Source organism: Eucyclogobius newberryi, unplaced genomic scaffold, assembly GCF_026437365.1.
Source record: "Eucyclogobius newberryi isolate DKJ021-1_F unplaced genomic scaffold, fEucNew1.0.hap1 SCAF_9, whole genome shotgun sequence".
NCBI classification, from domain to species: domain Eukaryota; kingdom Metazoa; phylum Chordata; class Actinopteri; order Gobiiformes; family Gobiidae; genus Eucyclogobius; species Eucyclogobius newberryi.
In genome coordinates this window covers 29,132,573-29,276,751 of record NW_027316532.1, presented here as the reverse complement: position 1 = coordinate 29,276,751, position 144,179 = coordinate 29,132,573, and the positions used below count along the sequence as shown (strand labels likewise).

At 39.6% G+C, this 144,179-nt stretch overlaps 4 protein-coding genes across 6 annotated transcripts; 2 read left to right on the top strand and 2 right to left on the bottom strand.

Annotated features, from left to right (window-relative positions):
- Positions 1-58,547: 58,547 nt before the first annotated feature.
- LOC140353928 (cystathionine gamma-lyase-like) lies at positions 58,548-63,972 on the bottom strand. The gene is made up of 12 exons (XM_072438726.1): positions 63,706-63,972; positions 63,098-63,179; positions 62,734-62,829; positions 62,546-62,655; positions 61,938-62,072; positions 61,780-61,837; positions 61,619-61,696; positions 61,317-61,469; positions 60,797-60,918; positions 60,665-60,717; positions 60,427-60,565; positions 58,548-58,848 (listed from the first exon to the last, which is right to left on the bottom strand). The coding sequence occupies exons 1-12, from the start codon at positions 63,964-63,966 to the stop codon at positions 58,831-58,833; spliced, it is 1,305 nt and encodes a 434-aa protein (XP_072294827.1). The 5' UTR covers positions 63,967-63,972; the 3' UTR covers positions 58,548-58,830.
- Positions 63,973-68,449: 4,477 nt separating this feature from the next.
- On the top strand, positions 68,450-91,161 carry ankrd13c (ankyrin repeat domain 13C). The gene is made up of 13 exons (XM_072439296.1): positions 68,450-68,973; positions 69,922-69,963; positions 76,078-76,182; positions 79,936-80,021; positions 82,087-82,132; positions 83,199-83,265; positions 84,535-84,679; positions 85,757-85,888; positions 86,798-86,959; positions 89,050-89,129; positions 89,210-89,308; positions 89,463-89,563; positions 89,637-91,161. Exons 1-13 carry the CDS (start codon positions 68,592-68,594, stop codon positions 89,765-89,767), a joined length of 1,578 nt encoding a protein of 525 aa, XP_072295397.1. The 5' UTR covers positions 68,450-68,591; the 3' UTR covers positions 89,768-91,161.
- Positions 91,162-91,297: 136 nt separating this feature from the next.
- On the bottom strand, positions 91,298-96,347 carry srsf11 (serine and arginine rich splicing factor 11). 2 transcript variants are annotated; one of them, XM_072439294.1, is made up of 12 exons: positions 96,065-96,344; positions 95,329-95,462; positions 93,413-93,522; positions 93,253-93,339; positions 93,136-93,182; positions 92,824-92,957; positions 92,675-92,750; positions 92,496-92,609; positions 92,301-92,390; positions 92,149-92,220; positions 91,845-92,028; positions 91,298-91,738 (listed from the first exon to the last, which is right to left on the bottom strand). In XM_072439294.1, the coding sequence occupies exons 1-12, from the start codon at positions 96,178-96,180 to the stop codon at positions 91,541-91,543; spliced, it is 1,362 nt and encodes a 453-aa protein (XP_072295395.1). In that variant the 5' UTR covers positions 96,181-96,344; the 3' UTR covers positions 91,298-91,540. The 2 variants fall into 2 exon arrangements, with proteins under 2 accessions (XP_072295395.1, XP_072295396.1); XM_072439295.1 differs by having other exon boundaries at positions 91,562-91,751; positions 96,065-96,347.
- A 227-nt stretch (positions 96,348-96,574) lies between these two features.
- Positions 96,575-119,957, top strand: xxylt1 (xyloside xylosyltransferase 1). Of its 2 annotated transcripts, XM_072439032.1 has the most exons (6): positions 96,575-96,697; positions 96,771-96,922; positions 97,665-98,272; positions 102,883-103,030; positions 110,184-110,316; positions 119,508-119,957. In XM_072439032.1, exons 3-6 carry the CDS (start codon positions 97,760-97,762, stop codon positions 119,902-119,904), a joined length of 1,191 nt encoding a protein of 396 aa, XP_072295133.1. In that variant the 5' UTR covers positions 96,575-96,697; positions 96,771-96,922; positions 97,665-97,759; the 3' UTR covers positions 119,905-119,957. The 2 variants fall into 2 exon arrangements, with proteins under 2 accessions (XP_072295133.1, XP_072295134.1); XM_072439033.1 differs by lacking the exon at positions 96,771-96,922.
- Positions 119,958-144,179: the final 24,222 nt, after the last annotated feature.

Sequence of the window (144,179 nt, the reverse complement as noted above, 5' to 3'; positions counted from 1 at the left end):
GCTAAAAAAAAATGTAATTGATTGAGGAGAACCATGCCAAGAAGGGATGTCCTAAAATGCAGAAATTGAAAAGATGGAGAAATGAATGACCTGACTTCACATGAAATAGTTAAGAAAATACTCTATACCAAACAAAGATATACTGAGAGTGGATCAACATTTTCTAAATGACTATCTTGGAAACTTAGTAAACAACAAGCTGAAAGAACATTCTTTTTAAATACAGGACAGGCAATGTGATGTAATCTTAACTAAACAAGACCAAATTCAATCTGCGTTTGAATCCTTTTATAAAAAACTTTTTTCAAACATTCCAGATGATAAAGAAGACTATATAAATATTAAAATATTATAAATTCCTGGACACCCTCAATCTGACAGTTATGTCAGAAGAACAAAATAAAATATTAGGAGCTGCAATAACAGTTTAAGAAATACAGGGCGTAACTAAAAGATTAAAGAACAATAAGAACCTCAGAGAGGTATAAAGCTTTAAAGACACACTTACTCCTTTCCTATTGTCAACTTTTAACTGGGCACTTAAGAAAACTCAGACCCCTTCTAGTTGGAAAGAGGCCATCATATCCCTTATACCCAAAGAAGGGAAAGACCAATTTCTATTCTGAATATGGACTTGTATATACACCTCAGTCATGTCCAAAAGAATGGAACAGATACTCCCAGTCTTGATCCACAATGATCAGACAGGATTTATTACCAAGACAATCAAAAACAATTCACGGTGTGGAAATTGATGGGATGGAACATAAAGTTGCCTGCTATGCAGATGATGTTCTATTGCATTTGACCAAATTACAAATTAAATGTACAAAAAACTGAAATCCTCTCTTAGTGGCAACCCCCTCTGACCTTTAAAAAGATTTACCCATTAAAATGACTAACGGAATCTGTTAGATATTTAGGTGTGGTAGTTCACAGAGACCTATCGACAATTCTGGAGAAAATTATACCCCTCTTTTTAAGACTATAAAAAAGATCTTGAAAAACGGAACCTTATCCCCTACTTAAGGAATAATAGAGGATTTGTCATTGATTTGAGAACTCAAGCGACTGTTCCCACACTGCACCCCACGCAACAGCCCCGCTGCTACATGTGTGTTTGTTTATTAGCGCCACGGATCGCGTCACATCTCTCGTCTCTGCAGATTTCTGTCTCTTCTGAGCTCGAACACAGTCTTTCTCTGTCGTCATTTTTGTACTGTACACTGAAGGAATTTGCTTAACACACACCGGCATATCAACCACGCATGCACAGCCAGAGAAACGTGCTGCTATCCTGGGAACGAGTCAGAACAAGGCTGCAGGTGTGCAGTAGCACGCACGGAATGGTTGACATGTGGGTGGGAGAACTCCTCGGCTGTCCACGCCACGAGGAAATGAGACTCAGATTGCTCGCCAAAAATCCTCTATTATTCCTTTAGGTCAAAAGATTGAAACTGAAACTATAAAAATGAATGTTTTGCCCAGATTTCTCTATCTTTTCCAGACTCTTCCGATTTCCATCTCTGACTGGCTATTTGACCAGTGGAATAAAACAAGATCAAGTTTTGTGTGGCAAGGAAAGAAACTGATTCAAAACTTTACAATTATCAAAGGAAAATACGAGGCTGGGGTTCGTCCTGTCTGAAAAAATACTCTATTTCAGCTCAAATCAGAACGTTGCTGTACTGGTGTGACCCAGAATATGCAGCTCAATGGAAAAATATTGAAATTAATGTTGTGCCTGAGGATCCTGTACAGGCCTTACGGTCAGAATACAGACGGTTAATTCATTTGGAGAAATGTGCTTACAACATGGAAGAAGCTAATTAAAACATAGAAACAAAAACAAAGATATTAAAATCTTAAACTGGTTGGTTTATGGCCAAGGTTTTGGACCAAATAGAACTAAAATGAGATTCAAGATCTGGATTATAAAAGGTATTATGAAAGATAATAAAATGAAAAGCTTTGATATATTGTAAGAATCCTTTGGCTTGGAGAATCAGGACTTTTATAGTTTTTTTCACAAATAAGGACTTAAACCAAGAAATTAAACAAGGTAATGACGATTATAACTCTCAGACTGAGATGCTTATAAAATCGGAAATTTCAAGGGGAATTATATCTAAATTATATCAATGCATTTCTAATCTGGGCAGCTACTCTACTAAATATATTAAGAATAAATGCGATAGTGGTCTTGTTTCACAGACAAAGAGTGGGAAGATGTTTGTACATCCCTGTGGAGGACCACAAAATCACATGTTTTGGGACTGTCCTGTTGTTCAAACGTTTTGGACTGAAATTAAGGATGCACTCCAGACAGTTCTAGACAGTGCCATTCCACTCGATTTTGGAACTATCCACTTGGGCCTAAGGACTCCTGCCATGGACACAGTTACCTCTGGAACATACTCTTGGCAGAAGCAAAAAAGGCGATCACAAAAAAATGGAAGACACTAATTACACTGACTATCAGGGACTGGACAGACATTACTTTGGACATTCGTAAAATGGAAAGGATTACTTTCAGACTTGATTTGAAAATAGACAAATTCAACAGAATATGGACTTTTTTTTTGGGTTCCATTTTTCATGATTTATCTTTTTTTGCTGTTTTTGGTGGGTCTCAGCTTGTTTTGGTTTGTCTAAGTTATTTTGAAGTGTGTGGTTACTTTTATGTTTCATATTGCCTTGATTTTTATTGTGAAGCACTTTGGTCATTTTCAGTGATGATTGATTGTTTGATGTGATAAAATGTAACTATATGAGTATATTTCTGTGATGTATTTTATCTGCATAATAGTGATATTTTATCTGCATCATTAGTCTAAGAGAAGAACGGGTGTGTGACAAACTGCATTTGTGAAGGGGTCGTAAAGATGGGCTAAAGGATGTTTGCCCTAGGGGGGGTGACAGCCCAGAGGAGTTTGGGTAATGTTTACCCAAGGCTTTATCTCTACGGAAAAATACCAAGTGCCTTGATGTGAGGCTGACCAATGAGAAATGTGACCCGCCTATTCCAGAATATCTAATAAAACCAACCAGCATGGGAAAAAACGGGGTGAGACGCAGGAGGGTCAGCCAGGCTCCTTACAACGGCCTAGCTGACACAGCCTGGCGTTTTCTCCCAAGCTTGCCATACAAATGTCTGATATTTCTGTGTCGTTTCATATTCTAAGTTGAATTGTGTTCTCAATGTGTTACGGAATAGCATCGGTGTTTGTCTAATTCCATGACATTTTCTGGTCCTATCGAGCCGGACGACAACCAGCCCCTTCGCGGAGATTGACGGGTGAATCGGTGAAGTCTGTGCACAGCTAAAAGAAGTCCACTTTTCCCCATCGCACCTCATTCTCCGCGAGGAGAGCGCGTCGTTTCGAAGCAGCAGGAGAACACAGGCGACGAAGAAGGTCAGACAAAAACATTGTGTGTGAAAAAGAGTTAGCCATGAAACGTTTTATGCATTAGTTTGATATTTACTGGAAAAATATTATAGGCTTTTATGCCCAGTTAGGTGTTACTGAGGAAATGCCCAGTTAGGTATTACTGAGGAAATGCCCAGTTAGGTATTACTGAGGAAATGCCCAGTTTGATGTTACTGAGGAAATATTTTGGGGGTTGGCTTTGTGTAGATAATTTCTCACATAAAGGAGTTAAATTGCTCACCACGAGTTAAGTTTCTCACCGAAAGAAAGTCATGAAGCCTTATGCCGAGTTGTTACTGACATAAAGATGAGTGAATGTAAGCGCTGTGCACGAGCGAAGTAAGTAAAAGAGAAGTGTGGATGTGTGAATGAGGATTAATAAGTGATTAACTAACAAGTGTGAATCACAATTAATCATACAAGGGTCACAAGGCGTTATTCTGAGAGATCTAAAATTTGCAGTCACGGGTGAATCTTTAAACACCTAGCATTATCTCCGGTGGAAAATCAATAAGAAATTCTACTAGAAGCTTGAGATATGACGTGTCTGTAAAGCAAGTAGCATTTCTCTCAGACGACCGAGACCACATAATGCCAAAATTATCACCTCAAACTGTAAAAAGACAAAGGAAAAAGTCATAAGAGGATTTTGGAGGGAGACTTCCAATATGCTCAGATGACGTGGCAGAGAGGGGGAGATAAGGGGGGTCAACAAGACAGGAGAAGAGAAAGCAGCTCAGAGGACGCTCTGAACTGATGAAGTAAGCAAAACTAAACCCAGCTGGTTTTAAATTTTAGTATTTGAGAGCTCTGTAGAACAAATTTAGGGTTTTTGTTTGATTGACAACAATCAATTATAAAGATTTTATTAAACTTGATAAGAGATGAAGATGAATTCAGATTTTTATAGATGGACAATTTTTTGGGGGAATGTGATCACAGACAAGATAGGACACTTCCTGTCCCCGACATAGAAGACAAAAGTTGTGTTTTTACGGTATCGTGTTTTTTGAGTGCACAGGACAAACCTACGTTTTGTTTTGTTTTATTTTTGGACTTGACAAAATTATCTTTTTGGACTTAATGCATGACTAGATGAAAGTACAGGACGAAAAGACAGAAGTGTTTTTAAATTTAGGATCAAATACAGGCACAGGCCTGGAAGTGATAATATGGGTAAATTAGTGACTACTGATGTTTTTGGACATAGGAGTAGAATGGGTAGTAAGTAAAGTGATAGTAAAAGTTATATCAGTAACTTATTTATTTGTATTATCATGAGGAAACCTCGTATTGCGATGTAGACGTAAGTGAGGGAATAAGTTAAATAGTGACGTCCAATGCCCTCCCAGGAAAGACATGAATGTGTCATTAACTAGGGCAATTGACGCAGAAGTGGGGGAACATGGGACATACATGTGTTTATTAACTAACAGGGTGACAACAGGACACCAAGTCATAAAAGATAGTCAGAGATAAGGGGCTATTGGCTGGCAAAGAATCTGGAGGACTCAGGATGGAGCAGATGTTGTTATCTTTACGGATCACAGGGACACCAAGAGGTTACACCTCGGGGGGGGTTGACTGATGAGTAATAGGAAAAGTTAACATTAACAGGGAAATAATTTGACATTCTAAAGTAAATACCTGAAGGATTGTTGAGATTCAATCAAGAATTGAATAGATTTAAATAAGACAATATCACCTAAATTTAGACGTTATAGAAGTTATGAAAACCAGTGATAACAGGACTTAAACATTATAGGACTCAGGACGGAGGCAAGAGATGGTTAGACTACAAAAAGAGAGAAAGAAAAAGCAGGTTACAAGTGAAGGGTAAAGAGTAAGTGGAAAGAGAGAAAGAAAAAGCAGGTTTAGAAATTTGGAAATGGGTGTTTCCTCCGTTACAAGAGGAAGGCAGAGAGAGACAGAGGGGAAGACAGAGAGGAAGATGTGATGAGAGACAAAGGAAAGACAAAGAAAGTAGGCAACCAGGGGAAAACAGGTTGATACAAGAGATGTGCCTTATAACCAAGGGGAAGGTTTAGAATCATTTTGATTTGTAATACACATATAGACTCGTTAGAACAAACTAATACACAATGTTGTAAAGCACCACATGAGCAGGTGTGAGAGATTGAGTTTGGAACTCACCTGAAGCACATATAGAAGATTAGAACATAATTACATTAGATGGGCGACTTTATTCAGGCCACACCACAGAGGAGATGTGAAATTGTTAATAATGTGAAGAATTCTAAGTTGTGAACTGACCCTTATGGCCAGCTCAATGGGGAATTATTGAGATAATTATTATAGTTTGATGTATTTGTATTGCACATACATACATACATACATACATACATACATACGCACGCACACGTGGACACCAGACTTTTAGAGTTTGAGACTTTTAGAGTTTGAAACTTTTAGAGTTTGAAACATTTAGAGTTTGAAACATTTATAGTTTGAAACTTTTAGAGTTTGAGACTTTTAAAGTTTGAAACATTTGGAGTTTGAAACAAATGGTGGTAAAACAGATAGGTTTGGGAAGTGTAAGATTACAGACACAGACTGATTGACCCACACAGGGGGGGGCCCAGCGCCGTGTAAGGGGGGGCTCAGCCAGGGATGTGACCACTGAACTGTTAAAGGTCAAGAGGTGACATTGCGGAGTTGGAGTGACAGACGCAATTCCATCTCTTCCTTGATTACATCCTGGATAAGTGAATGTTGTAAACTAAAAAGGAGGGATATGTATGTGTAAACAAATATTCCGAATCAATAATTACTAAAAAAAAAAAAAAAATTGTAAACAAGAAAACTGTTTGAAATACATTGAATTGTCGAAAAGACTTTGTTTATCACCGCAGCAGAGAACGTGTTGGAGATATGGTGTTTACAGAGACGAGCCAAGTGGACGAGCCAAGTGGACGGAGCCACACCGTGTCGTCCTCACACCGACCATTGGAGGGACGAGAACATGGGTGCTCTCATGGGAAAGTGAGAGAAATGTCTGGACAACACAGCGGCAGATCCATAACATCGCAGACGCAGGACTTCGTTTGTATGAGTTTTGTCCAGGGTCTACGGTAGAGTACGATACTCTGCTACAATGGACGGGAGACAGATTCTACAGTTCGCAAAGTGCTATACTCTGCTACGATGAACGAGAGCCAGAGGCTACGGTGCGCAGAGTACCATACTCTGTGAAAAAGAATCAACGAGTTATCATCATCACAGCGATGACGGTAATATGGGTGCTGAACACCTGTATTATGCACGGGACAATCCGGACAATCGGGACAATCCGGACAATCGATCAACATACACAACTGTGTATACCGGGAAATGAAACATACACAGACCTAAAATAAAGGGAAGAAAATAAGTGATCATCATGGAAGGTTATGAAATGTATAATGTATAATGTACAATTGACATGACAGTAGCTGAAGAAACACAATGGCATATTATACAGCCACTGTTGTTTACACTAAGAGAGTTTTTTATCTGCTACAACATAACTACATGTAATGTTAATGAGATTATGAATTGAGATGGGAAATGTATCAGTTCATATGTGTCATAGGTGTGACCGAAGCGAACAGCGGAATAAGGTCTCTTAAGAAACCAAGCAAGGACGTATGGTGGTGTGGGGACACTTGTGGGATGTTGTGCTTATGTATCCCTTTTGTGGCCAGCCATGGTCAGAACAAAGATCAGCATCACCCAGAACCATACCGCAGGGTCAAGGTCGAGAGGTTAGTGGGAAATCTGGTCCCAGTAGCACCTCATACTACGTATTTGATTCTATTGGGGTGTCCAGAGAGGTCCCTGACGAGTCAAAGTGACTGACCAGAGAGCAGCGGGTTTAAGGGCTTTCCGCTTGTACGTCTATATTTCCCATCACATCGCACAAAATTATAGACAAGATAAATTGTCTGTTTGTCAAATTACAGAGATTGACCAATCTGACTCAAAATTTAGGATGCTGTAGACATGTTGTGGGCCGAGAGAAAAGAAGTGTTTTCAATGTTGAGAACTGTGCATAAACTTTTTGTGTGTCATTTTAACACCAATATGAAAGACATGTTGAAAACTGAAAAGAGTAATGTGTTTGGCATGTGAGACAGTAGACTAATGCTTTGATAAACAGGAGGGAAATGTGATAAAATGTGAATATATGAGTATATTTCTGTGATGTATTTTATCTGCATAATAGTGATATTTTATCTGCATCATTAGTCTAAGAGAAGAACGGGTGTGTGACAAACTGCATTTGTGAAGGGGTCGTAAAGATGGGCCAAAGGATGTTTGCCCTAGGGGGGTGACAGCCCAGAGGAGTTTGGGTAATGTTTACCCAAGGCTTTATCTCTACGGAAAAATACCAAGTGCCTTGATGTGAGGCTGACCAATGAGAAATGTGACCCGCCTATTCCAGAATATCTAATAAAACCAACCAGCATGGGAAAAAACGGGGTGAGACGCAGGAGGGTCAGCCAGGCTCCTTACAACGGCCTGGCTGACACAGCCTGGCGTTTTCTCCCAAGCTTGCCATACAAATGTCTGATATTTCTGTGTCGTTTCATATTTTAAGTTGAATTGTGTTCTCAATGTGTTACGGAATAGCATCGGTGTTTGTCTAATTCCATGACATTTGATTACATTATTCAACTTGCAACAATGTTTTATTTCCTTAATTCTCCTGATTCTCCTCATAACACCATATCCCTTTTCCCATGTGTCACAGATTGTAAAAAATATTTAATATTAACATTGCCTAACTGTATTCATTAAAAGACTATAAAACTATTCATTTTCTATTTTACAAAATGTATGGGTCGGTCAGATTATATTAATAATTTTTCAATAAACCTCTGTGACTTTGTTGTCAAGCCCAGATTTTTGCCTGAACAGTATTTGAAAGGAAAAATAAATGTTTTGTTTTTTTAAAGGGTTTCTATGATTAGAATGTCCCAACCATTTCATGAGGCAGACTGTATGTAAATGTGTTTTGACCTCGCAACTTCCCGTTGCAGCCAAGGCGTTCACATACACATCAAGCTTTTAACAGTGACTCCAGTACCAACCAAGTATTCACAGTCTTATATTAAGAAGAGTTGCAGTAATAATATTTTAAAAACACACACAATAGAGAAACATGCTGAAAACATTTATTTTTGCATTGATGGAATTGTAAAAGCCAGACTGCTTTCAGAGGGTCGAGTGACAGTGACTAACCCTAACCCTCATAAGTGAGAGTGAAAACTAAGTCCAGGTGTAATGTGATGTACACCAGGACTTAGTTTTCACTCTCATTTATGAGATTCAAGTAGAAAATTCTTGAAATCTAATAACAAAAATGCATCGCATGAGCTTACTTAGAAGTTTGGCAATGGTAAGGGGGAGCGAGATAGAGAGGACAGACCGAGGTTTGGTGGGCACACACCTTCACCTCGGCCAATGTCCGTCACCTGCTCCAGTAATCCTCCTGGAGGAGGGGCCATAGGGGCCAGCTCATCCCTCTTCCTCACTTCCTCCAGGTACATATCAAAGGCATTCTCAAGCTGATCAATGTAGTAGCACTCAATCTCTATCACACTCGCTTCTGAGGCCTGTTTTTCTTGTTGTAACTGTTGTATGAGATTGTTTCTGAGGCTGGCCTTCTGTTCAATTGTTGAGATCATACCTTCTAACCAAGCAGCATAGTGTTCATGTTCCTCCACAATATCCTTCAGCATACACTGTGCCTCTTTTTCTAGATTTAACTGCTTTACAAGATTGTCTCTGGCACTGAGCTCCTCTTGAAGTTCTTGTTTTTTCTTTTGAGATAGAACAGCGTAGGCGTCATGTGTGTCCTTCATAAACATAATCTCATCCTGATATTGAGCCATATGCACAGTTATCTCTTCTATTTCTTTGAGAAGACGATGTTCGAGGTTCTCATTTGTGATTTGAGCCTCTGCCATCTTCTCTTCTGACTGGGCAAGAGAAGCCTCTTGTTCCTCTACCTTCAGATTTTCATCACTTTCGACCAAAGCCAGCTTTTCCAGCTGTTCTTGTGGGGCCAGAACATTCTGGTGCTGTTCTGTCAAATTTTTCTCAAGGTTTTCCACCTTTTGCTCCAGATAGTTGTTCCTATGGAGCTGTTCCTGAAGTTCAGCTTTAGTTCTCATAAGCTCTTGTATGAGTTCGAGGACTATCTGGCTCTCGGCTGTGGCTGGATCCTGGGTGTCTCCTGCAGGCTCATCCCAGAGGATCCTCCTTCTCTTCCTACAGATGTATTCTATAGGTGTTCCTGTGCCTCTTGTACTCTGGGCACTCAGGGCAGCTTCTGAGGTGTCTGAGACGTCCTCCTCCTCTCTCCGTGTGTGTCCGTGCTTCATGTTGAGTTGAGTCTTGAACTGGTCTGAAACAAATTGAAATGTTACTGTTACACCTGTTACACTCTCTGTCAAAAACGCACCAAAATTGGTCTAACAAGGAAGTTTGATTTGTGTGTGATTGAAAGGATGAACTAAAAAACAGTAGTTAAAATGACTACTCACCAGTTATGCTCAGTGAGAATGGATTTTTTAAAGCTTTGGGGGGCTTTATATTGAGTTTATGTGAAAACTTTGAGGAGAGGTTGTGAAATGTGATTCTGGTTTATTTTTTATTTTTTTTTTGCTTTTAATGGGGGTTAGCAGCCAAGTTGTTGTTGTTGTTGGTGGTGGTGGTGGTGTTGGTGGTGGTGGTGTTGGTGTTTTATGGCGGTTGGTATCCAAGTATTACATTACCGCCAGACTTTATTCCTTAGACTTTATTCCAGCTGGCCTTCTTAGCAGCCAAGTGAAAATGTGTATACACTGCAACCGACTGTAGTTGTTGTTGTTGTTGTTGTTGTTGTTGTTTTATGGCGGTTTGCATCCGAGTGTTGCATTACCGCCAGACTTTATTCCTCAGACGTTTCGTAGTCCTCAGACTCTGTCGTAGTCCGTAAAAGTACTCCTCCCGTTGAACATCTTCTGTAGGACTTCAAAGTATGTGTTTTACGCTACACCATAAAGAAAAGTCTATATATCTATAAATCACATTCTAGAATCTTGGCCTTTATGGTATCACGGTAACGGTTGTCATGCAAGAATACATGAGATTTGAAAATAAAGGGTAAAGTCTAAAGAATAAAGTCTGGAGGTAACGTAACTCTTGGATACCAGCCGCCATAAAACAGCATAGAAGAAGTTGATTCAGTCCACCTGGACAGCCACCATTGGGATACCAACTGATGGCAAAGGCGAAGAAGAAGAATTATATAAATGCAGGTCCATTAACGCCCGTTGGGATGTTTGGGGCATACACTCCAGGGTCCCTGGCCAGCCTGGCAAAGACGAAGAAAAAGAAGAGTTGGGTCTGCGCTGTGGGCGGTCTGGAGAGACAGGAGATGGCGGAGGAGAGTGGATCGATGGTTGGTGGTGTTCTGGATGGCGAGGAGGAGCAGCCTTTTCTGGCTGCTGGTGGCCGGAAACGTTTTAAGTGCCAGCGCTTTGGGCATATTGCAGCGGTCTGCAGAGGGAAGCAAAGATGTAGTAAATGTGCAGGAGATCACGAGTATGGGAGGTGTGATGAAGGAGCAAAACTGAAGTGCTGTAACTGTGGGGAAGAACATAGATCTGCCTACAGGGGATGCAAGTTTAACAAAGAGCTGCTGAGATGCAGAAAATTAAGGTCTCTCAAGGTATATCCTCTGCGGATGCAGTCAAGACAGTTTCAAGTGACAAGGTTAAAATGAGAATACGTTGGTTGTGGATAGAGAGGATTTTGTACTCTTAATGGTGGATGTTATAACCTGTGCTGCTCAAACTCAAAAGAGAACTGAAAGGATCAGGATCATTGCTAAAGCTGCAGGAAGATTCATTGGAACAAAAGAGCTTGATTGGGCAGAAATAGAGAACGGGCTAAAGTGAGTGAATGGAGGTCTACTTTTGGGGAATCAGAGTGACCAGAGTGAAGAACTAGAGGTGGGGGCGGTCTCCTGTCCTCACCCAGTTGTTGTTGTTGTTTTATGGCGGTTGGCATCCAATTGTTGCATTACCGCCAGACTTTATTCCTCAGACTTTTCGTAGTCCTCAGACTGTCGTAGTCCGTAAAAGTACTCCTTCCATTGCTTTGGTGTTACAAAGCCCATGAGGTCATGATATGTCTTTGTGACTAGAATAGTTGTTGTTGTTTCAGAGAACGTCTGAGGAATAAAGTCTGGCGGTAATGCAACACTCGGATGCCAACCGCCATAAAACAACAACAACAACAACAACAACCGGCTTTATTCCAGGGAGACTCTTCTTCATCTTCCTCTCCTTCTTTGACGTTCGGTGCTTCCACCGTACAGCTTTATTCTTTAGGCTTCATTCTATAGGCTTTAATATTTCCACTGATGTCGCTGCTTGGTAGCCGTGCGTCTACGAGACTGGACGAGGACAGGAGACCACCCCCACCCCCATCTCGTCACTCTGATCACCCTGACTCCCCAAAAGCAGACCCCCATCACTCCGACTCCCATTTAGCGCCTTTAGCCTGTTTTCTATATCTGCCCAATCAAGCTCCTTTGTTCCAAGGAATCTCCCTGCAGCTTTAGCAATGATCCTGATCCTTTCAGTTCTGCTTTGAGCCTGAGCAGCACAGTTTACAACATCCACCATAAAGAGTACAAAATCCTCTCTATCGACAACCAGGGTATTCTCATTAATTCTGGAACCTGCACACTTGGGACCTCCACTCTTGAAACCTTCACACTTCTTGGGAGCCACGCTGGCCTTTCTCATTTCGCCCTGGCTGGGAGCAGCGCTGGCTCCTCTCTCTGTATTTACTCTAAACTCGTTACTTGAAACTTTCTTGACTGCATCTGCATAGGATATACCTTGAGAGACCTTTATTTTATGCACCTCAGCAGCTCTTTTGCTAAACCTGCATCCCCCGTAGGCAGAGCTATGTTCTTCCCCACAGTTACAGCACTTCAGTTTTGCTCCCACGTCACACTTCCCATACTCATGATCTCCTGCACATTTACCACATCTTTGCCTCCCTCTACAGACCGCTGCAATATGCCCAAAGCGCTGGCACTTAAAGCAACGCAGGGGCGGTGGAACATATGGCCTAACGTCATGGCACATGAACCCAATGAACACCTTACTAGGCAGGCACCTCCCTTCAAGTGTTACCATTACCGACAAGCTGTCACATCTTACCCCAGACCGGGTCACCTTCAACCGCCTAGCGTCCACCACCGTAGCTCCAGTCAAATTCTCCTTAACTTCATCCACAGACGTCGCCGTAGGGACACCTACGATAACTCCTCTGACCGTGTTTCTTTCAGCATCAGACACAAGAATGTCCTTTCCACCCAGACGTTTAGTTCCAATCGCCTTCCGTAGCTGAGCCGCGTCCTTGCACATGACCAGCAGCGAGCCATCTCTAAGGACACTCGCACTCTTGATCACTCCCACAGCTACAGTTAGGCTCTTTGACAATGCCACTGAATTCCACTCCTTAAAGGATGCACTATCCTGTGCAAGCTTTATGACCACCTTACAGTCTCTGCTCTCACCCCGGATATCAATAGCTTCAGCCTCATCCTGCTGCTCATTCCCAGAACCCTCGGACGAGCTAAGGGACTTTTTACGTTTCCGGGCACGTGCAGCCAGAAAAGGCTGCTCCTCCACGCCGTCCAGAACGTCTTCGACCACCGATCCACTCTCCTCCGCCATCTCCCGTCTCTCCAGACCGGAGACTAGCTCTTCTTCTTCTTCTTCTTCTTCTTTGGTGTTTTATCGTAGTCCTGTCGCATTACCGCCAGACTAGATGCGCGGCTACCAAGCAACGACATCAGTGGAAGTATCAAAGCTTAAAGAATGAAGCCTAAAGAATAAAGCTGTACGGCGGAAGCGCCGAACATCAAAGAAGGAGAGGAAGATGAAGAAGAGTCAGCCCTGGAATAAAGACGGTCGGACTCTGGATGAAGTCTGGCGGTAATGCAGCACTTGCATGTCAACCGCCATAAAAATAACAACAACAACCATAGAAGAAGAAGTACTGTTATTATTGAATTCATATTAAATCAATATTAGACAAAATGTCTCAGTCCCAATAAAGCAAAGGATTGCTATGGCAACGGCTCTTAATTTTTCAAAATTTCGAAGTTCATAAGCAATAAGCTAGTTGATTCAATTAAAAAAAATACAACATCTTTAGGTGCAGATTGGACAATGCTGTTTCCAGCAGAAAATTAAAAGATTGAAGTGCCGTGTAAAAGCGTCAAGCACCATGGTCCAGAGAAGTGGATTTTTCTATGTCGAGACAAAGGGGGACTGGCATACAGGGATACGAGGGATTTGTTATTAGGCCCGAGCGCCACAAGCTGGTGAGAGGCTTATTTACTCTGGAAGGCCGTACAAGCGGTAGAAAATGGATGTATGGATGGCCGTGAGCACACACTTTTACAAACCCATTTTTTGGGAATAAGCATTACAGTCTCAGTGCAGCGGAGCCACACATTTTACTGTGTTGTGTTACTTTGCCATGCTGATGCACAGAAGCATGTTTTTCAAATGAGACTGAGGGTGCTTCAGCACCATACCTACATTGTCGCGAGAGCGGAGAACGAAACAAGACCAACTTTAAGGGTGCGTTAACGCCATTCTCAGGGCCTTGCTCTGCAGGGATAGCACAAAGACTGGCCGTTCGATGCCGCTTGCGGCTTTAATTCTTCTTTTTTCTTCTTGGTACCTACACTCTATTTTTTATCCAGTGAACATTGACAAAAAGTCAAGAAGATTTTCACACCTCTAAAACTTGCTTTTCTACATTCTGACTATCTCATTTTTCTAAAATTCTAAAATTCGCCCCATTAGCGCTCCCCAATGTACAAAAAATGCATTACGATACAGGAAATTACACACACCCAAAAAAAATGATAACAGAAACGTTCCATGTTTTTTCAATGGGAAAAATTGCCAAATCTCTGAAATTTTAACATGTTTACACTTTATACTTTTACAAGTTTATACAGATGATATAAGAATGTTGTCGTGTAATGGAAATCTTAATGTACATGTTTCTTGTACATACAACATTTTTACACATTAAAATGTTTGAGGACTTTTTATTTATATGACATTAGTTTGCTTTAAAGTGCACTGTGTAACCTTTCTGCTGCTTCATCTGCTTCAAACTACATGTCAGATCTGTGGAGAGGCGAGCCTGCTGTCTTTGAAGGCATTTTTGTTTACATACTCATTACATTCTCATTCTCATTTACATACTCATTACATTCTCATTCTCATTTACATACTCATTACATTCTCATTCTCATTTACATACTCAGTACGTTCCAGACAGAGCAAATACATCTCCATGGAGGTGGCGGACCCCACCTAAAAGGTTACATAGTGCACGTAGACAAGACGGTATGTTATGGTATTTGTGTTTTTTGTCATATTTTCTGTTGGTATTTCATGTTTTCAAATGCCTAACAAAGCCATTATTCTCACTGTTTGTGTCCACGGCCGGTTGAAGTAAATATAATTGACTTGTACCATTGAACAGTAAAAGCTGTGGTTTTCTCACTGGCTCTGCTTGTTGCTAGGAGCAGGTTGTAGTAAAAGGCCGTGGCTGCAGAGCCGCGGCGCGGCCAAATAACCCAGCAGTTTCAGGAGCCGCGGCACGGCCATATAGCCTCATGGCTAACCCTAACCTTAACCTTAACCCTGACCCTAACCCTAACCCTGACCCTAACCTTAACCTTAACCCTAACCCGGCGCGGTTAGATAGCCCAGCAGTTTCAGGAGCCGCTGCACAAAAAACCCATGCAGTTTCGGCCGTGCGCCGCGGCTCTGTAGACACTCCCGTAGTAAAAATGGTCCGTCTCTTGATTGACAGGAGACTGTGGGTAATATAAAGCAGGTGCTGCAAGCTGAATCACTGGCAGTGGCATTATTTATGAAACAATATGGACTGCACATGGACTCAAACGGAAAGCAAGAATTAAAAAATAATATTTTGAGTCAATAATGATATCTGATATATGTCTTATAGTTGTGGTCAGTAACAGATATTTGTTAACAGCATCAGAATCAGAAAGGGCTTATCGCCATTGTCAATGAACAGAATTCACAAACATAGGAACTTGTCTTGGTGATTCGGTGATTCACCAAGACAAGACAATAATAAGTTCACAAATTAACTTTTCACTTTAGTGAAAGCAAGAGCTTTCAGTGCCCTGAAGGTGGAAAAGTGCAATATATATACACTGTAATAATGATAATTAGTAAAAATAATACACATGTATTTGTCAGCTATATAAAACTATTTCTAGCATGACTGTAAACATACGTAGTCTTATTGCTCTTTTTTTCCATTTTTACTCATTAGTTTTGTTCAAAAATCCATTCTTCCCATTTTGCTTTGCAGAACCTCTCAAACTCCATCAGGTTGGATAGTGTGTGTCAGTTCACAGCCATTTTCAGATCTCTCCAGAGATGTTCAATTGGGTTCAACAGAGTTGTGTGCTTAGGGTTATTGTCTTGTTGGAAGATGAACCTTCACCCCAGTCCACAGAACAAGCCAGCCAAATGAACCGTGATTCATTAGATAAAAGAACTTTGAACCTCATGGTCTGAGAGTCCTTCAGGTGCCTTTGCAAACTCCAGGCAGGCGCTTCTGGAAGTTTCTCCTCTCTCCACAGAGACATGCTGGAGATCTGTCAGAGTGATCATCGGGTTCTTGGTCCTTCTCCCCTGATTGCTCCGTTTGACCGGGCCCAACTCTAGAAAGAGTCTTGGTGGTTCACTTGGAGGGCACTGTGCTCATAAGAACCTTCAATGCTGTAGAAATGTTTACGTACCCCAGATCTGTGCCTTGATACAAGTCTATTCCAGAGGTCTTCATGGCTTGGTTTGTGCTATGGACAGGTGTGTTATGAGTGCCATGGTGAATTCTTGTCTACATGTGTTTTTTTGTTTGTAAAGATGGGGCATTGTTTGTAGAATATTGAGGCAAATAATGAATGTAATAGATTTTGGAATAAGGCTGTAACCCAATTTTTTTTTGAAAAAGTTCATACTTTCTGGATGCATTGTAACTAGTAAGAACTGTGAAAACTCGTACTTCTTTTCATTAAATTGCAAGACCTATTAATTCCTTCTTTTCTTCATAGTTGTAGGACTATTGGTTCTCCAACGCTTTGAAAAAACATCAATCATTTCCAATTATACTCAACAATAGCACTTTTGCAAGCTATCAAGTGCTCTGTGGTGCAAAATTAATAGATGAGTTTTTAATGTAAAATACAGTCAAGTTATAATGGAGCCATTATTTGCAATATGATTATGACAAATTAGGTCTAATCATGTGTCCCATAAAACTAAGAGCTACCGGCTCACAGACTGTATTGTGCTGTAATACTGTATTACATCCATCTGTGTTAGATATTATAGTTGAGAACCATGTTGCATGTTTGAATGGTAAATACAAAACATGGAACGCAGCAATAAAGTTGAAATGTATCAATGGGTGTCTTATGAAAATGTCATTAAGGTGCCGCTACCAAAAAGATCATTTTGTGGGTTGCTGCTGAAAGGGTTTGAGAACCTCCATGAAATCCTTTTGCGATCACCCATTGGCGAACACATTTATTGTGTTAAATGTGTAAAATTAGCCATTTCAATGTATTCAAATGTGTACGTATATATATATATATATATATATATATATATATATATACACACACACACACACAAGGCAATTCAAAGTGCTTCACACAAAAGTGAAACATTTGAAGACATGACAGGAATCACAAAACATGACAGGAATCACAAAACAGTTTAAGTCATAAAAGAGAAGAGTGCAAAGAAAATCTTTTCAGTCACATGCACAGCTAAACAAAACAGTTTTATCTTAGATTTGAACATTGTCAGAGTAGAAGCCTGCCTCACATCTTCAAGAAGAGAGTTCCATATTTTAGCTGCATAAAACTGAAAGGCAGATTATATAACTGATTCTTCTTTATTATATATAACTGAACAAGTTATTTTTTGTAGAAGCTGTCCCTATTTTTACAGTGATAATGACCAGTCAGCATTGAACATCGGGCAGCATGTGTGCAAAAATAAATTATGTGCACAGCAGATTCAAGTCGCTATTGTGTTCTGATCCCATATGTGAGTTTGAGATACAGTTTAATTATGGTCAACGTACTGCGCATTGGAGGCAATCTTTACTAAAACATTTTTTCTGTGCCATAAGCATTTCTCTATTGATCTGCTGACACCTTCAAATAAAACTAGGACTTAATTTATTTACATAACATTACATTTAATTTAACAAAGCCAACACAATGGCATTGCACAATCCTCATGAACTGTGAAAGACATTTCAGTCATCCTAAGCCAGTCCTTCTGTTGTATCCTGTCAAGAGGTTGTAATGGCCCCTGGGGACATTTTATTCCACAAATTGTACAAGCTGATGGGGAAGGACAAGTCGCAGAATGCTGACTCATTTAACGAGGAGAATGTGTGATTAAACTTTAAATAAGACAGCCTTTATCATCACTTTGCTGCATACCATACAGGCAGTTTAAATTGAGAAATATTCAAGGAGAGCACATAGATGTAGTAGGGATTTATGAATAGTAGGAAATGTAACCGTTAAAATCAGTTTACAATAAATCACCATTTTCCTGGCCTTTTGTATTTGAGTTTTAGGGCTGTATTTTGCCCCTGGACTTAGCGTTAACTTGCATTGCGGAGCTCATTTCCTGACATCTTACGTCAGTGCAATTGCTGACAATGCAGGGCGTCCAATTTCTAAACTCTACTCTCATTCTGTGAATGGCCAGAATAGTAAACTTCAAAAATATATAGTATAGTAGTTTAGGCCCATGTGTAAAATGTAGGCCTACCTAGGCTATAGCATGCTTTATTTACCTGTAATCACTCCTGGACACAATATTTAAATAGCCGATATAATTTAACCCAAAATATGGCTGCAAACATTTACCTCGATTTCCGAACAGGGAATAAAGGCTCCAGCAGCTCTGGGACGTGGGCCAGTTGAACTGAGCCAGCACAGCACTTACAACTTTAAAATACATTACCGACAGATAAAAAACAATCAATTACAATTACACATTATGTTAATCAAAACAATGACTCAGCTCAGTTCATGTCAAAAGTCCAGAGAGAAAAGGTACGTTTAATTTGTTTTAGGGGCTTTTAATAAAGCAAAAATGTCCAGGCAGAATCCACAGTCCTATTAATATTTTTACATTTAATTATATCTAATTTTTTATATGTGCGTTTGGAAAAAAAAAACTAACCCTGATTCTTCTCAGAATTATTGAATTGACTGTAAATTTACAGGGTTACAGATTTATTTTTTAAGCATGACATATCAAGCAATTTGAAAGATCCCTTTAATCAGATTCCAACCTCCCACACATGGAACGTTCAAAGCTGCCCAAATAATCCAATCACATAAACCAGAACTATAAAAGGAAAGAGACAGCTATAACTTATGAGCTTATTAGCTGTAAAGAGAGTGTGGATGAAAAAATGCAGACTTCTGGACATCTGTGCACAACAAAGCAGGGCATGCAAATGCATCACAGCCTGGTCCAGCATGTGACCGAGCTGTAATGCTCAGTGGCACCTTTTTTATATACTTTTGCTCTCCTGAGGCTGCCTCCCGTCCTCCTCTCCTGCTGCCCCAGCAGGGCTTGTGGCTGCCCTCTTCCCGTTCTCATCGATCCTTATTAGGATTACCAGAGAAAAGTCAAGCTCATTTTGAAAAAGTCCACCCAATCACTTTGTGTGTGTTGCAATAAAAAAGTTTGAGAAATGCTTGTGCAGCCAATGAACTGGATGTTATCCTGTCTTCTTCATAATATATAACTTATATTATTATATAACATAATGCATGTTATAAGCACACAGTCACACAGGAGACACTTACCAGCCTAATTGACATTGTTGACACGCACCATGGATGTATGGCACTCAAAGAAAATGATGTCCCATCTTTTAATGTGTCCCAGCGTATACGCACATAGGCCCATCAGAGGCACTGATCACACCAAAGGGATAAATGAAACAAAGACAGAATTATCAAGCAAACAAGATAAATTTAGATTTTAAAGCAGTAGCTCAGAGGAGAAGCTAAAGCAGAGCAAATATAGCACAAAAAGGAGCTCTTTAAGGCAAGTATATGCTAAAATTAAGACTGACTTTTACTTCTACTTCAAACAAAATATTGCTCAAGTAAAAGGGTAGATTTAGCTTTCGCTAAACTAATTGTCCCAGACAAAACTCGACCTAAGCTTTTAGTGTTAAAACTCTTGATCAGTGAGTAGGTGCGCCAGACTCTTCCTGGACTTAGGTTTTGGCTTTGCCACAAAAGACCAATTGAATAAAAATGTATGTTTAATGCCACACTGTGGAAGTGGCATAACAGACAAATAATTAACATCTTTATGGAGACGAACATCCAGAAAAGTTACATATAATGCTTGAAGAGAACCATATCTGTCTTGCTTTGGCTGACATTTTATCCTTCTTGGTTTGTTCGTTGCATTTAACAACACAAAGGGAGGATGAAGTTCTGTTCATTGAAAGGTCATTGGATTTATTCGACTTTTATGGAAATTAGCAGCGTACTTTAGCTCATGATTCCATTTAATAAATATTTGAAAGCCCTTGATGCAGTATTATGTTCTCCTCACATAATCATTTACTTACAGTAAGTAGTGCACTTTTATTTTCTGTATTTCCATTATAGTAGAAATAGATTCAGTTGTAGTCATCTGGACTCTGTTATTTCCATTATATATTCTTAAAGCTGAAATTTAAAGCGATTCCAGGACCTCTAACAAAACCCACATTTATAAAGAAAATTGAGCAGGAAAAACATGGGGAAAAAACACTTCCACTAACCTATCCAGAAATAAAAACAGAACTATGTTCTAGCATCTTCAAATAACAAGTCATCATGAAAAACAAAACAGCAACAAACAGTATTTAATTAAAGTCTACATTGGGACCAAGTTAATATAGCATTATGTTTATATGCCCCGGAGCGTCGAGAAAATCAAATATTCCACATAATGGAATGTGCAATCTATATTTGTACTTTCAATGTTATGTTTATCAAACCTTCCCAAAATGTCTTATCCAGGAATTTCATCACCAGGCACCAGTTGTTTGAGAAAAAAACTGAAACATACTATTCATACACTGAAGACAACTACTGTGTTTGGAAAAACCATGGAAGAATTAGCATAATCCTTCAAACAGAAACACTTAGCCGTTTTATACAATTTGCATTAAACATTTGTGTTTGAAGCTTCTGGCTAAAAGGATGTATGATTGCATACATCAAGCTGTGGTAAGTACATACAGTGTGCTGCACCATGTAAGAGCTCTCACTGCCTTATGGGAAATGAATATAATGTTTGGATCTTCATTTACACTTCAAATAGTGTATATAAAATATAATTGTTCAATATTATTGAGATAAATATTGTGATCTCCTCATCATTGATACACAGACCAGTGTTTTTTCTGTTTATATCATCATTTCTTTTGATCAATGTGATACAGTGTGCTATGGAAATGTGTTCTATTAATCATTGTCAGAAAACGTTTTCACTCGCAGTTTGGATTAATTTCAGAAACATTCCTAAACTAAAAGCAGATGCAAAAACTTCCCTGGACAATGGTGCACCAGCTTTTCATTGTATCATTGACGCATGTTACCGCTGGGAATTAAAACCAAGAGAATTTAATTATTTTCCAATGCTTTCATCTTAAGTGTGGAATGCAACTTTCACACCAGTACTCTAGAGTTTTCCAAAGTGCCCCTTACATACTGAAGCTCTCAAATCCATCTGCGCTAAAACCGCTCTCCAGTTGAGGGAATATAAATGTGCGGTAGGTGCTGGCCATTACTCGTTGTACAATGATTGATGCAGTGAAGCAACACAAACAAAAGTGCATCCATCTCCTGCTCCTATAGGCTCCATGACAGTACCATAGTAACACAATGTTCACACTGCACAGGGATTTTTCTTTCTTTATCAGCATTTTTCACACAAAAAAAAAAAAAAAACATGTCTTTCTTCTATCTTAACTTATATATATATTTTTATACATCTTTATGTCGGGGGTTGCCAGTCTTGCCACACAGTAAGATTAGTATTTTATTTATTTACATTTATATCAATAAGATAAGATAATCCTTTATTGTCCACACATGGGGAAATCCATCATTGTTGCTTCTTACTACCAAAAATGGCGACTGAATAACTAATCAATCAACCCAACAGCCAGAATGTGCACAAGGTTGTTTCGCAGAGGCAATAAAAACAAGCATTCCTTAAATAATTAGTAAAGAAGACATCGTTTAACAACTATGTGTCCAATGCCTGGCGAAAGAGGTGTGTCTGTAGAGGTGACTTATACAGAGTGGCACTTCAGTTATAGAGCTCAGGGCGAGGGCCGTTACAGAGCATCAACTGAAAAGGCCAATCTGAAACTGTCTCCCTTCTTGAGAGGTGGAGTGGTTCCACTGAGAGCCTTGTGCACGGGCAGAAGAACTTTAAACTCCACGCTGAACTGCACTGGGAGGAGCAGTGATGTAGTGATGTGGACATGTTTAAAGACAATGGAGATGTCGCCTTCTGAACCAGCTGAAGCCTGAGGAGGTGGGATTTGTTCAGTTCAGTTGTACTCCATCCTCACGCTGAAGGCATGAATGGCCTTCTCAGCATGGGACGCAAAAGGGATTTACTTTAGCCACGAGCCTCAGCTGGAAAAAAGCTAATTCAACAGCATTTAATAGATTGAAATACTGATTATATTATATTATATTATATTACACCGCTCCATGCTAATGAAATCACTCAACTTGAATTTTTCTTCAGTAACTTGCACTTGTGGCTGAACTCCAACACAGCTGTGTATGAATGAAGATCATGCAGCCACTTTTGTGTCAGGCCACATGATGGTGCATTGAATGTTACGTTATTCCACATTCCCCACACATCTGTATTCAGAGAGAATAACCCTTCTCTCTCCCTCTCTCCCGTGTACTATATCAGTTGTGTGCATGTGGTGTGTTTCTGAAGCTTCTGAAGTCTCTGGGTGCATTAGCAGGATGTGTTGTTCTGTTGGAGGAGATGAGAATGCTTTTTGGGCTTGTAATAACCCGATGAGGAAGATGAGCTCACTTGGCATGGGGCCATGTCATTTGGACCAGTCTCCTTCAAGTTACCGTTCCATGGATTTATAGAGCTCTTATCTATAGTTTGCAGAAGAAACAAACTGAATCAAGATAGAACAGATTAAATGCAATTGTTTTTTTTTCCTTTTGTAAAATAGAGTACGGATACAATCAATTAAATGTATTTTTGTAACGCCCAAAATCACAACAGCATTTCACAATAGTGAAAAACAGATTAATGTTAATAGGAAAATAGCAAATGTCCCAACATTCCCTGTCCTTAGACCCTCCCTCTCTGCATGGACAAACTATAAAACTCTTTGGGAGAAAGAAGAAACCTCGGGTAGAACCACAGTGAAGGAGAGATCCGACTCCCACTGACGGACAGGCTTATTTGCAGATAGAGTGTGGAGCCAGAACCATTCAGGAGGAGAAAGGAGGGTTTATCTGGCAAGACAGTTCATCCAGGCAGATGAAGAGCATCGGCAGTGTCTGAAACAGTACCACTCCCAGAAAATAGTGGAAAAAGGAGAAGAACATATGAACAGCAATGAACAGACACAGGTGAACTAAAATATGAAATATTGTTGATGGGAAAAGTAGTCAGCAGCAGAGGATAGTGCTCAAACTGCCACGCTTTCCCCACTATTGTTACTAACTAACTAACAGGCCTTGCTATAAACAATTTCAAAGATGAAAGTTTTAAGCCTGGTCTTAAATGAAGAGACTGTGTCGGCCTCTTTAACATGGACAGGATCTAGGTATCTAAACGCTCTACCTCCTACTGTGTTTTTAGAGACTCTTGGGACCACCAGAAGGCCAGCATTTCGAGAGCGAAGAGCTCTGTTTGGATGATATGGTACTATAGCATCTTTGAGGTAGAATGGGGCCATGTCATTTATGGCTTTGTAAGTCAGGAGGAGGATTTTGAATTTGATTCTAAACTCGAAAGGAGCCAGTGAAGAGACTCCAGCACCGGTGTAACATGCTCTCTTCTTTTAGTACCCGTTAGTAATCTTGCTGCTGCATTTTGAACAAGGTGAAAGCTTTTTATGGGATGTACAGAGGGAGGCTTAGGGATGGAAATAATACAGTAAGAAAGAATTTGAGGATTATAACATTATAACACAAAAGCTAATCTTGTGTATTCAACTTAAACAGCGTCTCGTCATTAGATTATACTGATTGATTTCCATTATAGCCTAGCACTGAACAATAGTATTGTGGCTACTATTACGACTAAGGGGAGGAACATTATAACCATAGGACTTCAAATGTATATATTAGGTTACTATTTTTCCCAAAATATAATTAGATCTATCAATATAAAATAAAACTACCTGTATAGCTTTGTCTTCTATGTGTAAGATTGTTAGAATCTGTCTGTGTGACCTCCATAGAGACACGAGAAGCCATAGAAGAAGAAGAAGGTGCAGTGTGTGCCTGCAGGAGGAATGGTCAGGAGCTTGTTATCTCTTCACGCTCATGTGCTTTGTCAGTGCGTCCGGGTCAGCGGAGACACAAAGCAGACATCAGTCATTCAGGAAGGGTCTGTCTGAAGAAGCCTGTCAGCGACTGGACACAGCAGGAAGTTAGAGATTACATGATTGAAACATTTTACACTGGAGGGAATAACCCCTGAATGATTATCACTCGCCTCATGCAGAATACAATGCCTGTGCTAAAGGGATTCCTAGTTTAAATAAAAATAAAAATAAACCATGAATAAACAGTGTTAGCAATTTAGATACAGAATACTGAATATATGCATTGAAATGTATTTGGTAACATATTGAGTTACTTGAACCTTTGTTTTAAATTAGAGAAGGAAATCATGCAGCACTCTCTATAAGTCACCCTGATTTTATAAAAGTAACTGCATTCTGAATACCACCAATGAATTAATCATTTATTAATTATTAAAGTAATTAAAATGACAAAATATGTATTCAGTGACTTCACAGCAGAGTGAATAAGAGTATATACAGTATAGTTTCCAATTGTTATAACTATCCTACTGCCCTAACTTGCTAAACTCCCAGTGAAAATATAAATCAAATACAAACGGAGGTGAATTGTTTGATAAGTAGATTGTTGGAACTCTTCATAGACATACTGTTACTATTGGTGCTGCAACCAGGGAGGTCAAAATTACAAGGTTAGTTGATAATCATAATTATTCAAGTCACAATATAATCATAAGAACTAAAATGTGATAACGGCAACAATTTAAGGAGCAAAAATCAAAGCAAAGACATTTCAATCTTTAGTCCAAAAATGCATGTACCCGTAATTGTAAAGCACTTTTTTCTTTGTTTTTGTCAAATTCATTTTTAAATTATTAAAGCTGGTCACAAACGTGAGGAAAGGTAATGTAGCGACTATGGTAATGGGATGAAATGAAAGATTTCACTGTTGTACATTCATTCATTTTCTGCCGCTTGTTCTCGTTGGGGGTCGCGAGGACTGGAGCCTATCCCAGTGACTTTGGGCCTTTCACTGTTGTCATAATTTCAATTGGTACATCATCCTGTCATATTGCCATGTGTATCATATGTTCATTCATATGCACTGTGGAATCTGCTCCTGACAGGTTGTTCCAGCAGCATTGAAGGATGGGTCAAATGCAGTGGACACATTTTCCAACGAGGAGAATAAAGGCTGATCCAGTCTAATCTAATAGATCATGGTAATGAAGGAAAATGTAAGATTTCAGTAATTGTGAATATTTGTGTGTCATTTTTCCACACAGTAAATGTAACATTTCAACATTACAACACAAGTAGAAAAAGCTTCAGTTGTAGTCATCTGGACTCAGTTTGAAAAATAGACGTTTCGACTCTCATCCAAGAGTCATTGTCAATAAAAGAATTTAGGTCGAGAACTCCGATATTAATACTATTCTGTGGTAAGACCCGCCCATTGGGAGGAGCCTTCCTGAAGTAGAAAGAGTTGTTTGTTTCAACAGAAACTCCCCCCTTGTATCTACCGAGCTAGCCTATTCAGAATCTTAATGGGCTATTAGAAACCTCTTTGTCTTTGTGAGACCCTGGCTCAACCACCCTGAGTACCTGATTAGCATCTGAATGTCCTCTACCTTTCCAGGGGTTCAGTAACCCATTATAAATAACAGGAAGATTAAACCTTAGCCCTCCATTTCTGTTTAAAGAAGGTCTTTCTTTTTTAACAAAAATAGCTTCCTTGACTCCTCTTTCAAACCATCTTTTCTCCCTGCTTAAAACCTTCACCTCACCGTCTTCAAACGAGTGATTAGAGGCTTCAAGATGGAGATGCACGGCGCTCTGTGGTCCTGAACTTGTATTTCTTCTGTGCCGTGCATCTCCATCTTGAAGCCTCTAATCACTCGTTTGAATACGGTGAGGTGAAGGTTTTAAGCAGGGAGAAAAGATGGTTTGAAAGAGGAGTCAAGGAAGCTATTTTTGTTAAAAAAAGAAAGACCTTCTTTAAACAGAAATGGAGGGCTAAGGTTTAATCTTCCTGTTATTTATAATGGGTTACTGAACCCCTGGAAAGGTAGAGGACATTCAGATGCTAATCAGGTACTCAGGGTGGTTGAGCCAGGGTCTCACAAAGACAAAGAGGTTTCTAATAGCCCATTAAGATTCTGAATAGGCTAGCTCGGTAGATACAAGGGGGGAGTTTCTGTTGATACAAACAACTCTTTCTACTTCAGGAAGGCTCCTCCCAATGGGCGGGTCTTACCACAGAATAGTATTAATATCGGAGTTCTCGACCTAAATTCTTGGATGAGAGTCGAAACGTCTATTTTTCAAACTGAGTCCAGATGACTACAACTGAAGCTTTTTCTACTATGGAACACGCCTGGACGAATGAGGGATTACACCGACATTACAACACAAGATTTTATATCCCTGCAATGTCTACTTTTACAAATTGCTTTACAAGGTCTAACAAATTCTTAGTGTTCGTATATCCAACAATATTAAAGGGAAAATTCTGGTTATTATCCAGAATGTACCATGGCACAATCGAAAACAAAATTCAATAACACAATCTACCTTTTATTTTCAGTCGTGTTTATAAAATGCGCTGTGGGTGATGTTGCTGCAGCTGGTGAATCTAAGTGTATCATTACTGGGAGAGCTGCAGTAGCAGGTCAGGACCTTGGACAGTGCACACCAATGTACTTTACCAAAGCACATCTTCACTGATGACATAAGAGGCACTAGTTATATATCTGAACCTATAGTCCCTGCAGGCAATCAGCTCATTAAGCCACTACAGATACAGAGAAATCATGAAACATGTCGGCAGCTTGGAGCAACACAATTATCTCAATTTTACCTCAATGTTCTTTGTTACATTATGTGCTGTTAATTGCCTATAATGTAATTTGAGGAAACAATTAAGTGAGCTATGTAATATTCTCTGTCATCTCCTCTGACAAAATGTATCCCATCCAAAGGCTTGAATAAGGTCAAATCAAATGCATTTATTTTAGTGACAATAGTGTTATATTCCTTTTTTCGAATATGTGCCAGTTTACGTGTTTAAAATTTCAGTTACCCCCATAAAATGAAAAATAAATTCACCTGCACACCTCTTAAACTTTGATATTATAATATCTTAAAACCAAATAAAAATGATTGGCATATAAATCCAAAGGCTTGAATTAAATATTGAAATGGTAAATTATCAATAAAATGTTGATGAGGTGATTCAAGACATCTCTGGATAAACCGCTGCGTTCCTGCTGTCGCTCAAGAATGTTGGCAATTGTTCATTGGTGAGTTACGTGCACACAGCATGTCTTCTCTCATGGCAGAGAATTGAATAGAAGGTGATGAGATCTGGAATAGGATGTTCTTTTTGAACAACAGGCTGACAGACCATGAATAAGAAGTTTGCAATAACAATGATGCATCCGAAAAAACAATATTAATCTTTTATATTATGACAGCACCAGTTCCTTGTGTTGTCGAGCACAATTGGAAACAAATATTGTGTCATGTAAAGCTCTATTACAACGTTTATTATTACATATGGCTCTAACCTTTGAATGGTTCAATGAACATTATTGTAGTTTAAAAGGGACTCGGTCATTACATACAGACGGTTTGTTAAGTTTGATGGACTCGGAGCAACTATTTCTTTTGCCTTGCAAAGCAGTGTTCACTCTCAAATAGAAGCAAGTGTAGTTGACGAGGTTATTCGTTAACTTGTGTTCTGGAGCAGGACCACGCCTCAACCTCTTACTTCCCCAGCAACCACACCTCCACTCTTTAACCAGGCCTCGAATTACCCAGAAGGCCTATATATATACAGGCCAATCCCAGCATCTCTTGTTGTCTCTGCTCTCTCGACCCCACCCTCCCACCCCATGTCTCTATCATCTTCACCGTAACACATCACCATCTATGGAGGGGGGGTTCTGAATCGGGTGGGCTGATTACCCGAGACAGAGCCCCCATCCTGAGTCTCTACCCAGCCAACTCTCATCGATCCATCATCGATCCATCATCGATCCATCATCACTGTTATCAATAAACATGTTGTGGCGTGGTCCTTGCTAGTGAATGGGACACAATTCTTAGACAATTGATTAAACAATGACGAGACAAGATGAGAGTTTGACTAAATACAGCTTCTCAAAATGTGTAGCTCGCCAGTGTTAACTCTTCTAGTGTTATCACTGATGAGCTAAACAAAAATCTCACGAGACACACATCACATGTGTGCACAATCTTCTGGATCTTCTGGCACGACGTCTTATCTCAAGTGCTCTCCAATTTATCATCCTCCAAACGGCAATAAACCTCTCACTGTGGAAATTATTAATGAATATTATGTCCTTTGGTTAGAATTCTCACTGTGCCGTTTATGTGCTCACGGTAAGTCATTTCTTGCTGAGGACTGGTGCAAAGGTGTGCTGCAGAAACATGTATGTAAATAAATATGTATTTTTTAACATAAAGTTTACATATTTATTAAGGGCAATTCATACTTTATGTAGAAGCAAGCAGTTTGTTTTTGCAGCGCTGTAAGAAGAACAACAACAACGTCTTTCGGGCTCAGACATTTCATACTTCAGAAGTTCTGCTGCTGAATCACTTAAGCCCCGCCCCCTGAACTTCAACAGCTGTTGCTATGGTATTGGGTGAAATAATGAATGGTTGAAATAAGTCTTTTGTGTACTTGGGTAAGAGAGTGACTTGTGAATTGCTTAATATATTTTGGATTTTATTTTTGTAAATGAGGGACTGCAGATGCTAACAAGCTACAAGTGCTGAACATCTCTGCGCAATAGTCAACAATGTGTCTGTTGTCAAGACAATGCTCAAGTCAAGTCCATTTTCTTTACCTTATGTTTTATACAAAGTTGGTTTTCTTTAGGCGCTATATATCTGAGGATCGTCAGATTTAGATCATTGTCTTCATGATCTAAAACACGCTTTTTTGCTCGCTCCGAGTGCACACGCTTTTTTGCTCGCTCCGCTTGCTATCGCTGTTTTCCTTATTTATTTTGCTTTTTAATCAGTTTTTGTCTTCCAAACATTTTTGCTTTAGACTTTTTCAAGTAAACCAAGGATTTTAAGAACATTTTTCCAGTTTTAACGACATATCTGACGCCAGCGACATGTCCGGGAGAAGAAGGGAGAAAGACGGTGAACGCTTTCGGAAATATCAACAAGAAATTAATGAGCTGAAAACACGGATATTTGTTTTGGAATCTGAAAAAGTTCTTCACGATACCATTCCTGTGTCAACCGACGGTAAGAAGAGCACACTTTTTACAAGAAAAACTGCTACTTTCAACCTAAACCACAGTGACTCTGTGTCGTTTCCAAAACTGTCTAAAAACCAGAAAGACCAGGCTGTTTCTTGGAACAAACTTGGAGCAAAGCCTAAACGATACAAAGATAACGTGAAGTCGCCTAAAATACAGCTCACCAACAGATTTTTACCACTTTCAGAGATGGAATTAAATGAAAAAAGGAAAGATGACGTGGCCAAAATACAGCGAGGAGATCTGTGCCAGGAGCCAAGGTTGTTTTAGTTGGGGACGGCGCGATAAGTCACGTGACGCATGAAAAGATAAACACACATTCGTTTCCAAGCGCCACTGTTTCTGAGATAACGTCACTCCTTCCAAATATTATGGCTAAGCATGGAGGAGCTAAACAGCTGATTGTGCACGTGGGTGCAGTGGACATGCGGCGGGAACAGACTGAAGTTTTGAAAAAAGACTTCTTGAAGTTATTCGACGTGCTTGATAAAATGGAAATCAAAACATTCATAAGTGGACCTCTTCCAAACATCGACAGGAGGATAAACAAGTTTAGCCGGCTTCTTCAGCTGAACACATGGCTGTCCAAAGAGTGTTCCCCGAGAGGACTACACTACATTGAGAACTTCTATCTATTCTGGAAACGAGAGGACCTGTTTAAGAGAAATGGCCCCCACCTATGCAGAGGTGGAGTGAGGGTGCTGACAGAGAACCTGCTCCACGCTCTGAGGCATTGGACTGGGCCTGGACAGGGTCCTGAGCAGATAGTTAGAGAAGAGAGGAATGAGAGAAGAATTCCTGCTCCATCAGCCAGAGACCGATCCAATGTTTCAACATCAAAAGCACCACAACCTCAGCCTCCACCAAAGGATTCATCAGCAGCTGCTCCACCACCACCAGCAAAGGATTCAGCTCCAGCTGCTCCGCATTCACCTCCACCGCCTCCAGCAAAGGAACAATCTTCAAAGGCCTTGGACTGTGACAAGCCCAACAACATCCCTGTCATCGCCCCTGCCTTCACACCAGCCCTGGGTTCCCCCTGCAACATCTACTCCCACTAAAGATTCATCATTCTCCTTCTCATCTCCACTCTCACCCATGGGCCTTCCCAGCCATTTTGAAAGTCTGATCAAATCAGGCATTAAGATGGCTCCACTCACGCCCAATATAGCAAGGGCTATGTCTTCCCTGCACAAGCCGACTACACCAACAAAAGCCCCACCACCCATCCCCCCTCGCCTCTCACCTGGTCCCAAACTCTCCTTGGCTACAAAAGCCCCACCACCCATCCAACCTCGCCTTTCACCTGGTATCTCCCATAGCTAGGATGCACTGGGTCTCAGCGTTGCCGGGACTTATTGTCACATTAAAAATCAAACCAACCCGGGGCCCTATGTAAAAAGAGCCCCCCCTAGTGCTATTTCTGTAGTCACATCATCACAGAGATGGAAAAACAAAATGCGAGTCAGGCCCAATCTGAGAAATGTGATTCATATTCCCTGTGAAAAGATAAAGCCCAGTCTCATTGAAACTAGTCTGAAACTTGCTGTGCTAAATGTCAGATCCTTATGTAACAAATCTCTCTTAATTAATAATTTTATTTCTTCTTATAATCTTGATTTTATGTTTTTAACTGAAACATGGCTTGACAAAAACACAGGAAATGTAGTTCTGATAGAATCTGCTCCACCCAACTTTAAGTTTAAATCTGAAACACGAGAAAACAAAAAAGGGGGTGGAGTCTGTGCTGTCTTTAGAGATGAAATAATTACCCGCAGGTTGTCTTTTGGGGTGTTTTCATCATTTGAGTATGTATCCTTTAAAATGGAGCTAAAACGGTCTCCATCCATTCTCTTCATTGTTTTATACAAGCCTCCCCAGCACTGCCAAAGTTGTATTGATGATTTTACTGAGATGCTTTCAGTCATATGCACAGACTTTGATGGTTTGGTCATTACAGGTGATTTCAATGTGCATGTTGATAATATTTGTGACAGAAACGCTAAAGAGCTTGATGCTGTCCTTGAAACCTTCAGTCTTACTCAGCATGTGAGAGGCCCCACCCACAGCAAAGGACACACTCTAGATCTCATAATTACAAAGGGGGTAAATATTTCAAATGTTAATGTGATCGATGTTGCTCTGTCTGATCATTTCTGTGTCTTCTTTGACCTGTCTGTTTCTCCCAAACCTCCGGTTGGTCCTGCAGTTGTTCAGAGGAGACACATAAGTGATGGAACAGGTGCACTGTTTATGGAAATGATAAACTTTGAAAATGTCTCATGTTCTAATGTAAATGATTTGTTGAACTCTGTTACATCTAGTGTTTTGAATGTTCTGGACACCATCGCCCCTATAAAGGCTAAAATGGTTAAAAATAAGCAGAAGGCGCCGTGGAGAAATGATGATTCGGTCAGGGCACAGAAAAGGGAGTGCCGCAGGGCCGAACGGAAATGGCGCAAGTCAAAGCTCCAGGTTCAAAAAGAGATTTACAAAGAAAAGCTGAACATGTACAACCTAATCTTATGTAGAACTAGGGAAAGATATTTTTCTGAAATAATTGGAAGCTGCAGTAACAACTCGCGTGTCCTGTTTGCCACAGTAAACAGATTAACAAACCCTCCAGCTCAGCTGCCGTTAGAACTCATTTCCACATCCAAGTGTAATGAGTTTGCATTATTCTTTAATGACAAAGTTCAGGGCATTAAAAATGCTATAAATCCCACAATGCAAAAAATTACCCTAAAACCACCAAGACACTTAGAGCTAACTCACTTTGCACCTGTAACTGACAAAACTGTCCATGAGATCATCACCAGTCTGAGTTCATCTACATGCTGCCTTGATGTGTTACCCACCAGATTTCTAAAGTCTGTGCTGAACAGTTTGTTAGCACCATTCACTCACATAGTTAACATGTCGCTTCAATCTGGAACATTCCCAATGTCTTTGAAAACTGCGGTCATAAAGCCTCTCCTAAAGAAGAGCAGTCTTGATGCCGCAGTACTGAGTCATTACTGGCCCATCTCTAATCTACCATTTTGGGGCAAAGTCCTTGAAAAGGTTGTTTACCAACAGCTCACAGATTTCCTCTTAATAAACAACTAATTTGATGTTTTTCAGTCAGGTTTTAGACCTCATCACAGCACTGAGACTGCTCTTGTCAAGGTGACAAATGACATCCGCCTGAACACTGACACGGGCAAAGCCTCAGTCTTAATTCTGTTAGATCTGAGTGCTGCTTTTGACACTGTCGATCATGGGATCCTCTTACAGAGACTAGAGGACTGGGTGGGCATCACTGGCACTGCTCTAAACTGGTTAAGGTCCTATCTGGAAGACAGGAAGTACTTTGTTGAAATTGGTAGCTGTGTCTCAGACCACATGACCCTGACCTGTGGAGTGCCCCAAGGGTCAGTCCTGGGTCCCCTTCTGTTCAACCTCTACATGCTGCCGTTGGGTCAGTTGATACGCAGTGAAAATGTGTCCTATCACAATTATGCAGACGACACTCAGATCTATGTTTCACTATCGGCAGGTGACTATGGACCAGTAGATTCACTCTGTCACTGCATCCAACAGATCAGTGTGTGGATGCAAAACAACTTTCTCCAGCTGAACTCAGACAAGACTGAAATAATCGTTTTTGGCCCACAGAAACAAAGAGAAAGTGTTAGCGGTCACCTCCAGAGTCTCGCTCTAAAACCTACAAACCAAATTAGAAATCTGGGGGTAATAATGGACTCAGACTTGAACTTTAATAGCCACGTCAAATCGATAACATCAGCAGCTTTTTACCATCTAAAAAACATTGCCAAAATCAAAAATATACTGTCAAAACCAGATTTAGAGAGACTTATCCACGCGTTTGTCTCCAGTAGATTAGACTACTGTAACGGCCTGCTCACTGGTCTCTCCAAACGAGTTGTAAAACAGCTGCAGTACATCCAGAACGCTGCTGCTCGGGTCCTGACCAGAACCAGGAAGTATGAGCACATTAGTCCTGTTCTCAGGTCTCTGCACTGGCTCCCTGTGGCTCAGAGAATAGACTTTAAAGCAGCTCTGCTTGTGTACAAGTCTCTCCATGGCCTAGCACCAAAGTACATCTTGGATATGTTAGTGCCATATGAACCATCTCGGACTCTGAGGACCTCAGGGACCGGCCTCCTGCTGGTGCCCAGAGTCAGGACAAAACATGGGGAATCTGCGTTTCAGTTTTATGCAGCTAAAATCTGGAACAGTCTTCCTGAAGATGTGAGACAGGCTTCTACTCTGACAATGTTCAAATCTAAGCTAAAAACAGTTTTGTTTAGCTGCGCATATGACTGAAAGGATTTTTTCTTTGCACTCTTCTCTTTTGTTTGTGATTTTATTAGTTTAGAAAATCAGTTGGATTGATAATTTTTAATTTTGTTAATTTTATTGTATTTCTGTAATTTCTTTGTGATTTGAATGCATTTTTCCTGCTGTGTGAAGCACTTTGAATTGCCTTGTGTATGAAATGTGCTCTACAAATAAACTTGCCTTGCCTTGCCTTCATTGTTTGGAATGTATGCCTTTTATGAATGTTCAAACTAAACAGAAAACAATAAAAGTGCTTGAAGAAATGATCTGAAGTTTCGGAAAACAAGCTTGTTGACAGACATTTATTATAATGACTCTGTTTTTAGAATCACTGAACATGGTGCTGCTTTCAGTCAGGGTGTGGACAGAGTCAGGGGTCATATAATCATTCTTTTTCCATGAGCTTGTTCGTTCCCAGAAAAGCTACTCTTAATATTTAAACTGTTACAACCAGCCAGAACCGGCCCATGCAGCGGCTGCTCTGACATTGCTCGGTGAAGGGGAAATAAGAAGTGCATGTGATTCTATTTTTCTCCGGTCTTAGTTTCACATTCAGGAAACATCAACTGCAGCCCTCAAAAATAAAACGATGGAATCAAGTTTCAGAATACTTTTGAAAGGCGCTCCGTGTAACTTTTCTTGTGGAGAGTACGGGAACCTGCTCTGCCTGGAATGTTCCACAGCATGGCATTCAGCTTTTCTATTGTATTTGTGATTTATGATTAGTATTTAGTATTTACATTACTTGAATTACATCATTTATTGAATTTATTGTGGAAAAAATACCTGCGTTCTTACTGGGAGCGGGGTCGCCTCTCCACAGATCTGACCTGTCGTTGCGTCACCTGCATGATGATTGTCATATTGTAGGACTTTGAAGGCACAGTAATAACTACTCCATGGTAACAAACAAGTGTGCACCTCTAAGAACAGCTTTTGTATTTGCAATACGCATGAGCAATAGGAGAACTTTTCGTTTTAATTTCATGCAGATTGGGCCTTTCCTTCTCACTGTAAATGGAAAGGTTCAGTCGAAACACAAACGCAGGGGGACAAACAAAGGTTCTTCTGGTTGTTTTTATCCTCTGGGCAGATGGTCCTGTGCAGGAATCAATGCCCATTACACTGCACCAAACTTTATGAGGCCAAAGCACCTCATGTACACGGCTACAAGCCAGAGGAGAAGTCACAGTTATGGGCCACAGACAGGACTCTGATTCTGTCGATATGTTGTTAGAGGAGAAATCCTTTACAAAACCAGAATCAGGGCAATTGTATTCTGCTTTTTTTTTTTATTATAACAGTCGGTTTAGACATTTTTCACTTTGTCGGGACTCAATGATTTTAGATGTTCTTCTTTGCATCTCAATCTTTTCTGCCTTGTGCCTTGAGTACATGTGGCCTTTCAGTTTGAATTGTACTCATGTATTTTATGCCGCACCAATCTTCTTTGACCTTTTAGAAAATCTAGATTAAACTTTGCTTATCTGTGTTGTACTTTATAGTGGTTGAGAAGTGTTTTTTCTTGACGTCTTCATACTTTTCTTGATCATGACTTAGTGCGAGCATATTTTTTGTTTTAATCCTAATAATTATTTCTAAACCTTCACTTTGTTACAATGTGGGAAGCTGGAATTTAATGAAAGATTATAGACAAGATAAGCAGAAATGTATTGGAGTTTTGTGTTTATTATTGGAAAAACTGCCTGTACTGCATCAACTCTCATTCAAACCGTGACCTATCTTTTTTTTTTTTCAATTGAACCCCAATCTCTATGCACGTTTGAATCCTCCGTGTTCATTCTGATACAGATCCAAAGTGACAATAACTACGCATTTAAATTACAGAAACCCTGTCAGTTTATTACACTTACACATTTACGGAAGGTGGAGTTCTCTGACAGTCCCATGCAACAAAAAGAAGCCCAAAATCAAGAAATTGTCTGATTGTCTTGTATGTTTTTAATCCTTTTCCAGACTCTCAGTCCAGGTCCCATTGGAAAAAGCTGCTTTCAGTCTTAAATGTACCATGCTTGGTGAGCCTTCATCTTCACATAGCAACAGTGTTTGCCCATGTTCCCCTGAAGGTACAACAGAGGTGCAGATGCATTGCTGTTATGAGATGAATCAATAAAGTCTATAGAGTCGACTCTGCATGTTGCTATAAACTTTCTTTGACGTTTCAAATGCCGACTCGAGGCAGGTAAAAGCAGTTAGTGAGTCACGAGTTTCGGTAAATCATACACCAATTACCGGTACACTGCAGCCAACTTTTCTCAGATGATTGTGTTACCAGTCACTTCAGTTCTGTCAGCCGGCCATCAGCGTACGCTAGTTACACCAAAGTAAAATCAATACAAAGCAGAGTGTGAAGTATAAATAAATAAGTAGGGTAATTATGCTCCAAAGGAAACTCCATTTAAGGAGGGCTGAATAAATTGTGCAAGCCGTGTTTTTCATTTTCCACAATAAAAACGGCTCATTTATCATTTTGACATCACAGATTTGCAGATTGCACATTTACTATTTGCAGCACGTACCCCTACTGGCAGAAAACGGCACTACATTTATACTATACTACAGACAAACAAAATGTATAAACTTATAGTCGATTATTTGAACATAACAAAATAAGGCTATCCCAAATAAATTGTCTGTTTGCTGTAACCCAAGCCAACATTTTTCAAGTGGTCGGACGGTAGGCAAATTCTTAAAAAGATCCAAATTTTGCCATTTTTTGACTCGGAGTGACCAGGCTTCAACAGTCAATGACGGAAAACGTCTCTATCAACCCGATCGAGAGACTAAATCTCAGGATTTTAAGATATTTCAATCGACCTTTTGTACGCCGCTATCCTTTATTTTGGTAGCGAAGGCGAGCGGGGGGAACATGCGGGGGACACAGGCGCCGCCATGTCTGTTGTGATGACGCTGCTGGGGGTGTTTCAATCCCAGAATGCAGAATGTAAGTCAAATTTAAATCAAGTGATACTCTATCACACCCTGATAGAGCGTGACATGTACTATGGACACTGCAGTGGCGCCGACAGAGGCAAACCAACTTGTAAAAGGCAATGTTACGACACCCATGCGCGTTCTGTTTCGTTACAGACGCATGTGGAGGACCGAATATGAAGACGCACATGTGTTGCGCAGTGCGTTTCCAGTCCTTTGGGATGAAAGATAGGTTTACTAACGTGATAAACATATTCAACACGGTGGTTTAGGAAAGACCGGTCGGTGAGTCGGCGAAATAATTGATAAATAAAAGATTTAGACGTTTTTTCAACAAAATGCTGATATTTTTTTTCAGTCGGCAAGTTTCATACCGGGTTGGTCGGGTTATGGCAAACAGACATATTATTTTGCACAGCCTAATAGCTTGTGTTCTATTTTTTTTATTTAGTTAATTTAATTAATTAATTTAATTAATTAATTATTTTAATTAATAATTTAATTAATTTTATTTAGATAATTAACTCAATGCACCCTGATAAATCTAGTTGAATTTAAATCACAAATTCTAGATAACCCTAAATTGAATAGCTACTTTTTTAAGATACCAATGTTTTATTCAAAGAGCTATTGAAAAGAAAACATACTTTTTGCTTCCTCGACTTCGCAAGTAAAAAAGTTATAGCTTGAACGTGACACAACACAGAGAAACATTACATTAACTTCTTACCTGTATTTTTTGTGTTGTCCCTTCACTTGTTTCTGAGCTGTAAAAAATGATTGCTCCGTCTTCCCAGTTTGGGCAGTTTCTCCCAATTATATGACGGGCAAAAAAAATAAACACTCAATTAGAAACACCTCTAAATTGTAACACTAAGATACAGGTCTGGATGTAAGAATCTCACAGAAATCCAGATAAACCTGATCAGAAACGTTGAACTTTGAATGACAAATAAGTCTAACATGTGACTGACGAAATGATCATGGGATTTTGGTTTCTTCCATTTTCAGTGAACCATAGAGAGAAAACGGGCAGACGTTTTTCCTTGAAACAGCAGCCAGAGAAGATGTAGCTGCAGCTTCTACTTCATGGAAAGAGACAACTCCTTCCTCGTAATCAACAGAAACACTCCAATCTTTTTGAGCGACCGCAGGGTAAGAATGACAAATGCGCTCGTAGCAGCTGTGAGCCTGATTTGAACCTCAAAATAAAACCTCCAAGAAGAAATACTCCTAGTTGCGGTGTCTAGAGTTACAACTACAGTACATTTTTGTTTCGCTTTTAGATCGACCTGATAGCTTTCGTTCAAGACATCAGTTAACATTTTCTCCAGCTCGAACAAAGATCTAACAACAGCTCTTTCAAATGAGGCCGGGCAGGTGTTGAGTGCGGAGCAGTTCTTCATGTTTGGATCAGATCTGAGGGAAGTAAATGTCTTGTGAACCTGGTCTTGTGCTTCTGTGCTCCAGCTCAGATATTTGCTCCCGTAGTTCTGTCATCAAGTCAATATTTAGGTTTTCTGTTTTCTTGAGTTTCTCTTGAATCTCCTCTTCTAACTTTTCCATGTTCTTCTGCACGGCCCGTCCCAGAGCCGTGAACACCCCCAGACCATCGGCGGTCTCTTTGTCTGATTGAGCTCCAACGAGGTGTGAATTCTTTCAACCTTCTGCTTTCTTTCCTCTATCATCTGCTTCACCGCTGCTTTCCTCTCCTCACACTCTTCACCCATTGGAATAATATTGTGACTTTTGTGGTCAGAAAAAGAGCAGTGGATGTTGTCGGTCTTACAGACGAGCTCCAGCGGTTTGTGGTGTTCGGTGCACATCCTGCCCTCCAGGTCAGTCAACGCTGACACGGTCCCAAGTGGCTCCAAGTGAGTCTCACAGAACGACACCGGACACACCGGGCATGACGTCAACGCTTTTAGCTTCGTTCCAGTAGAAATGTCACAGAAAACATGGTGGTCTAGACTTTGTTCTTCTGGCTCTTCACAAATCTCTACTTGTTTTTCAGGGTTCTACAGGAACTGAGAAGCCATGTGGGTTCAACTGGGGTTTTGAGCTGAAATCCTCCTTACAAAAGTGGACACACACAGGGATATAACTTTGATCCCAGTAACTGCTGATGCAACTCTTACAGAAATGATGTCCACATGGAGTGCTGACTGGATCCACGAACACACTCAGGCAGATGGAGCACACAAACAGGTCTATTGACAGCGTGTAGTTTGCCAAAGCCATATCGACAAACTAGAGAAGATCAAATTATTACATATTCATCATTTAATCCGCCATTAAAGCCATTCCTTTACTTTGAGCGTACAAAGAGATCATTTGTGTCAGTTCAGAAGAGTTCAAAGCTTCTGACTTCTGACAGCATATTTTCTTTTGTAACAACAGAGCGTATTGTTTTTGGGTGAAAATGAAACAGATTTGGCAAGAGTTAATCAAAGCCATCTGAATCATTCATTTCTAGATTTAAAAAAACAGCAATAATTTTAACTTATTTTTATTTTACCTTATAAGAATTGCTAAATTGCTGTCACCTTTTTTGCAAAAGAAGAAATGCACTTTGCTCCAACTTTATAGTGGAGCACTGCATTCATGGCAGCAAAACCTTTTATATTTTGCACTTTATATATATATATATATATATATTCTCTTCATATATATGTTTTATACCAGACAGTTTAGTTTATTACTAATTAAACATATCTTCACAAAATAACAAGACAAAACTGTGCCTGACATTGCCTTATATGGGGCATGTAGCATCTATATATTGTCATAATATAGTTTAGATAATAGTATATCTTTGTGATCAATACAGTTATTAAGTCTGATCAGGAGCTTTGATGTCCAGATCCTGTTCAATTATCTAAATAAATAAATATAATGCAGATGCACTTAAAACTGTGCCAGGGAACATGTGCGCCTGTTTAAACATGGAATATTTTCCTCTTGCCTGCACAGGGTTCACATCCTCATCCATGTTCTTTGGCCCAAATGCTCCGTGTTTTCCAGCAGATGTCCGTAATGAGTCGGTGAATGCCTCTGGACTTTCAGTGTCTCAATAAAGAACAGAAAAGCAGTTTTTGTGCTGCCAAAAAAAATGGCAGTTGTTTATAACCTGAACGTAGCCCACAGTGGCACTGAGACAACAGGGCTCTGAGCACAAACAGATGTTTGGTTTCTTTGGGGAGATTCTGTCTACTGAGTTGTAGAAGTTTCTGTTTTTTTTAATTTTGCAGGGAATTTCGATTTGATAATATTAACTACACTTTTAATAGCGTTGAGCCAAGATATAATTTTGCACAAATGATTCAAGCTGTGATTAAGCTGTTACTAAGCCTGAATCTTTCTTGATAAATTATTTGTTCATTATAAATTAAGTCTTTGTTTATGCTCTATTCAGGCAATGACAAATGTTGTTATTAGAAAGTGTCAGCAAGAATTTAGATACCATCCAAATGACAAATTCCAATTTTAATTATATTATACACTCACACACACACACACACAGACACACATACACATACACACTTTTAAAAATATTTTTTCAGCAACCAAATTTTCAGCTCACAATAACCATGAGTAAAGCTTGTGGTTTAGTAACATGAGTGCTAATGAATGTGGTGATACAGAGGAACCCAATATAAAAAATACATATGAACAGTCTCTTTCTGAACAATAAAATGCAGTTAATATGAAAATCTTTAAATTAGTCATTCACATAAGCTTCTTTTAGCAAATTGGTTCGTAACACCATGACAGAAATGCTGACTTATTCATAAGAAACTGAAACACAAAAAGGTAATTTTGCTGCTGAAGGATCTGGCTCATATAATGTGACTTCATAAGCATCGAGTATAGGTGACGTGAGCAGACTTTTATTATTTTCAACATGATGCTTTTGTGAAGGAATAAATCACTGAGTCTGCACAGGAGGAAGGCATGTTGAAAATCATTTTACAAAAGCTTCTTCACTAGTATTTCGTTACTCACTTTGATATTGTCAAGTCTTACATAATACATCTAGGATTTCTCTTGCAGAAATTGACTGAGGAAAGGCAAATACACAAAGTGTTTTCCAAAATAGTCTAAAAAATATCTGTATTTTTGCCATAGGAGCATATTTACCACATAGTTCTTTGTTTAGTTTTAGTTTTTGGTTTGTTGGGCCGCTTCACACTTGTCTTTGCCCAAACCGTAATGCTGCCCTGTGATTGGTCTAATCAGTTTATGATTCAAGCTCCAAGAGAACATCACATGAGTTAATGTGAGTTAACATGATAACATTATCATATGACCATATGTCCTCTGAGGTCACAAAACAAAGCAAAAATGTCAGTGTTTTACTGACTGGACTAACAAAATATATATATATATATATATATATATATATATATATATATATATATATATATATATATATATATATATATATATATATATATATATATATATATATATATATATATGGTGCACGGTGGCAAAGGCGGTTAGTGCTCTTGCCTCCCAAGAAGAAGATCATGGGTTCGATTCCCAGGCCAGACCAACATCACATGATCTCTCTGGGTGGAGTCTGCATGTTCTCCCCGTGTTACCGTGGGTTCTCTCCGGGTTCTCCAGCTTCCTCCCACCATCCAAACACATGCATGTGTTAGGCAAAATTGATTATTCTAAATTGGCCCTAGTGAATGAATGTGAGAGTGAAATGTCTGTAATGTCTCTGTGTTGGCCCTGCGACAAGTTGGCCAGTGTCCAGGGTGTACCCCGCCTAAGGCCCAAAGTCACTGGGATAGGCTCCAGTCACCCGCGACCCCGAAAGGAAACAAACGGTAGAAAATGGATGGATGGGTATATATAGGAAAGGAAAAGCCTCATGTCTAAATATGAATTTATATCATATGAATGTGATATGAATTACACATCTACTTTTTAAGACATCCTCATTAAAAAATTATGGAGAGGAAAAGTCAGGTTGTGTAGGCATCATTATAAGTCAGCACATGCGCCAGCCACTTCACAAACGCTGTAGAGGCTAGTTTTTATCCAACATGCTGCAGAGGCTAGTTTTGATCATGATTGCCTCAGAGTCGTCAGCTGATTTGAGCCACGTAGCTGGTCCCACATGTAAATCATTGAATTTCATGGAAGTAAATGCATGTTGAGAGAAAACCTTATTTCGATCTGAGCCAAGAGTGTTTTTTCCTAAGTGGATTTGACTTCACATACATTTCTCACGGAGGATATCAGTGGTAGTTCAGCAGAAGTCTTTGAAGTGCAATTGCTTGTCTCTGATTGTTCATATGAGCAGACGGTCGGTGAGAAGTGATTAGCAGCGCTGCTCTAACATAGCGGTGAAGGTTATTGGATTGGAGTGTGAGCCGCAGGTCTTTGAGGCAGTTAGGTCGTGAGAAATCATGAACCTTTACAAGCCCTGGGATTTGTCCTCTGTGGAGATGTGCTGCAGCCGTAAATACATTTACTACCTCATGCAGAGTGCGTTACATGTGCACTGCTGAATATTTCACCTCAGTGCTGCTCCTCTATGAATTATTAGATTCCAGGGCACTCTGTGGAAGAACTTGGATTGGATTTATTATTTAACATTACCCTATAGTCTGTCTTAAATAATGAAGCTTTTTTAATGTAGTTTGGATATGACAAATGTATAATTTCATGTGACACTGGCGGTGGTGTGGTGAAGGAGATGGAGAGGCTGAGGAGGCAAATGGTTCTACTCCTGTGGTAGAAAAAAAAGGTAAGTGCCAATGAGTGTCCTGATGTGAAGGATGTAGTGAGGGTTATAAATTCTCCAATTTGAGCTATTTACAACATTTTCCTCAATCATGCTAGTTGTTATAGGAACTTTATTTTCATTATTTAAATTGCCTTTACCTAGTGGGCCCGTTTATATTACTGAATATGTGTAGGAATATGTGCACACATGTATATAAATATATGTGCAAATGTACGTCAACATCCAGGAACTGTATCCCTATCCTTCCCCACCCGTTTTACCCCCCCTTTCAAATTAATTTTTTTTTTCGTTATTATTTCTTTATTTTTAGGCCCGAGCGCCACAAGCTGGCGAGAGGCCTATTAATCTTGTAAGGCCGTGCGAAGCACGACTGCAAAAGTGCGCACGTAGTGCGCACGAAATCGAGCGCGAAGCGCTCGCCCACTTCCAAACACTCACTAACGCACTCCTTCACTCATGCACGCCCCGTGCATACTAATTAGTAGTAGGAAAATGGAACATTACCGTTGTAAACGGGCGAAGCCCGTGCAAAAGTGCGCACTAAACGAGCACTTTAAATTGAGATGACGACCGCGAAGCGGTCGTCATCCCCATATAAAGCACTCATTTGCGCTAAGTAGCTCACGAATACGTTCCCCATCTCTTGCATGTTCCGTGCATATAAGCATGTAATGCAAAAATTGAACATTATTACTGTATAGAGGGCCAAAAACACAAAGTGGGCGGAGCCCACTCAAAATTAACGAAAGTACCCGTCAGTGACCAGGGACCCACACCATGAGGTAGGAAAGCGCGAGCGCTTTCCGAAAATGTATAGTTTATGATATTTGAAAAATGGGAAACATTGTTTTCGCATCGGAATATTGTTCTTTCTTCTTTCTTCTTCTCGGGACCAACCCCCCTATTTTTCACCCAGTGAACATTGACGAAAAGTCACAAAAATGTTCACACCTCTAAAAATCGTGCCTCTCTACATTCTGGCTATTTCCCTTTTCTAAAATAAAAAAATTGCCGCGTCAGCTCCCCCAAATGTACCAAAAATGCATTGAGAGATGGGAAATGACCCAAAAAAAATCTGATCGTAGAATCATGAAATTTGGCGCAGAGGTAGATGGTGACAAGAGAAGTAAAAAATATTATTACGGCAACGCCGTCTGCCCAACCAAATGTCGGCCATATTGCTTCAAAAATGGCTAAACATGACTTCGGAGTTTTTCCAAACGTCGTACTTTTACGAACTCCTCCCAGGGCGTTGGCCCTAAAAAGCTGAAATTTGGTGAAAATGCTACTGAGGAGTGGGACATCAAAAGTTATCCAAATTACATTGATACCTCTCACGGTCTCTGTGCGGCGAAGCCGCAAACTGTAGCTAGAATTTCAGAAATCTCCCATATTTAAAATTTCGGCCGTTTGCGCAGATAAAGTCCGAATTGCGTCAAATTAGAATCAGTTGTTAAACTCTTTGCCCTAAACCTACTTGAAGTGAAATAAATTCATTTGGCGCCACAGCGCCCCCTACAGATTTTATATGGAGGTTAAATGTTTAGTTATGTTTAGCGTAATAAAAGGACAATTGGGGCGCGTTAGCGCCCCCTCCTCTTGCGGCGTGGCGGCGGCGTGGCGAGGGCCGATCATTGCCGCTTGCGGCTATATTTCTTCTTCTTCTTCTTCTTCTTCTTCTTCTTCTTCTTCTTATTCTCGGGACCAACCCCCCTATTTTTCACCCAGTGAACATTGACGAAAAGTCACAAAAATTTGCACACCTCTAAAAATCGTGCCTCTCTACATTCTGGCTATTTCCCTTTTCTAAAATAAAAAAAATTGGCGCGTCAGCGCCCCCAAATGTACCAAAAATGCATTGAGAGATGGGAAATGACCCAAAAAAAATCTGATCGTAGAATCATGAAATTTGGCGCAGAGGTAGATGGTGACAAGAGAAGTAAAAAATATTATTACGGCAACGCCGTCTGCCCAACCAAATGTCGGCCATATTGCTTCAAAAATGGCTAAACATGACTTCGGAGTTTTTCCAAACGTCGTACTTTTACAAACTCCTCCCAGGGCGTTGGCCCCAAAAAGCTGAAATTTGGTGAAAATGCTACTGAGGAGTGGGACATCAAAAGTTATCCAAATTACATTGATACCTGTCACGGTCTCTGTGCGGCAAAGCCGCAAACTGTAGCTAGAATTTCAGAAATCTCCCATATTTAAAATTTCTGCCGTTTGCGCAGATAAAGTCCGAATTGCGTCAAATTAGAATCAGTTGTTAAACTCTTTGCCCTAAACCTACTTGAAGTGAAATAAATTAATTTGGAGCCACAGCGCCCCCTACAGATTTTATATGGAGGTTGAATGTTTAGTTTTGCAAAATTATCTGAAATTTGACACACAACTCAATTTTGGCCCCATCAAAAAAGTCAGTGAGACCCATGTCATAATTGTTATGGCTTTGCCGTAGCGATGACCAAAACCTCCCATGTTATTCCAATGGGGAAATCGCCAGAACATGTTTACACTTTAGACTTTCACAAACTCCTCCCAGGACGTTAGCCCTATTAACCTGAAATTTGGTGAGACTCATCTTCAGGGGTGGACCATCAAAAGTTATTCACATTTTTATTCTAAGAGTCACGGTGTCTGTGCGGCAAAGCCGCACATTTTGCCAAGAATTCAAAATAAAATTGCTTTTTGATGGTAAAACAAAGGAGAGAAGATGTGACAGCGTCACAGATTCAGCAGTAGGCGTAATAAAAGGACAATTGGGGCGCGTTAGCGCCCCCTCCTCTTGCGGCGTGGCGGCGGCGTAGCGAGGGCCGATCATTGCCGCTTGCGGCTATATTTATTTCTTTATTTTCTGTGTATAATTTGTATTTTGCTATTGCCATTTTTGGTTTGTCTCACTAAAAAGAAAAAAAAAAGAAAAATGAATGAATGAATGAATAAATTGCCATTACCTCAGTTCTCAGTTATAGCCTTAGTGTAGCTGGTAATTTAAGTTGAAGTTTCATGACATTTAGTTGTTGTTTTTTTTATAAATCTGTTTTCGCTCTGGTTTATTATCAGTTAAATGCTGTGTTTTCAAGAATGTCGCGCTCATATTTGACTTGCATGTACCGGTGCACAACAATAAACATGGTTAAAGGGTAAAGAGCTGATCAGATTTGAGGAATTCCGACTTGTAAATTCACACTAAAACATCTCAAATCCTTTTTACCCAAGTTAGACAATACATCACGGCTGCGTCCTGCGTTTGGCTACAGTTTAACATCCGATCATTAAAATGCCATTTAAAACAAAGAGAACAATAACCACTCTGTGCCCTGCTCTCCCATGTTCATGTCACAGAACACTGAAGCCTAACATTAGTCACGTCTGCCTAGAAACATTTGAAGTCATGTGTTTATTTATTGTTGGCATCACAGTCACATGAAGCTTTAGTCAAAAAAAAGCACCTAAACTAATAGAAGCAGGAGTGACCACTGCGCTGGACTTAAATCACTTTTCATTCGATGGTCAGACTTTGGTTTATGTTGCTACACGCGACGGCCATTAATGAGAATTTACTACGCTGTTCGGCTTAACGTACCCTGCCTTTTAAAAGCTAGAGGATTATTTTGACCCTGACACAAGGTAAAAAGGAAAATAGACAATTTTACGTCTCTCTCACAACGGAGCAGACGAATTTGACAAACAAATCATCTCTAATACGCTCTCCATTGGCCATAACATACTGCAGCCCCTGGTTCTCACTCCAGTGGAATAAGCCGGGCTCTTAATGACATTATAAATTGGTGTGTCAAATAGGCCTATAAGGGAGAAATGCACACTCAGCAGTAATGGAGGGACTGTGGGTTTTCTTTTTTTTAAACATTAAGCTCTTGCACTAAATAGCATTTTGTTTGAAAGATCCCATTAAGATGAATAAATGTGGTCCTAGTTAAACGTAGAAAAATGCATAATTAATAGTTTTCAATGTACGCTTTTATGTGTTAATAGTTTTTTTTTAATTGATTGTGTATTTGTTCAACTGGTAGTTCATAAATCAAACATTGGGAGGGATTATTTTATTCAACGGTGGGAGAGTTTTGTAAGTATGCCGTATATTATGATTATGATTTGAACGCATGTAGTTTTGTAACGTTTTCGACACTTTCCAGGATTTATACAATTGAAAAAAGGCAGTCTGGGGAGAAAGAGATTCGAGAGAAAGAAAAACTGTCACACATCATTTGAAGCTTAAACAATTTGTCTCTTTTGCAGTGGCGCCAATCAACAAATCGTTCTTGATTGACTTTGTGTCCATTGATCACAAGAGCGGGAACCACATTGTAATCAAATGAGCATAATCAATTAAAGCGTGTTCATTTCCTTTCTTTCATCTTTACGAGGACTTTCGAGACTTTAATTTGAAATTGTGACTTTGTATTGAAAATAAAACAGCAACAGTTTTAGCAAATTTAAGCATTTTCTTCAGTTTAAGCATGATTATTTACCTCTCAAAATATCATAAGGACTAAACCTAAATGTAAAGTAATTTTACTTATCATGACATCATAATTTCAACACATGGAGTTTCTTTTTGATACTTTCCAGATTTATACAACTTTAAAAAGCCAGTCTGGAGAGAGCGAGAGGAGAGGAAAAAATGTCACAGTAACATTCATCGCCTAATCCAAATCCACTTTATTCATAGAGCACATTTTATAAACAGTTTCCAGTGCTGCACATCACTCAACAATAAAAACAACTAAATTCAATTCCATTTATTTTTGTAAAGCCCAAAATCACAACCACAGTTGCCTTGCAGAGTTTCCAAAATTGTTTATTTTACCAGCAGAAAATCAAACAATGAAAAGGTCATTTATCAATAATAGAGAAGCACATTCGCGTTCAGAGGAATTAAACAAATGGAGAACTGTCCCAGAGCATCTGTCTTGAGATGCTCCTTCTGCCAGGAAAAACTGGAAAAAAAAAACAGTCGGAAATAGATGAAACCTTGAAGAGAAACACAGTGAAGAAGAGGTTTTACACTCAAGGGATGACGCACTTCCATTTGCACATATAAAGACTGTGGAGCAGAAACACTTACTAGTCCTAAACAACAAAACCAATAGAATAAAAGCAAAGCAAAATCATAAAACTACAAAATTGCAATAAGTCAAATTAATTATACAATAACTTTACTTTTGCATTCAGAGGGTTTGATTTCATAAAGCTGGTCACATATTATTGGAACAGTAATAAAAGTGAAAGGAAATTTAAGATTTAAATTGAATCATCTTTATATTGGGTATACTAAAATTTGACAGACATGAGAGTTTAGTTTGCCTGCCCAACATGTTTCTTGTCTTATGGCGTTTATGGTTATGTCATCTACAAGACACAAAACTTCTTTCCAAAACTAACAATTAATCCTGGGTTTCTAATAAACAGGATAACTAACTTGTCAGTTTAAATGTTATCGAGTTTAACAGATTGATTGTTTTGCAAAAGGGATATTGGCTTGTCTACTTGTGCAGATAATGGATGATATGTATTGGTACCACCATAAACAATTGCAACAGTAAAATAATGAGGACGACAAATGTTATGTACGTTTAACCCGAGTTGGTCCACTGTGTCATACATAATACATGTTGGTCAAGCTGCAGGCGACCATTGCCTTTTCAATATTCATGTAGCTGTAGTTTCATGAATTTTAACCACTTTACCTCATCGTTCTGCCTGTCCACGCTGTTAAACTGACACTGAATGTTACACGTGTGCCAATTTATTACTATTGATTATTTCAATTGTGAATAGTTTTGCATGTAATTTAAGTAGAAATTCACCCTCACAATCTAAAAGGAGTAGAAAAGCAATATATACCCCTTTTTAAACATAATATTTCAACAAAAATACAAGATGGGCTAGTGTTTATTTTTTCCTAATAGGCAAATGAGTCAATAACGGATGGAGCCACTAGATATGATTCTTCTAGATGTATCTAGTTGTGTGTTAATGTTGATTCTATGTCATTTTGTCAGCCAGATTGTGAAATACATGCGTTTTTCATACGAGCAGCAGCAGGAGCTGTGATCCTGAGGAGATGGGCCTGTGTGTGTTTGTGTCGCCTCCAGGGTTCACTCAGGGGTCACGCTGGGAGAGACTGCAGCAGCTCGGTCCACACGCTGGGCAGAGAACGCACATGACAGTATCAGGCTGAAGAAGCACTGGATCAGGTTCAGTGATGTGCGTTTTCTTTGGCTCTGAGGCATTCCTTTGATAAAAAGGGCTGTTGCACTGATTTGCCGATGAGGCTTGTCTGAAGAGACTGTCCAGTTTTGAAAAAGGTCCTTTGCTTGAATTTGCATGATGCAGTTTTAATCACGTCTAAAAAAAAATTAGCACAGAATTCTTATTTACATGCTGGTAGCTCAAGTTGGTGTCTCTAACAAAGGTAAAATTGTTCACAAGACAAGTCATAAAACAGTTAAATTAACATGACGAACAAAATAACATTATGTACAGTAAATTTATCTTGTGGACAAAGTCTGCAATCAGATGATTGTTTAGTGTATTGTTTTGTTTTTTAGCCTTTTAGCTTTCGTCTTGGGAGCGAAAATGGGTCTGTGAGTTCATTGTTTTATTCCAAAAGCAGTCCACCTCCCTCCTGTAGCAGACTCATCCCCGTCTGAGATGAGCCCGATGAAGGTCGTCCACAGACTTGATCAGTTTTACAGAGTCAAGGCTGGAGGTGCAGCAGTTTGTGAACAGGGAGAAGAGCAGAGGAGCAAGTACACAACAGCAACTCACATTATGCATCACCATGAGCGTACTTTCAGAAGATCTTATAAATTCAATGTATTTTATTTATTGATTCTTATTGCCTTTTTCGCAAGGTTATCCGAGGTTTAATTGTGTTTCCCCAAATTTCCACACAATAAATGAAATAAGGCAAGATCAACAGTATAGAAACCTTAAGGCTTTGCTGCTAACACTGATATACGTTTGCATATTTTCCTTCTTATATTGTTTACATGAGATTCACAGTTTAGTTTCTCATCCAGTGCCACGTCCAAAAATGTTCCTTTATTTGTGTATTTCTGAATTGCATATATTTAGTCATTTAAGGACAATTTGTTTTAATCAAAGTTTTTTTTTTTTTTACATTTCATTTTCCATTGTCTTGTTGTTTGTCACCAAAAATAAATGTGTGTCGTCAGCAAACTGAATAAACTGGAATATTTATGACACTGCACCTAAATAATGAATATATAATCAAACATTAAACGTATAAACTCGAGAATGTATTCTTGGGGAATTTCACATTCAATATTTAATTTTCTTGAGGTGTTGCCAGAAAACCATTTAATGTGTCAGTAATTCTGTGTTCCAAGACGTGCAAATATTTCCATCTGACTCATAAATTGATTTTGTTCTGCCCTTTTCCAACATCTTTGAATTCACTTTGAGATCTAAAAATATAACTCACTTTCCCTCATGTTTCCATGTTTGTTTTCCCTCAGACACAAAGCAAGAGCTATGAATCATCTCTTTTTGTGCAGCCTTCACATCCACCACAATAAATCTATGATCAATCACGCAGCGGATGACTGAAATATGACAGGCCTCAAAGTGCCTCCTGACCACCAATGTTTTTCAGTTGAATTGATTACAGGAGGACGGATGAGTGGCAAATGTCAAAACCATTAAGAAAAGGACGAAGGATGTAAACCGTTGGCCGTTGGCCGTGAGTCAGATTCATTATTGTAATGGACTCAAAATGTAGCTGTTGAACAAAAATACACTCGCCTCCATCGAGCTCAAAAGTCTTAAATCATTGTTTGACATTTTAATACTTATTTTTAATCTTGAAATTGCAGCAAGATAGTTCATTAGTGCTCAAAGTGTACGGTAAGAGATGATGCATATCTTAACATTTTGGACTGAAAGTGATACGTAAGCTTGTGGTCTTACTGGTCTACAAATGATTCACTCACTGTGCAACAGAGGCTGCACTTAGAGCACTAATGACTGATTAGTTACAAGTTGGGTTTCTGCATAAGTGAGTATTCATATCAGAGAGTCCTTTTTAGGTTTATTATAACTGTTTCTTTATTGTAGGATCTGGCAACACAAAGTGAAGAGCTCATTCTGCGTTCTGTTTCAGATAATCGGCTTGTCCGACAATTAATAGTAAATCAACTGCACAATGGTTGGCTATCAGTAAATCTGATTTGAACATGTACATTTCATATCTGGAGGCACAGATCAGCAATGTTTATGACAGTTTCAATAAAAATCATACACAGCCTTCCTTTAAAATGGAAAAATGATGCATGACACAGGATGTGCCTTTTCACTTCACAGAACTGAATGCCAGCGTCCTGTCCAGCTGAACCTTTTATAGATTCCTTTTGTGCGGGGTTTGAGCCAGAAACTAAATCGATTTATGTTCAGGTCACGATGAGTGGACTGGAAACATGCTGGAGACCGTTATTTTGATATTTCCAATTCAACAGTAAATTCACTCACTTTAGCAAAACTGTGCAATTCAGTTCAATTTATTTTTGTAACGCCCAAAATCACAACAGCAGTTGCCTTGAGGGGCAACAGCGAAAAGCAGATTAAACGATGTTCATAGGGACTTGGCAATGTCCTAGCATCCTGTGTCTTTAGACAAATGTCCCAAGCTCCCCTGTCCTTAGACCCTCCTTCTCAGCCAGGAAAAACTACAAAACCTCTTTGGTAAAAAGTAGAAACCTAGAGGGAGTTCCACAGTAAAGGAGAGATCCGACTTCCTCGAACGGACAGACAGACGCGAGATAGACAGTGGAACTGGAGCCACTCGGGAGGAGAACCAGTTCTTCGAGGCAGATGAAGAACCGTCCAAATGGAGTAGAGACAGTTTCTCCAGGGACTCGAGGAGCATCTGGGTCCACAGGTCATCAATGTGCCTGTTCCACTCCCGGCGGGAAAGTAGGAAAAGAAGAAGAAAAGGCAATGAACAGATTGCAAGTGGAATTAAATATTAAATATTGTTTGATTGAATAGGTAGCAGAGGATAGTGCTCAAGCTGCCATACTTCCCCCTAGGGCAGCGTAGCTAAAACTGTAGGTTTATATTTCTGTTCCTTTAACATGTGCAAGAGGCAGTGCCGTGAACATGAGTTACATGATGTACATGTATTCTGCCCACATGTTTATGTTTATCACTCTCTTGCGTACACCTGCTGTCGGATAATTACAGTTAACTTGAGTGTTTACATGGACACTCGATGGGCATGTTGAAGAGGCTGGTAATTGGTGGTTGCAACTCATTTCAGAAGGACCTTTAGTTTTTGAAACACATAACAAACAAACTTTACAAAACTTGTAAAAAAAAAAAGAAAAAAAAGATAAATTGACAGCGAGATACTATTAAAAGAAGATCACAAACAGAAAAATACTAACCATTGTTGAATTTAAACAAATTATTTATAGATAAACTGAATGGAGGTTTTTTATTTCCTTTAAATCAGGTTTGTTATTTTGGTATCATGACAACTCTGCTTTGAAGAATTGTTTGGCTGAAGGCTTTATTAGACAGGAAAGGTGGTGTGAAATGGGGGATTAGAGAGAAGGGAGGCTGCACTTGGAGCCTGGCATACGTGCGCTGATGCCTTAACCACTCCACCACAGGGCAGCACGACAACACTACTTTGTATCGTTCAAATTTGTAAAATCAAAATGAGCTTGCTCTGATCAATCGATGTCAATAAGGTGACAGTGACCCATCTCTTGATCTGTGGACATAAACAAACCTGGTGACTAAAACTGGAAACGTTTTGGTTAAATAAACCAAGGTTTCAGTTACATTTTAAGTTGAACTCAAACTCAAAAGAGATAAGTGCCATTTGATAAAACTGTCGAAGGCCCACAACTTGTCTTGAAGATAGGATCAAAAAGAAACATTCTGTGACACATTTGTGGTATCTGTTCTGTTTTTGCAAATTAAGTCATCACATATTTCCAAATCTATCATTCATGTGATGCTGTGACATGCACCTCCGATTTGTGCCTGTAATGCCTCTAATTTGGTACATAATTTGGCAGATTTGTTTAGCTCAGACACGGCTCATTCAGCATTTAAATGAAAGTAAAGAGACTCATATAGAAACCAATCACACCTCCTTACAAGTCCAGTTTGCTTAACGGAGGTATAATTTGCTTTTTCAGGCACTTAGTTTTGAATCATAACATAAATGGATCACCACTTTGCATTTTGTTCTTTGATGACTACAATATTGGCAGCTAAAACGGCTTGATAATAGAAACTGGTCCCTTGATTTCCTGTTAAGTTGAATACTGATAAGCCTCTTCACAGTCACCATTCACCATAGCAAGCAGCAGTCGTTTACATGTTCTTATTTATGAAAAGTGGCTTCGTGACATTTAGATCCCTATCTGTGTCACTCAGAATCTAAAATGCTGTGATGTGGGCGGGGATAGGGGGGTAAGTGACACCAGGACTTTTCTGAGCATTCCAGCCTCAATTGCAGGACAACACAGGATTAACTCAAACATGCAGGAATACTACTATAAATAAACTTTGAGTAAACTAATGATGAGGAAGCGCATATACATTGATTGTAGTCCCTGAATTCGTGTTGGAATGAAAAGTATGTGCACTTAATGAATTGTGGAGTTTATTCAAAAGCTTGTTAATGGGCTGGGGTTATTGGTTGCTATTCCAAATTTCCTCAAGTATGTAGATATAGATTATTAAAGGGCCTATATCATGCAAAATCAACTTTTCAGAGCTTTTAGCCTTCTTACAGTGCTATTGGTATCTTGTATATGTACCCAAAGTTTTTTTTGGGATTGCTGCAGTCTTTAGCTAGAGAATCCTCTATCCTTCCCCTCGGATGAGCAGACGAACTTGGGCTACTCACCAGGATGAGTCATCTTGGTGAGATTCCCTGTTTCAGCCCATTCTCCAGGAAGCACTCTGAATTTCTGGGTGATATATTATGTTATGGGTGTCGCACAACATTTATTATTGTGAATTATGGCCTTAGGGTAGACTCTGAAATGGGAATAATAGCATAATATAGGATCTTTAAATAAGTACCCATTGACATTACTCCATATTCTGAGTTTTATGGGATTGGGGCATGAGTGTGTGTTTGGGCGTAGAGGCCTTTGGCACAATATGACTGCCACATTTCTGTTTGCCTGTCCAGTTTGTCTGCCCCAGAGTAACATGCCAGCACCAGTGAATGATTTATGGACTCAGTTATAAGAAACGTTGAACAATTCTGTAATAAAGCAAACTAAAATCGTTAAAATAACTCCGCTCGGACCACTTGGATTCAGCTGTTTGCCAGAAATAACTTTACGATCAATCTAATCCAGTCATAAAACGTAATGGAATGCTTTTTTGTTTCTTTGTTGCTCAGCGGTGTATTTGCATCATAAAAGAATGTTGATTGTTGCCAAAGGTTTTCGGATCATTGTGCACTGAATAATATTGCTTGGACACCTTCCAGACGCTTGAAAAGGTGAGTACAGGGTTCAAAGCATGGACACAAATTGTTATGGAGCTTAAACATATTTATATTTGACTTGGCTGCTTTGGTCGTATACAGATGTCAATTTTAAATGCTGTATAAACAAGATTAAAGCGTCATCACTGCCTGGATGTAAGTGTCTAAAAGTCTGCAGGTCATTCACATATCTGCTGCTCTTCCGTGAAATGGTTGTTTTTTTACTGGAAAATGAAGGTCGTATAAGCAAGTGCAAAATGCTCAAGGGAGATGAATGAAACGTAGATGCATTCTGAAGGAGACAGGGCTTAGCTCCATCAAGCGCCTCGCGTCAACAGCGCAAAACTCAAGCAGCTCGCATGTGAATAATAGATCTCACACTTCACTCGGACAGGGTCAAGAACCGGGTGCGTTTCGCCTCCAGCTTCAGGATATCTCTTTATGAAATACATGTTCATATGACAGAATCCGACGTGCATCTGATGGCCTTAAGGAGGGAACATACGTTGTGGGCAGAATGCAGACGGGGGTGGTAATGGAAAAGCAATATTAATTTTCTGCATGATTTCCTCCCACTCATACCACGCCGAGAAAAAGTATTGTACAGTGCAGGCCTTTGCTGGAATTGACCACTAAAATAATTTGTTTAAACTTTTCAGCAACATCCAGCAGCAATCCTTCCCTCCCACGAGAACAAAACCCTGAGACACTCCCCACTCACCTTCATAGAGCATGTGCTTTTGCAAAATAGATTGTTTTTAACTGCATCAATAGCTCAGAGGTGTCACATTGTTTCTATTGGCTACCTCCATGAGCTCACTGTAACCCACCAGCAAATGAAGACCAACTCCAAACAGTTCAGGAACAATTGTCCCTCAAAATGGTCATTTGCACATTTGAACACTGAAACCAGTAAACAAGATTATTATTTAAATGTTTTTCAATATATGGAAGATGGGTTGTGGGCTGGAATTAGTGGCTTAGCGGGACTGATTTGGCCCCTGGGCCTTCTGTTGAATAGCCCTGCTGCAGGACATTCAGTGTGGTCTGTAAAGTGTAAAGTAAATTGTAAAGTTACAATCCTAAACTGCACACATTCATTAGAGCGATGTGTTTGCTTTAATGAACCTGTTTGCATAATGTAACACTGAGTCTCTTTCATAACAGTGCAGTTTATTGACCTTCTATAAACCACAGTTCAATCAATTATATAAATACTGTTGTTAATAATGCAGTAAGGATGTTGTGTCCACAGAGAATAGAAAAGGTGTCTTTGTGATAGATTTATTGAAACTTTTAAATGTCCTTATGCATCACTCTGTAAACTCAATAACTTCATATGCAAAACAACCCAGACTGTCTTGCTGTTTACATATGAAAAGCACCAGCAGAGGGCACAAGATCTCCAGTGCAAACAAAGGCAAAAGCAAAAACTGCTACATGTTGTTTGGCGCCATAATATAGATAATTTGAAGCCTGTCTGGGGTCGGACTTTATAAACAGTTCCTTACATGGGCTTAGTTTTTCCCTTTTACCCTGGACGGATTCTATTTAATAACTGAAACATCATAATTCGAGAAAAAGGTGAAATCGGCCCTCGTGCGTTCTCAGGATAATAAATAGATTTCAGAAGCAGCATCAAAACTGTTCAAGGTAATTAATGACGCGCTTGGCTTTTAGCTGCAAAAGATTAGGACAAATCACAAAGCAAAAATAGTAGCAGTGACGTACTTTTCATCTCATTTCACATCATTTGTATCAGTTTAAGGTTGTACAAAAAACAGGAAGTCATTTTAAAAACGAAAAGACGAACATGGTGATTCAAAGAAAAGCTGAATCCAAAATGAAACTATAGTAACTAGTTTGAGATAACTTTTCCAATTTGTTCTATGTTATCAATCAGCCAATTTCTCAGTTTATGAGAGAGTTTATGATGACATTTTAGAAACTGTCCCAGCTTTGAGACATGACATCAGCTGTAATTACTCACCCACTTATACATGGTCAATATAACACGCTAAACCAACACCATATCCCCTCCAGCGTTCTGCAAACAGGGTTAACAGTGCGTAGTTAATGGGTTCAGGGAAACAGCATTACGGCTTTTGGACAAATACAAACATAGACTAGTTTTAGTGACAAAGCACAAGTGGGATGTGTTAGTTTTACTTTGCATGTTTCGAGAGTTTGGTTTAGGATGTATTGTTTGTGTATGAGAGAGTGGCACGTGCAGATTTGTGAGAACCATTTTTGGATTATAATTTGTAAAGAAAAGAAGATATTCCTAGAAAAATCCTTATCTAAAATGACACATACTAACAGAACATAGTCAAGTTTGGCGACTTTGTGTTTATTTAAAAAAACAAGTGTCCGGATGAGTGAATAGAGCTGCAGTCACGTCAGACCTGGGCTCCCAAAGCACACGCTTACACTGACTCAAGCCTGGGTTTCATCTGAACTGACAGATGTGTTCCCCAAAGAAGGATTTGAAGAAGCTGTGTCTGTGAAAGCCTTTCTAAACAATTTGGAGGAGCTTATGGCAAACCTGCATGAGTCATTGTGACATGAATAACCTGTTCTACACATCTGTACTCAAGACGCACTAAAAGATTATAGTTAACATTTGTTTTGCAGGTTAGTGCTGACATCAGATGCTCATTTATGGGTTTCAGCTTGGAAATGGAAGTAGTAAAGTTATTATGTGTTTTTATTAATGAAAAGGTGCCGTCTCCCTGTTTTGATCTAAAATAAATGGTATAGCTGCCAGTTGTATTATCGTATAAACAGAAGAAGTCATGTCATTTAATCTTTAACCAGGCCCCTTTTCAACAAATGGGAAAGGGAGGCTATTTTTGTTTTGTCTGATGAAGAATGGGAGAATATTATGTGTATATCCGTGAGGAGAACTCAAATGTTTGGAGGGAATTCTGTTGGAAAAGTGTGACATGTTTTTTCGTAACAACATGTCTAAGTAACTGTTGGAGCTCTGGTCTTTTTGTTTTTGTATTTGTTTATTTTGTAAAACCAATTCAAATTGTAAAAGTATAAGGGTCTGCTACTTGCCAATACAACAGATCGAGGTCAAAAGTTGTGTCTGATGACGGAGAAAACCACATTTCCTCCATAATTATCTCAGTCTGTGCAATTTGAATACAATACGATCAGTGGCTACTTCACTACTACTACTACTACTACTACTACTACTACTACTACTACTACTACTACTACTACTACTACTACTACTACTACTACTACTACTGAACCTTAGACTGCATTTGAGCATCAGTTCAATACATGTCCTTGTCAGCGTCTTGCTTTAATCAGTCAAACAACAGCTGCTTTTGGCACTTGCTCTCGTGTTAAAGTGTTAAATCATTACACGCTTCTAGGTACAAGCGCAAATTACACCAGCACAAAACAGGTCTCTCCTCTGAAAAGTTTCACTCTAATGTGGAAATGTTAATGGCAGTTTGTCATTAAAGAGGACACATAGCTCATTTGATCCATCAAGTTAGAGCCATCTGTGCAGCCAAGGTTAAGTTTACCGTGGGCTGTTGCTGCCCAAGCTGGACCTGTTGCTCGGCGTGTGAATAAGTGACACAAATGCAAACAGACTTGTGCCAAAAACTGAATTTATTAGTTTGTCAGGTATAAGACGATTAACAAAAGAAAAGTACTTCTATTGGTAACAAGCGTTGTCTGCATTTTTTTTATTTCATCCCGTTGGCACTGCTCTTTGGAAGTTTAGAGATCTTTGTTCAGTCTTTATTGTTCTTTACATCTTGATTTTTGTTAGAACAGTACATTATTATAATGAAATTGTTGTAAATGTTGCGCCATTATTTCTGGTATACAATTATCAATACATTGCCTCCCATTTGGAATGCAAATCTATTAAAATGCACTATGTAACTTTTCAGGTGGCTGATCTGGTGACTTTATTTAAAAAGGTTCTTTTTTCAGACCAGAGGTTGTTTGTTTGACAGTTTCGCCCGTTCACTCACAATCTTCTTCAGTGTCAGGAGCCGTCTTCCTAACAGTAGCGGTAAGACGTCAGTGCCATCTGCAGTCGAACTTAGTACAGTATCCCAGGTGTGGGAGCGTAAAAAGACCCCCTCGTCACGGCTTATAATCCTGTGGTCATGTTTCTGTATTTTGATTGCCTCCTTAATCCAGCGAGGGCATCTTTTCACTCTTCCACACCTGGGATACTGTCCTGAAGAAGACTGCAGACCTACCAGAGCAGGCAGGATGACAAAATGTGTAAATCAGCTGACAACATGTAACCTCTGGTCTGAAAAAGAACCTTTTAAATAAATTATCATAATGAACCTCATTATATGTATTATATATCATATGGGTAAGATAGATGTTTAATGCCATATAATGTAAAGTTTCAGCCAATGACATCTCCATGGAGACAAGCAGGTGGCAGCCCCCCCTTCAGAAAAGTTACATAGTGCACCTTTAAGACACTGCAATGACACGGAGTACATGAGGCTTTATGAAGTTATAATTATCTTGTAAATAAATCCCCTGAAATTGAAGTCAAATATAACAACATATAAACATAAAAATAAAGCAATGAGATATAATAATAATACTACTGTTGTTCAAGGCATTTAGAAAGATTATATGTAAAATGCAAGTACTAACAATAAAGATATACTCCTTTGTTCCCTGATGGATGATTTTATAAAGCTCAAAATCTGATGTCCGTGTGCGTACAATCCCTTTACTTCAACTTCTTGATCCGGAGTGGTCGAATATGCCTCATTCTCTACGGGGTCCCATACAGGCGTTTCACTTCTTCTCCGGGTGCTAAGCAAAGGGAACAAGCACAGGGATAAACAGAAAGATCAATAATCCTGTACTTGGAGCAGGAAGCAAGACTTGGGCATAATTAGATTAGTTATTCTCCAGACAAATATTTTTACTTTGCAATCTGAATTTGGTTTGATCGCAATCACAGCTAGAATTGTTTTAATGCTAAAATCAACCCAAACAGAAGCCTGTCAGGGAACAACCTGCTCTCCCAAACAATTACGTGCATAGCCCATCAAGCATGCATTTTCCTGGGACTGCTGCGAGTCAACAGGGGTATCTGTCTCCATTTCACTTCCATTTGCTACAGATTGGCAGCTAAGCTTTTTAGATTCAGCCTGCATGAAGGTGAACTGGGAGGGGAGGCACAGACCACTGCACTGGATACAGCAGTAAGAGCAGCAAAAAGGCTTTATGGAAATCTAATTTACCAGTGATTGGGAATCAGTCGACCATCGTATCACATCCAAGATTAACTACATCCAGCGCAAAAAAGGGACGAACAACAACAAAAGCGCTATACATTTACTGCACCAAGATGAGAAAAAGCTGTGATTTAAAGGTTTAGAACACAGGTTCTCTTGAGGTGAAACCATCCCAAGGCTCCCCATCTTTCTCCAACGGCATTGCGATGAATCAAACCATGTTTACAACCCAAATTTTATCAAATATAAATGTACAGTCCTTATTGTATTGGTGTAGTTATTTTTGATCAAACACACATGAAGTGTTCTGGGGGCCCCAACACCCCCAGAACACTTTATTTAAACCCTGATCCGATCCGGTGGATACTGTTGTCTTGTCCTTGTCCTTTCCTAAGTGTGAATGTGTGTGAGAGTGATTGTTAATGGTCTGAGGGTCTACCGCAGGGCAGCTATGGCTACGTCAGTAGTTTATCACCATAGAGTAGTGAGTGAGTGAATAATGACTACCGTTTATCACTTTGACAAATACAAATGATAACAATATCATTCTGTGAACAAAAAAGAGCATTCTTGTAAAAGGAGAGAGCTGGTTTCTAAGCAACTGTTCTTAAGTATGAAACAAACAGTTTTATGTTACATATTGTTGTGTGTTAATAGAATGTTTTTCATTCATAATGTTATTAATGTTAAACCACAGCATATACAATAAGACTCATTTATTACACACACTATCCGATCTCATCCTTTACTGTGGCTTTTATAGCTCATCTACTGTAGGTTTTTAGGACATCCGGATAAAGTTGAATGCCGGGTCAAAACTTCCAGTATTGTTTATTCACTTCACTGCCCATTTGTCTTCATTCTGACAGATGTGACTTTTACACAAAACCAGTGCACATTACTTAACTCATCATTACCATCACAAACACGTACATGGTTTGAGCAAGACGCACCGAGCCAGAGAGTGCATTCATTCTTTGATTAATGAAACAGGCCACACACCAGGGTTCTTCTGGTTCATTTAGCCAGATTTAGACCCGGGACAGAAACAATACTCAGCAGCAGCACTACCACGATTCCATCGCTCACCCAAAAATGAGTTAAGAATGTACCATCTGTATTAAATTGTTCACTGAGCACAGATACTTACAGCAGCCAACAGTGCCTGAGCAAGATCTTCAATGATGTCCTCCTCGTCCTCCAGCCCCACTGAAAGTCTGATCAGAGTGTCACTGATTCCAAGCACAGCCCTTTCGTTTTCAGGCACTGAAGCGTGGGTCATCAGAGCCCTAAATAACGGATAACAGTGTTACTTTGAGCACTGAAGAATAACTCTGCTGCCCCCATGTGGTAAAAGTGTACATCACGACGGGCTTTAATTTACTTACGGATGCTCGGCTAAACTTTCATATCCACCAAGACTCTCAGCAACAACAAACATCTGAATCAAACACAAAAGCAACATGACTACTCAACTACTCAGGATTAAGTGAAAGTGGGGAAAGGGAAATATAAAGTACTTTGAGGTTGCTGAGGAAGGTGCTCGCATGCTCTAGTTTGCCCTTGATGTAGAAGGTGATCATTCCGGGGCATCCAGTGCATTGTTTCTTCATGGTTTCATATTGGGGATGAGACGGGATGCCTGTTAATTAAAAAATAAAGTCTCGTCAAGTAGTCTGTGTAACTCATCTAGGTCTTTTTTTCCCCATGTCTTGTCGAAATGGTGATTGATGGTGATGTATCTGCATTTGGAGGTGGCTAATAATGACAAAAAATAAAAGCAATGTTCAGATGATATTAACGCATCACAAAACATATCACATGAAAGATGACACTTTTACATGTTTCAGTCTTCTTTTGAGTTAATAGTGTTGATTGTAGACTATACACACTCAAAACATCTCCTACCTCTAATTGCAAACTTTTACGAACTCAAGATATACGTATAAAAAGCTTCGCTTTTTTTTTTTTTTTTTTAAATAAACTGTGCTACAGTTTATCTTGAGATTATCCCCTCCTTCACTGAATACATTTAGTCACCTGGGAAAATGACGCGCTCCACCCTGGGATCCGCCTCCAAGAAAATTGCAGCAGCCATGGCGTTTTTGAAGTGTCGCTCCATGCGAAGTTGCAGCGTCTTGAGGCCCCGGTTGCACAAGTAGCAGTCAAAGGGAGATGGTACTCCCCCAAGGGCTGAAAGGGGAAAACAAAAAAATATATACACATGCAACACTTATAACTAAATGATTTGTTACTGTTTAACACCACAATGGAGGGATTAGGTCACTACATTTAAGTAATAACAACTTATGACTCATACGTTCCATATTTATTTTACACACCGTTCTGAAGAAATTTGAGCCGGTCATAGAGGGCCTCATTGTTGACAGAGATAAGACCCATTACTACATCACTGTGGCCTGGAAAAGTGGAATGTAAGACAAAACCGAAAAGAAAACCAAGGGAAATAGACAAGATGTATGAGAATGGAAGAATACTATACCATTCATGTATTTGGTAGCAGAGTACATGCATATATCAGCTCCTAGAGCTAATGGCCGCTGGGGAAATGCAAAAGATTCTCAGTAACTTGTCACAGCATGTATAGGAATTAACTTAATGTATAGATCTAACAGAAAATGTTGAAAACACCACTCTCACCTGAAAATAGGCTGACATAAATGTGTTATCCACTACTACAATTACGTCTTTGTTGTGTTCATGGACTAAATCTGAGCAGGCTCGGATGTCCACAACTTTCATTGTTGGGTTGGTTGGGGTTTCAATCCACACCATCTATAAAAGTCAAACAAAAAGTGTTAATATTGTACCAAGTACGATTAGAGGCAATACAGATCAATAGAAGCAGTCATAAAAATAAACGCATTTATAGCTCCATTGATGTGTTTTCATGTTTGGTGAGTAAATATTTATCATAGTTTTACATCAGTCAAGGAGGAGTTTGTGAAGAAAATTAGTATTGTTTTTTTTAAATGAATACCTCTATTTATGTTATGGATACACTTAATTCCATACAAAATGCAGGGATCATTTTTCCCAGCGGTTCAAACATTAATTTGACTAAATAAAGGCGTTTCTGAGTTTTGGCCAATGTTTGCAATGTGGTTTGAAGGTAGCAATTATCTCAAAGTATCTCACATCTGCTGCTCATGTTCAAACAGGAAATTAAACTATAAAACCTTGTGACTTTGATGCACACTAACAGAATAGGGACACACCAAATCAACTCATACAGGTTTTGTTCTTACTTTTGTGTTGTTCTTAATGGCAGCTTTAAGCAGCTCTGGTTTTGTACAATCAGCAAAACTGATTTCGAGGCCAAACTGAGAAGCAACCTTTTGAAAGTAGCGATTGGTTCCTAGGGGGAAAAAGTTGTTAAAAATGATTAACATTAAACAGTAACCCCTTTCATTCTGGGTACAAAGATCCGGCACACCTCCGTAAACATCGTCCATGCAAATAATCCCATCGCCGGCCTTGAGCATGTGAGTAATGGTAACAGTGGCAGCGAGTCCAGATGCAACAGCAAGACCTGGAAGACATAATTACATCGTAAACTTCAACTCTCAGTGTGTCAGAATGAAATACTTGAAAGAGTTTATAACAGTTGAAACAATGATTAATCCAACCAGAGAATAAAACTTGTGCGCTCTCTTTTGATGCAAGATTTCTTTTGTATCATAATAGTTCAGAGCGATGCCAAGATTACAAAGCTCAGATATGATGTTGAATAAAATTAAAGATAAGATAAAAGGACAAGAGAAGCAACAAGCCTACTAAAGACACTATTTGTGACTTACAATACTTGGCTCCATCTAGAGCTGCCACAGCCTTCTCCAGCACATTCCTGGTTGGGTTTCCACTTCTGCTGTACTCAAACCCCTACACAAATCAAACAAAACGTTACATGTGAGCCAACCCGTCACTAAACAAACACAAGGCGACTTTATTGCTTAAGAATCTGAAATGATCTTCGATTCCTTTTGGAAATGATTCATTACTACAAGTGAACAACCTCATTAACAGACGTAACATGGCCTTGAGGAAATTTGTGTAACTGTGTGAACAAGACCAACTGTAAACATTCACCAGAAGATCGTAGACCATTTAAATTCTTATTAACTATCACTGAGTTCATCCAATAACGGGTTTGAGCTGTTCATTGGCAAGGTTTATTGCCAACAGACATATGAACTTGCTTTGATGATTCGGTGCAACATAAAACATTGAGCAATGATTAAAACAAACATAAAATCAAAAAAATAATATAACTCTGCTATAGGATAGAAATAAAAATAGCCGATTTTATTGTTTTATATAGGCTGTGACGTGAGGCACCCAACACCCCAGTACGTTGTGGCGCTTCCTCCCTCAGCATATGCTTAAATAGCCATGGCAGATCACTTACAGCGTGGTTTCCTGGCCCATTCTGCTTGAATGTGGTAGAAAGAGAAATGAGCGGCACCACTGCCCTCGAGTTCCATTGCTCCGGCTCCTGCCCGATGTGAATGGCATCTGTGGCAAACGACTTAAACACCGTGCGAAAGCCGGCGAACAGGTCGCTCTGGTCCTTCTTAGGCTCCATAAAAACGCACTGCTGAGTCAAAGACAAACGGGCTAAAGAGAGTACAGGGCTGTGCGCTAAAGGAAAGAGCCATTTACCGGCCATGTGTCACGGGACCGTGAGCCAATCAGCGCGCATCAACAAGCACAGAGCCTTTGTGATTGGCTGAGGAGCGGGGCGTCCGAACCACGTGACAGGAGCACGTTGCTTGCGTTGCGATCATGTATCTACGGGGCATTATATGTTTGCAGCGTAAAGCGCCACGCACATGTAAGAAGCACGATGTACGTTATGGTTTAGTTGCGCCTCGTCTGGATGATTTACAAGAGTTCAAGTGTCCAATGAGAGCGTAGAGCCGCCTCTTACTGACCAATAGGGTTCAACCGGAAACTTCAATGTGGATGAACATCGACTAAGCCCGAACGCGCCTCCTGATGCAATCCAGGAGGGTCAGTGCGTAAATGGCGGCTGTCTACCGCCATTAAAAGTAACAACAACAACAACAACAACAGTAACAACAGTAACAACAACACATACTCTTGTGTGTAATAACCATGGATCTCGCTCTACATGTACTTTAACTACATGACCACTACACTTCTGAACATGAAGAAGCATCATATAAAGAGAGTTCAGCTTCAGCATCTTCTGTATCAATCAAATCTGGACTTTGTTTGACAGAGACGTGGTTGCATTAAACGTAAATGGAGATTTATGGTCTCTCATGAAACAAAGGGATCAGGCGCTTCAAAAAGCCCTCAAAAGTAAGAAAGATTATTATGGTCAATTGTTCACTGCTCTAAGAAATAAAGTCACAAAAGTGATAAGGAAAGCAAAATCATCATTAATGCTATTAATTGTTCAAAAGGAAATGCTAAGGAGAGCTGGCAGAACCTGAAAAAAATATGAGGGAAGTCTGCTACAGGAAATAGACCAATAAAACTGATTTTTTTTTGAAAATTTAGGACAAAGTATATGAGGATCGCTAATGCCCTAAATCATCATTTTGTCACATCTATTAAAAAAAAGAAGAAGTCTCACTAATCACATCTATGTGTAAAATTCCTAATTCTTAATTTATGAAGGGCTGTTTCCTGCTGCATGGAAAACATGATAAGCAATTATAGACCTCAAGTATTTTCCCTGCAATATAAAAAGTACTAGAAATATGTATCTCAGAACTAATAATTTAACATCTGAAAAACTTCTTCTTTTAGATAATATCAAGACTAAACTAGACAAGGGGTGTGTGGTTGCGGCCGTCTACCTTGAGCTAAGAATATAATATAATAATTTGATTGACAAATTATCCAAATTTAACTTCGCACCAAAAGCCTTGCAGTGGGTAGAATCTTTCTTGAAAGATTGAAAACAATGTGTTTGGGTCGAGAATAAAATATCTGATATAATGTCTAATCATGTAGGTGTGCCTCAGGGCTCAACCCTTGGCCCCCTATTATTTAGTCCATTTATCAACAATTTACTAGATGTACTAGATAACACTATAGTCTGTATTAAATTTCAATTAAATTTATTTTTGTAATGCCAAAAATCACAACAGCAGTTGCCTCGAGGGGCTACAGTGAAAAAAACAGATTACACAATGTTCATAGGGACTTGGCAATGTTCCAGAATCCTGTGTCCTTGGACAAACGTCCCAAGCTCCCCTGTCCTTAGACCCTCCTTCTCGGCCAGGAAAAAACACAAAACCTCTTTAGGAAAAAGTAGAAACTTAGAGGAATTCCACTGTAAAGGAGAGATCCGACTTCCTCGAACGGACAGGCGGACGCAAGATAGACAGTGGCTCCTGGCCACTCAGGTGGAGAACCAGTTCTTCGAGGCAGATGAAGAACTGTCCATATGGAGTAGAGACAGTTTCTCCAGTGACTCGAGGAGCATCTGGGTCCACAGGTCATCAATGTGCCTGTTCCACTCCCGGCAGGAAAGTAGGAGAAGGAAAAGGAAAAGCAATGATTGCAAGTAAAATTCAATATTAAATATTGTTTGATAGAAAAAGTAGTCAGCAGCAGAGGATAGTGCTCAAGCTGCCATACTTCCCCCAGCATAGTTGCTCCTAGGACAGTGTAGCTGGGAAACTGTAGGATTTTATTTCTGTTCCTAACTGGCCTGATCATAAGCGATTTCAAAGAGGAACATTTTAAGCCTGGTTTTAAATGAAGAGACTGTGTCGGCCTCTTTAACGTAAACAGGAGCTGATTCCATAACATAGGAGCTTGGTAGCTAAACTCTCTTTGGGTAGAATGGGGCCATGTCATTTATGGCTTTGTAAGTCAGGAGGAGGATTTTAAATTTGATTCTAAACTCGACAGGAGCCAGTGAAGAGACTCGAGCACCGGCGTAATATGCTCTCTTTTTTAAGTTCCTGTTAGTAATCTTGCTGCTGCATTTTGAACCAGTTGAAAGCTTTTTATGGAGCTTTTAGGACACGCTGCGAGCATCAAGATATAGTAGTCTAATCTAGACGTTACAAATACATGGATTCAGCATCGCTTTAAGGCAAGATTTTTCAGATTTTATCTATAGTGCGCAGATGGAAATAGGCTGTTTTACAGGCTTGATTTATATGTGCTTTGAATGAGACCTCCTGGTCAAATAAGACTCCAAGGTTTCTTACAGTATAACTAGAGGCTACACTGACATTGTCCAGTGTGACTATCTGCTCAGATAAAAGCGTCTCAAAGATGTTTAGGGCCTGGTACAATGACCTCGGTTTTTTCAGGGTTAAGAACCAGATAATTAAGTGTCAGCCAGGTTTTTATATCCTTCACACAAACACTAAATCTATATCCATGCAAAAACAAAGCAGCAAGCTGCTGATAAGCTATCATCTGTAATGGTGTCAGTCAGTGATTGGTTTAAAAACTCTCAATGTTAATTAAACCATGTGTATGTTTTTTTCAAAGTCTGCAAATAAGAAGAGCAATCCAACAGTTATGGCAGATGGGCAAGCCCCACAAGTGGTACAAGAGTATTTAGGTCTTAATATGGACTCTCAGTTGTCATTTAAAAGACATGTTAAAAATGTGAGAAACATAATTATTCAATACATTGAATCTGGTGAATTCCAAACAGATTAGAAATAATTTGACAGCAGAGGCCTCAAAATTGTACTCAAACGCTACAATTTTTCTCACATAAAATACTGTCTGATGAGCTGGACCCAGGCAAACAAGAAAACACTGCTGACAGAAGAAAGCAGCGGAAAACACTGGACATTGACCTAATTCATGTCATCATTGTAAAATTTAACACATATAATTTCTTAAATTGGGATAATTATTCATTCAGACATGATTCTGGTCTAACCTTTCATGGCAAATACTCGAGCGTCGAGCAGAGGAAACGGCAAAATTACGCTAATAAAAATCTACTTCGGACATGTGTATTTTCAATAAATGTAATGTGGCATTTCACATGGTTTCGGTTAAGAAAAGACAGTAGCTGTGCCCTACAGGGGCATTGAGTCCAACTACTTCTTGATCACTTGTAAATTGTGTCCTGTTTCATGTAATTGTTGTATCTTAACAATATGAATGACTATATATTCATGTGCAATTTCTGTCATGATTCATGTGCAATTCATGTGCAATTACTGTCGTGTGCAATTACTGTCATGTGCAATTACTGTCGTGACACATATTCATGTGCAATTACTGTCATGATCACATGCAATGGTATTTATTTATTTATTTATTTTTATCTTTATTATTTTTCCCCTCCATCCCTTGTTGGGAAATGGGAGGTTTTGTCTGTAGGAGTTTTTGTTTATAAGAGATCTTCTATTGTGAGTGTTTTTCAAACTTCCTATAAGTGATCTGTTCTTTCCCTCTGTATCTACCTCTGTATCTATAATTTCTCCATGTGTGGACAATAAAGGATTATCTTATCTTATCTTATCTTAGTTATAATCTTACTGTAATTCTGTGTTTACCCCACAGAGGGACAACTTGCTCCTTTATAAAATCAAGCTGGGACAAATAGAAAGAACTACAAAGTCTACTCCAAAGCATAGTGTGCAAACTGGTGTGGCTTATGTCTCATTAAAAGGAAATAAAAACAATACGTACTCATTTGTACTTATTTTGCACGTATTTAATTTGACAATTTTTAAGACACCACAAAGACAGTTTTGTGTAACAGCCTCTTTTCCTTGGGACTAGTTTTAATTTAAAACTGTCTTATAATACCTTGCAATAAAACCAAGTTAGTTAGCCCCACAATAAAAGGACTGTTTCAGGCCCGCACGCGGCTACAGCAACATGACATCATAAAGGGAAACGCAAAACTCAAATCACTATAACATAAAAAGCGCGTTCATGGGCTCTCGCTCCGCGGGCGGGTTCGGTCCGCTCAAACTTTGTCCGACAGTAACCTTCCGCCAACTCTCGCGTGACTTCAGGGCGGAAGACGTCGCCACCTCCGTATTGGCTGGAGCCGCTCGTGTGTGTGCAGCCGTGACCTGGGGGGGGGGACACTTTTTTAAAAGGCGGCCAACTGTTTATGTTTTGTCCGCGTAGTTCTCGCCGCTTCCACCCGCCTCGGCCCAGCGCCCCCGTGACTCCCCGGTCGCGTCGTGTGGATGCGGCGGCGCTGTCGTCCGCGTCTCGGTGCTCACTCGCGGCCGCAGCAGAATCGCCCTGATCCGCTCGGAGGCTCCTCGTCCCCGGCGGCGGCGGAGGGAGAAGAAGGAGGAGGAGAAGGAGGAGAAGATGACCGGAGAGAAGGTCCGCTCCCTGCGCAAGGACCAGCGGCCGGGCAAGGACGAGGATCTACTGGAGCCCGACGAGGAGCCGGCCACGGGGACTTTCACTGCCCCCAAGGCGAGTAACAAGAGCAGAGCGAGTAAGATCTTCAGCAACCACAAGTTACCCAGGTCCTCCTCGTCCCCGCAGCAGCAGCAGCAGCAGCAGGAGGACAACACCACCACCACCACCACACTGTCCACGGCCGAGGTCAGAGACGACAACAACAAGAACCCCATTGTCCGAGCCGGGCAGGACTATCCCGTGCACGAGTGTGTCTTCAAGGGTGACGTCCGCCGACTGTCTTCTCTCATTCGCACGCAGAACATAGCGCAGAAAGATGTCCACGGTGAGTTGTCCTGCTGTTCTGTGTTTGGTTGCGGCTAAGAAGAAGAAGAAGAGCCTGTAAATAATAGCACAACGGTCCACTTCTATTGCACATTTTGTTGTCTATGTCTAAGTGTCTATATTGCAGAAAAAAAACTATATTGCTGAAGGAATTCTAGGTAAACAGTCATATAGAAACTAGCTTATGCCACTGATTCAATCATCTTAAAGCAGGATTATCCCCCCAAGTCAGTCACACAAGCTATTTACTTGACTCATGTACTGCAGGAAAATGACACAAAAGTTCCCTAAGAAAAGTGATAGATATTGACCGTCAAAAATGTTCTCTTTCTGTCATTTATTGAACGATAAGCCAATATAGATAGGAGTTATCTCGTGACCTGCCTCGTATTAGCGTGGTAAGTCCCGATCTCTCAAAGAATAACAAACCCTCTTCAACATAACAGGTTTGAGATGCGACTGCTCTACTGTAAGTTATGCATGAGATACTCTTCAGTTGAATAAAGTCCGACACTTACATTTATGAGCGCTCTGAAGGTGCCTCTGTGTTAGACAAACATTTGCGCCGAGCTTTTTACTTGAGAAAGATTAATAGTGCAATAGCCTATAGATTTTAGTCAGAACATTGGCTCTAAATGTGTGGATACTGTCCCCATTTTGCCAGGAAATGCTTGGCGGTGCTGATCTGGCACTCCGGTTTTCCTGCAGGACGCATCAAAAGCTTTTAAAGCACACATCCCCCAACACTAGCCTTTTATCAGCAGCACATTCAGCTCGAAATTGTCTGTGCATTTATGTCTTTACCGTATATTTACGTCCCGGACAGAGTTCACACACTTTCGAAACACGCTTTGACTATAACAGTTCTACACAAAATGCTATATGTTACTATGTTATGTTACTTTATTCCATTGTTTAGCTGCTGTAAACGGTTCTTTCCCTTCTGCAGGAAACACACCCTTGCATCTTGCTGTCATGATGGGACAGAAAGGTGAGCAACTAAGTCAATTTATATCCCTCTTAAATGTGTTGTTTTGTGGTGTTTTGTTTTTTAATGCCGCACTAAATCCCCCCCTTTTTTTTTTTAACCTATTCCTACCGTCAACATTGTTTTGGCGTATTTGCAATAGTATTTACTTTTGACATTTCTAAGCGATAGATCAATCGGCTCTGCCAATCATGGAAATATTGAAGATTCTCTATAATCTCCACGGTAAATCATTGTTTGGCTTCTCAAATAATCATTTTGAAAGAGGAACGACGTCAGATGGACTCCCGTTGTTGCACAGTAGTTTCCTTGCACTTGGTGAACTCGAATGTATGATAAAATATTGACGCCGTGCCCCTTTGAGAACCCGTGCTCGCGTTCAAGGAGGCTTCGGGACGTGCTTTTGAAATTTTAATCTGTCTTTTTTGGCAGCAGACCCTCTGTGAGCCAGCCAAGCGTAGAGTTACTCGTGTCGCCCGTGTGTCTATTTGCTTAGCGTCTGCCACTGGAGCATAGTTTGGATTGATTTCACATTTGCGCCGCGCGATCTGTTTCACCGGAGTGGAGCTCGTCGTCGTGCCCCGTGAGTGCCGGTGATGCAGACGGCCCGGGGCTGTGGCGGACGGGGCACGGTGGGATTGATCGTGCTAATGTGCGTCGCCTGTCGTCGTGTCACGGCGCTGGCCCAGTGTCCTCTTGGGAGATTCAGACCAGGCGTGCAGAAGGCTGGAGATGAGATCATAGTTTTGGGTGTGGCGGTCTTGCTGGGATGAAGGCGCAGCGTTGGGTTTTATTGTTTTGTATGCGGCCCTGGAAATGGGACAGATGAATTTATAATCGGACTTTGACGTTAATCTCTAAAACTAGTCGTGTGTAATACAACGCGTAATTGTTTTGAATATGGCAATATTAATGGCAATAAGAAAATAAAAAGCTTTAGCCAAGGCGATGTCAGAGTTAAGCCATAGGATCTGATCAGTAGGGCTGCAATAATTAATCAATTTATCGTGACTAATCAAGTATTAAAAATACTCATAGTAATATTTTACTACAAGTGTATATATACAGACTCGTACAAAACAATAACAAAAATGGCCGCATTAATAAATCAAAATGTTATTTAGAAGGATATTTTTGGCTCGAGCCATTCCATGGTCTTTGTTCTTGCCAGGTTTCTTATTTTTATTCTTATTATTCTTCTTGCATTATTGACCCCCTGAACATTGATGAAATGAAATTTAATAAATATTCAAAACAATGTTGATGTTCCTTACGGTCTCCACATAACACGCCCTCAAAAAAGGCTTAATTTCCTGTTTTTTTTTCATGGAATTGATGTACGGAGCTCATATTTCACTCACTAATACGTTTTTATGGACTGATTGGAAATAATGAATACCCATGTAACAAATTGACTCTCTAGCGCCCCCTACCCATTGTGTGAAAAACTCAACATTGTCTGATTTGTTTGAAACTCATGGATTATATTCTCCTCGAGACGCCATGAAAAAAAGTGCATTGCAGATATTGTATATTTTCACAATTGGCCAGCAGGGGCGCAATGAATGCCTTCACTTCCTCTTCCGCTTTTATTTTGATGGAACGTTTCCTCTCGTGCCGTGGTCTTAGCATTAGCGTTAGCATCAGCATTAGCGGCGGGTCTCTGTTGCTAGATGACGGAGGTACAGGGAGGTGGTCTAAAGTCTCAAGAATAAAGTCTAAAGAATAAAGTCTTAAGAGAATGCAGTGTCGGGGCAATCGGCATCAAAACACGGTCGCGCGGGAAGTCGGTTGCGCGGCTTTATTTTATTTTATTTTCCTCAATGTAATTTGTAAATATTCTCTGTGTTTAATCACCATATTTCAACCTGTATTTAGTTAAAATGCTCGCTGTACAGAAATAATAATTAGTAGCTTATAATAATAAGAAGTAGAATAATTGTCAGTGATAGGATAGCCCTTCAACTAAAAATCTGCATGCAATATCATATTGGAAACTTATTAGCTTAGACTTGTCAATCAGTTACTCAATTACTTGTGCTTTGCTTAGGAAATGGCTAGAAAAACATGCATTCTTACTGTAAGTGGGCTTGCCTTTCCTCAGATCTGACTTGTAACTTGGCCTGGCAGCACCACCTGCTTCTGTCTCCATGAAGACAGATGTTTAATTCAATTCTGTGGAACATTCCTAGTGAAGGAATAACACCTCCATTTGGGCTGTAGTTGACTAAAGAAATGCTCAGTCGACTAAAGACGTGCTCTTTGCGTCCAACATAGAAATGGCACATTTATTTGAAAAAGGCAGAATAAACTCATGATTTTCTCTCAAAACTGCAGCAAACTCTCTCAATGCCTTCTCCTGTCTGCTGTGGTCCACATAATCCTTGAAAGCAGAACTGAGTCAAATTCTTATTGAACATCATTTTAAATCCCTGTGATGGTTTTATATGTATTTATGATATGCTGTCTCTCCGGGTAAAACCAGCCATGCAACATTTGCCGACATCGACCCGAAGACGAGTCTCCCGAGAAACCCTGGCTCTTTTTTATGCATGGCATTGTAACATGTTTTTGTTAGTGATTATACTGACTTACTAGGATAATATGATAATATGATATGACTATGGATTTCCACAAGGGAGCTGCAGCGGCTCTATCGCCAGAGTTACTTAGTTCTGCTTTAAAATCCAATAGAAATAATTAGTTGACTGATACAAATCTTGATTGATTTATATACCACCGACCAATTAATCGACTAAGAAACTAATAGCCTCCTCTTCATGGAGACGAGCAGGTGGCAGGCCATGCATCAGAAAAGTTACGCTTTTAACTCGTCTTACTCTGATATTGTGTGCAGGCTTAATTCAAATCCCTCATTAGATCAGTTCGTCTGGCTTTGTACCTGCAATGTAACCGCTTCCCGGAAACCTGCTCTGAACACTGCTCCTGACTTGTGGCATCCTGTTCCGGGCACATAATTACATAATGTATATCAGCCAAACGTTGTCATTATTATTATGCAATCATTGGATTTACCCGGCTGATAGATGGGCCACATGTGAACTCGCATCAGCCACTAAGTATCACTGCACTTTTCTCTCTTTTATCAGATTCTCCCTCTCCCTGGATTAAGGCAATGCAGCGGAAAAGATGTATGTTGTGCAGTTGCGTGTGAGATTTAAAAATGAAATGGAAGTCGGTGTTTGTTCTCTGTGGCAGTCAGACTTTGGATGTTTAACCTGTGGTCGAAATATATCAAGGGCCAATCCAGCTGCTGCTAACATTGTTAGACTGACGTTTTTTAAATGGTCAACTGGAGATGGGCAATGTTATTTAAAGGTAAAATTTAATAATATCAAGTATATAGTTTATAGTTTAAAAATGCTACAAAAAGAGTATACAAAGACATATAGAAAAAATATATATACAAAGAGTATGCAAATGAAAATAGTTACCCTTAGTGATTTTTTTTTTTTTTTGCAGTTTTGTGACTTATTTTCTCAACATTTCACATTTGTCTGATAATTAAACCTCAACTATTACATTTAAAAATGGGCTTCTTTCTTTTTTCTGTTGGATTGACATCATTTCGTTTGACTATCGTTATCGGGAAACACCAAAAAACGTATCGGGATATCAATTTTTGTCTGCGTCGCCCGCCCCCAAGTCAAACACATTTTCAACATTGAGTTTTAGAAGAAGAACGGAGTTATTGACAAACATTAATTTATTTTTAGTGTGAATATCTCGATAGCGAGTCAGATGATATTATGTCAGTGCAATCAACAAATTACAGAGGCTGAGGCATAAAAGCCATAAAATATGAAATGTCACTTTTTACGTTCTTTCCAATTACATTTTCAATCATCTCTTTTTGCTGCATTTAAAACATATTGCAAACGATACACACTGTACTTAAATCTAGCATATACTGTACATCTTTAAAGCCCACATTCACTATATTGTAAATGGGGCTATTTCTATGATCTTCCCACCTCTGTTTATTTATGACTCCAAAGTGTTTTTTCTTGGCAAAAACCGGCACAAAGAAAATGTCAACACTTGGTTTTTAGTCACAGTTGTTTTCTGTTGTTCAGTATGTAATAATTGTGTCGCCTGAATGGCATTATGATAGCCCTGTTTTTGTTTTAATTCACACAAACGCACTTTTAAAAGCAGCTCCACCGCAAACCCTAGTGCACTTCTGAGGATTAACGCTGTGCTGGGACAGGTCCGGCAAACTGTCGCTGCAGAATCTTAACCTGTTTGTCTAATTACACATCGTCTTTAAGCTCCCAGCAAACAAACAAAAAATAAACGTATCGTCAGAATATTTTTGTTTATTGGTACAAAACTACATAATTTAATGAACAACAGTGAGACAACCGTTTCCACGCCGAATTGGTATTTTGTCAGATGGCTAAACAAAGACGGAAAAAAAGAAAATGATAAAATTGAAATGGTTTGAATTCTAATTTTTTTAATCCACATTCTCCTTTTGTAGCACATGTTTATATCAAAACTGTGGATTAATATTGTAATATGGACGTTTTTCTGATTCCGTCATACATTTTTTATTCCCTTTGGACGTTTAAAAAGGAGGAATAATATGTGTGTTTTGAAATACGAACTCGGAGAACCGGCAGCTAACGAACTAGCTGGAAATGCTTTTTATAGAATTGCTGAAAAACAGGTCCAAACTTGGGAGCAGGCGTGTTTGTTTGGATGACTCACAGGGTTAAACTGACAGAAAGGCAAGCAGAGCACCTGTGTGGGAAATCGTCTGTAAAAACTAGCAAATCTTTAAATCCCACTCTCCCACAAAGATGCATCCTGTGTGACTAGACGGTGAGCAAGTGTCCGAGTCTTTGCTTTCAGTTTAGAGTTGTCCAGGTGCCAGGGTTTTTAATGAATAACGTCGCCCACAACAGAACTGACAACCAAGCCGGAACAACAGGCTTGAGTTTTGGCAGCCAGTAGTTTGCCGAGGGGCCGCCCCAAACGGTAAAAGGGATTTGGTACCGCACTTACTGCTGATGTAGTCGCAGAAAGCGGAAGAGGCTTGCTGGCTGCTAGCCCTACTTTAAAGTCTGTGGTAAAAGGTGAAGAATGTACGATGGAGTGGATACGAAACCGCAGATGCGCGCGTTAGCGGTGGTTAAGTGATGACAGCATTGTTGAAACGTCTCTATATTATATACATAAGTGCAGACAAATAAACACTGTAATTTGAGTGTTTGTGATTAGCAAATCCTCTGCAAACAGCAAGATGAATATTTGAAGTGTAGTTATGTCTTAAACCTGCCAACTTTGTCGTTTAGACCTAGACTTGTCCGGAAATGCATGAGATTCTTATAGCTGTTTATAATTCAGTCTTCTCTCAAATGTTCTGGAATCATCGGGGCATGTTAAGAAGTAAACACTCTTAACTAAATGATCTTGAAGGATTTTAATCAAAGTGCAGTCATGATTGAAAAATTGCTAAATATTTTCAGAAATGGTTCCAATGATCATAAATGTTCTATAATAGCGAGGGTCTTATGACCATAGTTACTTCCAACATATGGAATATATTATAATTTTTTAAGATTATATATTATATTTTTTAAAGATTTTCTGGCCTGAGGGCTTTATGAGACAGTAGTCTAGGGACAATAGTGAAGTGGGGAGGGAGAGACATTCGGCAAAGGGTCAAGGCGGGGAATGGAACCCACGTCGCCGCAGTGGTAGCATCTGTGGACTGAGATTCAGTCATTTGTAATGGTCAATCAGATGCTCAGGGTTTTTAATTGAGAGTCTATGACGGTTTTTTTGAGAGTTTTTCTGGAAGCTTCAGAAACTTTGGGGACAAAAATTAGGTATTTTTGTTTTACCTAATTTCTTCTAAATGGCAGTTCTTTTGTTGAAAACAACTTTCATTCTGTTTTTGACAAGAAAAACATGAATATGGAGATCAAACAATTTGAGGAAGTAAATCACGATTAACTTTTCGATAACTTGGATTCATTCAAATGTCATGTTGACCCACAGCACATTTTGTTCTACTCTTGTATTTTACTGATTAAAAGCGTGTACATTCGGTGCTTTATAGTTTTGTTCCTCCCTTGTTCTCCGTAGAGTGTGCCCATCTCCTGCTGGCCCACAACGCCCCAGTGAAAGTGAAGAATGCCCAGGGATGGAGCCCGCTGGCCGAGGCCATCAGCTATGGAGACCGGCAGATGAGTGAGTTTCTGAGTGGCTCTGTTTTGTGCCAAAGGGCGCTCTGCACGTCTGCCAACACATCCCTTGCACACACTCGCATCGCACTGGCCCAGCAAATGATTTTAAGCAAACACTGTGCCGTTAATAGAGTTCTGATTGTATTTGTGTGAAAACTGTGATGAGGGGAGGAAATGACCCAATCATCAGATGCAAATACACACATGTCCGTGCCCATTCTTCCGGGCTGTTGCCTCCTAGAAAGGCCATGACGTGGGCCGGCCTCATTTGTGGTGCCGAGGGGAGACATTCCTGAAGGCCTTGTGGCTTTTGTGTTCACACGAAAAGCTTAAATTCATTCTGTTACTTTAGCTCCTCATAGGCTGATCAGGCTCAAGCCCCTGCCTCGCCCATTTCCCATCCACGGCTCATTGGCTGTTTGCATCGTGTTTTTTTACTTTCCGTGTTGTTTACCAAGTACAGGTTTGATCAATGTAAAATAATGGATTTGGGTAATTTCATTTTTTCCTCAGTTGTGTGATGGTCTGAAACGCAAACACAAAATATATGGTCCCTCAGTGAAAAAAACCCTTTACAGAACTGTAAAGTCGGCGAGGAAGTGTCTCTGAGTTTAAAGGTGCAATATGTCACTTTTTTGATACTTGAATGTTCTACAGTGTTTTATTGCTTAAAATTACCTTTGAAAAACATGCATTCTTTCTGTGAGCAGCTCCGCCTCTCTGATTTGACCTGTAACTTGGCCTGATGGCGTCACCTGCTTGTCTCCATGGAGATGCTAGATACTTTTAATGCCTGGGGTACATTCCTGGCAAAGCTATCAGGCCTTATAATTACTATATAGATTTATCGTTTAATAATTAATAGAACAAGTGGGGCAAATTTTTTGGGCATTTTATGGGTTATTTTTTGTTGTATGATAAGATTTGTGCTGCAGAGGGTCGGATAAGTAACTTCTTTGATACAAAATAAGTAACAAAGTGTTTTAATCTGCTATTTATTTATTGCAGTTCATGTTTTTTTAACAATATTATACATTTTGAAAGCAAGTTTACTTTTGGGTTATTGTGTCAGTACCATAAAGTAGTTACTATATCTTAGTTTATCGTGATAATTCAGCTGTATCATTGACACAAGCAGGTGGCAAACATCCATCAAAGTTACATAGTGCACTTTCAGCTCTGTGAACAGGCTTCAGGTGAATATCGGCAGTATTATGAACCGCAAAACGTGAGATTCTTGCACACAGATGATAAAAGCCCAAATCCAGTTTGTACTTATAATTTTATATATAACTATAACTTACACTATGATTAAAGTATAATCATAGAGTGCCATTTTAAAATTTCAGGGTATCAAATGACACGCCTGCAAACTGAGAGCCGTCCGCTGCGGGCTGCGGGCTGAGTCAGCTTTAACCAGGAGCAGTAATAGTGCACTTTGTTTTACACATGGGCAAAAGTCTGACTGGCCTGACCTCACCCACACAGCGGCCACAAAAGGCTCGCGCTTTTCACTGCGAAATTTCAAATTCACCTTTTATCAGCTTTTTCTTTCGGTTTGAACAATGCCGCCTTGTCCGTTAGACGCCGTTTCACATTCACACATTCCGGAGTCGGTAAAGGTTACTGCAGCATCCAGCGGCAGACACTCGTTAATGATCTTGGTGACCGGGAGCGTTGCAGCCCACGGCCAACAGCGACGCAAATAAAGTTGGCTTTTCATTTTCTAAAATTGAACACCGCGGCGGCGCGTCTCGCTATCCTCCCAACTGTACTGTGTCAGATCAGAGTTTGATAAACGATGTGTTATTGTGAATATTCCAACCATCATTATTGGATTAATGGCCGCACAGTGCCCTCTTGGCTGATTAATCGTCTCGGCGCGTCGGGTGACTTTGGGGTGGTTTTCCGCGCCGGTGCGGTTTGCTGGGTGGTCTTGTTTTGCCCTCTACTTGTCCCGGTTGTGCACATATTAGGAGACGCCCCATCCAAAGCGCTTCAACACTCATTAAGCCGCCCGGTCGTGATGCGCTCGCTGTTTGTGTGTGTGATCGGACTGACCTACATTTAAAACGGAAGCGTCTGATCCCTCGCTACTCTTAAGCTGGACCCCAAAAACATTCACCACAACAGGTAAAAAAGCAGGAGGAATATGCAGATTGCTGATGCTTTAAACGGTTTAATTAGCCATGTTTTGTACAAAAGACTGATCTAAAATTATACTGAAACCATGTTAAAAAAAATCAATTCATGTGTACTTTTTACTGGTACTTAAGCACAGATCTGGCTGCAGTACTTTTAGTTGTAATTGAGTACTGGTACATTTTAAGTCATGTAACTTTTACTCATGTACAAATATTCAGTACTCTCTTTCATCAAAGCTCATGAGATTCTAGAAGTAAATGTTTATGTTTATATTACATATTAAGAGTTTAAAGGCTATAAGTAATATCCATGATGAAATTATTTTTTGTCCAAAAAACAGAGTGAAAACGTAAATTCTGCTAAATGTCAGTTCAAAAACATTGAGATTATCATTTTTATGCATGTGTTTGACTAGATATTTTTAATTTTAGAGTAGTTAAATTACTCTCAATTGTATTCAAATCAAAATGATGGTTATTTAGGTGATCAAATATTCTCTGCAAACCAAGAATCTTCTTGGTATAAACAACAACTGCAAATTGTCTGTGTAACTTTACTCTAAAATGTTAATGTCAGTTTAAAATGTGCACTCTGAATTGATTTGATTTTTAAAATGTAAACCACAAATTTAATGCCAATCACAAAAAATGGGGGGGAAATGCAAAAAATATGAAAAAAGGAAAAGAAAAAAGAAAGCAAAAGAAAAAAAAACTAAATCACAATTACAATTTCTCCCCAAAATTGTTCTGCTTATTATTGACTGTGTGTAAAAAAAAGGCAATTCACTCATTCAACTTTCATTTTGCCTTTTTGCGGTATTTAACCGAACTGTACCAATGTGGTCTTAAATCTCCGGTGCCTTCGCCCCTCCCTCGGGTCACGACAGAGGTCACTAGCACAGCTCATTAACTTTCACGCCTGTATCTTTCACGCTTGCTTCGTTTGAATTGTCAGGCCCTGTTAGGATCACTGCAGGCAATGTAACGTGATTGATAGCGTTGCCTAGGGGTGAACAAACCCCTTGTGGCCGTGGGAGGTAAATGACAAGTTGTTACTGTAAAATTTGCCCTACTTTTTCCTATTGCTGCATAATAATTACACAAACAAAAAGCAAGCACGCACAATTCTGTCGGTGTACGTTGAATTTCACAGATTCACAGGTTTTTTCTACTTTTTCCTTAAATATGAAATCTTAGTAGGGGTGGGCGGTAGTGACAAAAACCTCTTAACAATATTTAGATGTGTCAGGAATGTGCCGAAATGTGACTGTAAATGTTTAGGTTGAGGCTTAAGTCGAGCACATAAATGGACTATACAATTAACCAGAAATATCACTTTACACGCCAGATGTTTCTGTCTCTTTTGAGATAATTTATAATTGTCTTAATTAAATTTTCATTCAACCCCCACCTCTACTTATAAGTGCTGAAGTTCTGGTGTATCTTGTCCCGTAAATGTAGTCGACATTTCAATGATGGCAGCGGCTAAAAGCACACTGGTATCACTTCCGCCATTGCCACTTTCCCCACTCGGCCACAAGGTCATCCCTAATGCTGTCGGTGTTGCATGTGCTTCTAATCTCCAGCTCTTTCCCCTCTTGTGTCCACTTTAGTCACAGCGCTGCTGAGGAAACTGAAGCAGCAGTCCAGGGAGACGGTGGAGGACAAGCGGCCCAAGCTGCTCAACGCTCTTAAAGAAGTATGACACTTAGCAGATAAGTTTTTTTTAACTATCACTTTTACTGCGGATGTAAGCTTTTATTAATGCTTTGAGTTCACGTGAATGTCAGTTTCTGCTGTTTGCACACATCCCACGGGTACTGCTTCAATTTAAATGCACAAAGTGAATGAAGTGAATGAAGGTGTTGTTTACCTGAAACTTGTAACTGGAAAAAGCAGGATTAAATTACAACTGATGTGTAAATTCGGCTGAATATTGGGCATACAGTACTTATTTCCGGTTGGAACTTCTATAGCTACTATTGTAATTAGATCTTGAATTCTCTTAACACGTGGATATCTTTTGAATGGTAACAGGAAGCCAGAGAACGCGTTAACAAAAGGTCATACAGTCCTGTACCTGGCTTCCCAAACATACTGCGTATTTAACGTGAACGCCACCGTTTTTGAGGTGAAATTGTTACGCGTTCATGCTTTTTTTCCCTCCACATATTGATTACTCTTGATTTATGATTTGATTATTTTTCCTTTTCAAAAAACGTCTTTCAGTGTTGCTTTCATGAACATGTGTCATTTAGCACAAAAATGATCAGATTTCATTCTCCAAAGTCCAAACTCTGCTTCAAACCGCATGCTGTAGACGTCTTGATTAAAAAATCCCAAGCATATCAATCTTCAAATTTGATGAATTGCCCTGTCCTAGGATTGGAGTGGCCACACTGGCTGTAGATTTAAGAAAATGTAAATCAACATATTTTAATTTTTCTAATGCATGTTGTGATGTGTTGTGTTTTTTTGTATGTTTAGCAGTTACTGGCCCTGAGCTTGAGCTATACCCTGTGTCTGGCTCAAACTTATTCAGTCAGACATTTCAGAGAACATCTATCACGTCTGTTCTCTCGACTGCTCCACATTAAAGAAACGCAGAGGCGAGCTTCAGCTGTCCAAAAGCACGACATGCAGGCTTTTAGATAGAGACCCGTCTTCCCGTATTTTGGTATTTTAAAATGTGGACGGGCATTTTCGAGTGCAGGGACGGCCATTTTATGAATAAATCTTAGGAAAAAAAGGGAACATTATCATTAAATCGGGCCGGGACGCATTTGACAATAGTCCGCCATTACACTTTATGGTTTACAAGTGAGAATTTGCATGCTGCGTGCTGATTGGTCGATGAAATTTGTGTGCTTGGCTCTGGTTGGCTGCCAAGCCGTGGTCTGGAGAATGCCAAAGCTACTTGTTTTTTCGCCTAGTCGGCCCCCGTACCCCCAGACAAAATGATTTTGACGGGGTGTTTTCAAATCCTATCTAAAAGCCTGACGACAAGACCAGTGAGTGGGGCCTTTAGAGGTTTTAGTTGTGTAGTTCCACTGACACAAATACAGTATGATTCTGAAGATGGCCAAAACAGTGCTGTGGCTTCATATTATAATGCGTGTGCCTTCAGGTCAGTTGTACTTCACCGACACCCCCCACATTACCGGAACGAAAGCAGCAAATGAAACTTGTATTAGTCATATTTGAACAAACCGTCGATACCTGTGGCATTAACTGTGGGCTGTTTTTAGAAATTGCAGAAGTAGACACAGCAGTAAACAGTTGCTGGGTTATTCTCGGCTTTTGAGAAATGTTGCTCCTTTGAGGTTTTCCTTTTTGTTCTCAATCTCAGGGTTTTCATTGCTTTATTAGTCCATCATGGCAAGACTTTAAAAAGAGCCCCTTAAATGATTTCAACATGAAATGCAGTGTGTGCAAAACTTGAGACGCACTCGTTGCCTGTTTAGAGTGTTTGGCATTTTGTGAGTCGCGTGAGTAGAGCAGCTCCTGTAGGTCTCTTATCACTCTGTAACCCACGACATTGACCCTGTATTGACCTGTGGCAGTCGGCTGTGATCAGCTTTCAGCTCTTCACTCCGGATGGAAGCAGCTGCCTAAGCTGGACTTTCACTTGACCCTAAAAGAGTTATTGAATGTTGTCATATTTATGGTTTTTGTGTTGATCTCTTAGGATTTAATGCCACGCCTTTCATGTTGTCGAGTTCCTAATTGTATTTAACACGGTCTTTTATTGTATTCCAAAACAGCTTGGAGACTTTTATTTGGAGCTCCATTGGGACTTTCAAAGTTGGGGTGAGTGTTATATCTCAATAATATGACAGCAAATGTACACGTTTGTATGTGGTGCTAGTACAGTGTGTTGTTTGCATCTCATCTTTAATACTAGAGGCCCGGTTTCCTAAAACACATGTAGATCTTTGCGAAGCCTGAAGTATGTATTATAGTCAAATCATATACGGTTAAATGCTTTAGAGGCGTTAGGGTTGTCAACAGTATCAAAAATCAGATATTAATCAATAATAAAACTAGTATCAAAAATAGATATTAATTTGAACCAATTTGAAGTATTAATACAAAAAACAAATTACATGAAAGAACATTTGACCTTTCCTGAAGTTTTATAACAACCACATGGAAATGTAACAAAGTATATGTTTAGTTGAAAATTACACAAATGTTTTTTTTATTATCATTTAATTAAAATTGAGTTTGAAATGTTGGTATTGTGACAACACAGAAACATAATATTATGTCTTCTCTCTGAGATGGTAAATTGTCCTTGTCTAAAAGAGATTGTGATAAAAACAGAGCAAAAATATTGAACAATAACAGAAATAAGATTAAATACATCACTATTTTCACCTTGAGCCATGAAGGACTTTCAGGACTGATAAACATCTCTGTTTCTTACTTTGAAATGACATTCAGTAAAGCTTTTACATCACCGACATGTCAATACTCTACATATCCTGTGCTGCCGATGTCCAGCGGCCACAATGGGCCTGTTATGTGACCTGACATACAATGCCACATATTCAGAGACATTCACTGGACATTCTCTGACCCATGAGCTTGAACTGTAGTATATTAATGTTGTCACTTTTAATAATCGAGTTAAAATGTGTTCCTTAAGAAGAAATGTACTAAATCTACTAAATCACCTTTGACTACTAATTTGTTTTGGGTTCATTTTAGTGACACCCAAGGACACATCTGAGTTCAAATAATGCAGACGATGTGGCGTACAACATATTGAACATAATTTCTAAATCTTATTGCTTGTCCCGTTCCCACCACCAACGTCTGTGTGTCTTCTTTACTGGGCAGGAGTTCTAAATGTTGATGTTTCTTATTGCAGTTCCTTTGCTCTCCCGAATACTGCCATCGGATGCATGCAAGATCTACAAGCAAGGCATTAACATCAGGCAAGTCATAGCGACAAACATGTGCCTTTAGAGATACTTCATCGTGAGAGCGTTGCAAGGACAAGCGTTCATCGTGAAACCTTTTACAGCCGCATCTTGTGACAAACTCTCATTGTGTTTTCTGTTATCTTTGCTTTTCTGCCTCCTCAGTCCACACCCACTTTAGGGAACTAGAGTGTGAAATCCACAACCGCCAAGGCACCTGTCTTTGGCTGTCACTTAAAAAGACAAACGCTCCCGGGTGGAAAGGTTCAGGAATGTTTTATAGAAAAGTCAGAATCTGAAACGCACCCCTTTATAATCATTGAATTATGTCCAGCACGACATTTGTTTTCATAATTAAGGATAAATCAACAAGTCAATGTATGATTTCAACACGTTTACTTAATTTTACATTATTTCATTTATTTGAACAGATTATAGAAGCTAATTTGAACATAAGTATAATAGGAAACACAAGAAACAACGCTTATTGTGCACCTGCCCAGCACATTCGTGTCACAGATGTTGATCAAATAAATCGGATAGTAGACACATGCTAGTTTACATCCAATGCACATAAAGAACTCACAAGAACTATAAGAAAAGGAAAAAAACAACATGAATAATAACCAATCCTATCCAATACATTAAATATCCTCAGTTTACTCTAATTAATTCATACATTTAGATCTGTTATTAATAATTGCGGACATTTCTGATCTCATCAATAATAAATAACATGTACATACCAAGGCGCTTCAATATTCAGGAACAATCAACTATACCCTACCTGTAATAATATTTTAGAATTATTTAAAATTATGATGATAAAGTATAAGATGAACCTTTTTAGAATAATCCAAGTTAAATAATAGATCACCACTTGATTTCCATATGTCATCCTTGTGGGTTGACTTGAACCAAAATGGTATAAAAAGCATCTGTGCATTTTTATTTATTTACTAATCTACAATCATGGTCCTTAAGTTGCAATCTAATTGAGTTGTGAGATATCCATATTTCCCCATACATTTATCTCAATAGTTCAAAGAGAACTACAAAACCATTAAAAATATGTAAGTCATGATGTGTCTACTGGGTTTACAAGGTAGGAGTAACGTTTTAGTTCTAAATTGTTCATTTGCATTCAGACAGAACTATCAGACTGTCACTGATCCCACTACACACTGTTCACTCTGCTCTTCTCGTTGCTGTCACTCCTCATTCCAGGACAAATAAAAGAAAGTTAATAATTGCTCATGTTTGTGTGCGTCTTGGTACTTTCAGACTGGACACGACTCTCATAGACTTCAGTGACATGAAGTGCCAGCGTGGAGACCTCAGCTTCATATTCAATGGCAGCGCAGTCCCCTCCGAGTCCTTCGTGGTGCTGGACAATGAACAAAAGGTTTACCAGCGAATACACCATGAGGTTTGTGTGAAAACAAACACACGACAAACACTGCCTGAAATGTTATCTTGATACATTTACAACAATGGCAGCCTCGCTTTATATTGAATAACTTCTTCTTCTTTGGTCTTTTATGGCGGTTGTTATCCAAGTTATACATTACCGCCACCTACTGTAATTGTACGTCTAGACTTTATTCTTTAGACTTTATTCTTTAAAAGATTTTATTCTTTAGACTTTATTCTTTAGACTTTAGACTCCCCCTGCCTGCCTCTGCGAGGATGTTATGGCTTTGACTGAAAGAGAACTTTGAAAAAAAGTTTTTCAAAATAAAATAGTCTTGGCCTAAATACTCTATACACACTCCATGGTATGGCATTAAACTTCTTATCTCCATGGAGACAGGCAGGTTATGCTACCGAGCAGAGTTAGATCTGTGGAGAGGCGACTCCAATCACTGTAAGAATGCATGCTTTTCAATGTATTTTTATGCAAAAAAAATGACTCGTTCAGTTCCTGATCTGATCTAATATAAAGAAAACTAGAAACAACATAAATAAAACAAGAAAATCCTAGAATGGGAAAGTGTGAAGGCTTGTTTTTTTTCTAATAAAGAATAATCAAATACTTTATCCTGAAAACATTGTTCTAAATGATTGGCCGCTCAAACGTTTTCCTTCTTTTCCCAAGTGAAGATATTCTGTTTTCAAACTGGTTCCATACGTAAAATGTAGTATACACCTGTTTTAGAGAGGAATTCTAAAAGGGAATGAATATTTTCTGTTCATTATATACAAAAGTATCAAATCAAATATTGGTTATCTGCCTGTTTTTTCCCATAACATTTGTATCAGCCTAGAATGTTTATATTGTTTCCTTCCCTTTCTTTATAATACTAAACTCGTTTCAGGATTTGTCAGGAACGCTGTGGTCCTTTGCTCATGAAGGACACTTTGTCCCCACTCCATTTATTTATTATCATTCCAATCAGTCCTTGTAAATGTACGACTACGTAACAAACCAAAAAGCATCTGATTGAATTTACTCTCAGTTTAATGCACTTAACCTGACTCGATTGCTGTTGCGTGTGCTTTCCAGGAGTCCGAGATGGAAACCGAGGAAGAGGTGGACATTTTGATGAGCAGTGACGTTTACTCCGCCACATTATCGACCAAGTCCATCACCTTTTCGAGAGCACAGACCGGATGGCTCTTTAGGGAAGACAAGACGGTGGGTTTAAGCCTCTTGACCGTTACCACCTCAAAATATTGTTGTATTTTCTGTCTGGGTCAGAGGGGGAAATTTCCTGGATCTTAAGCCCCAGACAGACAGACCTCTAAAGTATGAGAAAATAAGCCCCCAGATGTGCACTCTACCTTTTTACTCCGGCTTGTTTTGTTTCAACAGTTTTGTTGTTTTCCTCCCCTTTTTTAATGTTTTATTTTGACAGGGGAAAAAAGATCTTTTTAATAGAGACAGAGTTGCTGTTCGCTATTTCTTGCCTCGTGATGCCATTGTCCCGCCCACCTCAAATGTGTAATTATTTGTACAGTAATTGCCGTTAATAACCCCCATATGCCATGCATCGGTGTAATCAGAAAGATCTCGGCTCCTTAAATCAAATCAATTCCAGATTTAATGAGTTTGTTTGTTTGTCGTGTTGTAGTTTTTGCTCAAAGCTTTCACAAAACGGAGGCAAATCTAACTGAAGCTACAAAGTCTATGCATCATTGGAAAGCACCAACCAGCTGAATTCAACCATCTCATAATAATTAGTCGAAGCAAGCAAACCGTCGGTCAAAGAGTGCAAGAAAGCACAAAGTAATATCTCCAAATATGTATTACTTTAGCTGTTTGGCATTAATACCACTTTTCCAAACAAAAACTTGTGTAAAGCAGTAAAACCCAACTTTTTGAGACACTTTAATATTGTTCTCCATGTGCCACCCCAGCCCCACAGAAATGAATTGGCTGTGTTCGACTCTTCATTTACTTACATCAGCCGTGTAGACCATGGGCGAGAAAACGTCATTTTAAATGTCTTTTTTTTTCCCCTGCAGATGTGTCCAAAACAGCAGCAATAGACTGGACAATATTGGTCTGTGCGAGGACTTACTGTAGCGTTTGTCTTTTCTTTAGGAGCGTGTTGGAAACTTTCTGGCAGATTTCTACTCCGTTAACGGGCTGGTGCTGGAGTCCCGCAAGAGACGAGAACATCTGAGCGAGGAGGACATCCTAAGGAACAAAGCCATCATGGAGAGTCTGAGTAAAGGAGGACACATCGTCGAGCAGAACTTTGAGGTAAACGGCTCTCTGTACTATTACATGGAAGCGTTGCTGCCGTTACTGCTGTTGCTGAACTTTAATAGATCCATCTAAATCCATTTCTGGATAAGCAAAAAACACATGTTGTTTGCAGAGATCCAAAAACTATGTTATGGGACTTAACTGAGTTTCTTATCTCGCATTCCTTTTTATTTGAGTAACAAGATACACTCTGCATATAAACAAATCCAACCAAGGAATACAGATGTCCAGTATGTGACCTGCATGAAAATAGGCCTGTCATGTCATATTGCAAATGAAAATAAAACATTAAAGCAGTAAAACTCTAAATAAAGCATTAGCTGCTACGCTGGAAAACTGTCCAATCTTAAATAAGTTCAAAAGTGATTGATATAATAGTATTTATCTTAATTCAAGTATATTATGCCAGTAGAACAAGAGAGTTCTGTCTTCAAGTGTAGTAGCTTATTCTTCTCTTTGTTCCATCGTTAATCTTACTTTAAAGGAGTAAAAATTTACTATACAAGATAAATACTACTTTTTCCAAGCACTTATTAACTTATTTTATCTCCAGTGCAGTGCATAGAAAAGACAATGATAAGTCGATATAGTAGTTATTGTGACAGGCCTATTTATGGTTTAGAAGCAACTGTCACAACCTAATTCACAATTATGTAACGTTTCACGGTTATCTGTTGATTTAGTTTGTTACTGTTCCAGTGACGCCGGGTTAGTTTGCTATTTGACCCCAGCCATAATACTACAACATTATTGAGCAAGCAAAGTAGTACTTATTTCAGGTGGCGCACGTCACAATAAAAGCTGTTTTTGATTTATCTGTAAAACATCTCCAGCACAACCACCAGTCCTGTCCGGAAACGGTCCTGTCCTGCTGGAATCTTGGGGTAGGAAGTCTAAACCAGACCGCACAGTTCTGTTCAGATGGCACAGACCTTTATCGACCTGCTTGCGTAACCATTTGCCCAATGTATTGTCTTTGGTCCTTGTTTATTAGAACTCACTTTGCCACTGCCCATGCCACTTTGCGAGAGTCTCAACACTGCCATCGTGTGGTGATGGACACAGCTGCACGTTCACCCCTCCACACTCAGCAGAATGTTTCTAGTGTTTGTCTCGACACAAAGCACAAAGCCACTTACACCGAAGCCTTTCAACACCACTGGACTTTATTGTTTCCCCTTTTTTTGTCGTCGGCATTGTTTTGTCCGTGTGCCCTTTTTCCTTTTGTCATGAATGAACATGTTTATTCAGTGCTGAAGAGGTTTAGTTTTAAAATTCGCTGTGGAGAGGGACATGGACAGTAGATTTAGTCTGGATGTGTTTATCTCAGTCAGAGTTAGCCGTTTGCCTGCGGAACGCTTTCAAACAGGGCTTCAAAAATTGATCGCACGACTGAAGCCCAAAGCTGATGTTGCTCTGGAATGATGGAGGGGTGGAGGGGCATACCGGCCGCTGAGATCAGGGCAGTGTTTTCTCTCTGGACCACAACAGGACTGAGCCAGAGAGCGTTTAGTCAAAGCAGCAAACTGTGTGTGTGGTTGCAGCTCGGAGGCAAGATTCAAAACAAGGCGGCGTGTGTCTCCAGAACGTCCTGCTTGTCATGTGCAGAAGAAGCGCTCTCTTCTTCTTTCCATTAGTTTCTGTCCTAGATGCTTTTTTTTACCGCGCTCTTCCTCCTGACAGAATTATTCCCTCAGTATTCGGAACCATCGTGTATATTTTCAACTAATTATTTCTGTATTGCCCAAAATCACAGCAGGAGTCGCGCAGGGGCTTCACAAAATGGTCAATTTAACGAACGTAGTCCTTGATAAAAGACAAGCAGACTGACTCAAAACAGTGGAGACCTAATGAGTTGGAAATACATCTCACCACAAGCTTAATACCACAAGCTTAATACTTGTTTACTTTTAAAAACAAACAGAAAATGTGATAAATTATACATTTTGGTGTGTTTTGTGGTTGAGCAGCAGGTGGTTTGGATGAACTGACCCCCTCTAGTGGTTCTTTTTTGCTTTGTTTATTCATTTCAATTTCATGAAACGTGTTCAGGCTTCACTTCTAACTTTTAATGTGTTTCGCAGCCAACACGAAGGCAATCTTTAACCCCTCCAACGCCCAACACGATATCTTGGGAGGAATACATCACCGCTGACAATGGAAAGTGAGTGATGGTTCACAGCAGTGATTTAAATACCGTATGTGTTTGCTTATATTTCAGTAACAAATTCTGTTTTATTTTAGAGCTCCACATCTTGGAAGAGAGCTGGTCTGTAAAGAAAGCAAAAAGAACTTCAAAGCTACAATAGCAATGAGTCAAGATTTCCCTCTTAGCATTGAATCGTAAGTGTTTGGATGTTTCAGTGTTCGGTCAAAGAAAAGTGTTTTTTGTCAAAATAAATTACCTGTAGTTTAGAGACTTTTCAATTAATCACTTAAATTTGTAGTTCACGCCCTTCTTGTGTGTACTGTACGTGATGAGACCCTTCTGCTTTAGGTTGTTAAATGTCCTGGAAGTGATTGCACCGTTCAAGCACTTTAATAAGCTCAGGGAGTTTGTTCAGATGAAGCTCCCTCCAGGCTTTCCGGTCAAGCTTGGTAAGTAAACAATGAAAATACTTAAATAAAAGAAGAAAGCAATGGTAAAAACATAATGCATCTTTCCTTTCAGACATCCCTGTTTTCCCTACAATCACGGCCACAGTGACATTTCAGGAGTTTCGCTATGATGAGTTTGAGTCATCTATTTTTACCATTCCAGAGGAATATAAAGAAGACCCGAGTCGCTTTCCTGATCTTTAACTTCAAATTGAACTTGCACCAAAAGAGGGCAATTCTTTACCTCACAAAAAATAATTTCTCAATGGGAAAAGACAATGAAGCATTCATAAGTATGAACAATCTTAACCGCTTGGGCCTGTGAAACAAAAACTCTCGGCACAAATGTGAAGAGTAAAATTACTCTAAAACCCATGCTCTGTGTGCCAGAGCAGCGACGGGCATTGAAGATTTATATTGACTGCAGTTGCTGTGCGAATGTTCACTCAGCAAAGATGAGCAGTGAGTTAATCCTTTGTAAGTTTGTATGTTGTTCATAAAGGGACTGTATTTAAGTGACTGTAGTCAATCACTGATGTATGAGGGAGGGATTCCACTAATACTTCAATAGTTTTCAGCGAGGACATTGTTATACAGATAATTTGTGGCGTTTGTCATAGAAACGAACAAAAATAACTTTTTTAGGTTTAAAATGTATTAATTTATTTTATTTTAATCTTCTGAAAGTTAGTGACGTTCCAAAGATGTTTCAGCTCTTTCAATGCGGACTATTACTACTTCAGTGAAGTAGATTCTTCATAGATGACAAATCACATCCACACATTGTATTGTATTGCGTTGGACACTTAATCGTGCACTAAAGACTCTTCTGAGTGAAAGGCTTCACTGATTAACCTGTCCTGAACTTTACAATGTCTGTTCAGACAATGTTGGTATTGCTTCAGATCAAAGATGACGGAAAATCACACAAGTTTTGTACCAGTTCAGTCCAAATGTGAAGTGTTATACATTTACAGATTACATGGATGTTCGCAAAAATTTCTGTCCGTTTTACAAAACGTTTATCTGCACAGAATGTTAATATCATACATATTTTGTGAAAGATACATGGTCTTATGTTTTGGTTTTTGGTGAGGGAAAATATAGATTTCTGTTTACTTTAATGAGTAACTGTTGCTATTTTTGTACAGACTTGTATTGTTTTCAAATTGTCTTTTCTTTGAAAATCACAATGAAAATCTTAATGGATGCAAACTATGTATTTACATAAACGTGAAAAGCACAAAGAAATGTTAATTTAAAGTCTAAGATAACATTGGTGTCCTTACATCTGCTGCTATGGCGTTTGAGCCTCACTGTGGACACAATGTTCCTCTTCAGAAGCTTCTTTGGTCTTTTAAGTTGAATGCACATCCATATAGAACAGGCGATTTAGTAATTAAGTTTTATTTTTGTCAGTTCTGACCCAGATATTGGGTATGTGCCTCCACACAAAATTTTGAAATTGTGTTAATTATAGCTTCAGGTTAGTTACATTTTACTCTAAAATGAATCACCATCCATGTCAATTGTACAGCAAAACTTACATCTGCTACACTATTTTTATATATAAATACTAAATAAAACCCAACATGCAACTATCTTTCAGAGCTTTCTTTGTACCATTGTTTTAAGAAAATGCATTACATAAAGATCACTTTTATTCATTGCTTTAAAAAAAACACAAAATGCTTGTGCATACAAAGGGGAGATGCAACATAAAGCAGACTCGTTCAGCAAACGGCAAGATACAGTGTCAAAACATAACATAACCCTGACACCAATATGTGTAGTGTGCTCTGGCAGGTGGACAAAAAGCAATGAATACCAACTGGTTTATAAAAAAAAAATACAACTATTTAAAAACATGTTTTAATCTTCATCCCCACTCTCAAAGAGGGCCAGGTTTATAGTTTAAAACATTACTTTCGAGAGGTTATTAAAAATATCAAAGAGCTGTAGTAAGATTGTGGTTGGTCAGTCGCTCATCTCCATGTCCTCCTGCTGGTGATCGTCACCGTTTAACTTGGACTTTTTAGATGCTTCAGCTTGGTGGGCGTCACCTGGGCCTTTGGGGGAGGAGTTTGAGTCGGAGTCACTTTTTCTCTCGTCTTCCTCCTGTGGTTCTTTGTCACTGCCGTAACCTTGTTCTTCTTCATCATAATCCCTGGTCACCTGTCAACAAACACTATGAAGTATAATGATTTGGTCTTGGCATTTGAATTTATTTCTCATAGTTGAAAAAAAAGTGATTGAAAATCCGGTAATTTCTCATACAAACCTTTACATCTCCCTTCTCACTGTCGGACTTGCGCTCTCGCTCTCGTTCGCGCTCTCGTTCCTTATCTTTACTTTTCTTCTTTTTGCTGTTGGAGCGCTCTCTCTCGTCCCGGATCCGGTCTCTGTCCTCCTTTCTGTCCCGCTCTTTTTCACGCTCCTTCTCCTTCTTCTTTTCTTTCTTATGGCTGAATACAAACACAATTGGAGAAAGATCTTGTAACATTTCTTTTTTTTAAATCCCCCAAAAAATTAACCAATCAACCCCTTTCACAGCTTGAATTTATTCACCGTTATGAAAAACTCACCGTCGAGGAGATGGAGATCTGGATGGCTTTTTCCGAGGAGAGCGAGATGCACTGCGGCTTCGTCTGTGCCTCCTAACACAAGAAAATAGTTTTTTTTTATATAAAAATACACAGTGCTTTAAAAGCTTTTGCAATCATATTTGACTACTCACCGAGTAATACTTCGGGACCTTCTCGCACTGCTATAGCTTTTAGGGGGCGTCTTTGATCGCTTTTTTGCCTTCTCCTCTTTCCTTCTGTCCCTTTTGAGGAAACATAAATGGTGAGGTAAATAATACGATTCTGCAAACAAAATGACCACGGCAACATTAAAAAAGGACTGCCAGAAAACAACAGACGACGAGCACCTGGAGCGACTACGGCGGCTTTTGTCTCGTGAGTGGGACCTCCTTCGTCGTGGACTCTTAGACCTCCTCCTGCTCCTTGAATGAGACCTGCGCCGTGGCCGACTATTTGACCGCCTGTCAAAAAGACCAAATTAAATTTTACTTTTAATTGTTGGATGTCAGTCAGCACCATTTCTTACCTGTGCCTCGAGCGAGATCTGGACCTCCTGCGGCGCGACCGTGACCGGGAACGCTTACGCTTGTCATCTTTCTTGCCTTTAAACACAAATTAATTCTGTGTAAAACATTAATGACAAACATATAAAAATAGCACAAAAAGAGTATTTACTTCCTGGTTCAATGGCAGCAGATATCAAAGACTGAGCTTCTCGCACTCTCTTCATTGCTTCTTCAATCTCCTTGCTGGAGGCATCAGTCTTTAAGCCTGAAGTTAAGCCAAGCCCTGCAGCCAAAGGATTCATTCTGCAAGTGGCACTAGTTAGAAGGGTTGTTAACAAAAATATTTCTGAAAGAATCACAATGTCTTACTTTGGGTCGATGGGTTAAGCCAAGCCCTGCAGCCAAAGGATTCATTCTGCAAGTGGCACTAGTTAGAAGGGTTGTTAACAAAAATATTTCTGAAAGAATCACAATGTCTTACTTTGGGTCGATGGACTGCATAAGCTTGAGGAAGTCGGCAGACAGAGCCTGAAAATGAAACGGTAAAATATGTGTATTTCATGAAGCGCAAAATTAAATCCATTAAACTGATCTTCACCTGAGGGTTCATATTAGCACCATGGAATCCCATGGCAGCCATTTGTTCAATGGTTGGAACTCCAAGACCAAAAGGTGAAGCTCCCATCTAAACACGTTTAGTTTAATAGTGGTAGAAGTAACGCAGGTAAATCACTGATATTGTTACAGCAGAGACTCACTGCAGCTAGAGGATTAGGTGTTGGGAGAAGTCCTCCTCCGGGCATCATCCCTGCCACAGCATTGGCTGGAGCGAGCAGCGACATAGCTTTAGATTCATCAGGAATCACTCCTGAAGAACAGAAGGAAGATTTCAAAATGTACTCAAGGCAAAGAAAACAACTTTCAAAACAAGACTTGCAGACAAGCCACCCCCGTCTAACTACTCTACTGTAAAACATTAAGGACATCCATTGGCTCTTGTCTGTAAACCTTGCTCCCTGACTTTTGTGTGAAAGCATCATTGTAGGATTAGCAGTTATGTTTTAAAATCACAATACACATTGTGGTCAACACTGCCAAGATTTTATCACCTGTACTTGTTTTTTAAGTCATGAACCAAACGTAAGCAAGCACAGCCAGTTGTCCCGCGGGATGTGCTCTCAACTTTCATTAGATGTTTTATGAACAATCGACTCACGCCGGCTGCTTCGCTATAAAGCACACAAAAACATTGAGATACAGAAAACAAAGTTGATTTAGGTGGAGACATTAGGATACATTTCAACATCGCTTACTGTCAGCATAAAAATAGCATATAAAATGTTTTATGAGTTTGTTGTTGGTAAATATCTGTCAGCATTTAATATTTCCACCCCAAAAATACTTACAAAATTTACCCACCAACTTTCACAGTTACTGTGACTATGAAAAAACAATAACATTTTAAAATAAAAGTATTTTATGGTGATGGGGGTCCATTTGCAATCTGACAATGGCGTATGATAGTTCAGGGAATAAAGAGAGGGAGAGACATTCTCTCACACACACACACACACACACACACACACACACACACACACACACACACACACACACACACACACACACACACACACACACACACACACACACACACACACACACACACACACACACACACACACACACACACACACACACACACACACACACACACACACACACACACACACACACACACACACACACACACACACACACACACACACACACACACACCACTTGAGAAACAGGATAAAACTGCAGTAGAAAAAACTGTTGGTGGCAATGTCAGCGGAGCCTGGTTTATAGGGTGGGCTGAACCAGGGAAAAGAACTGTAAAACACAACAACAAAAGAAACACCACCGTTAAATGTCAGATTTACCGTTCTTCTTTTGGAGAGGATCAATTCAAAGCAGTGACAACTGTGTGATACAGTTAAGCTTATATATTTAAAACTTATGCTTAGTGTTTGTGTCATTTTGATGTCCACTGCTTAATGCACACCTGATAAATGTCCTGACCACTGATCATTACATGTGTGTATAAATATACAGTTTGATGCTATGAAGCACTCGTTAAGTGAAACACACAGCTACAGACATATGTGCATTTTACCTGTTGCTGAAAAATGTCTTATTCTTCCATGATCATCTATCCTTATATACCTCGAAATGTAAGAGGATATAAACGTAAGAGGACCAATGATACAACCCACTGTGCTTAGTGTTGTGTGACTAATTGTGTTGACAAAATACAAATTAAAATGTTCTATTTCCATTTTGTTTACTGGAGAAAACGAGAAGGTGGTTGAAACCCTGATAGCATTATTTTTGCTCTAATCTCTTGATGGCGGCAGAGGACCACTTTCATTCCAGCAAGGAAGGGCTCTCTGCAAAGGACTTGTGCACTATGAAAACCGAAACACAAATAACAGAGAGAGAGAGAGAGAGGTTTACAGCTAGTCTGCAAGACATGGACACAAATATGTAACTTTCTGTTAATAACAAACCTAATTGGGAGGCTTGACAGAGCTATCGATTGGCAAGAAAAATAATAAGATTGCTGCGTTTTCAAATTATGATATTACAGCTAGATATTGTCAGCCATATTCAGAGTGAAAGATGAAGCACCCACCTTCTGCAAAAGGGACCACAATGAGAGCTCTGTCAACAAAGACGGTGTTGGTCAGGTGCTGCGACACTCCCACCGACTCCGGCTCAAGGAACTTTACAAAACACACACGTGAAGTCACAGGCAAGGGAGAGTCACTGGAAGAAAACACACACAAGATGGGCAAAGGGAAAACAACACGAGAGATCTGCTGGCAAGTTGCAACACATCGACTGAAGCTGATACAAACGCGAGATTCTGATTTAAAGTTCAGTCATCTGAGCATCACTGCGGAATCTAATTTCTAATCAGATTTAATATAAACTAAAAATGTGTTCAGCCGATTGTGTTAAGCCCCCGTGCATTGGATTTAGATCGTCTTTAAAAATGCAATCGTTTGAGTTAATGTCCCGCGCTGGTCTTGTGTCCGTCACGTCTTTGGGCTTTAGGCGGGCATTGAGCGGCAGCTGCAGAGGCAGTGCTAGCCGCAGCTAGTTCATTCATCGTGGGTAATTCTCTCAAACGACACAGACTGACTTTAACCGGGTTAAAACAGAGCTCGGTTTGACGGTGCGATCGTGGACCCGTGTGCGCCACTTTGCACGAGAATATGAAGTGTTTTTGTAAGACACTAAACACTGACCCAGAGCGTTAGCATTAGCATAGACACGGGGCTGATGTGAACTCCAGGCCGCAGAAGGAGCCTGGCAGCTCTGTGTGCTGTGTGATGCTTGGGGAGACCCGGGTTTGTCATACTCACTCCGGTGGAAACAGCTTAAGCTCCTCTATTGTCCCGAGGAACCCGAACAAGGTCCGCATTTGCTCCGAGGTTGTGCTCGGGGACACATTTGTCACCTGAATGACGTGCGTGCTCATTTTACCTGTCTTCGGCAGCGGCTGCTCCGACACGAGACGGACACACGGAAAGGCTAAACTAGCACCACGTTGCGAACACAAATGCTAAACAAACGCATCAAAATATTCTTTTCTCATACGATTCAGTATCGGTCAGTGTTTGCTGCTGTGGAACCTGCTGTACCCGGGGTTGCCAATACCGCGCGAAGGTTGTCAGCCAGTAGGAAAAAAACGGAAACAAACCTGGCAACATTTTTCATCCGTCAAATTAGAAGCTGCGTTTAATAAATAAGTTTTTATTTTTGATTATGTTTAGTATTTTTTTTTGCTTTGGATGTGGATGTATTGCGTATGTGTTTTCTGTTTTTGATAAATAAAAATAAATAAAAGATTTAAGAGTGACGTGCCTCTGTGGGCGGGGCTAAATATGCGTCTCGGTTGCTAATGTTGTAATATCATCATGTTAATGTTTTATAAAGCATTTGGCCATCGTTGAGATCTATAATGAGGAATAAACTCAGACGGAAGCGAGTCTCCTGTAGGTAACATGCATTTGGCCTTGTGAATGCTTTTGACATTCTATACATTGACGGAGGTTAAATGTGGCTCAGATCATCGGTTAGCATTTCATAGCTTCCTCTTTGGTGGTGTCCCAGCATCTTTCTCGTGTTTGTAGAAGTGGATATGTTTTTCCTTTTTAATTGCATCGTTGAAATGTCCAAATCATGTGATCAAGATGAGAAGTGAGCATCTCCGAGCAATGGTAAGAAGAAAGCATGAAAATAATACATGTTCAGTGATTAAATGACATAAGAACTAAAAGCTAATGTTCTAAGTTTTTGTAAATATTCAACAACTTAGAATTTGCACTGATAAATGTTGCTTTTCAAATGCAAAGAACGAATAGAAATATAATTTATACATGCAAAATTGTATTTGAGCTTCACTAAAGGTATATACATATTTTTGGTCATTTTATTTTTTATTCAGTTTGGTGCAGAAACATTAAAGTATCTGACACAAAAGCACACAAAAATGCTCATAAGATTGCGTAACTTCACTTAATAACAACTTTGTATACAGAAAAACAGAGAAGCAAGCTGAATAAATAGATCAGTCACTCCAAAACTCCAGCTAGCTCACCCAGTGCCCCCTCCGTTCTGTAGTTCATATACATTTTTATAATCCCAAGAAAAGAATTGGTCTACTCATATAAGTTCTATAAGATCCCGTTGACCGACTAATCAACTAAATGCCAAAGCTCTTACATAGTATACTGTATAATAAAATTAAAAACTATTTTGTCCTCTAATCCTTTAAAGTGTCAATCATCTCCTTATTTACCAAACTAATAATGTGAAATGCAATTGTAAATGTCTTTAAACCACACTCCGATGTTGTGTATCTAAGCAAGTTTTATTTGCCAAAACCAGAATTTTTGCCGCCATTGCAGAATTTAGACTGTCAACAATATAATACAATATAAAATATGTTGTATTTTACAGATAAATGGGCGGAAATGTCTACAGCGCTGACTTGATCGCCATGGGGACGCGGTCTTCTCTCATTCCCCCTCTTTCATGACATCTTTAAAGAAGGAATGGGCATCCTCAGATTCGTGGCCAGAACCATGGGCAGGATCAGTACGTTTCGATCCTATCAGTTTGTGGTTCTTATGGCCGCGGCTCTGGCTGTCGTAGCGTTTTACTACTTTGGCACAGACCGGCAGAACTTCTCCACCACCACCAAACGAATCAAGCAAACCCAAGCCAACCACAACGCCAACAGGAACGATGCAGATCTCACCGTGGACACCAAACTCGCCGCGTCGCCGGAAACTGTGGAGCGCGATGAGGTCAGAGGAATTCCACGGACCGAACTTGGAAAAACGAACACGGGCCGACATTACCACGTGCTGATGATGTTCACCAAAGTGGATAAGAGTCGGAGCCTGCAGGATAAGTTCAAAGTGGCCATGTTGTCAATGGTGACGCATGCAGACTTTCAGGATGGCGAAGTGCTGGTGCTACATTTTGTCAGTGACCCCGCAAGCCAGGAATTGGGGAAAAGCATGCTTCAGGAATTTCTAAAAGATGCAACATTCAAATATGAGGTAGGTCCTGTGCTGTATATGGACTTTCAAATAATGTATCGTGTCCAAACATAACTCTGTCTAAAATGAGTTTGGCTGCAACTGTGGGTGGGTCAAAATGTAGATGATACCATGAATGTTCTTTTGAAGATATGCAACATTTTTATATTTAGTATATTGTTGATAGTATAAATGTTAGTTATACAAAAACTTAGTTATACACATTTTCAAATAAGGGTATAATATGATATTTCTGCACTTTTGTTATTCCTTTTACAGATATCTCACATTTGTCTGATAAGTAAAACGCATTAAGCGGTTTGTCTGACTATCGTTATCGGGATGCTCCAAAAATATTTTTAACATTCATTTTTTACAATATCTTCCAGCCCTAGCTGCAACAATTAATCGACTTATAAGACTTCTTAAAAGACATATGAAAAGACCTTTTATATCAAAGATCGTGGCAAACATTTTGAAACTCAGAAACTGTTTATTCTTTTTTAATCCAGATTACACATTATTTCTAGAATCCCTCAGTCACCATATTTCAACCTTTTTTATTTGGTCAAAAAGTTATGCAAAATGTCTAATCATTAAACTAGTTGACTACAAAATAATTGTTTGTTGCGACCCGGCCCTGGGTAAGCGGAAAAAATGGATGGATGGAACCCTAAAATTAGCTTGATTAAATAAAGTGATCGCCCCCCCCCCCCTTTTTTTTTCTATTAGTTACAAAACTAATGCTAAAAGTATTGGCATTGCTGTGCAGTAGTGGTTCAAATAAACACTAGGGGGCAGCATTTGTCTTCTTTCAACTGTTGATCTGCAAAGGAGAAGATTAGACTCTTGCTGCTCTGTCCTAATTCTCTTCTATTGTGCTTCACAAAGCTCAAGTTCATAAACTTATTTAGAGATTACTCATCCCATTTCATCAATTTATCGAGGCCCATTTACGTCTGACTGTTCTTTGGCCTTATGAGTGTTTCATTTAATTATTTGTTTACAGAACAGATGAGCCATGAACTGTTGACCTCCTAAGTAAAAGCAAATAAAATATTGTAGAATTCTATTGTAGGTGATTCTTATACTTATGTATGGACCAACAAATCTGCATTTTTTAATAAAAAATTTCTAGGTACTAATACCAGTGTAAGGATATCTACAAAAACAACATTTAGATATTATCATTAATTAAAACAATGATTGAAGAAGTACTTGCAATTGTTCCTCAAGAAAAAGTACAGATACATGAGTGAAAAAGTACAAAAGTAAAAGTAGCACACAAAAAATCTACTCAGGAAAAGGTTTTTAAGTATTCGTTTAAAAATGTGCTTTAAGTATTTTGTAGATTTTGAGAACTGTTAAAGGTTTAATTGTGCTTAAGAGCAATTTGAATAAATGTATACATTTTGTCGTGAATGTTATGTACATATTTTTGTTTGCTCAAAGCTGAAACTTTTTAAGCAGAATTTAACCATGAATGTGCATAAAATACCCCCTAAAATTATATCAAAAGTACTTTTTACCTTTTCAGTGGTTAAATAATGTTTTGGAGTAGAAAGTACAGATGCCTGCTCTCGGATTTAGTGAAGTAAAATTAAAAAGTATCCACTCTAAAATGATTTAAGAACATATACATATAAGGATGTCAAGCTTATTTGGTTAATCGATAATCATGTTTATTTATATCACAATATAACTTTGTATTTTTTTTTTTATTATTCAATTAATAGAAAAGTGACACTTTTGTAACAAAATTTGGTCTTTTTTTAGAATTTAGAATTTTAGAAGTAAAATTAGTCCCTTCTGCTCAAAAGTTAACCTAAAAGTATTTTTTTATCTTGTGGTTCATGTCTAATCAGTCGGTCAGAAAGTTTGATTTCATAAAGCAGGTCACAGGAGCTGTAATCACGATCTTATTGTTGTTTTAGTCATGACGTTAATAATCGTGAATAATTGTTAAATCATGATGTTTTTTCTCACAACAATTGTTGCTACAATTTGACCCGGGACATCCCTCGATACATAAAATGTTTTAGTTTAGTACTTTTACTTTCACCACTGCTCAAACGTTTATGTTCTTGGCATGTTTATGCTTTATCACAACACAGATGTCATTGTATGGATGTCACTGTGGGTCAAAACCAGTGCCTCCAGCAATGATAAACAAGATACTGTTTTGTAACTCTTACACAATTTCCTGTCCTTTATATAAAACATTTTTTTATATAATTTGCGGTTGCAATGTAAACGTTAACATGCTTTACTAATATCCTCAAGCATCAGCAGGAGTTAAGCTTTGAAATTGCATATATTTTACCGAATTCGTTGGGCTGTTAGGGTTTTTAGTCATGTCGTTGAATAATGTCGATGGTGTCTTTAGTTGACCACATTTTTTATTAGTCGACTAAATATTTGATCAGGATTACACGGCACAAAGGAGAACGCCTGGAGTCAGTTGTCTGGTGGTTTGACAGTTTAATCTGCTTTTTCACTTAAGAAGACGCTGTTTACTGTACTTGTACTTCTCTGTGGAAGAGTCATTTTTGCACACCGGTAATCTTTTGCCAAAGCCACGCCGAGTTCCCTTTTTAGATGATTAATCAATGCACAGGGACTGTCTTTTGTCTACTATGGCCATTTTTGTAGTGTTCAAATTAGAAAAATACAACTATTACATTGACATTATTTGATTACACAGGAAATAGTCAGACAAACACTGAACAATGCACTTGTCTGTGTCTGTCTGTGTTTATTTCCAAAGGCTGTGTAGCTGCTCGTTTGTGTGTCTGTTGTCTGCGCCTGGATGATTGATGTGTCTGTGTCTTATAATGTAAATAGTGTATATATTTCTAACTTCCATGTAAAATGCCTGCTTGTTTTTTTATTCCCTGTTTTAGGCTGATTGTAACAACGGAAAAATAGCCTTTTAGCCAGTCCAGGCATATTCACAGAGATGTTTCTTAGTATGCACTGCCCCTGAAATAAATAATTAAACAAAGTTGTAGACTGGTTAGAAAAGGGAAAAACACAAACTAAAACGCTCAAAAATCCCAAACGACGCTAAACCCAAAAGAGCACTGCGGTTATTTTCCTCAAGGACAAAAAGTTTGTGAACCAAGAGTTTAGATTTTGTGCTTGCCAACTTTTTCTTTAGAAATTCTGAAAGTGCAGCCCTCAAAGTCGACACTTGCCAAAAATCTCGACAAAAGACTTTTTGCTTAGTACTCTGAGCATAAACCGTTCAGTACCAGATGTCACCAATCTCTGCCACAGATTTACCCTGTTTTTTGTCATTTGTTAGAAACATCAACATCTTCTCTCCATGCGTTATTTATAATTGCACAAAAGGAATAACCCTGTTTGTCACATCAATTATTCATAAGAAACCTGTTCAAGGTGGATATACTTTGCAAGACTCTGAAATGCATTTGCTCATTGACTGGAATTAACTTGATGGACCTCATCTCCAACTTCACTGCACCGTCTGTTTGCTCTTCGATTAGACACATTTCATTATCGCCTATAACTTCGAGATAATGGAGTTCAGTGTAAACATTCAAACGGTTTATAATCCACATGTTCCGGGGCTAGAAAACGTGAGCGGGTTTTTCACAGATGACCGGAGCAAAGCCAGCAGTGTTGACCTACTTTTATAAAATCACATGCATATTGTGAGGATTATCTAAAGCCCTTTACACTTACTGATGCTGTCAGACTGGTTCAGGAGTGACCAGTAGCTTTCAGCACTTCTTTTTGCCCCGAACACATGTTTTCACTTTTCACCCCGAACGGCTTTGAAAATCTGTGCTCGTGCCATAAATAAAAAACCTTCCTAATCTGCTGAGAGGCTGTGTTTTGTACTGTTACTCTAAGGTGCACTATATCTGCTGATATCGACCGATTTTTACCGATATCAAATCGAAAAATCGGCCGATATTTGGAGCTAATAATGTGTCATTCCCAGTTTGACTCATGAGTAAAAATGGTAGTAGTAAAAATAAGTAGAAAAGTGATTGGTGATTGTCCATCCCTGATAAATACATCCTGTTATTGCAATGGATTTTAAAATCTAAATATCGGTTATTGGCCAAACTACTACTACTAGGCCAAATATTGAATGTCGGCCTCGGCTTAGCAAAAAAAGAATCCACATCGAGCCATCTATAGTCTAAACTATCGGTACAAGATATTTCGATAAAAGTACAGGTGCTTTTCTTCTTTGCAGAGAATTTCCTGTGATCTAAATAATTGCGCCAACTCATGTTATGATTTTGATATTTATTGTGCTTGTGCAACTCTACTGTGGAGGTGTTATTGCTTTGCTTGGAATGTCCCAAGCTATGTCTTTTTTGAGACGAGCAGCAAGTTGCGTGTCAAATCTGTGGAGAGGCCAATCCATGTTTTTCAAGTATTTATTCTCAAATACAAGGCAACTCACCAGAGAAGTTACAAAGTTTTAAGGCTTGGAACACTTCAGTGAAAAAACAATTCACCAGAAAGAGCCATTAGCCTCCCGACAAAAATGTGAGTGTCGTCCTCTGTGTTCTTTGGCCAGACACAAGGTCGGTGGTTGGAGAGGCATTATTGGTGCCGCAGAAGGTAATGAAATGTTCTCCATTCTTCAGGTGCTGTTTCACGATGTGGTGGAGCTCACGCACAAGCTGTTCCCTATTGTGGAGGCCATGCAGAAGCACTTCAGCGCGGGGTCCGGAGCTTACTACAGCGATGCCATCTTTTTCCTCTCTGTGGCCATGCATCTCATCATGCCTGAAAGTAAGATCCATAAAGCTGTAATTCAAGATGCTCTTTGAGGTGAGACTGTTGTAGACTGCGTGGATATGCAAGGTTTTGAGTATGGCCAGAACTGTTCTCCACTTTTTTTTTTTTTTTTTTTTTATATCCTTGTGACTCTTGCCATTGTCCAGTGTGTTGTAACCGGTCTGAGGTGGGAAAAATTGACAAAAATGTGATGTTCGTTTGTTTTGAGATCATTTCTGCAACTATATTTAGACAATATTTAACTATATACCTGTCAATGTTTTGGATGGATTTCAAGTATTGTATACAAAAACGGAATGGACCATAAAATGAACCACAAAAGGGCAGAAACATCACTTTATGTCTTGTGTTCACTAGATGTTTCTCTTTTTTTGAGATAATTTTATTGATATTCTTAAGTTGCATTACTCCAAATCAACAATTTCATTACTATACATTTTTCAATACATCTCCTGCCTCTTGTCTAAGGCCCATAGTACTTGCAACAAAACTAATGTGAACAAGTGATTATCAGCGTGAATGGTGGAGACAAGATAATCATGATGATTGAGGCCATTACATTTTAAAGGGATTTAGAATTTAGAAACCACTTTTTTCCCCCCTTCTTCTTTTCACTTATTTAAACGTGTTTTGTGATGACGCCATTTCATTCGTTTCCAATATTGTCCGGGATGATGGTTGTGTTTCTGCTCACGCTCGATGACGCCGGTGCACAGCTGGAGAGCAGCAGTAGAACGCACACCTCCAAAAGGCACGTGTCTCTCTGCAGAATGCTCACGGGTCTGGGCAGGCGGTGCCCTGCTGCTGCCCACATTATGGCTCCCTGTGTGCCGGCCGACCGATGGAAGCACCACTTTATATTGTTGTTTTGGTCAATTCAGTGGGTGTGCGGCAGTGTTTTGGCCTACAAATAAACCTGATGATTGGGCTCTGGAGTCTGGATCAATACTTACCTGAAGTACCAAGATGCCGTCTGACTGCAAAATGTTGTCAACAGGAAGCACAGATTCCTTACACAACCTTTTTTGTGTAAGTGTTTTTTAAACTTCCCATAAGTTATCTGTCCTTTTCCTCTGTATCTACCTGCGTTGCAACAATGAAATGTTGTGTGGACAATAAAGGAATATCTTATCTTATTTATCGTTGTAGTTTTGGATGGTTGGAAAAAAGGAGAAAAAGGTGACGTTGATGACCACCACTAAAACGGATCAACGTTATAACACATAACCTTATAATTCCTTGTCCCCACCAGCTGGTCTCTCGGATGGGATCACGTAATCAGCCTTGTCGTTTTGGGCACATTCTTGAGCCTCTGAAGATCTGTAAAAGATTCTCTGATCGTTCCATCACCTGTTTGTGATGAATGATGTCACACCTTTTATTTCCTGAACCTCACATCTAAATGTTATTGTATTTCCTGAACCTCACATCTAAATGTTATTGTAATCAAAAGGGAAGTTGTGTATGAGCTGGCTCTGAGCCGTTTGAACTCAAATCCCACCACATGTGAGTTTTAAATCCTTATTGATCCACGTGTGCTACCGGTCTGTTGAATCCCAGCGGCCACATGTTTCTATTAAAAGATGCCCTTTTATCTGTAAAAGGGCATTACGCAAACGATGTGGGCTGCTGCACAACCCACTCTTATTATTATTTTTACACCTTGAAAACCCATTTAGCAAGCCACACATCAGACATTATTATTTAAGTTTGATAGCCAAATGGACTCACAAAGTAACTTATAATGTAAAATACATTTCTGTTCGTAATACTGTTTGAAGTAATATCAAATACAGGAGAGTGTATATAAAATATGATGCAGTCAAAGTGCCTTAGAGTTTTGCTGTATCAAAAATGTGTTCCAAATTCCATATTTCCATCACATGTTGCTGTTAATAAATCACCTTAGATACTGTTTTGTTACGTCTTTCGAATCCCTCTAGAGATTGAAGCATGTCATGACTTGAGCCAAGTCAAGAATATTTTCCAAACATAACAGGAATGACGGTGCCTCGGTGCACCAACTAAGCACAACCTGGAGTAGCCTTCAGCAGCCATTTTATTTTTAAAAGTTGCTGATATACAGTATGTGAGGAAAAAATACTGAATTAGGGATTATTTCAAACATTACCTGGTGTTAGTATTTTGTTTGCAACTATATTATTTCTTTGTCCTGGCTCATATTGACAGTTAAATAAGCCAGACTATTATTATTAGGCCCGAGCGCCACAAGCTGGCGAGAGGCCTATTAATCTCGTAAGGGCAGGCCGTGCGAAGCATGGCTGCGAAAGTGCGCACGTAGTGCGCACGAAATTGAGCGCGAAGCTCTCGCCCACTTCCAAACACTCACTAATGCACTCCTTCACTCACGCACGCCCCGTGCATACTAATTAGTAGTAGGAAAATGGAACATTACCGTTGTAAACGGGCGAAGCCCGTGCAAAAGTTCGCACTAAACGAGCACTTTACATTGGGATGACGACCCCATATAAAGCACTCATTTGCCCTAAGTGGCTCACGAATACGTTCCCCATCTCTTGCATGTTCCGTGCATATAAGCATGTAATGCAAAAATTGAACATTATTACTGTATAGAGGGCCAAAAACACAAAGTGGGCGGAGCCCACTCAAAATTAACGAAAGTACCCGTCAGTGACCAGGGACCCACACCATGAGATCGGAAAGTGCGAGCGCTTTCCGAAAATGTATAGTTTATGATATTTGAAAAATGGTAAACATTGTTTTCGCATCGGAATATTATTCTTTCTTCTTTCTTTCTTTCTTTCTTCTCGGGACCAACCCCCCTATTTTTCACCCAGTGAACATTGACGAAAAGTCACAAAAATTTGCTCACCTCTAAAAATCGTGCCTCTCTACATTCTGGCTATTTCCCTTTTCTAAAATAAAAAAAATGGCGCGTCAGCGCCCCCAAATGTACCAAAAATGCATTGAGAGATAGGAAATGACCCCAAAAAAATCTGATCGTAGAATCATGAAATTTGGCGCAGAGGTAGATGGTGACAAGAGAAGTAAAAAATATTATTACGGCAACGCCGTCCGCCCAACCAAATGTCGGCCATATTGCTTCAAAAATGGCTAAGCATGACTCGGAAGTTTTTCCAAACGTCGTACTTTTACGAACTCCTCCCAGGGCGTTGGCTCTAAAAAGCTGAAATTTGGTGAACATGCTACTGAGGAGTGGGACATCAAAAGTTATTCAAATTACATTGATACCTGTCACGGTCTCTGTGCGGCGAAGCCGCAAACTGTAGCTAGAATTTCAGAAATCTCCCAAATTTAACATTTCTGCCGTTTGCGCAGATAAAGTCTGAATTGTGTCAAATTAGAATCAGTTGTTAAACTCTTTGCCCTAAACCTACTTGAAGTGAAATAAATTAATTTGGCGCCACAGCGCCCCCTACAGATTTTATATGGAGGTTAAATGTTTAGTTTTGCGAAATTATCTGAAATTTGACACAAAACTCAATTTTGGCATCCCCATCAAAAAAGTCAATGAGACCCATGTCATAATTATTATGGTTTTGCCGTAGCGATGACCGAAACCTCCCATGTTATTCCAATGGGGAAATTGCCAGAACATGTTTACACTTTATACTTTCACAAACTCCTCCCAGGGCGTTAGCCCTATTAACCTGAAATTTGGTGAGACTCATCTTCAGGGGTGGACCATCAAAAGTTATCCACATTTTTATTCAAAGAGTCACGGTGTCTGTGCAGCAAAACCACACATTTTGCCAAGAATTCAAAATAAAATAGCTTTTTGATGGTAAAACAAAGGGGAGAAGATGTGACAGCGTCACAGATTCAGCAGTAGACGTACTAAAAGGACAACTCCTCTTGCGGCGGTGTGGTGGCGGCGGCGTGGCGAGGGCCGATCATTGCCGCTTGCGGCTATATTTATTATTATTATTGACATGAAGAATTCTTATAACTATAACAAATCTTAGCATAACTCGCCTGTTTGATGAAACGTTCACTTTGTTTAGTCACCACACTGGGTTTTGTGGGGTATTAGATTTCATAAAATAGATTTATAGGCATTTATGTCATGACTGGAAAAGCTGGATCTCCAATCTGGGGGGAAAAAGACTTTTATGAGATTTTAATAAGGTTTGTTTTTGCAGTTTGGCCCTGAAACATTGTCCTTGTTAGGGCTGTAAGCATTTATTTGTTTAGTCAGTTCATCAGTCCTAAATATTAAGACTGATTTATATACAAAAATGCACTTTACTTTTTTATGTTTCTTGTCTTGTCAGTGCCCTTTTGGACATAGAGATTATTTTTGAGAGCTTTTGCAAATTCCAAGCATCATTAAGTGGACTCGTCAATGCACAGGGGGAACGCCTTTAGTCAACCAAGAATGTCATTAGTTTATTACAGCTCTAGTTGTTGTTGATTGACTGTGAGCCATGGGGCCTCTTTTAAATGCACATCTCACACATGGCCAGGTGTCAAAACTGTATTTTGATGCCAATTTCATTCAGGTAATAGAAAGTATCCACAGTAAATGCGTTAATATTTGGCAAAAGTGTGTGAAGTGGCCATTTTTCTTCTACAGCAGAGCCAGAACCATGAGCTCGACTGTTAATGCCTGTGAGAAGGGTTTGATCTCTGCTGAAATTTGTATTCTCAAGGAAGAAACCACACGCATGATTTTTATATTTTCGTATTTGTAAATGTGAAATGCTATGGGGTTTAAAAAAAAAATCATTCTCTGCACAAATACAGATAAATATGCACACATTTTAATTTAGCTTAATCGACAATTACCTTGAAATCACAATGAAATGCAGTTATTCACCGTTATTCAAAGTTTGAGTTACTACTTAATGACGTAGAAGTCTATTTGTGGAGCCACTGTGTCCCAGTTCTTTTTGTGGATCAATAAAGTCAGAAAACGAATGAAACATATTCAAATTTCTGCATCAAAAAGTACAAGGAACTGAAAAAGCTGGTTCTTGCATTGTGAAAACCTCTATTGTTTCTATGGGATACGAGTTCACATCAAATCATTCTTCCCATGAACTGTAGAACTTTGTGCCTAGATGTTTAATTTTTTTTCCCAGTTTATCCAATTAAGTCCCCGAATAGCCATGACGCCCACCAACTCACTCCGCAATAACAATATGAATCCCTTTTCCTGTTTTACCGGCGCACGATAAGCCCTGGACTTCAAAACGTTGCCTCTCACCCTTTGAAAACACTGAGCCGAGCCACTCTGTTGCTACTGCGCATAAAGACAATAGATCCATGATAAAGACGCCGGGACAGGCCGCTTCCCTGTTTGGAGAGGACGGGCTACTGTCGGTCATTGGGGATGTTCACTCCCGCACACATTGCTGCATCACCGGTAACTGTCTAAAAACTGCATCAGTTATACGTATCGGACGTGTTGTGTTTTTGCAGTTTTTGGTTTTCGGTTAGTCGATAATCACGTCACAGGCAATCGTACGAACCGCAAAATAAGTCTATTTGAATTCAGTCCATTTAAGAAAAAGCTAACTTAAATGTAAAGTGCTTTGTTTTCTGGCTGTTTGTGTCACATTTACTTTTCTTTATAATTCAGTTTGATTTTTATAGGAATGGTGGTCTTTGAAATCTTGTATGTACTTTAATGTTTTGTTTGGTAATTAATTTGTGAATGATGGTTTAATTGTGATGTTTCTTCTTACTAAAATTGGATATTGTGACATCCCTATTTAGACTAAATAAATAAATAAATAAAACTGATGATAAAACATTTTAGCCGTCAGGCCCCATCAGAGAATAGATTTGTGCCTCTTGTCTTTTTGGCAGAAGATCAAAATAGTTCACAGTGCAAAAATCTGTCTTTCTAAACAGATTTTTTTTTTTTTTTGGTCAACTTTCATGACCATAAAAGCACAAATTTATGCTCTGCACTTATTACACAGTTTACATGACATTTTGTTTTACATTTCTCTTCAAAAAATATTTGAAAACTAAAAACAAGTCAAATTCAGGCATATCCTGTTGAACCTTTGATAACATGTTAAAATGTTTTTAAGAAAAGTAATCTGATATCATTAATATGGTTCATCAGCAGATACTCAAAGCCCAAGTAACTATATCGGAACTAAAAAAAAGCTGGATTGACACATCCCTGTAAAATGCTGTAACCTCTCACAATGACTATTATGGTCTTTGTCATATACCGAATACACCAAAGTCTTTTGTTCAAAACCTCTGAACGCTCAACAGACGTACACGATTGTCAAAGCAGTTTTGTTCCATTGTCCTCAAACTAAAAACTATCATCTTTGACTGAGGAAAATGTGTTTTCGTCAGATCAATTAAGTTTCTCCTTCTAAGCTCATGCTGGCTGCAGTATTTCCCATCACTACATCACCATAGCAACAAGCAAAACATAGGAAGCTGGAACAATGAACACATGAAGTCTGCACATCCTGGAGGTTACTATTTGTACTGTATTGTACCGTCACAGACGAAACCCAGATACTGTTGGTCACTGTCAGAACCTCCGGGGCGACTTTTATTTCAAATGATATTGTTTAATATTTTGAAGCCTGCTCTTATTTTGTGTAGCATTTTGTCTTTCCTAACAACTTAATATCAGACTACATCACCGGTGGTAAAATCAGCTGAAAACATTTATTTCACTTTGTTACAGAGAATATATTGAAAATAATTGTCATGGTTTAGTGTTTATATTGGAGAAGATCCAATGCAGATCATGCTGACCCGTATGGGCCAAGAAACACCTTTCATTCTCCTTTGTTTGTGTCCGAGTACACAGTGCATCCTCATTTGTTGTCTATTTACTCCTGACCAATGTGTTATTCTACTTTTCCGGGAAATCAATAATATTTTATGTTTATTTGATCGGAACAGAACATTGCAGTTTAAAGTACAACTGATGCCATGTTCATTGGTCTTCTAGCTCAGACCTGGTCCACACAACAAAAAAGATGGCAACAATAATACAACAAGGACATATAGTTTCACACATTTACACAACACATTTACTAAAGTTATTTCTAATGTTCACAGGTTTGGCTTTCTTTGCGTTCTTACTTTGGCAAGTGCAATTATATATTGTATTAAGTACACAAGAACATTTTTTCTTTATTTTTTCTGTACATTACAGATCTGACCCACATTGTGCAGCTTGACCTGGACCTTAAATACAAGACCAACATCAGGGAGCTTTTCCAGGAATTTGACAACTTTCCTCCTGAGGCTGTAATCGGCATCGCCAGAGAAATGCAGCCTGTGTACAGGTGAGTGCAAGCCACTTTTATGTGCATCTGTCATGCTGTGCCAACTGCATGTATAGTGTTGCCATGGGATAGGGCTGTAGTCAACTAAAGAATTTCTTGGTTTTCTAAAGACATCCCCTGCCGATTTAATTGAATAAACGCATTATATGCTCTCAAAGCTATTAAATATGTCTATGTATCTGACCCAAACTGCACTCACAAGGGGGTTCATGCTAAAACAATTGCTATTATTATTCGTATTGCAACAGGAAAGCACTAGGAAACAGCCTATTTAAATGTAAAAAGGCAGTTCACTCCCAAATCCTCAGGCAACTTAACCTGTTTCCATTTTTGCTGATCAATCAACCAACCAACCAACCAACCAAACTTTATTTATAGAGCCCTTCACAACACTCAAGATGACCAAAGTGCTTCACAATAAAAATCAAGGCAACACTAAAGCACAATAAACGATGTAAAAATAAACTGTACTAAATATATTTTCAGTGTTAAAAGCCACCCTGAATAAATAAATGTTTTGCCTAGATTTTAAAAGGCCAAAGTCTGTGATGGTACATGTCGGGGCAGCTTGTTCCAGAGTCTGGGACCAGCTTCATCAGCCCAGTGTTTGAGTCTGGCTCTGGGAACTTCCAGCAGAAGCTGATTTGTCAACCTTAAAGCCCTACTTTGGTTTCGAGCCATTTACAGCTTTAACAATAAAATGTTAAATTTTAAGCGGAATTCTAAAAGAAACAAGAAGCCAATGGAGTACAAAAAGAACTGGGGTGATGTGTGTTGGGTAGACAACGAGTTGCAGCATTCTGTACCAATTAAAGACGGCTGAGAGCAGCCGCGACATAAAGTACTTTGCAATAGTCTATTCTTGAGCTGACGAAAGTATGAATAGTCCTTTCAAGGTCGACATGTGTTTTAAAATTGTCAAAAACAACCCTTTATGTTGTTTTTGGTTGTTTTTTTTTATCATGGATGACAAGCAATCAAAATGAGACCGATTCACTAAATGTCTTCTCGTCTTTCAAATGAAGGAAATTTCATTCCAAATAAATCGTTACTGGAAACACCGGTAAGTAAATCTGCAGATTGTCTGCATATCAGTGAAAAGCTAAGCTGTACCTGACTGTTATTGTTCCCAATGGCAACATACAGAGAAAAGAGCATGGGGCCCAAAATAAAGCCCTGGGGCACACCACACAACAGCAAGGCAGCCGAGGAGGACAAGTCTCCAATCCTGAGCTTCTGTTGGTCGAATAAGACTCAAACCCTGCAAGCGTAGTGCCAAAGATACCAACATCATTTTAAGGCGAGACAGATTTGAATGGTCAACTTTATCAAAAGCCGCCGTTAAGTCTAACAGAACTAGGACAATGGGGCGCTTGTCATCCAGACTTTTAGCTGTGACTCTGATATGTTACGATCCGAACCGTTTTCTAAAAACGATTTCAGTTGCATAAAAACAACTTTCTCCAGAACTTTGGAAATAAATGACAAGTTAGAAACTAAAATTGGCCAAAACATTGGTTTAGGGGCTAATTTGCTTTGTCAAAACACTAACTACTGGTTGAAGGTGTGCAGAAGTCTTTAAGCATGCATGTCGTCCAAAGAACCAAAAATAGTCCAGTGAAGTAGTTAAAATGAATTTATTTTGCTATATCGAAGCAGCCAACTGCCCTATACCACAGGTCACCTGGCTACGGACTTAAAAGTTGTTCTGACGCGCTTTGTATAATTGGTCTATTAATAAATGTGAGTCCTTTATTGGTGTAACTTGATTGTCCTTGTCTAAGATATACAAAAAAACATGGCTGGACCGTTTTCCATTCTAGTGGAGCATCAAAACAGGACGTCACTGTGTGCGTGGTACAGTGGTCTACAGGAAGAGGGCCCTGCAGCAGCTGTGCCAGTGTATGCAGACAGGTGTCTTCCTCCAGAGCCTGGAGCTTGTGTTTGAAGAAGAAAATGAATAGACCATTCTTATGTTTGGATGTAATCATTGGTTAAGATGGTGTACAGCAGGTTTGGACTGTTTTTATTCTATGGTTATTTCATTGAGGCACAAAACCATTACTGGCCTTTTCCACAAATGTTTTTATCTTTTTATTTCCGCAGTTTGATAGTTTTACTTGTTGGCTAATATGGTACAACACAGCATTTCACTGCAGATCTCTGATTTTCCAGGTACTCTTCTTCAACTGATTTTCATTTGCTCCCACACGGTTCCACAGAAATCCACTCATTCTGGGAAATCCCTGCTAATATTGTTTCCCAATGTTAATGTATAATGACAAATGTCTCCCAATGTGACCAAGGGCAGTGCTGCCATACACAGCAGTCTATGAGGAGCTCAATTCTCCACCACATTCCTGCATTTTTAAGGAAATTAAAATGTGGTGACAGTGATTTGTTTGGAGGGGTTTACGTCACTGAAGATTTGAAGGATATTGCTTTTCAACTTGAAGAAGGGAATGAAATAATTTAAAGTGCAAGGAGCATCTTTTGTGACTTATGAATGCCTGTTACATAAAGCATTAATAGTATTCAATGCTTGTTTTCCTTTTGTCTTGAGTAGTTGGTATTCACCACATTCATACTGTTAATGTGATTGTCTTTTGACTGTCACATACTCACAGGCAATGAAAGTGTACCCTTTACACTGCAGTGTTTCCTGTCACAAACGCTGCAGGCTCTCAGCAGTTTGAGTGCTAATGGACAGAGCATTATGCAGCAGAACACATCCTCCCACCAGCCACATTCAGAGTACATCCTACCACTAGAAAGTTCATTATTGGAAAAAGCCCCGTGTCTTCCCCTCCAGCTGCAGTTGAAATGCTTTTAAAATGTGAAAAGACTGAACCCACTTACATAAGTGTCACCAGAAGCCACTCCCTCCAACTACACTTACACTGCCAAACCCCGCCTCTCCGGGCGTGGGGGAGGTCTTGCTGTTATTCATAAAAAATCTACATCCATCACTGAACTGAACCTCAACCTTCCATCCATCTCATCATTTGAATACCTCGCCTTCTCCCTCCCCAACTCTATCACCGCTATCCTGATCTATAGTCCCCCAAAGCCCCACCCCTCTTTCCTCACTGAATTGTCTGAACTCCTCACCATCGCATCCTCTCTCTCTGCCCGCCTCCTACTCACTGGTGACTTCAACATCCACATTGACTGCCCCAACGCCCCACTGACATCCGACTTCCTCTCTCTCCTGGACTGCTTCCATCTCACCCAACATATTGACTTCCCCACCCATACCAAAGGCCACACTCTGGACTTAGTCTGTTCCTCTCTCCTACCCATATCTAAGCCCCACCCCCTCCCCTTCCCACTCTCTGATCATCTCTGCATCCTTTTCTCCGCCCCCCTACCCTCGCCCCACAACCCCAAAAAACGCACCATCACCTACCGCAATATCAAGTCAGTCAACCCCCTCACGCTCTCCCAGCTCATATCCTCTGCTTTCCCCCCTGACTCCCCCCCCTCTTCCCCCGACGACTATGCTGTCATGCTCAACACCACCCTCTCCGACTCCCTTCACTCCCTAGCCCCCTGGAAAACCTCCTCCGTCTCATACATCAACCCCGCCCCCTGGTACACCCCAGAACTCCGCACCATGAAGCAGACTGGCCGCTAACTCGAACGACTCCTCAAAAGAACCCGCCTCACCGTCCACGCCGAAGCTTTCAAATTACACATCTCCTCCTACCGTGACGCTCTCCAAGCCGCCAAATCTGCCCACCTCTCCACCCTCATCAACAGCTCCCACCGGAGCCCTCGCACCCTGTTCTCCACCGTCAACAAGCTGCTCCAGCCACCGGACATCACTCCACCCTCCTCCCCTGACCTCTGCAACTCTTTCCTCCTTGCCTTCAATGACAAAATTTCCAAAATCAACAGCTCCATGACTGCCGTCTCCATTAACTCCATCACCACCCCCACCCCTGCCCCCCCTCCTCTCCCTGACCACCCACCCTTCCCTCCCCTCACCACCTTCTCCTCTGTTAACTCCTCTCATATCATAGACCTCATCACCGCTTCCAAAACCACCACCTGCTCTCTCGACCCCCTCCCAACGACTCTAACCAAGGCCTGCCTCCCTGCTCTCATCCCCCATCTCACCACCCTCTTCAACCAGTCTTTATCCCTCGGCCATGTTCCTTCCATCTACAAACTGGCCTCCATCACCCCCATCCTCAAAAAACCCACCCTAGACTCCGCCAACCTCTCCAACTACCGCCCCATCTCCAACCTGCCGTTCCTCTCAAAAACGCTGGAACGCATCGTCGCCGCCCAACTTCACACCCACCTCCAGTCAAACAACCTCTATGAACCCCTCCAATCTGGCTTCCGCCCACTTCACAGCACTGAAACAGCCCTGGTCAAAGTACTCAACGATCTCCTCACCTCTGCAGACTCCGGGGCCCTCAACATCCTGTTACTACTAGACCTCAGCGCAGCCTTTGACACTATAAACCATTCCATCCTCCTACAAAGGCTGCGCCAACTGGGTGTTGAGGGCTCTGCACTTGACTGGCTCACATCCTACCTCACCAACAGGCAAGAGTTCATTTCCCTCTCCGGTCACTCATCCACCCTCTCCCCAGTAACGCAGGGGTCCCCCAGGGCTCAGTCCTCGGCCCCCTCCTCTTCATCTGCTACATCTTCCCCCTTGGTCACATCCTCCGCCAACTCAACCTGGACTTTCACTGCTACGCTGACGACACCCAGATATACCTCACCACCAAATCCACCCAAAACCCTCCCCTCAGCCACATCGAAACCTGCATCTCTACAATAAAATCATGGCTCACTCTCAACTTCCTCAAACTGAACAGTGACAAAACAGAGCTCCTCCTCATTGGCACCAAATCCACTCTCAATAAAACTGGTCCCTTTTCACTCAGCATCGACACCTCGACCATCACCCCCTCTACCCTGGTACGCAATCTCGGTGTCATCATGGACCCCACCCTCTCCTTCACTCCCCATGTCAGCCACATCGTCAAGACCTCATACTTCCACCTCCGCCGCATCGCCAAAATCCGACACTGCCTCACCCTCCCCGCTGCTGAATCCCTCATCCATGCCTTCATCTCCTCCCGCCTCGACTACTGCAACTCCCTCCTCACTGGCATCTCCTCCCATTCCCTCCATAGACTCCAAATGGTCCAAAACTCCGCTGCCCGCCTCCTCACCCACACCCGGTCCCGTGAACACATCACTCCCGTTCTCCGCTCTCTCCACTGGCTCCCCATCAAGCAGCGCATAAACTTTAAAATACTCCTCCTCACCTTCAAAGCTCTTCACCACCTTGCCCCCCCCTACCTGTCTGACCTCCTCATCCCCCACCGCCCCACCCGAGCTCTCCGATCCTCCTCCTCTCTCACCCTGACTGCACCAACATCCCGACTCAAAACTTTTGGCGACAGAGCATTCTCCCGAACAGCACCCCGACTCTGGAACTCCCTCCCCCAACCTGTCCGCCACTCTCCCTCACTCACAACATTCAAATCCCGCCTAAAAACATACCTCTTCACCCAAGCTTATGACCTCCCCTACCCCTAGCCTCCTCTACCCCATTGCCTACTCTTCTACCCCCTGTTACATCCCCATCTTTTTCTCTCTACTTCTTCTGTCTTGTTCATTTTATCTGTATATTAATGTGTATTGTACGTGTTGTCCCCCCTGTCTGTAAATACCCCCCCCTTTTTTATTATGTTCAGCGTCTTTGGGTCACTGAAAAGCGCTATATAAATAAAAGTTATTATTATTATTATTATTATTATTATTATTATTATTAGAAACACAAACCAGACACCATAGCTTTGCACTTCACTAAAACTCTTGTGTGTTCAGAGTATAGCAAAGGTGCCTGGATCTCACCAAAGTAATGGGAAATAATTCATATATGGTCACATGTTGCTTAGCGGAGATCCTACTAAATAATCTAACATATTCCTGCCTTGTCAAATATAGCATTTACTGTTGATCTCTTTGCAGTCCGCACCAGTGGTTTAATGAGCCAATCGCATGGCATTTAGGGCCCGCAGGCAGGACTGGAACCAATCACAGAGCAGCGTTGGGGTTTGGGCGGAAGTCAAAACAACCAAACCAAAACGGCCGTACTTCATCTTATTTCAAGAGGAATACAGACTTTCTTTTTTTTATATATACTTGCACACAGGGGGGTTTTGTACATTTGTGGAAGGGAACGAGAACTGTGCTTTTCTAAACACTGGATTTAGAGTTTTATGCTTCTTCCACTGACCAATTAGCATGAAGTATTTTTTTAAGTATTCCTTTCGGTGAGGGCCTTCCCAGATTGATTCATGTGAAGAACTTTAATTCAGAGTGAGACACAGATCAATCTGGCCATTTCTGCAAAGAACATTTTATGGGAACTTTGAACTTTGAAGTGCATATGTCAGGTTCTCAAAGTATTACGATGATGGGACAGAAACTGTGGTAAATATTAAGCATAGTTTTCTGTCAAGTGCCAGTTTCATCAATTTAAAAAAAGTGCCAATTTCTGAAACAAAATCCCTGTCTATGTTATCAATAAGTGACATTTCATCAAAAATGCATTGACAATTTATGCTCAATTGACACATTTTTTTATGGTATTAGCAGGTATTATTTGTCGAATCATAAATGTTGCGTAAATTGTATGGATTTTGAGCTCGGTGACAGTTGTGGGATAACCTCTACTTACATCACATCTGCTCCTCATATCCAACCAGGAAGTCACATTAGAAATGGATCATTTGTTTTAGTAAAATCTTAAATATAATCATGTTCACGTTTTTGCGAATCTGTCTAACTCGTCATATGCACTTAAAGGAAAACGAAAAACAAACAAGAGATTTACCTCACTCACCATACAAATGCAACACATGACTAGAGACATTGTTTAACTGAATATATTGCTCATACATTTACTACAGATCACTATCACAAAGACTATTTAATAGAAGATCAATGTAAAAACATCCAACAAACGCTGCTTTTGCTTCTCATCAATATTCTCTAACATCAACAGAGGTTCTGAATAGGGCTGCACAATACATCACAATCCAATCGAAATCACAGCAACTGCTGTTATTTAGGTAATAAATAGAATATCCTCTGCAAGAAAGTTCATATTCCATCCAACTTTTGTCATCGTCGTGGAGAGGAGCAGGTATTTCGTCTTCCCTCCCGTGTATCAGAGAGCGTCCTGTCACTGGACAAAACAAAGAACACATTTGGCATGGTATGGCAGCACAGAATGTCCCATCACCTCCTAATGCCACTCCGTTCTTTCGGAGAGGCTCAGATGGCGAGCGAGACGGAGACACTTGAGTTTGAGAGGCGGTATTTGGTGGAGATGGTGTCAATTGCTGGAGGAAGATAACGGATGTGGGAACTGCCGCCGCTGAAGATGAGGCACTTGAAGGAGCACTGATCCTTTCGTACATACGCCTGGATTTAGTGTTCTGCTACAAAAGAATACAACACAACGTCATGCACTGTGTCCCAGCCATAGCTCCACAGTCGCCCTTAAAATGTTTATAGTGTTATTTTATATTTATATTTTATTATTTATGTATTTTTTTATTTTTATCTTTATTTATTTTTCCTCTCCATTCCTTTTTGGGAAATGGGAGGTTTTGTCTATAGGAGTTTTTGTTTATAAGAGTTTTTGTTTATAAGAGTTCTTCTATTGAGTGTTTTTCAAACTTCCTATAAGTTATGTTCTTTTCCTCTGTATCTAACTGCGTTGCAACAATGAAATTTCCCCATGTGTGGACAATAAAGGATTATCTTATCTTATCTTATTTTTTAGGCATCATCTCTTTGTATTGTTTAACATAACATACATAATTCTTCATCCTTGTATATATTTGAGCCTCATAGTTAGATTAGGTAATAAACTTGTGTATTAACAATGAGTAGTTGCACACGGTTATTGTGTATATATAAAAGTACGTATGTTCGATTGGGTTAATATCCCAGGTCCGTTATTCGCAGTGGCGTCCCTCTGGTTGCATCCTTCAGTAGAAAACATCTGGGCTGTTCTGATTGCACTGCACTCACTCGAGAGTCGTGTATTGCGGCACGTAGCTCTGGAGTCTTCTTTAGTACGAAAAATGCCCTACGGAATAATGTGTCCCCAGTCACTAAATCGACGGCTGTAAAACGGTGTGGACGAGCGTGGTCAGCCGGCAGCTGCTGAATGTAGGTCAGCAATAATATCAAGGCATGACTCAGAGGATCTGCCTCTCCCACCAGATCTAATCATACCAAACAGTGAAAGGTCAGGACGAGTGAAGTGCAAGCATTTTCCCACATGCACTTCATCTGCATTCATCGTTTATCTGCTGTTGTGTAAAGCCAACCTACCAATCCAATGTTAAAAAATGCAGCATACAGTGAGTATTGATGGGCTTCAGATGACACACAACATTCTATGGGCCAATGATATTTGATAAGGGCAACTAAAGTGAATATTTTTTATATTCATTGCTCCTACATGTTTTTGCATTTATTTACTTGTTTTTTGACTAGTTAGATTAAATTGAGAATGTTAACCTTTTTTTTTGCCACTAAATAAAGTTCAGTTGGGCAGTACAAGTGTTTCTAAAGCCTCATGTTAATAATATCAGATTGTGTTCACACTGAGATGCACTGTACATTTAACATGTTGCAAATGCAGACCTTTTCAGGAGTGACGTGTTTGGAAGACGCACACAGAACAGATTATCTATTTGCTATATTCGGATCCCCATTAGCGCCAGCAAAGCTGTTGCTATTCTTCTTGAGGTCCATAAAAATACATTAACATTTCAAAATATAAAGAGAACAATGTACAGCACAACACATGCGTTTACACAATTGTTTCTGGAGCCTTGTTGTCTTTCAGTAACACTTTGAAAAAACATTTGTATTATTGTTAAATGCTTAAACAGTCGGTTCCATTCATACATTCCTCTGTAAATGAAATAAGTATGTAAAAGAAAGTGTAGTAGTTGGTTGTTTCTCTGGACAACATACATTTATTTTCAGAAACGTAATTTGTTTTAACCAGATGTTAAAATTAAAGCAAAATATTTCGACATTGGTTGTTGTTTATATCTTTTTTTTAATTTTACCTTGTACTGGTATATTTTTTTTTCCATCCACAAGTTGACGGATCTCCCTCTCCACAGGCACACGTTTTGGCAGTACCGAAAGGAGAACCCTCGGACCAAAGTGGGCGAGCCCCCTCCCGACGGCCTGCCGGGGTTCAACAGTGGTGTGATGTTACTGGACCTGGGCGCCATGAGGACCTCAGCCCTGTACAACCAGCTCCTGCGGCCCAACAACGTGGCCAAGCTGGCTGAGCAGTACCGCTTCAGGGGCCACCTCGGAGACCAGGACTTCTTCTCCATGATCGGGATGGAGCACCCAGAGCTCTTTTACGCTCTTGTCTGTGGCTGGAACAGGCAGCTGTGCACCTGGTGGAGGGACCATGGCTACGCAGATGTGTTTCAGATGTACTACCGCTGTGAGGGGCCGGTCTACATCTATCATGGCAACTGTAACACACCCATTCCCAATGACTGAACTCAATTTTGCTTGTCGAGGGGTAAGATTTTTAGTGTTTAATGTGTTAATAAGCAAACGTGAACATAAAAACCAAAATAGCGTGTCTTTATATTTTTGTATGTAAAGGCGCAAATGTGTGTAATTTATTAAAATGCACCTTTTTCACAGTTTCTGGAAGGGAAATTGCATGGTTTATTAATAAGTGTGTGTATGTCCTACTTCACTTCTTACTATTAATGAATACAATTTTACAACAAGGCAGTAGCAGTTCTGACATAAGTAAATCTTGTATAATAGTTTGAAGGTCATTCTATTTTTTTGGTCATTTTCTCCATTTTCTCCATTTCTTCTTAGCAATCCAAGCTTATTTTCAGCATCCCATTTTCACACAGCAACACCTCTTGTCAACACCAAACGAGGTACTAACGGGGGGGCTAATGTCATTCTGTGCTCCTTAGTGACACCACCGCTTTTATTTAAAAAGTAGGGCTTTCAGATTTTCCTTCTTTTTCCTCTTCTCTTCTCGTTTCACTCTAAAAATACCAGTGTGGCAGAAGTAGGTGAAGATAGGGTCAAGACGTTTGCTGACACAGTTGGCTTTTTCCATTCTATCTGTAGTTACTCAGAGGCTGCCCACATACAATGGGGGAAACAACTGCACGTTTTTCGATCGTCGTCGTGACCCACTTCTGCAAACACTGGCCTTGCGCACTAAACGAGTACAGCAATTCCAAGAAATGTCCACAGTCGATAAATAAAAGGGGTGATGCTTGCTTGGACAGACGCACACAGCACAATGGATTTATGCACAGCGCCATCACTGGACCGGAAAATACAGTCTCAAGGATAAATCCAAAACCCATACTTTTAAACCTTGATTTCACTCTGAAGGCGATCAATACTGCTCAAAATGTCAGCAAGTCTTTGAATATAAAACAGCCTTTGTCTACGTATATATACAGAATGTACAAAGAAGAGATTAAGACGTACTGTTCTGTGATTGCACTTTGAAACCAACAAGAGACTTTGTTTTTACTGTTTTGGGAGCGTATCACTTGTATTATGCATTTGTATCCAATCCTTTTTTTTTCCTGTTGGCCATTGCTAGTGTTAACAATTCTTTTATACTCAAAATCCCAGTGAAAATAAATCATTTTATCTGATGTTTGTCTGCTATAAAAAATAAAAGCTTATAATTATTGATTGGTGCCTTTCTTTTTGTTGTGCTCTTGTTCGTCAGGCGAAGATGACCCACTTCTGTCACTCAGACCTGTGAGTGCACACGCTGGTGGAAAATCCATCAGTTAAAAACCTTTTACCCCAGATGGTAATAAAATCACCTATTTTACTGTGAAATCTGCACAGCCAGAGCTGTTTCCCTTGGGCTTTGTCCTGCTTCGTAGAAGTCTTGGGTATGTTTGTAACCATTAAAGATTCATAGAAGACCTCTGCAAACATTACAAGCTAATTTACCAGAAGAAATGTTACACTGCCCTTTCCTCAAAACATTTAAAAACTGTTGCAGCCCTGTTTTAAACTGAAAAAATTATCTGCATTTTACATGTTCTATATATCCATCCATTAAGGTGAAGGCCATTTGTGAATCTAAAATGACCAAGTTGACATCAGATGTAAAGAGATTTCCATCAGCTAATTAAAGAATAATTAACTCCCATGTGAAATAGGGTGCACAGTGGCAAAGGCGGTTAGCGCTCTTGCCTCCCAAGAAGCAGATCATGGGTTCAATTTCCGGACCAGACCAACATCACATGATCTCTCTGGGTGGAGTCTGCATGTTCTCCCCGTGTTACCGTGGGTTCTCTCCGGGTTCTCCAGCTTCCTCCCACCGTCCAAAGACATGCATGTGTCAGGCAACTTGGCAACTCTAAACTGGCCCAATTGACAGGTGTTGAAAATTAGCATATTAAACTCTTAAAACATTGCATCTGGTTCATCCAATGCTATGTCCTTAAATAAATAAAAAACAAATAAAATGCATTCAATTCAGACCCTCCAAGGAACAAGCCTTAATGCCTGGAGGTTAAAACTATGGTTTAAACTAAACTAAAACTGAAAAAATACCAATCGAAATGGCACTCAAGTCAAAATACCACGAGTCTACACCTATTCAATTTTTTTGTTCCAAGTGCAGACAGTTCCTTCAAATAGTGATTAAGACATGTTTTATTATGCAAAGAGGGTCAAAATTGCCTGAGAACAGAAAAATAATTTTAATGAACATTTATTGAAACCCTTTATTGTTTTTGGCCTCAAATGGGTTAGAACAAAACCGGATATCTCTCAACTGAATTCATTATAAATGTTGCCTCCAGGCAGCTCATTACAATAGAGGGACAATTTCCTTTCCATTAAGACGGGAGCAAAACGATGCTTATTTTCGTTTGTGATTTGGCGCCATCCTATTGTGTAACTGCAGTCTTGAATGCATGCACTGTCCGCGTGCCTTAGTTTAAATGGCCTGAATGCTTATGACATACTTTTAATTCTTGTTTTGTATAACAGGAGAAAATGATATTATGAAATGTTGTTTTTTTTTATTCCTTCATATTCGGGCATGTTTGTTATTAAACAATGCGTGGCCAACTGTTCATGTGACGACAATCAATAAAAGTAGAGGATATTGCACCTGTATTTAAAATATAGGTTACCATCTAAATCCCAATGTTCTCTCATGTACCTGACTGTCCAGTCCGTGTAGGGCCAGACAGTGTGCAGTCATCCAAACAAGAGGCTTACAGCAACAGCTTTCATATAAAAACATCTCTTACATGGCTGCACTTACGGTAATCACACACACTTTCCCTTATGGAGAGACGTTTGCCCTTACATTTTAGGCATGCATGTGTGCGTAGTCATCTGCATAAGTGAGTGAAAGGTCTATTTGCATCTTGGCCCCTCTGAACTGGCTGTTGACCAAGGTGGGTCTGCCTAAGGTCTTTAAGTTGCTCTAGTCATTTAGTTGGGTTTATTCTTGTTGGTAGAAGTACACAAAGTTATGGTCATTATTTGCATCAACTTAACAGTATTTAAAAATGACACACGGCAGTCAAGGTGATTTAGATAAGTTCTCGTTTTCAATACCATTATATACCAGGCACATACGGAAGCCTTGAAATGAAATTAAATTAAATGCGTGAACCTAGATAAAGCCAAGAATTGGACAAATACACTGGATTCAAATTGTGTAAGACTTTATCCACCACAAGATACTGATGAATAGTGATGTAAATAAACATGTTTTAGCAGATGCAACAGCAAATGCATTTATAATCAAGGCTTATGCAAGTCCAACTAAATAACAGAAGCGTGTGAAGCCCTCAATAGGGTCCAGGTCTGGTGAAAATGTCCGGTCATTTAGTATAATCAGCGTGTAATAGGACTCATTGGTTCACATTATGTTACTGAACCTGCAGTATTTATATATATATATATATATATATATATATATATATATATATATATATATATATATATATATACTGACCCAGTGTTATTCAGTGTAAGGCTTTTTTTGGTCAAGCATTCTAGAATAAATGTCTTCAACTTTTTCAACCAGTTTATTATTCCGTGTAGCCCAGAAATAAATTATTTTCAGAGATCATACGAAACATGCCGCTTCCACTCGAGGCCGTACCTCAAAGGACTAAACTGAACACACATCATTTCTTGACAACTCTGGATTAAAATGATCAACAATGGCCAAAGGAATCAACAGAAGACGGCTCACGTGGAAAGCTCTCTCACGTGGCTGCGGATCTCATGGCTCGCACCAACCTGACAACTGAAAGTGCCGTCCATCAAGCACAAAACGCTCTGACAATCACAAATAACACAATTTGTCATGATGAAATGAGGGAAGTTATGGCAAATGCCTTTTTTTTCTTCTCGAGTTAGCACTTGACGCAAAGCTGTGTCATTATTTGTCTGTGTAAAGCAAACTCATTAAAAAAAAATATATTAAGGTAGGAAAACAAATGCAAAACTTTTTCTTTCTTTTCAGTTTACTCCCTCAAACTTTAACAAAGAACCAACAAAATTGACCCATCTGCACTCAAATATGTTTTATTATTTTATCTACGGGTAATCAATTTGCATCCATAGATTTATATTAACTTTAAAGGTTGTTTTCTTTAAGTACATTTTTCTCTCACATGGACATGACAATCGGCCCTTTTCTCTTCTGTGCATCATTTTGTAAATTTAAACCTTGATCCATCTTTTTTTTTTTTCTTACATCCATGTACGTTAACTATAAAATAAGTTTCAAATGGATATGTCTTGATTTAATCCAATGGCTCGCCTTAACAAAGACAAACTATGATACTGTGATGAGTGGGTGGAGGATGAGGACGGTGCATCAGTTTTCAACAGTCATTTTATACAAGCAGGAGACAAATTGAACCCATCTGGCTTTTGTCCTTCTCTAGCAAAGGAGTGGAGGCATAACAACCCCAGCACTGGCTCGTTTTATTAGCACAATCCGTCCACCAAAACTGGGCCATTTGTGCCACCATCATGTGAGCCGCACAATTGAACAAAAGAAAGTAAACGGTAAGTTTTATAACCAGCCAGTAATAGAAAAGGACTTTTATAAAAGTTTAATGTGAAAAAAAAACTTGAGGTTAGGATCAAGAATTTTGTAATGTTCCCACAAAACATGGAAACATAACATATTTTCTTCTTGTGTCACATTTGTGTTGCCTGGAATGTTCCACGGTATATTTATCTTGCATTAAATCAATTACAGGTTTGCAAAAGAAGCCCCTTGAAGCATATTCTTACTGTGACCTGATATGTCCAATGCCATACTGTGGAACATTTCAGGAAAAGCTGTAACATCTCCACGGAGACGAGTTTCTCCACCAGAAAAGTTACATAGTGCACCATCATTAAACTAGACATGTTGGCTTTATTCCTGTCTCGTCACATTAATGTAACACAGATTTATGTATCTTCCTTATTGAGTAAAAACTATGAATGAAATGTACTAGTTCTACAAGGGCAGTACATTATATGACTTATGCAACATGTCTGAGTTCTCAAGGGCCATATTTGTCTACAGCATGTAACAAGAGCTGAGTCAAGTCTTTTAGTATGTGTCTGCACATGTGAAAGACAACACATGAGGTCTGCTGGAGACGGGTTTTTGAATAACACCACGGGCGATTTAATCACTTACAAAGAGCAGACAGACAGATACGACTGGACTGTCCCTTCATTCATCCTGATATGTATTTCAGCTCGGGAAGGTGCCAGCTGTGAGAACAAGAGGGTCCACCCACATAACGCAGTGTTAGGCGCTCGGTCACAAATTAGGTCTGTGTGTCGCCCTATTTTAATGCCAACAAGTGCAGGTGTAGCAGGTCAAATGAACCCCTCCACAGACTAAACCTGGGTATAGTTTGGTCCAGGACAGACCACCAAACCAAGATGTGAAACGGTCTAGTCCAGACTATCCCCTTGGGCCAGACTATCCCCCTGGGCCAGACTATCCCCCTCATGTGGTCACTCTCATGTTTTGTTGTTGGTCAATATAGCGGTTCCCATTTGTCATCTGTTATTTTGACTGTAGTGACAAATATCAAAGAAGAGTTAAGTAGATTCAATATTTACTTTTGAGGTGTGTATTCTATTTTTTGAATAGTCAAAACTCACAATGTCGCCTGTAAACAAAGTTGAAACCACTTTTCAATTAGATTATAGCTTCTTATCACCATCTACATATATTTTTGACCTCTTTCACTGACAATGGACGTGCCTTACCAAATACAGGGCGAATTAGTGGTAAATTAAATTACCACACTAATCTGATTATTGGAAGTCGCCAGTTCTATAGCATCAAATTCTGTCTATCACTCAAGTGACCATTTTATTAGTTTATAGGATCCTGTGCTTGAAAGGACCATTATGGTTTAGATGCCATTGTATCCTAGGAGTATCAAGAGTGCTGTGTAATAATCTAATAAAAGCATTATTTACTGCCTGCATTATAACATAGTAAGGGGTTCATAATGTCTGCTACGTGCTCCGTTAAACAGGAGAAGGACATATAGGCTACGGAGGCGCAGGGGAAAGTAGGTCAGTGTGCAACATCACATGCAACAGGCAAACAGCAGCAGCGTCTGGAATATGTGGTGTATAATAACTGGGTGACGGCTACTAAACACGCCGTGGATATCATACAGGCCTATAGGCGAAGAAATAAACGGTTACACGGCAAAAGTGTAACATAGCCTTAGTTATAACGACATGAATTTAAAACATGAGACTAGACATGGTTAGACTGAAGTGTGAAAAATATTTACTAGTTCAAAATAAGGCCATATGTTCTTCAATGGGGTAAATAAAACATAACTAATTGGCAAAGAAGTCAAAACAAGAGATACACATTTTGAAACAATTGAAATTATCTAGGTCAAGTAAATCATTTGTTACTGTTCAAAACGTCTGAAATGAAGACTAATCTAGATCTTCATTTTTTGAAGTGAATAAACAAAGGCAGATTGCTCAGTGACAAGTGAACATATTGTAGTGAGTCTTTTTGGTGATCTATGATGTCTAGTGCATAGAAGCCGACATGTGTCATGTCTACCACAAGGCTTTAGCTAATCAGCTAAATTGGTTGAACTGCATCTTGTGCAGGACTACTTTGATGTGACCTTTGCCCCATTCAATGAGCACCCTTTGTGGCTCACACAGTGGATCTTCTGTCCAGCTAACTTGATGTAGTCAAAGTAAGACGGAAAACAGATTTTTTTAAAATAGTTTTTTTTTCAACATGTTTTTGCCTTGGTGGATTGGGTTGTGTTTGATCAATGCTTCATGTTCCACTGGTTTTGGGCAGATTTTCAGATCGGGCCATGGCGTGTCCTATTCAGTGCCACTTTTGCCCAACATGTTGTATCTGCTGTTCTGGCTATTTCCACTTTCACACGGTCTAATAATTATTCTGTAAGTGGGAGTTAAGGCGCTGTGTCCAATTTACCATCTGAAAGATTTGAAGCAGTCTAAACAGCGCATCGTTAGATCCTGATTTGCGATAATAACACTTTACAATAAGATTCAGACACCACACAGCGGTTTTGTTTTGACTTTAAGAGCTGCTTTTACATTGAATTAAAACTGCCTAAAACTGTACGGACAAAAATCGGTGCAGCCACTTAAGTAGCTTTAGCACACCAATAACCATGTCGAGTGCAAATACCTGCAATTAAACTTAGTCACTGTATCAACATCTATGTAAATCCAGTCAGTGCTCTTTCTTGGAGATCTTTGCTGTGACAGTCACGGCTCTGCAGTTTAGGGATGCCTCAAAAGCTCACATATCAGCCGAGACTTCTGCAAATCACTTCGACATGTGCTCTCCACTTGTTCAAATTGCTTTACTCCTTTGACATCATTTCTTTCATCGCCGGTACAAAGCCTCCATTATTCACATAGGTGGAAAGTGCTTTGGAGTGTTTACTCACAAGAAGTGGGCCAACACAAAAGGTTGTTAACACAGCATTTTATAACCTCGGATTGGGCTAAAAATATTGATGAGTGCAGTAATGGTTGTATTTCCAATCTTTAACTGTGCGGCTTCTCTTCTGTGACGATGTGGCCTGCATAAAATGATTAAAGACGACGTGCTGTGTCGTATCCACTGACCTCGATATTAAGCACCGCAGCAGACAGACGAGAACTTTAAAAAGTAGGTTGTACAATATATTAAAAGGGATATTTCTAAGTTGATCCATTTAGAAGACACCTTATCGTATCTTCACAACGTTGGATCAGAAAGTCTATTCTAACTTTCCCAACCCGTCAGGTTTGTTAAGTCTTTGGTTCAAAAAACAGAAATAGTATTGTAATTATGAAGTCCACACCGTCAATTTACTTTCTTTTTTCATTATGTTATTTTCGGCGTAATCCCTCATTCGTCCAGGAGTGTTCCATTGTAGAAAAGATTCAGTTGTATCGTCTGGAATCTTTCTACAATGATGTTATTTTGTCCATTGTTGCGTTATTGTAAAATATACACGCATTTTAAGTTAAACCTGCTCATTATTGGTAATTTGACCGACAAAGGAGCAGATTGTGAATGACATCAAGTGTGTTTTAGAGTATGACGCGGCACGAGAATGAGGCGTGTGAATGGCAGGGCTGTGTGCAGGTGAGCGCTTGATTAAACTCACGGGCGACACAGCTGAAGAGCGTATTCACTGTACAAACTAACTTCCGCGGGCGGCTGAGTGAGGGGGGAGGCCTGTGTTGACGTGGCTGCTACAGAAAAATGTCACCTCTTACAATTTGACCCACATTCTGGAGACAAAGAAGAGGCAGGTGCTCTACTGCTACAATCCCAACACTGGTCTACTTTATCCAGCTGGATTGAGCAGGACCAATATGAAAAAAACATCTGAAGGTGCTTAGAGAGGCACTGACACTGTCTCTGAAGTGTGTACTGGTGGTACATGTACTGGCAGTACATCTGCACTACATCTGTAAGTTTACCTGTAAATGTTGTGTACATAGTAAGCCTATTTTTATCTTATAGTAAATCTAAAAATAAAAATGTTCATTCTATATACTGGTATGTTGTTGTTTTTATCATTGTTTATCGTTGTATGTTGCACTGAATCACCAAAGCAAGTTCCCATGTTTGAGAATTTTGTTCATTGACAATGGCAATAAACCTTTTCTGATTCTGATTCTGATATAAAGCCCTCAGGGAATATTTTGTTCCAAATGTGCCAATTTCATACACAAAAGAGCTATAGCACCTGTTTAACTGAATATTTTCTTGTTGATTTCTAGTATTTGAAGTATTTGAAGGTTCTTCACACATAAAAGAAGCTTAGTCAACACAGATCACAAAATGCTTTAAGCATTTGCATTTAAAACTCAAGGCTAACTTTTGACACATTTATCCTTGCACCTAAAAATACAATGTTTCATCACAGTCTTTGTGTTTTATGCCATGAATGTTCTGGCTCGCTTTGTTACATGATGCTGTTGTTGTTGTAACAAGCCCTCCACAGGTCGATTGAAAATTAAATGGCCATATGAAAGACTCAAGGGGGTGGCTGCTTTAGAAAAGCATTATCTATAGAAATGATTCTAATTGTGTTCTGACAGGTGGTCCGGGGCGCAGCCGTGAAGACACTGGTGAGGATCTTATGTTGTGTTCTCTTTTGGACAGGGAGTCGGTGAAGTAACTGCAGCAAAGGGGTGACTTTACAACAATCACTGTTACCCCTGAACATGTGTCATTCATCTTCATAACCATGTGCAATACTGTCATACCCATGTGCAATACTGACATAATCATGTGCAACACTGTAACATAATGTCTATCATCCTGGTGGAATATACTCTAGCTGTAAATGAGAGTGTTACTATTGTTATTATTATTTTTATTAAGAATATAAGAGGTTTTTCTACAAGAGTTTTTTTATTATCATACTTCTATACCTACTCTGTGTTGCAACACTGGCATTCCCCCTTTATGGGACAAATAAAGGCTTATCTTATCACCATCCTGGCACACTTATGCAGGCTCCTGTCAGGGACCCCGAAGTGGCACTGCAATAGTCTAACCTGGAGGAGACTCTTCTCAGCGTCACTGAGGGAGAGGGAGGGGCAGAGTTTAGAAACAGAGGTAACGGATTGTCACATGAGACGTGGGGGTCAAACATGACCTGGAGGTTTGTCACTGAGCTGGAAATAGGAATGGTGTGGCCTGGAAAAGACATTTTTGTCATGGGAATAATTCTGGATTTGATGTGTAGAGTGGCTTCTTTTTTGAGTTGTTAAAATTAAGGAAATGTTCTGTAATGTGTAATCTGTAAACCTTTATCTCCTCCAGGAAGGCAGTGAGGAGGAAGATGTAATAGTTGTCGAGTAAGTTGGGGTCAGTTCACAGGTAGAGCTGAGTATGATAATGGAATGAGATGCTATGCTTGTCAGTGAGGCGGCCCAGGGGGAGCTTATAGATGGTAAAAAGGCTGGGACCAAGAAGCCTTGAGCGATTGGATGACAGTGTGGTCCACTGCCCCAAGAGTTGTTAATGCAAATGATGCAAATGTTTTCCTAATTTTAGATCAATTATTTCATACTGTTTGTCAAGTTAACATGAAATATATGCCCGTAAATGTGCATTTAAAACTCACCCTCCAATTGCATCATGATTTCAGGGACTACAGGTGTAGCATTCATGCTATGACCTGGCACCAGCATCTTTCTTCTAACTTTGGTCTTGGGAAAGTGTTATGCATTGTCCCTGTACAAATTATAGCATTCTGTACTCTACCATTTGAGCCTAGTTTGTATGTTGTGTTATAATTAGCAACATTTGTGATACTATTGTCCATGCTGCTGATGCTGCTGCTTCTGCTGCTGTTCTTCTTGCTAATTGTGTGAAGCAACTACAGTCTTCGTTATTTATGGCCTACCCTGCAGTGGCAAATTTGATTTATCAATGCCTGTTTAATTGCAATTGTTTTCATTGTGCTGTTGGGGCCATTCTCAACTGTGTGGATCTGCAGACTTCAGCACTATTGCCAAGCCCTAGACTACAGGAGGGAGTTGGTTTCTCTTATAATGTTCAATGTCACTTTAAAGTACTGTAACTAATACATGTAAGGAAATATGAACACCATATACAACTCAATGTCCCCCTAAAACATAAAGACAAGCATGATCCTCTGCTCATCTGCTGTACATGATGTCCTGTTCACACGCTGCGGTCACAGCGGTACACGCCTGAGCGGCCTATGGGAGGCACTGTTGCCTTCTGAGACAGAAGTGGACAATATATGCAGCAACACTGTAGTGTCCATAAAGAACATTAGTCATTCCCAAAATAGTACATTTATACAGTGAGAGTGCTAAGCAGATTCATGCTTTGATAAGAGCTCTATTTGCACTTTCTATGTGATCAGTATTAGTCAAAGCAAGATAGTGTTAGCTTTGAGTCAGAGCTGTGTTTTTCTGTCTGATCATCATGTCCAGTGTCAGTTTTAACTAAATATAACAATCCATTTGCATCGGAAAAAATAACTTAATAATAATTAATAATAATTGAATCTGCAGAATAGGGTTATGTAGCCAGAAGTGACAGTTAAGAGCTCAACATTGTTCTGGTATTCCTACACAAAGACATAGTAAAGTACACATTTTGATGAAGTTGAGTAAGTATTAAAAGGTCTGTCTATTGTGTCTGGCAACACGGTGCCAGAGTGGCTTGCACTCTCGCCTCACTGCAAGAAGGTCGCGGGGTCGTCTGCCAGGTCAGACCGGGTCTTTCTGTGTGGAGTTTGGATGTTTCTCCTCGTGTCTGGGTGAGTTTTCACCGGATGCTCCAGTTTCCCCCAAACATACAGAAATTCTCCAGCAAGGGTTGTGACCAAGCTGTGCTCAAGATCTGGAGCTGGGGTCCCCGGGTGTGCACTGGTGGGTCAAATGCGGAGGATACATTTTCCCCACGGGGACAATAAAGGCTCATCTAATCCATGTATTGTATGTATGATTCCTTTCTTAAGTTCTTCAAAGTGTTATGTCAGCTAACAAAGAAAATCAGGATAGTGCAAAAAAAAAGAAAACATACATAAAACAAAAAACAGCAGTACCAGCAAAAGGGACATTGTTCATATCGGCAAACTGATCCGTAAAGCTTGCCACGTGGCCGTGGAGTCGTTAGTCACAGTGAGGGGCTGGAGGTCACTGGACAAACTGCTCGCCATCATGGACACTCATGCGGTGACCTGCTCCACCAGACCACAGAGAAGCGATCTTATCATCAAATTAAACTATACAAAATTCCAACATTTAATTATATATCTATAGCTTGGTTTGGTCACAACCTTTGCTGGAGGATTTTACCTGCTGCATGTTTTGGGTTGGTGAAGGAAAGTGGAGCACCCAGGGGAGACCCATCAAGACACGAGGAGAAACATGTAAACTCTGCACAGAAAGGCCCAGTGGGCGTCGAACCCGCCACTTTCTCTCTTCCACTCTGCCACCACAATATTCACATTTCAAGCCATTTCAACTCATGTAGATCTTTTTGCAGTGTGGAAAGTCCCAAGATTCGGGATGAAAATGTGTGTTTTTGTTGTTTGTTGACCCTACAAGAGTGAGAAAAAGTAGGTCAAAAGAAAATAGGTCAATGCAGACCCCATGTGATCTGAGGCAGAGAATACCTGAGGTCAGATCTGAGCTGGACTGAAGCCTGTGTGAATTTGGTCTACATTCAGTAAATGGCAAAGTTAAAAGGCAACCTATTTGGAAAGAAAGAAGACCGGAACTGGTACAAATGTGAATGTCCACAGCGACAGTGAGTTCCTGCCTTAAATGCTGGTCACTTTGAGCTGCTGGAACAAGAATCTGAGGGGAGCTGGAGAATCGTGACTCAACAGAATACATGAGTGATGTGATGGTAGTTACAGGTTTAATAGAGGAAATAAATGAGAGGGTCGTGTGGAAGAAAGGAACAGGAAGTACAGAAGTAGTTTTACTGATGGAATGAATTCAGAGCAACCAGTGAGGTCTCTGAGGTGCATTCAAAGGTTCTTTTTGACATAGGGTTTATTTCATGATAGAAAATGTGTGTAATGTATTTCAGCCGTTATAGTGACGCACAATACGTATTCTTCATGATTTTCTTCTTGCGGTGGACTTGAAACATATGATGATTTTGGTGAGGTACTTTTACTTTGTGTTGATATTATTGTTAAAATGTTTTTCCTTTAATGTCTCCACATAGCCAACTCTTAGTGGTGGTGTAATTTACATGTGTTTACATTCAACACCATATTTTTAGTTTTTATATTTGACAGTCTAACAGTACCCTTACCTAACTATACATTTAGCTTACTATTCCGACTGTGAGTAACAAAAGTTTTAATAATAATGAGGACCTATTATGTTTTTTTCTGGTACTTAGTATTAAACTATGACATTTTGTTAATCGTAACCCGTAATAATGATTTAAATTGCTTAATAATAGACACTGGTTAATTGACTTGTTTAAAACTGAAGAACTGATAGTGACAGTTCCTCATAGTTGAAGTACATTTTTAGGGGAAATTGGGGATGATAGAGAAGGGAGGGCATTCAGCAAACTGTGAGAGTCTAGATTCAAACTCATGACGCTGTGGCCGGCTGGACGTGGAGCTTTAACCACTCGACCACTGGGGGGCACATATATTTTTAATGATCTCAGCTAAATACAAGGATGTGGACGGGGATGGGTGGTAAGGGAAACTAAAATTTTGATCACTCGAGAGTCAGTAGGACAATGCAGGATTACTCACACATGTATGAATCAATCAAAATGATTTGAGGACAAAAATGATAAAGGAACACAGTTGTAACAATGTGAAAAGATCATACAAGTTGATTTTACATAATAATAATAATAATAATAATAATAATCTTTCCCCTTTAAATTATTCAAACTTTTGTATTTTGTGAAAGGTTTCTCCAGATATGATTATCAAGTATTATTTAGTAGCATGTGTAACATCTGTGCTATAAAGTTTTGGATGGCAAACTCATGAGGAACATTGAAAATATCAACTTATTCTGATATATATTGTCACCAGACCAACTCATCTCATCGCACCATCGCACCAGATCTAAGATCTAATCATCCAAACAACTATCTGACCACAACACGACCAAGTACAGACACTCTTTTTCCATGAACTGTCTCATATTGGAACAAACTACAGCTGAGGTAGTTTATATGGAGGACCCTGAGAGCCACGTTATTGGCTTTTATTAAAATAAATAATAAATAAATAAACAAATGCTTTATATATGTTTTTTAAGACAATTTAGTACATTGGAAATGCTCTAATTACCGGTAAACACATTTTCAAAATTATGATTTGATCAAGCTAATTGGTAACTAAATCTATTTTCAATACTACAAAGTATTTGTTCAATGATTTATTAAATGTTCTTTAAATTTTTTTAAATAAAAGCATGTGTTTGAAGGATTTACCAAATCATGTTTTAAACGTTGCTTTGATAAAAAAAAAAAAAAAAAAAAAAAACGTATATAGTAAATTGTCTTAAAAAAACCTCTAATAAAACAATTTTTTAAAATTATAATAAATAATCTTTTAAGCTATGACACACAGAGGTGACATAATGTCCTCTCAATGCCCTGTGTCTCTATAAAAGGAGGCAAGAGGTGGATCTGAATGAGGGAAAGCCATGACCACCACAGGGGGCCGAGGTTTAGGGGGCTTGTTGATGGAAGACTGGTGTTTGATTATTGGAATTTTGTTCAGCCCAAGTACTATATGTTTCCTTCTGTCTCATTTGGTTAATTATTATATTTTTAACATTACATTGTTGTAAAGTTATATTTTGTTGACCTCTTTTATGGGCCTCTTTGTCAATGGCCAATAAGTAAATATTTTTATATTTAAACTTTTTTTGTTTTTTTGGTCCAGACAGACTTCTTTTATTAAAGCTTTTCTCCATTTAACCTGGCACTCGTTAAGTAGCACTCGCATAGTTTTTTACCACCTTTAAAAGTCAGGGTGCAAAAACATCTCGCACTCTCTCTTCCCTCATGGTCGTGAGATCCATTTGGAGTTTGCCAATGAAAGTTTGTGGTCTTGCAACTTGCAATGTCCTTATAAATTCATTGACTTCTAATCATAAATCAGATATTCTGTCCATCAATTTTTTTGGACCACTACTTTGTATTCTTTTGTTGAAATAATTTCAGAGTAAAAGCTGTGGAAACTCTCATCTAAAAAGGGCCTCTGCGTGTCTGATAAATAATCATTCATAAAAATTGAGAAATGTAAAATATCTGTAAGTGGGTGTTCTATGCCTTTCCTTGTATGGCGTTTCTCTTTTCCACAGCTGTTCTATTTCTTCTTTGGCCAAATGTGGATCTTCTCACAACCATCTCAGTCAAGCCGTTAGATTTATGCGTGCAGATGGGGCCTGTATATAGCAGCCGACATCCCACATGAAGAAATCTTACATAAATAATACTCATTATCGCGGCGTCTCTTCACACTCACACTGTCTGTAGAGCATCAGCTACATTCCGCAGCCTCATTAAGATAAGATAAGATAAGATAAGATAAGATAAGATATTCCTTTTTTGTCCCACATGGGGAAATTTCATTGGTGCAACGCAGGTAGATACAGAGGTAGATACAGAAGAACAGATCACTTATAGGAAGTCTGAAAACACTTTCAGTAGAAGATCTCCTATAAATAAATAAAAACTCCCATAGACAAATAAATAAATAAATAAATACCATTGCATGTGGTCATATTAAAATGGTCATATTATTTTTTGTAAATTTTTTTCAGCATAATTGAATGACAAATGTGTTACTCATCGGCTCCACAGACAGGCCGACAGGTTGAGAATGGGATTTGAAAAGAAAGGGTTCAGGGTTTTTCACATGACGCACATGCACCAAATGTACCAGAACTATGACTAAATCTGTTCATTTCAAGGGAGATTGTTGCAAGATTGGGCTGAAAGAAAACCAAATCATATTATTATGGAGTCAAGTCATGTCAAGTTTAGACATCTCAAAGTGCTTTACATATTAAAGTACTGTAATTGGAAGGACAAAACATTATATAATGCACAGAATCTGGTACATTTAAAGGATCGACAACAACAATTGGAAAAAGGAGAAATGCAAGAAACACACATTGTTCCATTAATTTGATATTTCCAAAACGTTTTTGCCTTATTTGCAGTGGGAAGAGTAATCAAAACTAAGAGTACTGATATTCCATTGCAAAACATATCCATGTTATTCAATAAATAAGTTCTCCCACTTTGCATTGATAGTATGAGAAAATCAGCAGCTTGAGCTAATTAATTAAATGAGTAAAGTGATGCAGATTATAAGTCATTGTTTCTGTATTCTAGATTGTTATAATTGCCATCTATGCTGGATAATTGAATAGAAGTGAATATTGTCCACTATATGGCTCTGGTTTTTTTCCTTCTGTCACTTTTGCAGTTTCCATGTACCGGTACTTCCTGTCTCAGTTTGACACCTCTTAAGTGTCTTCTTCTGTCCTCACTGTCTTGTGCCACAGGTGATCCATCATCTCCTCCTCACACGCTGAGGTCCCGGGGCAGGCGGCCACGGCACGTGCCTCTCACCCTTTCACCACCACCACTTACACCGTCATGCATGAGATGCGGATGTCTGCCACCACTAAAGGTCGACATAACACGGTTTGCTGCGTAGTTTAGTCTCAAGCCTGGACAAATGTAAAGGTTTGTGTTAGCAAGTGTCTGGTTTAAGATAAGATAAGATAAGATATTCCTTTATCGTCCACACATGGGGAAATTTTGTTAAAACGCAGTAGATACAGGGGGAAAGGACAGAAAACACTCTTAATAGAAGAACTCTTATAAACAAAACAAAAAACTCTTATTAACAAAAGTCCTCTCATATCTTAATAGGAAATGGAGGGAGAAAAAAATATAAAATAAAAATAAAAATAAAAATAAAAATAAAATAAAATAATAATAATAAAAATAAAGTAAAGTAAAAAAAAAATTGCTAGCATAAGACTAAATAATACTAATACTAATGGTAAGTAAACAAAACACTCTTATTTACATTTGAAGTCACAACCTAAATTATTCTATTAATGGATTTGATTCTGATTTAATAATGGTTTAAGGTACTTCTATGTCTCTTTTCTGGTGGGGGTCTGCTACCGTCTTGTCTACACCGAGATGTTTCAAAAAGACATGGGTATTTGACTGTAGTTTTTCACTCCTGTGTTAAATGTACAGTAACATGGGATGAATGATTGAAGATCACTGCAAATCAATTCCAATTAAGCCAGATGCCCATCCTGTCTTAACTGTTAAATGGAGAAACACAAGAATAATTCCTCCTTAAAATAAAAAGCTCATGTTCTTTTAGTGAGAACAAACTCTCTTGTGAAACTCAAGTCATCTGTGCTTCCATCTGGACTTTAAAACAACCATCTACTTTTGTTGCATTATCAATTTCACTCCAAAAAGCAATGTTTGTGCTAAATGACTCTTGTGCACTTGTTACCTAATAATTACCTAATCATTTATCACTTTGATAATATCATGATACTATCAGCTTTATTTTAGCATCAGGAAAGGTCAAATCATTGTCCAGAATTAAAACATAGGTATAGAAAAAAAAATACTGTCAATATATTCATCATTCATATTTGAACAGACACAATTGCTTTATTCTTTTTTCTATCTAATAAAGGTGGAACGAGACACAATTCCCACAATTGTAGCACTGCTTTTTGGAACTACAGCTTCTCTTGACCTGTGTAAACCACCAGCATTTAATCTTTTTTGTCCATGACAAATATTTAAAAATCTTAAAAGATTCTTTTTCACGAATGCACAATGTTGTGACAATTTTATCCTGAAGATAACTTCCCTATACTCTATGATGGCATTCAAATGCTAATCTGAAAGTATAGGTTCTTTTAATGCATTGTGGCAGAAAGGTAGAAGTCATCCACATAGTAGTTTACTCTGAGGATGTTTTCCTCTTCTTCCACTTATCCTGGGCCAGGTCACAGGGGCAGCAGTCTAAGCAGGAACTCCCAGACTCCCCTCACCCCAGACACTTCCTCCTGGCCAACTGACACACTTAGTCCCTCCAGCGTGTCCTGGGTCTTCCTCGGGGCCTCTTCCGGGTGGGACATGCCCGAAACACATCCCCAGGAGGCCCCCAGGAGGCATCCGGAACAGATACCTGATCCACCTCAGCTGGCTCCGCTCCATGTGGAGGAGCAGCAGCTCTACTCTGAGCTCCTACTGTGTGACGGAGCTCCTCACCCTATCTCTAAGCCCAGCCACCCTACGGAGGAAACTCATTTCGACCGATTGTATCCGCGATCTGGTCCTTTTGGTCATTACCCAAAGCTCATAACCATAGGTGAAGGTACCAGAGATCAAATATTTTGTCTTTGTTCAGAATAGGCTCGATGCTATTTCACACACAAACTTGTAAAAGACTGCCACAGTGATAATCATCATCTTTGTTTGAGCAGGTCAGACTCGAGTGAAAAAGTGGAAGTGTCATGACAGCTTGTCACTCTGGGTTACATTATGCACCACTTCAACACCTTCGGTCTCTATGATCTGCCTCCAGCCGAAGATCATGCCGTTTTTCATCTGAGAGAATGAGGCATGCTCCAGAAATATCCTTGTCTAAAGTAAAACAGCTGACCACATTTTCTACACTGTGAACTGATGCAAATGGGCAAAAAATTAAAAAGCATTGAATGTATCTATTTTGCATTTGTTCCTTTACAGGTGTTTTTATGGATTAAACGAATTTCTGAACAATTAATAAAGAAAATAATTTATATACTCTCTACCATGAAGTTATAGTGCAGCATTAATGTGTTCAAAAACTACACATAGAAGTAGTAGTAGAAAGAGTTTAGTAGAGATTTAGATATCTGATCTGAGTGTTGGTTTCTGTAAGATTTGATGTCAGCTTAGCAGAGGAAATCCTGTACAGAAGGCAAGGACTGAAACATTAGAAAAGTGAGAAAAAGCAGCAGATGATATCTTGAGACTTGGCAGGGCCGGCCCAGCCTATAAGCGAACTAAGCAGCCGCGTAAGGCCCCGAGGCTTTAATAGGGCCCCCAATCTGGCAACCCGTTTTATGCGAAGTGCAAGAGCAGCGTGCGCCACTAGTGTAGTAGCGCTGCTGGCGCGGCAGCGCACACAGCGGTAACATAACGCACAAACCACATTTATTTGTAATGACAATCTGGCAACCAAGACACCAAACCTGCGCTGATTGGGCAACTTCAATGTGCGCGAGCAGAAGAGCAAAACATAAACACAACAGAACATGGTCCCTGCGTGGTCCTCATGTCCAGAGGAATATATCCCCCCGATGCCGAAAAACGAAAGAAGAAACTTCTTGACGATGTAAAGAAACTGCAAACTCAACAAAACTTTCCAGGTTTTGAACTTATCTTACAAAGAGACGGTTAATGCTGCTGTTTGAAACAACACGATTCTGTCACGTTAGTTCGCTCAGGCTGGAGGCGACGAGAGCTCTGCCCCGCGCACAATATGTGTCTGAATGAAAGATAATAAGCTTCACATTTACACCAGCCCGTGTTAGCTGCAGGTGAGGCCGGTGAGGGGCGTCTATGCCCCGGGTCACTAAGAGGCGGAGATCCGGTCCGGACGAGCGCCGTCTCGTCCAGAACCTCTGACGTGAGACTTTGGAGTGAACAGTGTGCGGCCCTGTCCCGGGCCCCTGTCCCGGGCCCCTGTGCAGCCTCAGTTTGAGATGAGCAGGTTTGAGTTTGCGTCCCTCTCTCTCACATCACCATGTGTGAGATCAATCGTGACTCGTGATGTCTGTTTTACTTTGACTTCTTAACGTGGAATAAGAGGAACGTAAAGGTTTAAGCGTGTAAGGTCCATCAGCCAATCACATTGCAGCATTATTTCATGCAGGAGTCCAGTGTGTGATGTTCAGATCAGAACAAACATTTATATTGTAATTAACTTTTAATAGAGCAATAAAACATTTCAATTTATTTAAAAAGCGTCATTAGACTATTTGTTATAAATTATAATAAATTGATAGTGAAAAATAACCAGACATATTATGATTACATCTGTTATAGAATAATACTATATATTTTTATACAAAAGTGGCAAAGTTGCAGAAACGCAGTCTCTTCACAATAGCTAGGTTTGGACCTTCACTTCTCGTTCTGTTCATTCTCTGGGAATAACATGTTTGCACTGTTTTATCAGTGTCAATTGTTAATCAAGCACTGCTTATGGCATTTGTTTAATTTAATATAACTTGTTTTGTCACTTTAGCAAGCAGGAACAGTTGGGAGCTGTAAAAGATAAATTAGTAAGGATAACTATTACTTTTACATTTTCAGTTAAAATGAATCAATTTGACCATAATTATTTTTCATAGCCAATATTGTATTGAGTAATTAAGTACACTAATGTATTACTAACTGGCTTTAGTCATTTTCTCCTGGCACAGTTTCATCACATCATCATTTTATAGCATTACAACCTCAACATTTTACTCTTACTTTAGCCGACTGGACCACATTAAAATGCAGCAGAAGACCCAAAAATGGTCTGAAAATCTCTGGGGGAGGGCCCCCAGACCCCCCTGTTCATTAATTTAAACTGCTAATGTGGCTGTAGACCCTTAACGCCCAAAAACATATCTGGGACGTGTGTTATTTGTACAGGGAGTAGAAGTGATGTCAGCGGAATACCAAGTTGCATTGTGGGATTTAAGTTATCAATATTTGAGCTTGTGAGGTGTTGAGAATAAACCAACTGGCAAACATCTGCCCTGGAGTTTTGGTGCACTTTGTTAGCGTTGAAGAAAGTTCCCATATGTGAATTGTTCACTGACAATGGCAATAAAACTGATTCTGATGACCTGGTGAGGGGCCCCCAAAAATGTTTTCGCTTAGGGCCCCCTGAAGGCTTGGGCCGGCCCTGAGACTTGGCACCGACCAAGGATTGTGTGTGGTTGAGTTGAACTCTTTGTTCTTAGTCTGCGTCTTCTTCAGTACATTTTAGTAGTCTAAAATGTATTCTCAGATCCATCTCTATGCAATAGTTCTCAAATCTTTAAGTACCATCAGAAGGAAGAATATATATCATAAGAGCCAAACCAGGTTTACTTAGGACTTTCTGGATCTGAATGAGGACTAGCCAAAGGAAGTACAATTATGAACTCAGGCGTATTGACTTCAATAATGTTGGAATTTTTGCAGGACTCAACTCTCATTTATTAAATCTGTATAAAATTCCGCTCAGTTTAGGAAACAGTGAAGTGGATTGTTTGTGAATGATGTGACGAGTCAATTTATGGAGATCGACACAACATTATAGATTTTTTTTTCTATTCTATTTTTCTAATGTGACATTTGCTTTATAATGTTTTTAGCTATTCCTAGAACACTACTGATCAGAGAAAATCTTTTTTACTACTTTGGGATCACTGATTCCAGAAAGATAGGAGAATTATTAAAAAAAAAAACACCTTGCCATTAACTGTTGCAAATTCTCTAAATTAAAAAGCTTTACCCGATCCAAGACGCAGTTTAGGGCCCAAATATCCAATCCAAACCGCCCCGACCCAAGCATGTGCTTGTACTGTCCCACTCCTCCCCTGCATGTCTGGGCCCGACCCCAGCCTGTGCAATCAAAGAATGTTACATTAAATAAACAGTTTAACGTAACTCCGGTTATAGTTAGACAGTATAAGTTACCAAGCGCTTGTCCCCGCTGATCCACATTATCTCCCTCGCTTCTTCTACTCTTTCAAGGCACCAGAATGTCTCTCTATCAGCATGTCATCTCTCTTTTCCTCGCTCTTTAAGCTCTGTGCTGGCCTTATTCCCTCACATTGTATGTTTGGCAACCATATGAGCAGCTACAGTCAAAACGTTATATTGAAAGAGCAGTTTCTCCGAGCCTGTATAGTGAACCTACACTAGCTGGTTGAGTATAACAAATTTGCCAGGAGAATTCCAATACAAAAAACTAAAACAATGTTGAAGATAGGGTTGGATTTTGATAGAGGGAAAAGACAAGGACAGTTTGTGCCCCATCTATGTGTTGACTTTGCAGCTTTTGACCCCTGACCAAAATACCCAACAAACAAACCATCCTGGCCGTGGTCTGTGGTGCAGGCGCGAGGAGAGGCTCACGTGAGCGGCAGACACACTCCTGAGCGGCCTGACTCCTGACACTCTCTACAGAAAAATAAGTCATACGAAACACAAAGCAGTTCACTCAGGACAAGTGCTCTGGCTACACTGGACAACAAATACAGGAGGAAAGTGCGTGGGTCAGGTTTGTTCACGATGTGGAAAATCTGGAGATCTTTGTGCTAGGTATGTATGTATGTTTTGTGTTGATCCAGTCCAATCCAACTTTATTTGTATAGCACATTTTACCATCACAAAGTCTCCAAGGTGCTGCAAAGAGTACAAAACAATCACAAGTAAAATATGTTTAAAAATATATAACTAACTAAATAAATAAATATGTACAAACCAAATAAAAATTAATTAAAAATGGTATAAAATGTATAAAATAATAAAAGACGGTTAGAGGACCAAACAATTCTCATGCTGGGTTAAATGCTAGTGAATAATAGTGCGTTTGTGGAGCACCTACATCTAAGATTGACTCAATAATGCTACAAAATATGCTTTTGGTAAATAACACTTTGTTTGCAATCTGTAACCGTTGTTTTGCAGAAAAAAAAACATTGAGTATTTTCTTAATAGCAGTCATCACATTTAGCTGTATTTCAATGTTTCAAGTCTGAATTTAGTCTATAAAACAACATGTTCAAAATAGAGTAAATTGAGGCAATCATGTCAGAGATTGTGCCCTGGGCGACAGCACGTGTTATTTGTCCTGGACAAGTCTCACATTTTTTTTTTTTTTTTTTCACGTGCTCCAGTATAACACTAGTTATTACCGTCAACTCATCTCCTCCAATCTCAACAAAGAACACTGCAGAACAGAGCTGTTAAAACAGGGCATTTCTGACAGTCATCGTAGGCCATAAAAATGACCGGAAATTAAGTTGAAAAATAGGCCATGTGAGTCCATAAATGTTTTGTGAAGGCTGAAATTTGCAGCCCATGTGTCGTGTGTCATGAACAATACAAACCCTCTCAAACCTTATACCGCTCTCATTGTGAACACGCAGCCTGGCACAGGCATCGTCAGTATTCATTTAATTTCTTCTATGTGTGGAGCAAACAGTTGTGAGTGGTATTAACAATCAACAAGCCATGTACCTGACCCTAAAAGAACAATCATGGAAAAACTCAAGGTTATTGTATTGCCTCTCTTGATCACTATAAAGCAATTGGAAACTTCACTGATGGGCCTCAAATCTTTAAATCTATCTACTGTAAGTTCATCTTGGCTCTTAAAAACTGGCCTAATGGTAATAATCGTATACATGAATTTCTGGGCACATGCACAGCTTGAGAACAACTTCTTTAGACAACGAAGTGAAACTAGGATCAACCGCCAAACCTCAGTCTATCAGAGCGATGCTTACGGCTCTTAATTCCGGGTTGGCAAAAGATCAAATTGGCTACTTTATAGTTTATTTTTCATCATATACTTAACTATATGCAAACTGTTTTATTTGCATTAACACATGAACATGAAGACTCCACGACAACGTAGCTGTCAAGGTTGTATTCTTGCACTTGTCTGTTGACTACTACAAATGTAACTTCCTGCTCAGTGAAAGAGCGGGCGACTCCTTCTGTGCCTTTCAGAGTGACCTTGAGCGGAGGCAGAGCATCAGGCAGCACACGTTCACTGCTATTGTGAGGACAAGGTCTTTCTCCCTCAAGGAAGTAACCATATTAAAGATAATAGGAGAATACAAACACATGTTCAGTTTCTGCTTTAAAGTTCCATGAGATAAATACAACAGTGATGTAGAATGTTGACAGTTTCTCAGACAATATGAATGACGTGTGACGTAGAGACAATCTGACCACGAGGGAGCGTAAATGCTGCAAATTAAATGATAACATTATAACATGGTTAAAAGTGAATGGAGTAATCTTTTTTTTGATAATTTACCTTGGTGTAGTTAAAATGCCAGCACATGTATGGATCTGGAAGAGAGTTTCTGTATTTATTCCATTCTGTCCACCACCTGATAAAGAATAAATCAAACTCCTGGGAAGGTAATATATAAAAATAAAGCTATGACCCACTTGTTTTCAGTCAAACGGTTATTATCGCAAATCTCAAAATGGTATTTGTTATTTAAATTAGCTTCAGGTTTTTAAAAAATGTATCGTCAAACCCAAAAAATGCTCAATCTTCTGTCAAAAAAACAAAACAATTTTCTCTGTGTAGAGCAGTGTGTATTTCACTGCACTGCGTTGATGCCAGCATGAGTGGATGGCCCACAACAAATCCCCCCCTTGTGGGACAGTAAAGTTAATCTTTCTGTTGTTTTTAATTTAGGTCAAAATATCTGGCTTCCCGCTGTGACTTTCATTCTGGTCGAGCGTGTTCCTGCTCAGTCTTAAAGCTTAGTGAAAAATCCATTGGACAGAACCACGTTGCTCCTCTTTTTTGCACATGATCACATCCACGTCCAGAAGACTTTCAGCTAAAGTCCTGGCGTCAATAAGCAGCCGCGGCTCGGGCCTGATTGTGTTAGTGTGCGGGGATCAATAGCCTCTGGGACGC

Coding starts and splice junctions, on each gene's coding strand:
- LOC140353928 (XM_072438726.1), bottom strand. CDS start 63,966: ATGGCCGGTAAATGGCTCTTTCCTTTAGCGCACAGCCCTGTACTCTCT. Junction 61,697..61,779: donor TGCTACCAAATACATGAATG/GTATAGTATTCT, acceptor CCACTTTTCCAG/GCCACAGTGATGTAGTAATG. Junction 60,718..60,796: donor CCTTCCTCAGCAACCTCAAA/GTACTTTATATT, acceptor TGTTTGATTCAG/ATGTTTGTTGTTGCTGAGAG.
- ankrd13c (XM_072439296.1), top strand. CDS start 68,592: ATGACCGGAGAGAAGGTCCGCTCCCTGCGCAAGGACCAGCGGCCGGGC. Junction 82,133..83,198: donor TTGGGACTTTCAAAGTTGGG/GTGAGTGTTATA, acceptor TTCTTATTGCAG/TTCCTTTGCTCTCCCGAATA. Junction 83,266..84,534: donor AAGCAAGGCATTAACATCAG/GCAAGTCATAGC, acceptor TGGTACTTTCAG/ACTGGACACGACTCTCATAG.
- srsf11 (XM_072439294.1), bottom strand. CDS start 96,180: ATGAGCACGCACGTCATTCAGGTGACAAATGTGTCCCCGAGCACAACC. Junction 93,340..93,412: donor CACCTAATCCTCTAGCTGCA/GTGAGTCTCTGC, acceptor AAACGTGTTTAG/ATGGGAGCTTCACCTTTTGG. Junction 92,958..93,135: donor ATGCAGTCCATCGACCCAAA/GTAAGACATTGT, acceptor TGCCACTTGCAG/AATGAATCCTTTGGCTGCAG.
- xxylt1 (XM_072439033.1), top strand. CDS start 97,760: ATGGGCATCCTCAGATTCGTGGCCAGAACCATGGGCAGGATCAGTACG. Junction 98,273..102,882: donor ATGCAACATTCAAATATGAG/GTAGGTCCTGTG, acceptor TCCATTCTTCAG/GTGCTGTTTCACGATGTGGT. Junction 103,031..110,183: donor GCATCTCATCATGCCTGAAA/GTAAGATCCATA, acceptor TGTACATTACAG/ATCTGACCCACATTGTGCAG.